This window comes from Pristis pectinata, chromosome 4 (assembly GCF_009764475.1).
Source record: "Pristis pectinata isolate sPriPec2 chromosome 4, sPriPec2.1.pri, whole genome shotgun sequence".
NCBI classification, from domain to species: domain Eukaryota; kingdom Metazoa; phylum Chordata; class Chondrichthyes; order Rhinopristiformes; family Pristidae; genus Pristis; species Pristis pectinata.
In genome coordinates this window covers 90,337,203-90,454,927 of record NC_067408.1, presented here as the reverse complement: position 1 = coordinate 90,454,927, position 117,725 = coordinate 90,337,203, and the positions used below count along the sequence as shown (strand labels likewise).

Genomic DNA, 117,725 nt, shown 5'->3' with positions numbered 1-117,725 from the left:
TAATTGGGCACTCAAATTTGTTTACATACTATGAAGCACCCACTAAACTGCTGTCCACTCAACTTCATTCCCTGGCCTCTACCAGCTGACTTTGAAAATGTCTTCAGGTACTATCTCTCCCTTTCAAAACACCATCATGACAAAACATTCTTTAATAAAAAGAATCCTTCACTCTTTTGCCCTTGCAAACTCTTCCCCCATCCCCCTTCCTTTCCTCTCCAAAGTTAAATGTGTTGAAATTTTCTTGCAACTTCTTGTTTGAAACTCTCCAATCATAGGAGCATATGAAATAGGAGCAGCAGTAGGCCATCTGGCCCATCAAGCCTGCTCCACCATTCAATAAGATCATGGCTGATCTGGCCGTGGACTCAGCTCCACCTACCTTTTCCCCATAACCCTTAATTCCCCTGCTATGCAAAAATCTATCTAATTGTGTCTTAAATATATTTAATGAAGTAGCCTCTACTGATTCTACAGATTCACTACTCTCTGGGAAAAGCAGTTCCTCCTCACCTCCATCCTAAATCTACTCCTCTGAGTCTTGAGGCTATATCCCCTAGTTCTAGTCTCACTTACCAGTGGAAACAACTTTCCTGCTTCTCTCTTATCTATCCCTTTCATAATTTTATGTTTCTATAAGATCCCCTCTCATTCTTCTGAATTCCAACAAGTATAGTCCCAGGCAACTCAGTCTCTCCTCATAGGCTAACCCCTCCCCTCCGGAATCAACCTGGTGAACCTCCTCTGCACTGCCTCCAAAGCCAGTATATCTTTCCAAAAGCAAGGAGACCAGAACTGCCTGCAGTACTCCAGGTGTGGCCTCACCACTACCCTGTACAGTTGCAGCATAACCTCCCTGCTCTTAAATTTAATCCTTCTAGCAATGAAGGCCAACATTCTATTTGCCTTCTTGATAACCTGTTGCACCTACAAGCCAACTTTTTGCGATTCATGCACAAGCACTCCCAAGTCCCTCTGCACAACAGCATGCTGCAGTCTTTCACCATTTAAATAATAATCTGACCTATTTTTCCTTCCAAAGTGGATGACCTCACATTTACCAACATTGTACTCCATCTGCCAGACACTTTCCCACTTGCTTAACCTGTCTATATCTCTCCGCAGACTCTCCACATCCTCTGCACAATTTGCTTTTCCACTCAATTTAGTGTCATCAGCAAACTTAGATACGCTACACTCGGTCCCCTCTTCCAAACCATTAATATATATCGTGAACAGTTGCAGGCCCAGCACCGACCCCTGCGGCACCCCGCTCACCACTGATTGCCAACCAGAGAAACACCCATTTATCCCATCTCTCTGCCTTCTATTGGTTAATCAATCCTCTATCCATGTTAATACATTATCCCCAACTCCATGCATTCTTATCTTATGAATAAGTCTTTTATGTAGCACGTTATCGACTGCCTTCTGGAAATCCAAGTATACAACATCCACCTGTTCCCCTCTATCCACTGCACTCATTATATCCTCAAAGAACTCCAGTAAGTTTGACAAACAGGACCTGCCCTTCCTGAATCCATGCTGTGCCTGCCTGATGGAACCACTTCTATCCAGATGTCTTGCTACTTCTTCCTTAATGATAGCTTCAAGCATTTTCCAAGTACAGACATTCAGCTAACTGGCCTATAGTTACCTGCCTTTTGCCTATGTCCTTTTTTTAAACAGTGACGTGACATTCACTGTCTTCCAGTCTGCCAGGACCTGCCCAGAGTCCAGAGAACTTTGGTAAATTATCACAAACGCCTCTACTCTAACTTCCGCCATTTCTTTTAGTACCCAGGGATGCATCCCGTCAGGACCAGGGGACTTGTCTACCTTTAGACCCACTAGTCTGCTCATCACTATCTCTTTAGTAACAGTGATTTTATCGAGATCCTCACCTCCTATCGCACCCTCCACCATAAAGACCCACACAAAATAGTTGTTCAAGGCCTCGGCTATTTCCACACTATCTAATATTAATTCCCCTTTCTCATCTTCCAAGGGACTTATATTCACTTTAGCCACCCCTTTCTGCTTTATATAATTATGAAACCTTTTACTATATGTTTTTATATTTTGTGCTTATTTACTTTCATAATCTATCTTCCCTTTCCTTATTGCTTGCTTAGTGGTTCTTTGTTGCTTTCTAAAGTTTTCCCAATCTTCCAGTTTCCCACTGCTCTTGGTGACTTTGTATGCATGAACTTTTAGTTTGATGCCTTTGTTTATTTCCTTAGTTATCCAAGGCTGGCTCTCCCCACCCTTACTGTACTTGATTTTAACTGGAATATACTTCTGTTGAGCACCATGAAAAATCTCCTTGAAAGTCTTCCACTGTTCCTCAACTGTCCCACTATATAGACTGTGTTTCCAGTCTACGCTAGCCAACTCCTCCCTCATCCCATTGTAGTCTTCCGTGTTTAGGCATAATATGCTGGTTTTAGATTGAACTATTGCACCCTCCATTTGCATGAGAAATTCAATCATACTGTGATCACTCTTGCAAAGAGAATCCTTAACAACAAGATCGTTAATTTTACCCGTCTCTTTGCACAGGAAACTGTTTTTGCCCCCTTCCTTCACATCACAGACATAGTCCTAATCAGAAATTACATTCCCCATGATATGACAGTGGTGCTCTCCTTGCAGCTAACCCTAAAATTAATGATAACATTCTTTTCCACTGCCTATGATGCAGCTTGGTAACTCTGCATTAGTTAGATTTCACTTGTACTTGTATAATAAGTGCCAGAGTACCCCCAGTATGCACATCTGTTCCTGCCTCTTCATCATCTTTTTATTGAGCCTTGATGAAATCTGAGGTCATGCAGTCAGTTTTCACAGACACACTGGCAATACATAGTTCTGTCCCTCCACCAATTTTCTCAAATTCTCCACTGTTTTTCCAACATTCAGTCAGGACGAGTTTGATTTAAAAATTGGGAAGACTAAATCCACCATCCTTGGGCTTTCTCATAGGCTCCATAATCCACCGCCTCCAAAGGTATCTTTTTCTGCAGCAACCTCAACCAGACTGTTTGTAATCTTGCCAATCTACTCAAGCTAAACGTCATCAAAACAGACTGCCTTTTTCTGTGTCTTATATTCTCTGGCTCTGCCTGCATCTTATCTCAGAATTGTTTTATTCTTGTAATATGGGCACCATTGGCAAGGCCATCATCATTTATTCCCCATCCCTAGTTGGTCTCGAGAAGATGGTGCTGTCTGCAGCCTCAAGTTTCTGTAATCAGTCAAGTAAAACCATCCTTGCCTTTGTTACCTTTAAAGTTAAAAACTGCAGCATTTGCTCAGGTAGTCTCTCAATAACTTCATCATTATCTGAAACTCTTATCCAACATGAGGTCTGCTCACTGGATCCTGATTGAGAAACAGGTTAAGTTTAAAATTTTAGTAATTGTATATGGATCTCTCCATGACTGCAAGACTTCAATTCCACTAACTTGCTCCAGACAAGAACCCTCAGGAACAGTAATCTTCCAATTCTCTTCCTATTCCCCTTCCCCCAGTATTAGCATGTATACAGCAACTCTCCACTGCCTTTTTTCCAGAAAAGTGTTTGGTCATTTCTACCTTGGTCACAAGTTGCAAAAATCTGCAGGGAGCAATGTGGCAGACAATGGAGAATATTTTTGCTGTGTTTTTTCCTGCAAATTAGCTGTTCCCAAACATAGATCCATGAGCAAGCATCTGTCTTGCAACACAACATCAGAAGGTGAATGAGTAATGAACTGACAAAAGAAGGAAAAGCTGCCACATGAGTGGGAAGGTCTCTCAGCAAGCACCACTATCCACTCAGAGTATTGAGAAATACCCTGATGATTTGATAATGCTGCCCTTTATTAAATTCACTTAAATTTGCCATCTGCTGCTGCAACCCCAGAGCAGAGTAAGGACTGCATTGTCGGTTGATGTGAAGGTAACAAGAGCAATGGTTGCTTCCAGCCTGGAGTTGGAAACATTTGAAGCAGCTTGCAGTCTTTTTTACTTCTCTATTCACTATCTTTCTCTCTTGTAGTGACACCAGGGAGAGACTGCACACACATTTGCTTGTGTGGTCGGATTCCCCATGGCTTTGGAAGCTAATAACTGAGGCATGATATTTTGCAGGCACCACATTCCAACTCTGCCCTATACTGAAAACAAAAGAGGTTCCACTCCCCCAATGGCCAGCTGGCGTGCATCTTCAGGTAGCAAATCATGCAGCTCAGTGCTCAGCATTATCAGAACAGTTATGCTGATAGTCAACTGTGCCAGATGTATTTGAACCTTCAAACCAACCCAATAGCCAGCTGTTGAGAGACACAGACTATCCACTGATGATATAACTGAACTGAACGATACGCCTACATTTTGGTGTTTTTACGCACTGTGACCATTCCAAAATCCAGTCTGCTGTTTCTAATTAAGTTCCAAGGTTAAAAGATTCAGCTAATCTGAATTTGACCTGCAAGCCAGTTGAACCATGATCAGCTAGTGTATAGTGATTGGCCATATGATTAGTCTTATGATCAAGACCATGAAACATTAAATTGTCACCATTCACCTCACACTTTAATCCCATTTCACCTGTTCAGCAAGGCTTCAACTCTTTCAGTTTTTTGTGTTTCTTCATTATGCATATTACAATCTCATTTTATTTTCTTTGTACGTAACAATTATTTAATACCATAATTGTACATTTTGTTAGTAAGCAGCAGGTTGTACTGCTGCAAAATATATGAGAATGTAATGCGATGCTGTTCAGTAAAGACCCTAATCGGAAAGGTCATTAAGATTAGAAATTTCATCAGGCCATTTGCTAATTATTTTCTAGTATATTGAGGATTCTGATCTGTGTTTCTGTTTTATTTAAGAGGTATGACCAGGAATGTATTGATTGAAGTGACATTGGCTGCAATTTCCAGCTTTGCTTGATTATTTTATGTATATTTTTTGAATAAAATATTCAATTTTAAAGAAAAAGGACAGAAATTGGGTGAATTTTGTGAGACCCTGTGCTGTAAGTGGGATCATAAGAATCCATCATATCCACAATTAGCCAATATAATGCCTGTGGCTTTCTATCCATAGATTGAAATTGATGGAAAATAACACAGAGTGCTCAGGCAGTTTTCCAATATACACTGGATGTACAAGGATTAACTGCATGGGGGGGGGAGGGGGCGGTCACAGAGAACAATCATATGCTTGCTGCCAGTTCAATACCTGGCCCATCATTTGTGTGTGATAGCACAACTGGGTGAATTGGTTCCACCGATAACTGATGGCACAACAGTGACAGAAGCTTCTGTTTTATTTTTGTTGTTTTGGTTCTTGAAAATACCCGAGGGAATAAAACCTGACTCCCAGATGGTTTTGCAATGGGATCTGATTCTTAAAGGTCTAGTTTTAATTTTTGCAATATTGCTGATACCTTAGTGATTTAAATGTCTAAGTCTTACCAATGTGGGGTAATTGTATACATGTGTGAATGGAATACGTTTCAATGTCTGATGTTTAATCCCTGACACATGAATTTTCAATTTTATCTGCAGGAAAATTGCTGGCCTGTATTCAGAGAAAATAATCCCATCAGGAACTATTTTAAAATGCTCTCAGTTGCACAACCCACATTAATACACAAAAGATTACCCATGTGATTTGTTGGAAAATGTATGGTTCATTGGTTAGTTGTCCCTGGGGTGTGTCCATGACATTGAAAAGATGAAATAGTCTGGCTATCACTGCTCCCTCAGTCCAAAACCCATTACTTTTATTGCTAATCACATGCCTGCCATTATCCCAATTCAGCATTAGCTTACCAACAGAGGGCCAGCACTTCCCATTAAATCATGGCATGTTGATAGTAATTATAGTTATAAAGAGAGTAATCATTAAACTGGGGTTTTCATTATGTGGTAAACATTGAACAAAGTCGCAGATTTGCTGCAGTTCAAAGAAATATTTTGCAGCAGGATGGTTTTAATAGTATTTTCCTTCTGCCAGCAGGGACTTGTGGTAGTGCAGCAAGGCATCATAAACCTAGTCAATAACGAATATCTTTAGCAGTATTCAAACAGTGTAATAATTTTATTTTCACGGTTTTAATGTTAAATAAAATCATACTATAAAGTAAATATGAAAAAAAATCAAATTAAAGAACTGTACAATGCTACTAAACAATTCCAAGTTCTCAGCAATGTTGAGTGAGTACTCAGACTGCAAAATCTGCATTAGCACCAGTATAAACTGAACCAATACAAGACCAAAACATATACTAGTGCAAATTTTCAGCTTCAAGCACAGATCTACAATAAATACCAGCTGAAAATGTCACCCGAATCCTATCTACACTCTATAGCTTACAGATTCTAACTTACAGAAATATATTTTTAAAAATACATGGTATTTTTTTCTACAAATAGACATCTATAATGGTTCAATTACTGAAATAGCCATGTGATTTGTTCAACCTTCCAATAGCATTTTGAGTAGACAGCTTAATGGTTAACAGAAGAAACTTGTTAAAATGGCACTTATTAAAGTCACAAGTACAGAGTTGCCTCTGCACTTGGACATTCTAATATGAGATTCTGCATATGCATATTTATGTTATATTTTTCAGTGCCATGTCAAATTCACAAACCTAATTTAAATGTTATACATTGTCAAAACAATACTTTTGTTATTAATGATTTATTCCAATAACTTTGGTCAATCGCCCTTAAACCTATTTCATCAAGAAAAACAGTATAATACATCAAACAGTTCTTTGTAACGTACGGAGACATAAAAGACTGCAGATGCTGGAATCTGGAGCAAAAAACAAACTGCTGGAAGAACTCAGCAGGTCAAGCAGCATTTGTGGAGGCAAGGGTATCGTTGATGTTTTGGGTCAAGACCCTGCATCATGTCATTCATTTCCTATGTATACCGACTTGTTGATGTAACAGAAGTTAGGAATTACAACAGGTATTTAACTATTGTGACAAATTGACTGGGTCTCTTAAATCATTACTGTTAAAATTGAAACATATTTTAGGATTTACCTAGTGGGGTTAACAAGATGTAGGAGTTCAAACCATAGACAGGAAATAGCTCAGGTCATCACCAATACATTTTCCAACCCTAGGATTAGGAAATAAATGATGTATCAGTCTTTTTAATGAGGTGGTATTTAAGCAGTTTATCCCTGAAACGTAGAATTTCATGCTTTCCGACATCACAAAACACTCATTTTTTAAAATCATATTTGCATGAAATTGACATTTTTTTGTGTGTGCCAAACAGTGTGGGGATGAAACATCCTGCCTTTACCTGTGCTTCCTTCTGACTGCCGTATCATGACCCTGCAACCTCTCTCACTTACACCAGCACTTGTAATTGTCATTTTTTCCTATCAGCCTGTTTTAGACCTACAATTTTGCCTCTCTCGGAATAGCCTATCCCCAATGAACTCCCTATCCTTTTGTTCTACTGTCTCTGCCTGTCAGCACGTTCCAAAACACTCTCTCCCCCGTTCACCTGGTTTGATTTATTCTCCATGCTTAATCTGTGCACTCTGCCTGCTCACCTGCCTGTAGATGGGTATAATAATGCCTGGCTAGTTTAAAAATTGATATCATCATCTCATTAGCAATTTAGACTCCTGCCTAAAATCTGAGTTACAAATGGTTAAGATGCCAGTGGGTAAAGGGACTTACTGAATGTAACAGCAGCTGATCTCTGTGCCACCTTGTAACTTCCTCCATGATGAGACAGATGGAAAAGGCAGGTGGGAAGGGACAGCACAGGGAATTGACCATGTAATTGGGATGGAAGTGCTTTGGCCTTACTTGCTTAACACATAGAGGGCCTGTTGTAGGAATTTGCCTGCCAACTGCCTGCTTTTCAGTATTTGTAGTTAAATTAGCAAATTAAAATTCCCTGCATCTTCCAACACTTGAGTAATTGTCTGTTAGGTGCATAGGAAATTTGAGCCCATCAATTTAACTAGCAAATGATACAAACAGGTTGCTAGGTTTTGGCAATTAATTTGATTGTCCCCAAGCAAGGCAAATGCAATTATCATGGACTTCTGCTATCAGTATGTGTTAACAGTTTCTGCTTCCCACTCATTTGGACCGCTGGAAGAAATTCTGCATCCAAAAGAAACTGAAGTCTTGATTTTAATTGATGTATGTTTTGGTTATTTGCATTCTGCTAGGATATTGCATTAAGCGATCAGTAGCTCTGCTTTTTGAATGGGCTGCATTGTAATTATTTCAATAATGTGCCGTTGAATTTTCTGAACACCTCTAAACTTGTTTTTCTTGATTCCCAGTTAACATATCAGTTAGTCCACTTAACAACCTCAGAAGCTGCTTATTTTGTTTATTGTCTCGTCTATACTACTTTGCTACTGTCCATCTGCAGGTACAGCTTTGAGGCATGTACCTGCTTTAAAGTGGTGAAAGCAAAATGCTTTGTTTTTTTTAAATGCAAGGATAATTTTACCAATGGTTTAAACATTGTGTTACTATATCCCTGCTGGAGTATGCCTTTCAAAACCTTGAGAGGTTTGAAAGAATTTTATCACTGAAAAATTAATTTTGAAATGTTAAATCATTGTTGTAGGAAATGTAGTCTCCAGTTTGTATACAGCAATAACATAATCTGATAAAGGCCTTGAAATTTGATAGTGTGAGAAAATGGGTGCCACAACAGTACTTGTAGAGGAACCTCCCCACTTTGTGCACTCCTGCCTGAAATTCCTGCAACGTCTTGGGCAATGATTAGAGCATTTAAACAGCAGCAGTCAAGCTGTTTTCACATTAGCACCCTATAACAGCTGCCTTTTCAGGAGATGCTGCCACAGCTATGAATTCCAATGTTCTAAGAGCCTTTGTGGGGAGACAGTAGTCAAATAATCTGCCCTTCAGCAATAATTCAGGTACTGATTAGAGTCATGCCTTTTACGTGAGAGTTAATCAATGCCCATAGCGACTGATAGGAGTCAATGTGGGGCCTGGGGAGTTCTCACTGCCAAAAAAGTCCAGCCAGGCATCAAGGACTCATCATTAGACATGAGCTGGAGACCAGAAGAGTGTTTCTGTATGCCTGGGGCCCCAGGAAGCCTTTGAGGTCTATAATGAAGTGCAAATGGGAGGATGTTACTAAGGAATGATTTCCCAAGGACAATGTAGGAAGAGATTTAAGATCGTAAGATAAGCTATCTTTATTAGTCACATGTACATCGAAACACACAGTGAAATGCATCTTTTATGTACAGTGTTCTGGGGGCACCCTGCAAGTGTTGCCACGCTTCTGGCACCAACATAGCATGCCCACAACTTCCTACGTCTTTGGAATGTGGGAGGAAACCAGATCACCCGGAAGAAACCCACGCAGACACGGGGAGAACGTACAATCTCCTTACAGGCAGCAGCCGAAATCGAACCAGGGTCACTGACACTGTAAAGCGTTATGCTAATCACGACATGTGATGTCAACTGTGCAGGCAAGGTCAGTAAACACATCAACCCTCAATCAGCAATGGCATCACGACAGTAACACACTGTTCAATACACCACGTCACCAATAATCAGGCATCTCCATAAATTACCAGCACTACCTAATGTTCAAATGCCCCAACACATCCTTGCATTCTAATCACTTTTCCCATTTGTGCTTCGTTTTGGACCAGGAGACTCCTGCTGGTCTCTGCCTCACTGAATGATATGTCTAACACAAAAGCAAATCTCACAGCTTCCATACACTGCCACTTATTCACTCAGGCCTGGCAAATCACAAAGACTCTTCCCCAAACTCTTCTGCAGGAGAATCTGATGCTCAGCTGTCACCAGCAGCAGCAGATAAGCATTCGGCACCACTGTCCCATTAGGCTGTCTCATCTGGAGGAAGTGATGCCGACAATCATGGGGTTAGACGCCACAACCGCCATTGCCAGTGGCAAAAAGAAGAACCTGGAAGATGGGAGAAAGCACCTATATTCTAGTCTAAGCAAAAGCCACACACATTGTGAGGGCTGCTGTAGAAGTTCAGACTTCAGGCATCTACAGGTCAGTTGGCTGCCAGACAAGATCAGCCCACACTCCAGCAGTGGATAATTAGGATTGCTGATGAACCACCCAATTACTATGTTACACTTTTATAATTCATCTGTCCTTTTGTGCTTGAATAATAGAATGATAACCTCAAGTATTACACTCAGGGAAATCAGCCCAAGTTCAATAAATCTCTGGTAATGGTACTACTGGGTGTAGGGTTGAGGCTGTGATAATTTATTTATAAAGCTAAACAGTTCACTAAACAGTTTCTTCTCAGGTGCAACCACAACTAAATGGAACCCTACCCACCCTCCCTTGGCTTGGCCACTGGGACTATGTGAGATCTGGGGTTATGCAGGAGATCATACCAAACCCTCTACAATGGAATCTCATCAGTGAGAAGTTCCTCCACATTTTTCATTCCCTAACCTAAACTCTTGACAGGTTTTCTCTGTGTCCTTGATTAAAAAGAAAAACTTGCTTTCTAAAAGTACAGTTTACACCCTCAGGTTGTCTCAGAGCACTTTGTGGCTAATGAAGTACTTTGAAGTGTAGTCGCTGTGGAAATATGGGGAATAGGACAGCTAATTAATGGATAGAAACCACCTGCAAACAGTACAACGATAATGAGCATTTTGTAATGTTGATTGAGGAATAACTATTTGCTAGGACACAAGGGATAGCTCTTCTAATTTTCTGCAAAATAATGCCAAGGGATCCCTTACTTTCGCCTGAGAGGCCAGTTGATACATTGCTCTAACAGTGCAGCAAGCCCTCAGTACTGCACTGAATTGCCAGTCTAGATTTTTGTGCTCACATCTAAAGCACAAAGTCTTGGAGTGGGGCTTCACAACCTTCACAACAACATAGAACTGACACTGATAGATTCATAGAAATTTACAGCACAGGAGGCCATTTGGTCTGTCATGTCCATGCTTTCTATTTCCTCTCTGCTTAGGGGAACAGGTTATTGTGTTTCAGTCAGTGTAGCCTTCTCATAGTTTTATAATTTTTCCACCTCAGCAAATTTTCCCTCAGTCTCTGTTGTTTCAAAGAAAATAATCCCAGCCTAGCCATTATCTCCTCACACCTAATTTTCTAGGCCTGGAAATATCCTCATAAATTTATTCTGCATCCCCTCTTTGGGAAGTAGGGATGCCTGTTATCTGTTCTACCATTTTCCAGTGATGGTCCAGGTATTCCTCTTATGCTTCATATTAAATGGATATATTTTAGGATGTCCACCCATTTGTCCTCCAATATACTTAGTTTGACTGGGAACCTGCATGAGTCCTGCTAAAGGCTTTTCTCACGTTTTCTGGCTAGGACACCTTTTCTCAGGCCTTCTCCTTTGTCAGAGATGATGTAGGTGGCTCTGTGGAATCAGCAATAGGCTATTGGCCTGGGATAAGATGGGTGGAGCTCCTGCCCTGTGTACTGGTCTAGAGGTATTCAGGAAACTTGCTGCTGAGAAACAAATCTAGCACAAGTAGATGGAGAAAGAGCAAATTATGGAATAGAGCTGAGTGCTGAACTTGTAAACATCAGAACATTCTTCCAACTCACTCCTTGTGTAATCTGGTTCTCAATTCAATTAAACTTCCTTCAGCTTTGGGGTAAATCCTGAGCTGTGTGTTTGTTCTTTTGCAGTCACTCACCTGGAATGATGCAAAAATATTGCATGCTCTTAACTAACCAATGCTACCTGTACTACCATAAAAATCATTATCAATTTCCTATATCGTACATGCTGAATTAGAAAACAACCAGTCATAATTTCATGTATGTGCCTTCGGTGTTCCTTGTTTATGAAGTTATTATTCTTGGACAAGTATGCTTTCTGCCATGGAGTAGACAATTTCAGGTTCATTCAATACCCAATATGAATCAACCTGAACCAGCATTTGAAAGGTACTGGGAATGAATATCAGTTCAGAATTAAAGTATAAAGAGCAATCCTTTTTGTCCTTAATAACTGGGCCTCTGGTTGATATTGTCCTAAGCATGCAAACTTCTTTTGGACTTTAATTATCGGGAGTACTGATGAGAAATTTTTTGTTGAGCTTTCTTTAGGAGAACATTTATTTTTCTCTTTTTGTAAATAAAGCCTTTACATTAATAATCCCTCCTTTATCTTTATATGAGGCTTAAGTCAAAATAATGAGTGTTCATGATTTTGCTGCTGAATACTTTCTGGAAAGGGAAAGTCTTGGCATAACATGACTCACCACTTGTAGAGATGGTACCAGTCAACAGAGGGTTGGAATTCAAGTTGCAGCAGGAAATCAACAGAAGTCCCACAGACACTTTTGGCTATTAAATAATAATAAATGATTAATGACATGAGTAAACCTGAAATGATATTGATGATGTGATGACTCTGAGTAGATCATAATACTCACGCATTCATTTTTAAATTTTAAATTAAATTAGATTGAGCCATGGCCTGTGGAGTGAAGGAAACTTGCATGTAATTATCTTTGAAAGAAAATGACAAATGCTCATTTTCCTAGCAGCACACCAGTTGCAAATTTCAAATGAGAAATATAGTCCAGTTAAAGGTGGAGCCATTTATCCCTCAAGGAACCAGCCAGACCAAAAGTGCCCTGAGAGGGACAATAGCCTATAAGGTAATAAGTTAGCATCTTTTCCTAATAATGTGAATTTCTGTTTGCTCATGACTATCATACATCTATATGTCTTTCCAATCCATTTAAGTATTGATGTACATCTTCAGCTGTCAGTTTTTTTTTCGCAGTAACACACACAAAATGCTGGAGGAACTCTGCAGGCCAGGCAGCATCTATGGAGGGAAATAAACAGCCGACGTTTCGGGTCGAGACCCATCAGGACTGATGAAGGGTCTTGACCTGAAATGTTGAGCATTTTGTGTGTGTTGCTCCAGATTTCCAGCATGTGCAGAATCTCTTGTGTTTTTTTTTGCAGTGTCTCTTAGTTTGGTGTTACTTGTGAACTTGAAGTTTTGTTTCTGCCCTCTTTGCGTGTATATAATACTTTCTTCTAGCCAATGACTCATCACCACACATTTCAAAAAAGCTGCACTCAGCATATTTCTACTCCTCTGCATCACTGTTTGCTTTTCTAGTATTTAGTCTTGCTGAATGTGTGGGATGTCCTGGTGGTCTAATTGTGCGAGCAAGAGAACAGAAGGTAGCGTAATCAGCTACCCTTCTTCATTTGGACCCATTTAGACTGGTCATTAGGTTGCTCTGCTATTTTATCAAAATCATTGCTAACTTCCACCCTGTTCTCAAATTCACTTGGACCATTTCTGACACTTCTCTCCCTGTTCTGGATCTTTGTCTCCATCTCAGGAGACACACTATCCACTAACCTTTGCTATAAACCCACTGACTCCTGCCTCTTTCCACCCTGTCCCTTGTAAGGATGCCATCCCTTTCCTCTGCATCTGCTCTCAAGGTGAGGCCTTCTATTCCATCTATTCCAGGACATCTGAAATGTCCTCTTTTTTTCAGGAAATGTTTCCCTTCTACAGTGGTTGATTGCGCCCTCTCTTGCATTTCCTCCACTTCTCAGACTTCTGCTCTGAGTTCCCCTAGTTCATTCTACTAGCCTCTGCATCTAGCACGTGATCCTACATCATTTCTGCCAGCTGCAACGAGATCCCATCACTAGCCACATCTTCCCCTCCCCATCTGTTTCTGCCTTCTGCAGGAGCCACTCCCTCTGTGCATCCCTGGTCCATTCATCCCTCCCCACCCCTCCCTCCGTGACCCGTGGCACTTTCCCCTGCAACTGGAGATTATGCAACACACCTCCTCCCTCGGCACCATCCAGGGACCTAAAGAGCCCTTCACGTGCACCTCTTCGAACCCCGTAACCGAATTCAGAGCTCCCAATGTTGCTTCCTCTATATCGGCGAAACCAAATGCAGACTAGGCAACCAATTTGCAGAGTACCAGTGCTCTCTCTGCAATGGCCATCCCGAGCTCCCAGTTGCAAGCTATTTCAGCTCCCCTCCTCATCCCCACACTGACCTGTCCATCCTCTGCCTTCTCCACTGCCAGGGTGATGCCCAATGCAAACTAGAAAAACAAGATATCATATTCTGTCAGGGTAGTCTACAACCCAATGGTGTGATCATTGAATTGTACAATTTCAGGAACACTTACCTGCTGTGTTTCTCCCCCTCCTCAACCCCCTCTCTCTCCTTCCAATCCACCTCTGATCCTCCCATTTTTGTCCCCTTTCCCACCCCAACCCCAGCTTCCCATCACCCATTTTCATCCTGTTCCCCCTCCTGGTTCCATCCAACTACAACCCACATGAACCGCCCCCCCATCTGGTTCCATCTGCCCTTCGCCCAGCACTGGCAGACTGTGTTTCTGATTATTACCCTCCAGCCGCTGTCTCTACCTTCACCCTCCCCTCCTACCATCTGGCTCCATCTGCCTTTTTATGTCTGCCTCCACCTATCATCCACTTGCCTCCGTCTCCCAACTCCACCCTCCCCCTCCCCTACCAGGCTCCACCTGGCCGTCATCCCTCATTGGTGCACCAATCACCCACTGGTCCCTGTCTGACTACTCCCTCTCTCCTCTTTGTACTGGCTATTTTCCCGCTCCACTCAGTCCTGATGCAGGGCTTTGGCCTGAAGCATAAGATAAGATATCTTTATTAGTCATATGTCCATCGAAACACACAGTGAAATACATCTTTTTGCGTAGAGTGTTCTGGGGGCAGCCCGCAAGTGTCACCACGCCTCCGGCGCTAACATAGCATGCCCACAACTTCCTAACCCGTACACCTTTGGAATGTGGGAGGAAATCAGAGCACCCAGAGGAAACCCACGCAGACATGGGGAGAACATACAAACTCCTTACAGACAGTGGCTGGATTTGAACCCAGGTCGCTGGCGCTGTAAAGCATCATGCTAACCGCTACACTACCGTGCCTGCCCAAAACACTACCGTGCCTGCATTGACAATTTGTTCCACCCCCACCCCCTGCCCCCAAGATGCTTCTCAACCCACTCAGTTCCTCCAGCAGATTGTTGCTCCTGATTCCAGCATCTGTAGTCATCTATTGTGTCTTCTCTATCATCTATTGCTTGACTGCAATGCTCTCCTGAGGTCTGAGGGAGGTGGCTGGACTTCTTATCCTAATAGGACTGGATTATCTTTAACGCTATAGCCTAGTTACTAGCTGCACCCTCAGAGAGACCCCGAGGCAACCAGCGAGTTTATATCTGGGTTCAAGCTGCAGCTAAGCTGTTCCCCTGGACTAAGCAAATCAGAAATGAGAGCTCCTGTAAATTGGACCCAAGGTTTCAATAGTGATAGGCACAATACTCAGTCATCAGTGGGCTCTTTGTCTCTATAGACTGTCCTTGAGTCAACCTTCACTCTGCCATGATTCGTAGGTTGCCTTTGTCCTTTTGCTAAACAGTTGTCAGAGCAACCCTGCCATTTATTCTCCAATATTCCAACCAGGGAGCTTTGAAGATTCTAAAAGGATTTGATGAAGAGCTTCAGCTGATTAATTAGTGCAGCTCACAATGCTCTCATGTAAGGCACAAATGTGAGAGTCCCAGACCAGCTGTCATGTAGCCCAATCCCTCCTCTCCTCCTGTTGTTGTTTGTTTCCGCCTCCACTTGCTCCTTTTTACTGGTGTGCTGTGCTTCTCTCACTACTCCCTCTTGACTTCTCCACATCTGATTTCCCCAAAGTGGAACCAAGCTGATGCCTGACTAGTCTGGACTGCTGCTGGAATAATTCCTGCCTTTGTCGGGCGCCACCTTCCTCGTCTAGGGAAAACATCATTGAATGAGAAAGCAACATATACAAGCACAAGATATAGATGTCAGCACAGTAACTGGGCCACCAATAACACCCCCTGTAGCACAGGGGTAGATGTTATACACTGACAGGAGGTAATTTTGAAATGAGAAATAGTGATACAAACAAACAGAATGGATCTCCTGACTTTAATTTCTGTTATAAAGAAAATAGAAATGAAAAACAGTGATATGTTTAAAGGGGAATTAAATAGACAATGGTCATGTTATACCATCATAGTGTTTTTCATCTAGATTCCAGCATCTGCAGACTATTTCTCTATTCAAAGGGTTCTGGTAGTTGGGATTGTGCTACCATTGTAAATACGTAATTCTGCAAAGTTACCCATCTACATTCAAAATGTTAAAGTTAAGTAGGTGATTATAGCCACTGAAACTGTAGTTAACCATTTATTGTTCTCTTTGTATTTAAAAAGTATAAAGCAGTGTGTGAGGAGAGGAGAAATAGATTGTCCAAGAGATCTGCTGTGTTAAATGAAGACCTTTTATATCTCTCAGCTACAGCATCTGTGAGGTTCAGTTCAACAGTGACAACAGGAAGAATGCGGTAGCAATAGAGAAGCGCAGAAGAGGTACACTAGGAGGTTACCTGGAATGGAGTACTCTTGTTATAAGGAAAGATTGGATAGGCTGGGTTTATTCTCACTCGAATGTAGGAAGCTGAAAGGTGACCTTATAGAGGTTTATAAAATTAGGAGGGCATAGGTGGGACAGAGAGTCTTTTTCCCGGGACAGAGGAGTCTAGAACTAGAGGAAACCGGTTTAAGGTGGGGGGTGGGCAGCTAAAATGCATTACAAGATGCATTGAGTTACCTGCCCAGGCTATTCTGACAGCACCTCTCAAATGGGCTGATTAGTCCGGTAGACAATGCTGCAGCTTGCACTAAGGTGCATAACATAGAAATTTTGCCATCATCAAGGAAACATGGCAATACTTCTGTGTATATCCTGAGCAATGAAAAATGAATCTGGTAGCTGCTGTGAGTGTTTGTCTGCCAATCTGTTGTAGGTTTGCTCCTTTTTTTAAATCTAATCAGCAGAGGTTGTAGGTTGCCCCTTATGCGCTAACATAGATCAATAATTATGCAAATATAAGCCACACACGTGATGACATGATTAGCTGCAGGACTGATTCAGGAATGTGTCAGCTGAACTATGGGGACTCATGATGAAAGTCCTTGCGGCTATTTTCTGATAAGTGCTAACTGACCTGGAAATTATTGCCAGAGTGATCAAACCAACGTAAACAAAACATAAGCAATGGATCCAGTTTCTAGGGGATGTAAGCTGTTGTCTTTGAGATGGAGGGGAAGAGAAAGTGTGAAATAAAAATAGAAAATGTTCAAAATACCCATCGGGCCAGGCAGCATCTGTGGAAAGAGGAACAGAATTAATGTTTCAGGTCAAAGATCCTTCTTCAGATCTGGGAAACCTAGGAAACATTAGGTTTCAATTGCAGAGAAGATGGGGGAGGGATTGTTACGGCAAAAGCAATATCTTTGATAGTGTTGCCATGGAGAAAAGTTGTAGAGGTCATCTAGTTAATGCAGTCAGTTGAAGCAAGAGAACGTGAACAAAAGCCATGAAGCGCAGGCATGAGGAAATAAGAAAAACAAATGAATATAAAATATTGCAAAATACTGTGGGGAAAGCTGTGCTCATGGAGAAATAAAAAATCTTGAGCTAATATCACAGATGAATGACTTACAGCAGAAATGGCCATTTCTTTTACAGAGAAAGTGAATTACCTGAAGTTGTAGTCTGGAAGGGTGCAATGTGCCCAGCCAGAAGATGAGGTGTGGCTCAAGATTAAGTTCAGCCTCATTTAACGGCGCAGGAGGTTACAGACAGATAGGTCAGAGTGGGAGTGGGATGGAGAATTAAAGTCAACAGGAAGCTCAGGATTACCCGTGAACTGAATTTGGGTGCTTCATAGAGCAGTTACCCAAGTGGAGGAGACCACATGTGAACAGTAGAATGAAAGAATTGTAAGTGAAAGGCTGCTTCACTTGAAAGGACTGTTTGAATCGATGGGAAGGAAAGAGGGAGAAAAAGGTGTGGCATCTCCTGTGGTGGCTTGTGGTGGAAAGTGCCGTAACAAGAGGGGTGATTGGCAGGCATGGAAGAGTGGAACATGGAGTCATGATGGGAATGGTCCATTCGAAATGTTGAAAGGGGAGACGAGGGAAAAGGAAAATGTGTCAGGAAGTAGAATCTCATTGAAGCTGGTGGAAGTTGTAAAAGCTGATATACTAAATGTGAAGGTTACTAGGCTGGGAGATGGGGACCAGGAGAACACTATCTTTGCTCTGTCCAGGAAAAGAGGTAAGAGCAGAGGTGCTGGAAATAGATGAATTGCATTGAGGGCTCTGTCAACTGTGGTAGAGGGGAAGACATGGCTAAGGAAGAAAGAAGACATCTTGGAGGTACCTGTGTAGAGAGTCCCATCATTGGAGCAAATGTGAAGGTGACGGCAGAATCTAGAGATAGTAAGAGAGTCCTCGTCTCCAATGCATTTGCTCCGATGATGAGACTTTCCACATAGACGCCTCTTCTCACTACTTGCTCTGCCTCTCCTACCACCCCTAACCTCACACCGCTTCAAAGAAAGGACAACTGCAGATGCTTCGTGAACTGGAGCTTGCCCTTGACTACATCTCTTCTATTTCCCCACACCTCTTTCAACCTAAAATTAACTCATCTTCTGTCTTTCCCTGTTCCGATGAGGGGCCTTTGAGCTGCTGACTCTGCTTCTCTTTCCTCAGATGCTGCTTGACCTGCTGAGTGTTTTCAGCATTTTCTGTTCTTATTTCAGATTTCCAGCATCTGCAGTTGTCCTTTTTCGAGGCAGTGTGAGGGTAGGGGTAGTAGGAGAGGCAGAGAAAGTAGTGAGAAGAGGCAGGAGCACGATCAGGGGGTGAAGAGATAAGAGGGAGTGGGGTGGGAGTTAATGGGGGAGAGAGGGGTGGGAGTGCTGCCTGGATCCAGCGAATCACACCGAGCCCCAGCTTTCACTCGAAGGAGCCGAGTTGGGACTCCCAGCCTGGGTAAGGCCGCCCCTTCTTCTCTCATCTCTCCGACCACCCCCCCCCGACGTTCCTACCCAGCGGGAGTGGGCGGGGCAGAGGCCAAAGGCCGGGGACCGGGGCCTATCTCTATCTTGGCCGCGGGCGGGGTTTTTTCCCCGCACTCCCGGGTCGCCGTTTAGTGCGGCAAGTGGTAGTGAGGGGGGAGGTCGGGGATCAGGGAGTGGGAGGCTGTGCGTGCTCCGCTCTCCGTGAGCCCGGCCCCGGGGGACGGGAGGTCCCGGAGGCGGCGGTGGTTCCCAGTGGGTTTCCGGCGGCCGCACGCAGGGCTGCAGCAGTTAGCGTGCAGCGTCTCGACGAGGTGAGAAACACTGCTGAGCGAATACCCTGGAGACGTGGCAGGTGTGCTGCTGCAGTGTTTCAGGCACACACTGTTCGTCGGTGGGGTTTGTGTGGTAGAATATTGCACACAGCGCACACTGGCTGCAGTACTTGCCCAGTGCCAGTGTCTTGTGTGCCTGGACGTTGTCATGACAGTAGAGGAGCTGGAGAGAGTGTACAGAAGTAGGCCCTGTTCACAAAGTTCCTGGTCACATTTTAGATAAAATTCTTTTTGCATGGAACATCAAAATGTGGCATTGCGCAGTTTCTAGGTCATTTGTCTTAACACTATCCAGTTGCAATGAAAGGTCATTGCCCTGAACCTTTAACACTCTTTCCATGAATGTTATCTGGCCTACTGAGTGTTTCCAGCATTTTTTTTTGGGCTGAAGCAGGACGAAGTTATCGCATCCTGTCTTATCTATTTTGTTGATAATTTCCATCCCAATATTTATTTGGAGCACTAGCTCCTTGCGCAAAGGCACAAAAACCCAATCCATTGCTGACAGGACAAATCAAAGAGTGTATTAAATCAAAGCGTGTATTAAATCAAAGGAAGAGGCCTATAAAGTTGCCAAAAATAGCAGTAGGCTAAATAGGAATGATTAAAAAGAAAGGCAAGAATATGAAAATAAACTGCCAAGGGACCTAAAAATGTAGTGTAGGAGCTGATATGGGTATGTATAAAGGAAACACCCCAGGAGAGTGAATATGGGCCCCTTGCAGATGGAGATGGGATAATTTATAATGGGGAAGATAAGGAAATGGCAGAGGAATTAAATGATTACTTTTTGTCTCTATGGAAGACACAAGAGTATTAGTAAATGAATAGTACTGGAGATGTTGAGACTAAAAGGTGAAAAATCTCAAGGACTCAATGATTCACATCCCAGAATGTTGAAAGAAGTGGCTACAAAGATAATGAATGCTTTGGTTATCGTCCTCCAAAATTCTATAGATTCTGGAATTATTCTTGTGGATTGGAGGCTAGTGAATGGTTTAGCTGAGGGGACTAAATGTCCTTTTAACAACTTGGCTGAGAATTCAAAACAAGGTAGGATTGTGAGCAGGAAGGAGGATGTAAAGAAGCTTCAGGGGGATGTAGACAAGTTGAATGACTGGCTGAGAACAGGACAGATGGAGCATAATGTGGAAAAATGTAAAATTATGTTAAAAAAAGTTTTTTAAGAAAGAGAAAAGCAGGGTGTTTTTAAATGATGAGAAAGAGTAATATTGATGTTTAAAGGGACATGGGTGTCTTTGTATAAAAGTTACCAATGGCCAACATGTACAAGCAATTAGGAGGGCAAATGGTATATTAGCCTTTATTACAAGAAGATAAAGATGTCTTAATGCATTGATGAAACTGCACCTGTGTACAGTTCTGGTATTTTTATGCATAAAGGATATACTTGCCATTAAGAGGGTGCAGTGAAGATTCAATAGCTTGGTTCCATTGATGGCAAGTTTACCATCTGAGTAGAGGTTGCATGGACTAGGACTGTTCTCTCGAGCTTGGAAGACTGAGAGGAGATCTCATTGAAGTGTGCAAAATTCTTACAGGGTTCACATAGCTGGATGCAGGGAGGATGCTTTATGTGGTTGAAGAGTATATGTGGTTGTGGATAGGTTGAGCGAGCTAGGGCTTTTCTCTTTGGAGAGAAGGAGGGTGAGAGGTGACTTGATAGAGGTGTACAAGATGATAAGAGGCATAGATCGAGTGGACAGCCAGAGACGTTTTCCCAGGGCGACAATGGCTTAACACGAGGGGACATAATTTTTAGGTGATTGGAGGAAGATATAAGGGGGATGTCAGGGGTAAGTTTTTTTACACAGAGAGTGGTGGGTGCATGGAACACACTGCCGGCAGAGGTTGTGGGGGCAGATACATTAGGGACATTTAAGAGACTCTTAGATAGACACATGAATGATAGAAAAACAGGGGGCTGTGTGGGAGGGAAGGGTTAGGTAGATCTTAGAGCAGGATAAAATGTCGGCACAACATTGTGGGCCGAAGGGCCTGTACTGTGCTGTAGTGTTCTGAGTCTAGAACCAGGTGACCACAGTTTCAGAATAAAGTGGAGGCCATTTAGCATTGAGATGAGCAGAAGTTTCTTCACGTGGATGTAGTCATTCTGTGGAATTCTCTCTCTCAGAAGACCATGGAGGCTTAATCATTAAATTCATTTAAAATAAAGCTGAATAGATTTTGGTATATTAAGGGATTATGGGGATAGTGCAGGAAAATAGCCTTGAGGTAGATCAACCATGACCTTGATGAATGGCAGAGCAAGCTCAAAGGGCTAAATGGTCTACTCCTGCTCCTACTTCTTATGTAATGGCTTGGCTATCTAACTTTAGTTGACCAAAGATTTGTGTGAGTTGTGAGCTGATTGTTGCATACAGCCTTTCAAAAAGAAAGAGATCCTTTGAGCCATGACGAATGAAATAAGGCACCCTGATTACCAGTATAAATTGCTGGTAATAGGTCTAAATATATCCTCCTCTGTTCTTTGATTATTTTCTTTGACTCAATGACTATTCAATCACACACTCGCCCCTCTGCTCCAGTACAGGCAATATCTCCGACTTTTACAGATACATATTCTATGGAGTTATTTATTCCACAGACTTTTGCGCAGATGGTATAAAGCTGAGAATTATCATGCCTTATTTTCTTCCTCATTGTCTTCAAAGACTTAATTAAAATTAGAGCCTTTAAAACTATCTAAGATTGAAATTATAATTTTCAAACCGATTCAGCAGTAAATTATAGCCTTTAAAGCTTACCAGATGAATAATTTCTATTCCTCTTAATTATCATATGCTAAGTAACACATAATATTTAGCAATGTTTTGCATCAGTTATACCATCTTTGATTATTGGAAATGAATCCAAACTATACTTTATTCATTTACTATCTGTATCTTCAGGTTCAGTTTTGGGAAAAGCATATAAAAGACCAAAGGTTTGAAGCAAGTTCCTCCAGTTCCTTCCTAAATAAATAAATAAATAAATAAACAAACAAACAAACAAACAAACAAACAAACAAACAAGCAAGCAAGCAAGCAAGCAAGCAAGCTTTTGCTGTCAGAAGTGTGCAAAGGAGGGTGGGGCCAGCAGTAATCAATAGTCATCAAGAACAATAAAGTACATATATTCACATATAGAATTTGCATATATACTTAGTATGCCCCACAGACACATTATTTCCAAATATAATGTATATGTATAAAATTGTTAAGCAAAGGAAAGAAAACAGTTTAGTGAGAAACATAAAAATGGATTGTAACAAGGAAAAGATTATTGGAAGTTAATCAGGATCATTATGGAGTGTGACAGGAGAAACTCAGGTAGGCAACTTGGTTGGCATGGGCGATTTGGGCCAAAGGGAGTGTTTCCGACCGTATACCTCTATGACTCTCAACTGGAAACTAAGAAAATGGAGGAGAAATTGAGCAACAATTTTGTCTATCTTCATTGAAGTAGGTGCTGAAACCCTCAGAAAAAAAGACAATGGAAGTAGAGCAGATGAGAAGCTGAAAGAATTTCGTATTTGTTTAAAAAAATAGTATTGGAGAATTAATAGGACTGAAAGTCAATAAATCCCTAGGACCTAATGACCAACACCTCAAGTTTTAAAAGGAGAGCCTTTGTGTGACATGCTCCAAATTTCTATAGATTCTGGGACAATTCCCATAGATTGAAATGCAGCAAATGTAACCCCACTATTTAATAAAGAAGGGAGAGAGGAAACAAGGAAGGACAGACTAGTGAGCCTGACAACTGCAGTAGGAAAAGTTCTACAATCTATCAGGAAATAGTAACAACGCTGCTTAGAAAATAATAAATAATAACACTGACTTATAAAGGGGAGATGTTTGACAAATTTGGAATTTTTTGAGGTTGTAACTTGCAAAATAGCTAAAGGCAAATCATTTGACTTGGTGTATTTGGACTTTAAGAAGGCAAAGGTTTCACACAAGGAGTTAGTAAACAAAAGTGACGTAGGATTAAGGTAATAACAATCTAATAGTAATATGTAAATTGCCTGAAAACATCAAATATCAAAGCTTCCTTCATTTCCACCACTGGCTCACCAAGCAGGGAATACCATGTATTGGACATAGGATAATTGATAGCTATTTACAGGAAAATAGTTAAGGAGCTGAAGAAGTGAATCTTTAAAGTGCCTGAACTTTTTTTTAAATAACTGTTGGGAGTAATTTATTTCTGTATTCCATCTCCTCAGTTCAATTTTTTTTAGTCTGGACTCTGGGACTTCAATTATTTTTTGATCCTTATAGATTCTACAGAATGTTGTATGTAAGAGAACTTTGTATGTAAGAGTCTTTGAGTGTACCATGTAGTATGACTTCTGGTACATTGTTGTCCTAGCTAGCCATTGTTGTTAGCTGGAAGTTGATTGCTTTCAATAAAAGATGTTTTGCTGGTAGTTTTTCATCTGTTATTTGTTTTAATTAACAGTCACACAAAGGAGTCTGCTAACACTATGTTGGTGATGAGTTTGTGCTTGAAGGAGGAGTGTGGCAATCAAGTGTGAAGTAACAGAGAACAGAGTTTCCTAGTTAATGCAGTGATGATGGCAGGCAGTGGAAATGACAGATACGTATGTGTGTGAGCTTGAGAAGTATGACTAGTCTCAGTCACATGCCCTGCATATGGAATGAGTGGAAATGTTCCATAGGATAAACAATATCATCGTGGTCCTGGGGGATGACTCAGGATATAGCCACATATGAAAAGAGGAAGAGTCTAATGGGCCAAAGAACTATGAATAAGCTCTCTTACAGGGGCACTGCAAAAAGTGGATATTTTAATGTAGTGCTGCCAAAGGTTTTTGAGAGTCACAAGTTTGGTATTTGCTGCCAGTAACCCAGAGGAAGTGGTTGATAAATCCATGGTCAGAGTAAAGGTACTGGCAAAATGATGTTGTTATGTAAGGTGCTGTGGGATTCTTCAGTGTGGGCTGGCAAATGCGAGGGTTCAAGTGAAAAACTTCAATATGCTGGACTTAATGTTTGAGTGAGCTTGTAGAACAGCTACCACTATAGAGATGGTGCTCAAAAATGTAAGGCAGTATTACTCAGGGCACAACTGCAAGGTGTAAGTACTGAACAAGCCCTCATGTGGTAACATGATCTTCATAGCTGAATCATGTGAACACTACAAGTGGGTTCAACAGTAGGAAAGATGAATGCTCAAGGCAGGAAGGCTGTATGTCGTGTGGGAACAAAATACAGGGGCTATGCCATAATGTTCTGTGAATCACCCAGCATCAGAATGCCTTTTTAAGGTGGCCAGGTGCTAAAGGGGCATCTTGTGTGGAATCCTGTAGTGAGGTATTTTATTTACATCTGGCATAAGCAGCATTGCTGCAGAAGATGAGGCTGGGTAGGTTTTGGGGAAGAGTTAAATGCTTACATGACTTTTGTTGTTTACAGAATTATTGAAAGGCCTGAATCAAGTTGGATGCGTCAAGAGAAAACCAGCGTTCATTATGGAAAGGTTCTAAAGTTCCCTGGATCTTATGAGAGATGGTATGGTAAGTCTGGACTAATTGATGTCAGCCCAATAGAGTGGAGCCACAGTGCACCAAGACGTTTTAAACTGTCATGGCAGAATTGTGAGGACCATAGTTAATCCATTGGGGAAAGTCAGAGGACATGGCCGGGTGACTTCAAAAGGGGAAGTAGGAAAGAAAAGGTCCAGTGCCTAGAGGAAATCAGACTGGAAGTCATGATGCAACATTGTGGAAGTAGAGAATCAAAAATGGAGAGCCCTGGGGCACAGCCATAGTAGAAGTTGTTATACTTGATCTCTTGATATCTAATAATGTATCAAATACAATGTAGAATTATAGTGACTGTGGCAGTTGTTAAGTGATATATGCCTGTGTTAAATTTAATTTTAACAGGTGTTGTTTAGAAGATATGTAATACAATATTTAGTCATGCATAGTCATGGAGATATTTATGTTAAGGTATCAGTTGTAATCCAGGATGTGATCTAAAGTTGAGTTTATTGTCATGTGCACAAGTACGTGTATGAACAGGTGCAATGAAAATCTTACTTGCAGCAGCATCACAGGTGCATAGCATTATGTAAGCAGCATTCACAAGAAAAAACATAAATTAAACATAAATTATACACAATTTTTATAATAAAGAACACAATTAGAACAAAAAAAAGTCCATTTTAGTGCAAAGTGGTCAATGTTGTTAAACTGTAGCGATTAGTTTTCCGGTTGGATCAAGAACTGAACATTTGAAGGGAAGCAGCTATTCTTGAACCTAATGGTGTGGGACTTCAGGCTTCTGTCCCTCCTGCCCGATGGTAGCTGCGAAAAGATGGCGAGGCCTGAATGGTAGGGATCTTTGATGGATGTTGTCTTCTTGAGGCAGCACCTCCTGTAGATACTTACAACGGTGGGGAGGGATGTGCCCGTGATGTATTGGCCCCAGTCCACTACTCTCTGCAGCTTCTTACATTTCTGCACATTCCAATTGCTGTACCAGTCCATGATGCAACCGGTCAGGATACTTTCAACTATCAGATGTATATGAAGCTTATCTGGAGAAGTGATCCTATGGAATTGCAAGTGTCTGGATTGGATGCTTCAAAATGTTAAGTATAGATCATGAGTGACAAGTTGGGTAACTGAGTAGACCAAGAGGCTGAATATGCTTGGTCAGATTTATGGAATTGTACTAGTGACCCCTGCATTATGTGGGGGTTGTGTTCCTAGAAAATTTTCCATATCACAAAGCAAAGCTGTGTCATCTGCACGTGTCAAGAAACACAAGTTAAATAAAAATAAATTTTATGTTTATTTATTTACTTTCTTTTCACATAAAGTCTGTAAGAAAGAATTTTATTCCGTATTTCAAATTTTTGGGTAGTGATTTGTGAATTCTGTAAGAGTGAATTTCTGTTAACTGAAAGGCTGTAACGTGGGCTTTGCCTGCATGTATCATTTTTCCAAAAAATTAGTTGACTATATGATTTCATCTCTGCAAACAATTAGTTGTTGGTATAATTTTATACATAAATATTTGATAGTTCGTATATGTTTTTATTTCCCTAAGGGAAAGTAGTACAGTATAAAAGATGGTTAGTGTACCTTAAAGAACTGATACACTGTGTACTCACCACTGCTGTTAGTTGGGAGCTGACGGCCCTCAATAAAGGATGTTTCATTGATCAACGTACATCTCTTATTTGCCACAGAAAGCAGGAGCATCTCTGGATCATACACAGGAAGTTGCCCTGATGGTTTTTGATCTAGATCCCAAAAGATAGATACTTTCCATGTGCATCTCACCCTTTCAATTATGGTAGCCAAAATGTCAATGGGAGAAGTCACAATTTCCATTTAGAAAGTTGCATGTCCTAAAGCTCTGGTGAAAATCTTACTGGAGCCATCATATGCTCTGTAGTTATCTCAGTACTGGTATACAACATGCTAGTATTACAGATACAATTGAAGGATTCCTCTTGTGCAAATACCTGCACAAATATTTGCTGTTTTGCAAACATCTTGTATCTAAAGGTCCTAAAATGTTGATGCCTAGCTTGTGAAGCTCAAAGCTCCATATAGTCTGATCATTTGGCCACAACATCTACCAACTTATTTTTCTGCTCCACCTTCTTTAATTTGTGATGTATGTCATCCTATTTGTTCACCTGACTTTGAAAATTCTGCGCCAATTAGAGCTTGATCATGTGAATGGTTGCATGTCCCACCCTGATTCACATCTGGAACATCAGCCCTCAATGGCAGACTTTTTACCTATCAACAAGACTTTCCCATAACACCCAGTGGTAACAAGCCTAACATACTACATAAAGTAGTTTGAAAGATCTAATTTTGTACCACTTTTCCTCAAAAATCACATGGGAATCATGTTAGACTGTGAGTTACTTGTTAGTGCAATTATTTTACAACTCATGAATCCAATGTCACTGCATGGCCATGAATTTACTAGATGTCTTATTTTAATGGGATTTATTCACATGAAATTCTGTATAATGGAAACCTATGAATTGTTCCCCATCCCAGTATTAGACTAAAAGCTACAGCTCTTCAAGTGGTCATCGAAATACGTTATTACTATGACAAGTTTTTGCCTCCAAAACGCTCTCTTAGGCAGTGAGTTCCAACCCCACAACCCTACGGGTAAAACAAATCCTCCACTCCCTTCTAATCTTTTTACTGTTTTGCTTAACCTATGTCTTCTAATAATTATCCTGTCTGCTGAGAGAAAAAGTTCATTCTTGTTCGTCCTGTCTACGCATCTCATAATTTTAAACACTTTAATTAAATTTTCCCTCGGTGTCCCGGTTCCAAAATAAACAACACCAGCCTAGTAATTCAACCTTGACGTTATCCTCATAGAGCTCCTCTTCATCCTCAGTAGTGCTATCACATTGTGGTCAGTGTTAAAGCACATTACGAGTTCATCAGTTACTTATTGAATGTCCATTTCTGTTTCCACCATCCTATCAGGCAGTGAGTTCCACATCCTCACCATTCCATCAATGAAAGTTTTTTTTCTCCTCATTTCTCCTCTAACCTACCTATTACATTAAATCTACATTCTAGTTGTTGACATCCCTGCTCTGAAATGGGTCCTTTCTGTCGGCACGGTAGTGTAGCAGTTAGTGTAACGCTATTACAGTGCCAGTGACCTGAGTTCAATTCTACCGCTGTTTGTAAGTTCTCTCCATGACTGTGTGGGTTTCTTCCAGGTGCTCCGGTTTCCTCCCACATTCCAAAAGACGTACGGGTTAGGTGTGCTATGTGGGCATGCCATGTTGGCGCCGGAAGCGTGGTGACACTTGCAGGCTGTACCCAGCACATTCTTAGACTGTGTTGGTTGTTAACAGAAAGAGACACATTTCACTGTTTGTTTTGATGTACATGTGACTAATAAGTAAACATTATTATTCACTTTTTCTAGTCTACTTTATATACATTAATAAACTACTGCCCCTGCCTCTTTCATTTAGATCATAGCAAATCTGTGTTGTCAGTCCATTTACCCGACCTTGCCCCCTATAATTCATTGCCTTTTGTTAATAAAAATCTTTTATTCTCAGACTTAAGGTTATTAATCTACCACCATTTGTCATTTGCAGAAAGGGGTACCATACGTTTACCAACTTCTGCATGTAGAAATGTTTCTTAAGTTCATCCCTGAAAAGCCTGGCCTAATCTTCAGATGATGCCCCATTGTTCTAGACTCCCCAGCCAGTGGAAATAATTACTGTAATCAATTCCTTCAGTTCCCCAACAAGGCTGAGAAAAAAACCCAATGCAAATTAGTAAGAAATTAGTAAATTGAGCTTGGATTTTAAGAGTCTTTACATTGAGAAGATCTGAAGTAAGAGATATGTATTGTCTTATACTTGTTCATAAATTCTTCCTTTCTCCACTGTTAGCTTACAATTACCATTATACTTTTGCTGATTCATGTTGGCATAATCAACCTTTCTCTCTTTCTGTAGCCCTGACATTTGTTTCAAATCTTAACCCTTTTTTCCTTTAGAAATTGTAATACTTTCTAATTCAGCAACTTATTGTAGTAAAGCAGTTCCTTCATCTATATAACTCTCTCCTAAGCACTCTCCTTATCGTAATTGTTGCAAAATTAAATTGATCGTTTCTTGTTACTGACTCTTCAATTATAGAAAATAGTCCTTAAGTAACAAAACCACCAAAATCTTAAGGCAATTTCTGAATCAACATGTGCAGTATTTTGAAATAACTCGTATTCAATTCATTCATGAGCAAAATGGCTAAAGTATCCTGAAACCTAGCAATCACGTTATAAAGCAAGTTAACTTTATGCGCAGAGTGGTGCCTGATTAGCCAGCTTTTGATTGTTCCTGAGAACAAATACATAGAAAACAAATATCTCTTTCTACCATGCCTTCAGTGGTAGGCCACTGCAGTCCAGAGAGTAAAATGGGTCACAGCTTTCCTTCTGATACTTTTTCTGGAGCTTACAGTGTGTAACAATATTTGAAGGCCCTAACTGGGATCTGTTCTAGTTATTACAACTTTGTTATTATAAATGAGATTGCCAACATGTGCTTGTTGCAGTATTGCAAGGTGTTTGGAAACCAAAGATGACGGGAAAGTCTTCTGAGATCAGGACAGCAGCGTTTCATGTTGCATTTGATTTGCATGTTTGATGCAAAACGACACAGGGTGCATTACATTTAAAACATTGCTTTCCATTCAGATTACACAGGAAATGAATCCATTATATTTTTACATAAAAGATTTATTAAAATTGAAATGTTTCTCCTGATGTATGGAATTTATTAATGCATCATAAAACCTTCACACCTACAAGCCAAATTCATAGGGTACCTTTAGTGCTCGTGATGGTCTTAAAACTGGTAAGGAAACTGGTCGGGCAGTATTTTGCACTGTGCTGGACCCTTGGCTCACGAATTGGTTAATATTTTACTGTCTGGTTGACTGCTGATGCAAAATGTAAATGAATAGTTACATTAGTTTAATTGAAACATTCACATAGCTTTGGGTAATGTTTAACTGCCCTTTATTGCAATTTAGGATTCCATACTAAGTGATAAAAATTTTAAGATTGAAAAGTCTTTGGTATCTGGAATTCTTTCATCTTTTCAATGTTTCTCCTTGCCCTGCCTCCTGGAATACCTTGACTTAATCTAAGGAGAATTCTACATGCTTCAGTAGCACGCCAATATCTTGTTTATGTAGCTATATTTCAAGCAAACACTTGGAAAGATTGGCAGGCCAATTAATCATTAAAAGCATCACAACCCTTTCTCCACTATCAACCATGCGCTTATAATTTTTAGTAAGGATCTCTGTCTAGGGATGAAGATTGAGAAGTCCAATTGATGTTGTATTTTTCTGATCCTGAGAAATCTGATGTTGGTTAATATACCATAATTCAACAGAGGCCAAACCTTCCAGATATGGACACACAACAGGGGTGTGTTTAACCAGTGAACACATACTACTTTACTTTTACCCAGTATTATCTGAAGAACTAAATGTTATTAGAAGTGCCAGTCATAAGAACTAAAAAAAAATTTCTCCTACCAATATTTTCATGAGGCATTGTCTTATACTTAACTGTGCTTTCACATTACAGCGCCAGCAACCTAGGTTCAATTCCCACTGCTGCCTGTAAGGGGTTTGTACGTTCTCCCCGTGTCTGTGTGGGTTTCCTCCGGGTGCTCCGGTTTCCTCCCACATCCCAGAGATGTACAGGTTAGGAACTGTGGGCATGCTATGTTGGCGCTCGAAGAGTGGCGACACTTGTGGGCTGCCCCCAACACATTCCTAGCAACGCAAAAAGACGCATTTCACTGTGTGTTTCGATGCACGTGTGACTAATAAATATCTTACTGGACTTCAGTGGCTCCTTATATGTGGCTGAACTATCTGCGTTTTATGCACTTAAGTCTTGTTAATCTAAACAGTAGGAATTATAGAAGGCAGCAGAAACACAAAGCCTGAGTGGGTTCTCCTTATTCTAAGACCAATGGCAGTGCTTCATTTGTCCCTTCCCACTGCCCCACCAGGAATTTTACCTGGGATCTTCTTAGACTGGTTCAATTCCACAATGACGGTGATGTCCATTTGCCCGAAGGTGATGGGAATCTGGTTCGGAGGAGCTGGGTATACAACTGGCTGGGGCGAATAGGCAAGGTGAAACAGGAGGTGAGAATGTGGAAGTAGGGCTCCTCCAGGTTTGCAGGAAGGGGCCTAGTCTACAGGAGTAGGGTGCTCTATGTGTTGCTGCATGTGGCATACGTGATCTGGACCATGGTCCTGGCAGTCACCCAAACCACCACCTGTTTCAGCTGGAGATCCAGAATGGATTATGTTAGCAGGTACGCAGTGTAGAGATCCCCAGAGAAAGTGGGGATAAATGAATCCCAAGAGCCACTTTTGTGTGTGCTACATTAATACCCTGGATATGCAAACACCAAGAGTCATAATGTGCTGAGATTCCACCTGTACCCAATGTTGTGAAGGATAGGCCTGGCCTTGGTGCTGTGGACCATGCCACACCACCTGTCCTTGTAGAAAAATTTCTGCAGATAAACACTTATGACCACAGGTCATTCAGATAGTAGTTTGCATGGCAGAACCTGGAAGCCCTGCAGAAGAAGGAGACACTGGATCCTGTTGGATAGCTCCCCAGGCAGACTGTCAAACAAGCACCAAGACCCCACTTGGCTAGTGGTGGGAAAGGCCCTCACTGTCAGATCCTTCATGTATAGCAAGAGTCTCAATTCCACCACATGCTACCCTCAAGGTTGCCATGGTGCAAATGGGACAGTCCTCCACCTTCTTATGGACAGGATGTTTGCTGAGATCTGGTAAAGGAATGCAGTGGTCTTTGTTGAGGTCCATCTCAGCAGCTGTGTAACACAGGACACTGTGCCCTTTGGGCTGTTCCCAGGGACACAAAGTGAGACGAGCATCAAATGTTGGAAGTTCATCACCCTAGTGTGCTCAAAACTTGTTGGTCTTCCAGTGCAAGGATGCTGCAAAATGGCACATTCCATGGTGCAGGGGTATGTGCTGCAGAATGCACAGAAGCTAGGCACAGCCATCGCAAAAGCTCTTTGGGAAATGACGTGGTCTGTGATCCTACTGCCACTGGACACTGAGGGGTTGGGGCCTGCATAATAATGTCTTAAACTTATCACTAACAGAATGTTTGGGATTGAAACATTGAAGGCATGTTAACATATGGTAAGCAAGTGTAAATAATACTGTATGCTTGGCACAGTGAATGATGATAATGGCATGTCCCATCTGTGTAACTGCATATTTTGTAAATTTAGTATATTTTTTGGAAAAAATTGATAGAAGCTCAAAACGTATTTTGTTATTAGAAAAACTTCCTTTGGGAGGAGATGTCACACTGTGGCCCTGTTTGTCGCCTCGCACCCCCCCCCCCCCCCCCCTAGAAAGATGTTAAAAATTGTATGGCATTATATGAAGGGCAACAGGGAATTATTCTGGTCAATGTTTCTTAGATAATGTTATGAAAACTATTTATCTGGTCACTTATCTCATTACTGTTTGTGCGGTCTTTTGTTTCAATGAGAGTTTCCCCATGTTACCATGCAAAAACATTTCATTGATAATGAAATGCTTGGATACACACCAGAGAAAGGAAAAATCCAATCTAAGTACAGGTTTGTTCTTTTATTTTAATCAAATTCAAATTATAAGGAAGAAACATTTACAACTTCAAGCCTAAGTTGAGTACCCCAGTAATTACCTCGATACTTGAGCTAGTTATTTAAATTCCCTGACCCCAGATAATTGGGTAGACTCAGGGGTACATGTAAGGGCCAGACACAAGTCCAGTCCATCTGAAGATCATTTCATTTCCAGCAACAATGAAAATCTATCCCACTGTGCTAAAATATTCCACTTTCAGACTGAAATTGAAATCCAGCAGAGTGGAAAACAAAATGGAAATATTATGGCAATGTTGTTGCAGGCAAATGTCTGAAATTGGGATTTGGATGTTCAGGTTAAAGAATGCCATTTACTGATTTAAATACAAATTTGCTTTATATTGTCACTGTAAATTATTAAAAATATTTAGTTCTTAAGTAGTCAAGCTTTCACTTGGGTAAAACATTTTCAGCAGATTAATTAAAGAAAGCACAATGTGCAAAAGGAGCTTTAGTCCTTTATTGTAGTGCATGACCACCTGACTCGAGCCTGACTGGACCCAAATATGTGGGTTGAGTCTGGTATCAAACGTAAAAAGTCCTTGAGTTCAGATAGAATCATTATAATCAATGCACTAAAGCTCAGTACTGTGGGGCGTGGTAAGGCTGACTTCCTGCAACTAGCTGAGAGGCTGTGTCCCCATTTCTTAATGTATGATTTCACTGTGGGATCCTACTATATGATTTGGATTGATCTTGCTTGTGTCAGGTTCTGATCGGATTTTAATTTTACACCTGAGCAGACTACATTCTTGCTTATCATTTTTTTCCCCATTAAGCAGTGCAAGTCATTGATTAAAATAAGGTCATTTCTCAAGCTGGCTAATCTCAAACCTAAATTGAACCTCGTGACTGTCATAAAAATGATTTAAAAATAAAATTGGAGTATAGAAGCATAATTTAACATGTACTACAACTGCCTCAAAAGCATAAAACAATAAAAAAGTCTACAGGACTGTGCAGCATACATTGATTTGCAGTTCAGGTTATTGTTTAAGTGCTCCTGGCGCACATCATAAACAGCTGGTTAAATTAGAGTTAACCTTGGGTTAAGTTTAATCTCTCAGTGAAGGAGTTAATGACTCTGTGATGAAAGCTCCACCATTCAAAATTCGGAAATGATAATCGGGAAATCTCAAAGTATAAAGTCTATATACAGTATGCCCTGGTGTCGTTTGTGGCAAGTGCCATTGGATTTTGGAAAATAGGAACAGAGGGTTCAAGGAGGTTACCAAGATTTTATCAGTATAATATATTATCAACGTATGATGTGATGAGTAATCTACATATTGTCTTTGTATATTTATCTGATGGGGTTCTGTTTTTGTTGCTCATTGTAGCAACTGGCCAATTTGGCTTCCAACAAGCTATAATGAACTCATTGTGACCCAATTGTGACCTTGCCCAACATAGTGTATTTCAAGTGGACATCCAAGAGCCAGTTTGGTCTGGTCAGAGCCAGTTTGAGCTGGTCAGAAATGGCTTTGCAAGGTTTGCTTCTTTCAATAATTAGCTTCCAGCACAAGGGCTTTCTTGGCCAAGCAACAAACCTGATGAAAATGCACAAAATCTGACCAGTAGCTAAAATTTAAAGCAGTGGGCACACCTAAAGAGTTAATGGCTATGAATGGGGTGAAACAAACAATTTGCTGGAGGAAGTCAGTGGATCAAGCAAAATCTGTGGGTGGGGGGAGAAATTGTTGATGTTTCAGATTGAAACCCTGCAACAGTGTCTCCATGAATGGGGTGAATATTGTTTCAGCCTTTATAAAGCTTCCAAATATATTTAAATATTTTCAGTTCTTTGCTACAAAAATAATTAAGTTTCAGAAAAACCCATGCATAAACAGAGAACCAGTGGCCAGTTGATAAAATGGTATAAAGCAATGACTCCCAGTATAACAACTGTCAATGTGGACTTGTTGCTACAAGAAGTAGGGTAAGAGTGGGATTGTCCTTTTTGAAATTTCAGGCCCTCTTATAAAACTATATAATTGATATTTAGTTGCATTGGTATTGCTGTGTGGGGGAAATGTTTGTAGTCCTGGTTGCTTTTTCTGAGATTAATTTCCTTCCATATTTTTATTTGCACCTTTTGAAAACAACTCAAAACATGATGAGGATGGAATTCATGTGCAGGCTCTGACATGGTGTCAGTTATGGTGCATTTGGTAGCACTTGTATTGTTAGCACTAGTGCTCTCCACATGGGTAAAGACAAGCCAGGGAACTACTGGGAGCCTGACATCAATGGTGGGTAAGTTATTGGAGGGAATTCTGAGGGACAGGATCTACCAGCATTTGGATATACAAGGATTGAATAGGGATAGTCGGCCTGACTTTGTTTGTGGAAAATTGTGTCTGTTAGAATTTTTTTGAAGAGGTAACCTAGAGGATTGAAGAGGGCAGGGTGGTGGAAGTTGTCTATATGGCCTTTACCATGGCCTTCACAAGGTCCCGCATGGAAGGCTGTTTGGGAAGGTTAGATTGCATGGGATCCAGGGAGAGCTGGCTAATTGGCTTGACGGTAGGAAGCAGAGGATGGTGGGGGGTTGTTTGGACTGGAGGCCTATGACTTGTGTGCCACAGGGATCGGTGCTGGACCCTTTGTTGTTTGTCATTTACATAAACGATTTGGATGAGAATGTACAAAGCATGGTCAGTAAGTTTGCAGATGACACTAAGATAGGTGGTATCAGAGACAGTGACGAAGGCTATCAAAATTTACAGGGGGATCTTGATCACCGAGCTAAATGGGCAGAGGAATGGCAAAGGGCATTCAATCCAGATAAGTGTAAGGTGTTGCATTTTGGGACGGCAAACCAGGTTAGGACTTGTACAATGAATGATAGGGCCCTGGGGAGTGTTGCAGAACAGGGGGACCTAGGATTACAAGTACATAGCTTGTAGTTCCCTGAAAGTGGCGTCATGGGTAGACAGGGTGGTGAAGAAGGCATTTGGCATGTTGGCCTTCATCAGTCAGAGAATTGAGTATAGGATTTAGGATCTCATGTTGCAGTTGTACAAGACGTTAGTGAGGCTGCACTTGGAGTATTTATAATTTTGGTTCCACTGTTATAGGAAATACATCATTAAGATGGAAAGAGTGCAAAGAAGATTTACGAGGATGTTGCCAGGACTTGGGCCTGAGTAATAGGGAGAGATTGGGCAGGCTAGTACTTTACAGTTTGCAATGTAGGAGACTGACGGGTGACCTTACAGAGGTATATAAAATCATAAGTGGCATAGATATGGTGAATGCACACAGTCTTTTTCCAAGGGAAAGAGAATCAGAAACTGGAGGGCATCGGATTAAGTTGAGAGGGGAAGGATTTAAAAGGGCCTTGAGGGGCAACTTCTTTACACAGTGGGTGGTGTGTATATAGAATGAGCTGCCAGAGAAAGTGGTTCAGGCAGATACATTTAAACCACACTTGGAGAGGGACATGGGTAGGAAATGTTTAGGGGGATATAGGTTAAATGCAAGCAAATAGGACTAGCTTAGATGGGAATCTTGGTTGGCATGGCCCAGTTGGGTCGACAGGCCTGTTTCCCTGCTGTATGACTCTATCACTCTGTTTATGCTCTGATGAGTTGATGTTTCCTTACACAGAAAAAAAATTAACATTATTTACTTTGCAAACAAGGTTCTGATAATGTATGAATAAGCAATTACAGCATATAAAACAGGTCGAGGTTTGAAAGGTGTGATAAGTACTGATGTGAAGACCCATCTTTGCAGTAATGTTGCTTGATTCTGATGAGTTTAGGGGTGGACAACAAATGCAACTACAATTAAGTCCATACCCGTGTTGCAACAGGACTTGCTATTACAAACCCACAATGATCTTTGGCATCTCTATCTCTACTTCATAAATTACCTGCCACTGAAGGACACTGCTGGGAGCATAAGTAGGCCCTCAGTTTAACATCTCATCCAAAAGTCAATGTTTCCAGCTGTACAGCATTCTCTCACTGTTGGAGTGGCAATTCAGATTTTTGGTCTCAAATCTCAGGAGTGGGACTTGAGCCCAGTAGTTTTTATCTCCGAGGTAGAATTGCACCATAACTGACACTGTATCAGACCCTGCGAATGAATTATTTCACCATTATTTCCAAAAGATGCATCGAATTACAGTAGAAAATGACAGAAAAAGTAACCAGAAATACAAAAATGACATTCCCTGACAATACCAATGCAGGATCAAAATGCAACCAATGATAAGTGAAAAGAAATGGAATCTAGTTTTATAATTGTAATAACCTTTTAAGAATCAGACTTCTATAGGCTAGGCCACAGGATTCAGAAACTTGGCAAGTTCCCATGATCTGCAATGTGGTAATTATTTGGCTTTGATGCTGAGTGGGGGATAAATCTTGACCAGGACACTGTGCAGAACTCTTACTATTCGGCAAAACTGCAAAGACTGGTGTAAGTTCCTTGCATGGTTCTAGTGCCTGCAATGAACTCGCAGCACAGCTTCTCCCACAGACACTTATATCTATTGGTTATGAAATGCATCCTGCCATTCCTCAGGTGCGCACAGGTCTCATTTTATGACCATCTCTTCACCGAAGCATCGTCCTGTCTGCAGAAAAACGAGTTGCTTGTTAACATTAAAGAGCAGATGCTGAAAGCAAACCATCTAGCTAAACAGGTCAGACAGTGGTCTGTAGGCCCTTTGTTTATTATTAGAATGTAAATCTCATAGCTTTAGAGTCTCCTCCAGCATTTTTCTCACTGTTGATGGCTATCAGAGGTTAAAAGTTTGAACATGATGGGACTCTGGTGAAATGTTAAATACTATGCTGTGTGTGTCTGTAATTACACGTTATTCAGTTCTGCACATTACTTGTATAACACCATATTAAAATGTAAGCCGATTGAAATACTACCAGTTGAAGCAACAACAAAAGACATTTTTTTGTCTTCCTGGCCAACTGTATCTTTTCATGGAGAGCATTCATTAAAATTAGAACAAGCTTGAGTGAAAAAAGAAAATATTTTATTTTCAATTATTAACAGCATTCCTGCTCCTCTGATGCTCGTACATATATCTGCTAATTTTCTCCTTCTCAGGAACTGGTCACTGGGCCTCATCATAAAATCCCTGTTTTCCATATTATTTGTAGCCTATTTCCTGACACTTTAGGCATCCAGAAGTAGGGTCCATTTTGAAGGGTGCCTGCTGCTTTCCTGGTGTTAACTGGACAGCAAGGCTCTCAAATCCACTTTTGTTCTTGCCATGTTAAACTCAGACAAAGTGAAATAATGTTGTCCCTTTTGCATTGCTTGTCTCCTCTGCACAATTGGGTAATGATGCAGCTCATTGGATTTCCATTTAGTTCTGATAAGACTAATGTTTTTGGTAAGCTATTCACGCTTGTCCAGCTCACACACTGATACAGCAACCACGAATTAAATGATACAGTATATATAATATTGGTTGTGAACAGGAATTGTTGTAATAAGGCTGTTATTTCTTCAAAGATTGTGTCTTGTAGACTGCTTTCTAGACAGCAGCAATGTTGATAGAAATCTCCACAGAAGCAATCTGTGAGAAACCTTTGGATAGAATTTTGGGCTCCTGGTGTCTTGGATATTGGTCTGCACATTGCAAATGGTTGTTGGGATTACACAATATACCACAAAAGCTATCAGGGCTCTCAGTCCTGTCACTACTTGACCAACAGGAAATGTGAGTCCTGCAGCAAATTTAACACACTGCTCATTGATATTAAACAGCATTCTTTATCACATACTTCACAAGTTGTATTTAGCAGGGAGAATTAGCAGGCCTTGGAGGCCCTAAAGTGTATTAAGGTGGATAAATCCCCAGGGCTTGACCTAGTGCATTCTTGGACCTTGTGGGAAGCTAGGGAAGAAATTGCAGAGGCCCTTGCAGAGACTTTTGCTTGATGTCTGGCCATGGGTGAGGTTCCGGAGGACTGGAGAGCGGCTAATATGGTACCATTGTTTAAAAAGGGTAGCAAAAACAAACCAGGAAACTACAGGCCCGTGTCTGACATCAGTGGTGGGTAAATTGCTGGAGGGGATTCTGAGGGACAGGATCTACCAACATTTGGAGAGACAGGGTCTGATTCAGGACAGTCAGCATGGCTTTGTGCGTGGGAAGTTGTGTCTAACAAATCTCTTGGAGTTCCTTGAGGAGGTAACCAAGAGGGTGGATGAAGGTGAAGTTAGCAAGGCCTTTGATAAGGTCCCTCATGGCAGGTTAGTCTGGAAGGTTAGATCGCATTGAATCCAGGGGGAGATGGCGGATTGGATTCATAATTGGCTCAGTGGTAGGAAGCAGAGGGTGATGGTCGAGGGTTGTTTCTCAGACTGGAGGCCTGTGTCTAGTGTGCCACAGGGGTCAGTGCTGGGACCTTTGTTGTTTGTAATTTATATAAACTATTTGGATGTGAATGTACAAGTACAAGTTTGCAGATGGTACTATAATAGCTGGTGTTGTAGATAGTGTAGAAGGTTATGAAAAATTACTGGGGGATCTTGATCAGCCAGATATATGTGTTGAAGATTGGCAAATGGCTTTCAATCCGGATAAATGTGAGATATTGCATTTTGGGAGATCAGACAAGTGTAGGACTTGTACAGTGAATGATAGGGCACCGGGGAGCATTATGGAACAGAGGGACCTAGGAGTGCAAGTGTATAGTTCACTGAAAGCGGTGTCACAGGTAGATAGGGTGTCGAAGGGGGTGTTTGGCACACTGGCCTTCATCAGTCAGAGTATAGGAGTTGGGAAGTTATGTTGCAGTTACATCGATGTTGGTGAGGTTGCACTTGGATCATTGAGTACAGGTTTGGTTACCCTGTCATAGGAAAAATGTTATTAAACTAGAAAGAGTGCAGAAAAGGTTATCAGGATGTTGTTTGGATTTGAGGGCCTGAGTTACAAGAAGAGGTTGCGTAGACTAGGACTTTATTCCCTGGAATGTAAGAGATTGAGGGGTGACTTGATAGAGGTATATATGATCATGAAGGGCATAGGCAGGGTGAAAGCACATAGTCTTTTTCCCAGGGAGAGGGTGCTAAAAACAAGAAGGCATGTGTTAAAGATCAGAGGCAAGAGATTTAACAGGGACATCAGGGTGGCAGCTTCACACAAAGGGTGGTGCGTATTTGGAATGAGCTGCCAGAAATGGTGGTTGTGGCGGGCACATGAGCAACATTTAAAAGACATCTAGATAAGTACATGGATAGGAGAGGCTTAGAGGGCTATGGGCCAAACGCGGGCAGATGGGACTAGCTTGCTGGGCAACACGGTCGCCGTGGATAAGTTGGGCCAAAGGGCCTGTTTCTATGCTGTATGACTTCATGACAAGAGGATCTCTATTGCTGTGGAATGATTATAACAAGGCTGCACTCACGCATGCCCAGAGAGAAACTTCCTTAATTCATTCTGTTTTTGTATCACTTCCCATGTTTTTCAGTGAATTTTGCACATGCAGTACGAATGGCAGGAAATGGAAGTTTTCCACTTAGAGCTGAAGCCTTACATTCCCAGGACTTCTACAACAGAAGTTGAATCTTTGTCAGATTCTTCTGTAGCTCAAATTTGGGAAGATCAGAGTCTTTGCTGAAAAATATTTAAATTACTACCTCTAAATATACATTGGGTAGTCTATTTATAGGGTATTTTAAAATAATTTCCCCAGTTGTTTATATGGATGGAATTTTTTTCATGTTCTTGAAATCTCTCACATTGGCATACTTTTGCCCCCTCCTATCTAGCTGATCCTGGCAATTCCTGCCCTTTTCTAATATACCACAGCACTCTTCTCTTTCAAGGCCATGCTAGCACACTGCTTTCTCTCTGTAATTCAAGCTCACATTCTGAAACCACACTCCCCCATTTTATATTCAGTCTCGCTCCAACAGTGTAATTTGCTTTTCTTCATCTTGCACCAACCCCAGTTTATGTTGGAGCTCTCCCACCTCCCTGCACCCCCTTCATTCAAGCTGGCCCTTTCCCTCTCCTTCTCTCAGTTCACCCTTGTGTTCTTCTCCCTTTCCCTGATTGGCTTCCTGTGCTCTCACCCTCGTCATCCAGTGTCATCCTGAAGTCAGATTGGAAGCAGCATGTAGGAATCAGGATTGGGATAAAGGACATCCAGGAGAAAGCCAGGAATGCAACCGACAGGAGTTGTGCAATGATGATGTTTTTTTTTCCCGTCTAGTCTGTCTGGAAAAAGGTTGCAAGGCACATCGATGAGGAGAAGATCGTGGAAGCCTTTACATTGGATCTCCCCAATCTGAATATTATCTTGGTATATCTGAGAATAAACCACCTGTCTGTATACAGTAAGCAGAGAAGGAATGTTCCTAGCTCTTCTGTCTCACTGTTCTTTCCCCCACACCCAGATGCATTTCACTTCCTTCCCTCCCCTCACCTCCCCACCTCTTCTCAATCCCCAGTGGGTCGGGTTTTCTATCTCTTGCCCAATGATGGATGAGTCAGGGATTTTGGCTGACCAACTTCATCATGCTGATGCCTGCTAATATTGGGACAACTCCCTCAGATTTGACATCAGTCTTGAATTATTAGTTCGTAGGATTTTGCGGGTTTAGCTGGACTGAGAAAACAGTCTTGTGCCTTGTCCTGCTTCAGCAAGGATTGGATTTGCTGAGATCAGACTGCATAACTTGCATTGGATAAACAGTGACATCTGCTGAAAGTAAATACTTATGGCAGCTTTATTAAACAAGGAACAAGTTCTTTAATATAAAGAGGTCTTATTTCCTCTCTACCTGAATAATAACTGTTTGAAGTGTGCAACCAATTGGAAAAGTAACCAGAGTCCTGTTTTAACATATTTTCTTTTATTTTGTTTAGTGCCATTATATCTTTAGTTGGATTTTATGTAGATGCCAAAGAGCACATGCATTTCCAGATTAATATTTTGAATGAAAACGTCAGTTGGACACTCTTGCAATGACCTAGTGTTTAGTGTTTCCTTCCTATTTGCTTTAAAGAGATGCACCTCACCATGCGAATTGATTACAAGGTGTTGAGATTAACCTACTTAAAGAACACCATACTAATTGTCAAAACATATTAAGGCTACTCCATGAGGGATTTTTGTTTTGGATGGTCAGGAGGATTTATAGAAACATCTTTGGCACTACCTGTTTTCTGCTTCACTCTTCATATTTGAATATTGTGGTGGTGGTGAGGGCAAAATTGAAACTTGCCAGTTGAAGAGGGGATCCTAGTGCTTTCTTAAAATCATCTCACCTTTTTTTAATGCAGTGTTGACCCCAGTAACTGTATTTAGTATTCCAAATATCGAGAGTTGGTGGTAATTGCTTTTAGGCTTTATTGTTCAAACAGAATTCGTGATAAGTTTCACCCAGGGCCTCCACTTCATTCTTAAACCTTAGGGACTGATCTGGTTCCAACACCACATACCGTAGTACTGGAAAGAGGTGGAGAGAGAGAGAGAGTGAGACATTGGGACGGACAGACAGACACTGACGGATACAGAGACAGAGAACAGAAGAAACAATGCCGCACTCCTTCATGTGGCATCACTGTTGAAATAATTGAAGTCACTCCATTTAGAGTCATAGAAATAAGACATAGAGTTAAAAGCATGGAAACAGGTCCATCCACCCAACTTGTCCATGACAACCAAAATTCCTAAGCCTGCATCTGGGCCATATCCCTCTAGTCCTTTTTTATTCACATACCTGTCCAAATGTCTTTTAAACACAGTAATTATACCAGCCTCTACCACTTCCTCTGGCAGCTCATTTCATATACCCACCACCCTCTGTATGGAAAAACTTGCCCCTTGGATTCCCTTTAAATCCCTTCCCTTTAAATCTTTTCCCTCTCACTTTAAACCTATGCCCTCTAGTTTTAGATTCCTCTACCCTGGGGGGGAAGAAAACTGTGACTATTGACCCTGTCTATGCCCCTAATCATTTTATAAAACTCCAGAAGGCCACCCTTCAGCCTCCTTTGCTCCAGGGAAAACAGTATGAGTCTATCCAGTCTTCCTTATCACTCAAGCCCTCCAGTTCAGGCGACATCCTTGTGAATCTTTTCTGCACCATCTCTAGCTTAACCACAATCTTCCTATAGCAAAGATGGCACACAGTACTTCAAGTGTGGTCTAACCAACATTTTGTACAACTGTAACATGACGTCTCAACACTTGTACTCAATGCCACGGCCAATGAAGGCAAGCATGCTATATGCCTTCTTTACCAACCTGCCTACCTGTGTTACCACTTTCAGTGAACGATATACTTGTATCCCTAAATCTCTCTGTTCAACCACGCTCTCCAAGGCCCTGCCATTCACTGTGTATCCCAAGGCCCTGCCGTTCACTGTGTATCCCAGGGCCCTGGCGTTCACTGTGTATGCCCTGCCCTGATTCGTCTTCTCAAAATGCATTTTCCATTTGCTGTTTGTGTGATGGAATGAAGTTGTGGACCTGCTGTGAAGGACCTCTATCTTGTTCCTACCTAAGTTTAAAAGAAATGTATTAAAGTATTACATAGAACAGTACAGCACAGAACAGACCCTTCAGCCCACAATGTTGTGCCAACATAGCTATTCCCTCTTAGCTACAGAATGCCCATGTCCCTCTATTTTCCTCTCATTCATGTGCCCTTTCATGTATTCTTTCACCTTCTGAAGGATTTATGCTGCATTTAAAGCAAGGTTAATTGCTCCACCTCATCCAATTTCATGACAATTGTATGAGAAATTTGAGGGGCCTTTCATGGAACACTAAGCAACTCGGGCCACCTTTCAGCTGGTTGGATTTTTGTTGAGGCCTTATAAGAGCCTAATGGACATAATTCACTCATTAGGCCAGAATCACCTCTGTCAGTGACCTTTTGATGTGAAAGAACAGACAGAAATAGCCTCCAATCTCCCCATCAGCATTTACTGGCAGTTTACTGTGTGGATTGTTGACAACTTTCTTGATGAGGACCAAGTAAAATTTCAGGATCAATATTTCCTTCATTCAGGTAGCTAATCAACCTGAATTTCTGACTCATTGTCGAGGCACAACGAACTGTTTGTGATGCTTAGCTGCTGAGTTATAATTCAATGCACAGATGCCCTCTTTGGAGATGTGATGAAGATGTATATTGAGTCAATCTGCATTTAATTACTGCTTATTGAAGGAGGTTTTGCTCTTGTACATTTCTAGATTTAAGTTTGAACCACACAGCACAGAACAATTGCCTTGCTCTTCTTCAGACATTTAACACTTTAAAGCATACCACCTGAAGCCTCCCTATTGGTGCATGGTATTTGGAACCCATTGGATGGGGTGTAATGGATGCTCTTACACCATCAATGTGATTAGGTAGATATTATTGCACAAGATACTTGCATGCTGTGGAGTTTGATTGTCTTCCTTTTCCAGCAATGAGCTGTAGAAGGCCCGGACCTGTTTCATGGCACATAAGCATTAGACTTTATCTAGTTTGTCGTGCCTGTGGACCATTGGAAACAGTTATAAGATAGCTGACAGAGCAATTGTTTTTATGTTGTTCCTTTTTTTGCTGCCTTCCTTTTCTGTAGTAAACCCACAGCAGGTGGTATTGTAACCTGTTCTGTAAAGAAATAGCCCAAACCTATTTAAAATGTCACTGTAGGCTTTTGTTACAGTGAACCACAACTAATTACAGGGAAGGTGAAATTCATGAGTAATCCAAAATCTAGTCAGAATGATTCATCCAAAAAAATGTACCTAGTAGTCCTCTGGTAGCTGGTTTTGTAGGATGTTTACCTGTGGGGACATAGACTGGGAGTGAGCAGGCAGCTAATTGTTGATGGCACATCACCAACAAACCCAATGCTCATATGCTTGCATGTAGAAGTTGGCAAATGACAACTAGTAAGTGGGGACTTGTTTGCCTCCTCAGGTTGAGCACACTTGCATTTGAGGTAGGAGGTTTTGGATTCAAGTTTCCTTTCAGCAACTTGAGTGGAAACCAGAGTAGAACTGTACTTTAGGTGATGCTGTCCTGTGGATAAAGTGTTAAACTGAACCCCTCTCCACTTTCTCAGGTGGAACTGAAAGATTCCAGGGCACAATTTTGAAGAAGAGCAGGAAACCCATCCCCAACCTCCTGACTGACATTTCTCACTCGATTTCTCAATCAGCGTTACCAGAGTAGATTATCTAATCACATAATCTGTATGTGCATGCTATGTTCATATCAGCAGCTGAGTTTCCTACATTGCCACAGTGTACATACACCAAAAATGTAGTCATAAACCATGGCTGTGAAACTGCTGTATAAATGATATTTATTTTTCCTTAAAACGAAAGTTTGTCATCTATCCTTTCAAAATGAAGATATTCCTTTAAATAAAAGAAAATACAAGATTTTATTTTAATTATAGTTTGCAGTGGATTTGGTACACATTAAGCAGTGCCCTTTATCATACACTTCACTGCACTGTTACAAAGACTTCTAATCCAGGATGTGGAAACAAAGCAGTGTTGCTCAAGCACATTTACAACAGAGTTTGCCCAGACAGTCATAATTTTCTGCTGTCATATCTCAGCAACTTCTACCATATTACATGAATGGAGGAAAACAGAAAATTTTCCACTCTGAATCTGAAGGCATGCATTATAGCAAAGGTTAAATAAAGGGCAAAACTGCACTGTTTCAACAATGTATCCTTAATCCAAGCTCAGAAACTCACTCACTTTATTGTTTTATTTCCATACAAGTGTAGGGATGACCGTATTCGCTGTCATGTTTTTGTTTGTTCATTCAGGGAATGTGAAGGTCATTGGGAAAGGGAACAATTATTGCCTGTCCCTGACTGCATGAGAAGGCACTAGTGAACTGCCTTCTTATACCATTGGATTTTTCAATTTATGAACACTTAACTTACAAATTTTTACCATCATGCCATTGATTGTTTGGAGTACGTCTTTGATTTATAAACCTGTTTTTTTCTTATGAAAATAGTGTGCCACTCTCCGCCCATAGGAATACACTGTTCCAGCATTCCCATAATACATTTCATCCAGGCTTTTCTATTTATACATTTTTGCTAATGAAATGTTTTCCAGGATTGTGTCTCTTTCATAAATCAAGAAATGCCTGTACTCTATTCTCATATAATCTCGATTTCCCATCTAGAAAGGGGAGCAACATTTTTGATGACTATCTATCACAGTGAACCTAACTGATGAATTTTGGCAGACTGTTCAACTGTAGAATACAGCTTGGTGAAAGGATGACTTGTGTTTATATGACGTAGGTGAACAAGGTTCAAGCATGTGGAATAGAAGGCATGACAGTAGGTGCAAGGGGGTTATTTCTTCTTGTTGACAAGTTTAGAGCTAGTGAGTGCCCACAGTCTCAAAATAATTGAAATTGGTTTATTATTGTCACATGTACGGTACCAAAGTACAGTGAAAAACTTTGTTTTGCATGCCATCCATACAGATTATTTCACCACATCAGTACATTGAGGTAGTTCAGGGGAAAACAATAACAGAATGCAGAATATAATGATACAGTTACAGTGTAGTTCAGGCAGACAATAAGGTGCAAGGCCATAACGAGGTAGATTGAGAGGTCAAGAGTCCATTTTATTGTACAAGAGGTCTGTTCAGTAGTCTTATATCAGTGGATAAAAGCTGTCCTTGAGCCTGGTGGTATGTGCTTTCAGGCTTTTGTATCTTCTGCCCCATGGGAGGGGGGGGGGGGGGAAGAGAGAATGTCCAGGGTGGGAGGGGTTTTCGATTATGCTGGCTGCTTTTCTGAGGCAGTGAGAAGTGTAGACAGAGTGCACGCAGGGGAGGCTGGTTTGCGCGACGTGCTGAACTATGTCTATAACTCTCTGTGGTTTCTTGTGATCTCAGGCAGAGCAGTTGCCGTACCAATCTGTGATGCATCCTGATAGGGTGCTTTCTATGGTGCATGTGTAAAAATTGTTGAGGGTCAAAGGGGACATGCCAAATTTCCTTATCCTCCTGAGGAAGTAGAGCGTTGGTGAGCTTTCTTGGTCATGATGTCTATTGGACCAAGACAAGCTATTGGTGATGTTTACACCTAGGAACTTGAAGTTCTCAACCATCTCCACCTCAGCACCATTGATGTAAACAGGAGTACCCCGTTTCCTAAGGGGTAGACTATTTATGATTGAAAAGAGGAGAAATGTCTTCACTCAGTGGATGTGAATCTTTGGAATGCTCTACCCCAGAGGCTGTGGAGGCTCAGTCATTGATTGCATTCAAATTGGACCTCTTCATATTAAAGGAATCAAAGGATATAGGAATAGGGTAGGAAAATGGTGTTCGAGGGAGAAGATCAGTGGCACATACAGAAGAGCTGCCTCCCCAGCACCAGTGATCTGGGTTTAACCCTGCCCTTCAGTGCTGTCTGGAGTTTGCTCGTTCTCAGGTGTGGGCTGGTAGGTTAATTGGCCATTGTAAATAGCTCCGAGTGTGTAGATGAGTGGTAGAGTTTGGGGATAGTTGAAGGACATGTGTGGACAATGAGAAAAAGTAATTTGTTTCGAATTGGTGTAATAATGGATGCTTGACAGTCGGTGTGGACTCAGTGAGCCAAAGGCCCTACTTCTGTGCTGTATGACTCTAGGACTCTATCATCAGTTGTGATCATGTTGAATGATGGAGCAGGTTTGAGGGGCTGAATGGCCTATTCCTTTCTTATTTCTTGTGCTTTTATTAGCAACATTTTTTTTGTAATTGGATGCATGCAACAATAGCTTCAATAACAAAATAGAGTAATGTTAACTATCCAATTTGGACATCATGGGCTAGTTCTATAGCAGGCTGCCCATAAAGATTGACAGGAGTGCCTAGTTGTACAGCTGATTAGTCCAGCTTTATTAGACCACAGCACCAAGTTTTGCCATATTTCATAAACTTTGATTTAAAACTTGTCAGAATTCAAAAATGTAGTAAGGTTCTGCAAAAAAAAAACTTAATTACTTGAGAGTATTTCGTCCCCAGACCAATCAAGGTGCCTAGTAGTTATCCTCACATTGTGATTCAAGTATTAAGAGCAATATTTTCCTGTTCAATGGTTTTATAACAGTTGTCCTGATTTGATTTTGAAAAGATAAGCTGTGTGTGATTTGCTCATGGGAGATTGTGTTACCATCACTGGTTAGCATATGAATTTACCCTACAATTTCAGCAGTGTAGTGTTATGGTATTGGATTTATAACTTGGAGAATTTTAATTCAAATCCCACTATGCAAAAATTGCATAAACAAATTCAATAAATTTGGGAATTTAGGAGTTACTACCTGCATAAATGTTCATGAAAACTAACCTGTACTAGTTCATTAAGGATCTCCAAGGAAAATAATCTGCCATACCGACCTATTCCATGAGACTTGATGTTTGCTGAATAATGTGCCAACCATACAGTTGTGCAAACAAGTGCTATGTTGTCAACTAGGCACAAGCAATAAATATCATCTTTCTAGTGTCCTAAGGAAAAAAAAAACAAAACATTAATCAGTCTCAGATAACTCATTGTATATTGTAAAGCAGAAATGTGGCAAGTATTCAGGGGATATTTGTGTGGAGCTCTGCATAGACATGTTCCAATGAGACAGGGGAGTCATGACAGGATACAGGAACCATGGCGTACGAAGGCTATAATAAATCTAGTCAAAAGGAAAAGAAAAGCATACAAAAGGTACAGAGAGCTAGGTAATGTTAGCGATCTGGAGGAGTACAAGGCTAAAAGGAAGGAACTTAAGAAAGAGATTAGGAGAGCCAGAAGGGGACATGAGAAGGCCTTGGCGGGCAGGATTAAGGAAAACCCCAAGGCGTTCTACAAGCATGTGAAGAGTAAGAGAATGAAATGCGAAAGGATAGGGCCTATCAAGTGCAGCAGTGGGAAAGTGTGTATGGATCCAGAAGAAATAGCGGAGGTACTTAATGAATACCTTATGTCAGTATTCACCACGGAAAAAGATCTGGAGGATTATAGTGGAGACTTGCAGCGGCCTGAAAAGCTTGAGCATGTAGATATTAGAAAAGAGGTGGTGCTGAAACTTTTGGAAAGCATCATTAGATAAGTCGCCGGGACTGGATGAGATGTACCCCAGGTTGCTGTGGGAGGCGAGGGAGGAGATTGCGGTGCCTCTGACAATGATCTTTTTGTCATCCATGGAGATGGGAGAGGTTCCGGAAGATTGGAGGGTTGCGGATGTTGTTCCCTTATTCAAGAAGGGGAGTAGGGATAGCCCAGGAAGTTATAGACCGGTGAGTCTTACCTCAGTGGTTGGTAAGCTGATGGAGAAGATCCTGAGGGGCAGGATTTATGAACATTTGGAGAGGTATAATATGATTAGGAATAGTCAGCATGGCTTTGTTAAGGGCAGGTCCTGTCTTACGAGCCTGATTGAATTTTTTGAGGATGTGACTAAGCACATCGATGAAGGGAAAGCAGTAGATGTAGTGTACATGGATTTCAGCAAGGCGTTTGATAAGGTACCCCATGCAAGGCTTATGGAGAAGGTGAGGAGACATGGGATCCAAGGGGACATTGCAGTGTGGATCCAGAACTGGCTGGCCCACAGAAGGCAAAGAGTGGTTGTTGAAGGGTCGTATTCTGAGTGGAGGTCGGTGATCAGTGGGGTACCTAAGGGATCTGTACTGGGACCCTCACTATTTGTGATTTTTATAAACGACCTGGATGAGGAAGTGGAGGGGTGGGTTAGTAAGTTTGCGGATGACATGAAGGTTGGGGGTGTTGTGAATAGTTTGGAGGGCTGTCAGAGGTTACAGAGGGACATAGGATGCAGAGTTGGGCTGAGAAGTGGCAGATGCAGTTCAACCCAGATAAGTGTGAAGTGGTTCATTTTGGTAGGTCAAATATGTTGGCGGAATATAGTATTAATGGTAGGACTCTTGGCAGTGTGGAGGATCAGAGGGATCTTGGGGTCCGAGTCCATAGGACACTCAAAGTGGCTGTGCAGGTTGATTCTGTGGTTAAGAAGGCATATGGTGTATTGTCCTTCATCAATCAGGGAATTGAATTTAGGAGCCATGAGGTATTGTTGCAGCTATATAGGTCCCTGGTCAGACCCCACTTGGAGTATTGTGCTCAGTTCTGGTCGCCTCACTACAGGAAAGATGTGGAAGCCATAGAGAGGGTGCAGAGGAGAATTACAAGGAGGCTGCCTGGAATGCAGAGCATGCCTTATGAAGGCAGGTTGAGGGAACTCGGCCTTTTCTCCTTGGAGAGACGGAGGATGAGGGGGGACCTGATTGAGGTGTATAAGATGATGAGAGGTATTGATAGGGTAGATAGTCAGAGGCTTTTCCCCAGGGCTGAATTGGTGGCCACAAGAGGACATAGGTTTAAGCTGCGGGGGAGTAGATATAGAGGAGATGTCAGGGGTAAGTTTTTTTACTCAGAGAGTGGTGAGTGTGTGGAATGGGCTGCTGGAAACGGTGGTGGAGGCTGATACGATAGGGTCTTCCAAGAGACTGTTGGATAGGTACATGGAGCTGAGTAAAATAGAGGGCTATGGGTAAGCCTAGTAATTTCTAGGGTAGGGACATATTCGGCACAGCTTTGTGGGCTGAAGGGCCTGAATTGTGCTGTAATTGTTCTATATTCTAAATGATTACTTCCACACAGCACAACCGTTATCAGATCATCAGTATAAATCATTCATCAGTAGAAATTTGTTCCGGCACACATTTATCAGATGTAAAAGAAGTGGGCCTAACATCCAACATGACAAGCAAGGCTCTCACAGCTTGGTGAAATTGGACTGTCATATGGAGAAAGGCAAAAAAAAGGTGTTGAGGGTCCACATCTAAAACAGACTCTAAGATATTTGTATGTTCAAGCAGGGGTTCCAGAATGTCTCTGTAGTAATGGGCTGTTCTAAATGTCAAAACTCAATTGATAAATCTGAATGCACATTTTCTGGCAGTCTGTAGACAAAGAGGATTTCAATTTCAGCACTTGCAGTGTTGCTGCCTGACTCACTATAACTCCAATAACAACCAAAATGTTTGACACTGTCCAGGACAATGCTGGCCATTGTAAATAGCTCCAAGTGTGTAGATGAGTGGTAGAGTTTGGGGATAGTTGAAGGACATGTGTGGACAATGAGAAAAAATAATTAGTTTCGAATTGGTGTAATGGTGGATGTTTGACAGTCGGTGTGGACTCAGTGAGCCAAAGGCCCTACTTCTGTGCTGTATGACTCTAGGACCAGTTATGATCATGTTGAATGATGGAGCAGGTTTGAGGGGCTGAATGGCCTATTCCTTTCTTATTTCTTGTGCTTTTATTAGCAACATTTTTTTTGTAATTGGATGCACGCAACAATAGCTTCAAAAACAAAATAGAGTAACATCACCCTGAAGGTTCCCTCCAAGTACCACTGGCAATGTGACTGATCATCCACAAGATGAAGGGCAGCACCTCGCCAGCAGTCCCTCCCCAACCCTGGAAATAACCTTACAAATCCCCTTCTACCAGCAACAGATTGGCTCTCCTATCTTATACATCCAGGGTAATTAGGAATGGGCATTAAATATTATCCTTGCTAGCAATTTCACATCTCACTTATGAATTTGCTTTGATGCTTCTTCCTAGGCAGTTCTGTGGGTTCTGAAGTGGCTGCAGAGTTATATGTGGGATCTGCAGACTCTGCCACATTTGGAGCTAGACGGGACAAGCAGGTGGTTTGAGATGTTGTATGCTACTTCTGCTGTTTGCGCTTGGCCGCTGTGTACTTCATTGTAAAACTTGAGGTGCTCAGTACCTCCCTCAGTGGTCCTCCTCCATTTTGAGCGATGATGGGCAGGAAATTCCACAGGTTAGTGAGAAAAAGATACATTTTGTCAAGGGATCTTGATAATGTCCTTGAAGCATTTTCTCTGTCTTCCTGGAAACCCCTGCCCTTTTGCAGAGCTCAGTAAATCTGGTATCAGGCATGTGATGGGTTTATCCACCAGAGTTGAATGAGAGTGATCAGGCCTTGATGCTGGGAACATTGGCCTTGGAGAAGTTGCTGATTGGCTCTCCTATTGGGATTGGGAACACTTTTGCAGAGACCTGGTATTTCCTTTGAGGTATCTACTATATGTTGATGATGTCTCCAAAGCATATGGACAGGTGGATATCACTGCTGCTTAATAGACCATGAGATTTGAGATAGCAGTCTTTGAACACTCATTTTTCTCAATGTGTGGGGCTTTGCCAGTACACTGGATGTGGTGGTGAATTTCTACACTGATATCTGCTTTCACTGAGAGGTGGTTCCTGAGGCACGGAAACTGATCCATATTTTTCGGGTCTTGTTATGAATCCAGGATGTCAGAGGGAGAGGGAGCATTGTTATACAGCAGCACTTTCTCTTGTACAACAGTGAAGAAATCAATATTGACTTGCAGCTTAGCCTCTGAGAATGCACACCTACATCACCTGCAGATTGTACATTGATGATCTTGGTTCAGGTGTTGAGGTAATAGTGGAACAATGATATTAGTGTCAACATGTACATATGCAACTTCTATTTAACCACAGTCTGGGTCCAATATTGCCATCAATTCCAAAACATCAGACAATAACATTGGACAATCCTATGCCTAGAGCATTGTGTTGCCATTGAATAAGGAGTGAGAAATGTGGCATGTTAGGCATTTCCTCATTTACAAGATAGGATAATATGCCCCATTTGTTGTTGGAAAAATTATGTGCTTGTCCTCACTTCATTTGCAATTTTAGATTCTATCCAGATTTGCAGACTCAACATGAAGTGATTCAGAAAATTAATGTACTTTTTCAAGTTCCTGCATACACCGTTATAATCTATCTCATTCCACTCACTAATTGTCCTGCAGCAATCCTCAAAATCCAAGCGTGAGCTCAGAAATGCCTTTAAATTAAAATGGATATAAATTATCCATTGATTAATTTGTATTTCTTTGGCTAAGATTCCATTGAGATTATCACATGTGGCGACAGAGGTTTGAAAGCTATAAAATGAGCTATGGTTTTGTTGTTAACATTCAAAACAGAGGACTAAACTTGAAATGCATAGATATTAAGCAATAGGATTAACAGAAAATTTGGCACTTAAGCTTAATTCTGCAACATTAAGGGGCCAATTATATTCAAAGTACTCTGCAGGTCAGACTGTATCTGTAAAAGAGAGTTTAATACTTTAGATCAAGAAACTTTCTGAGGAAAAGTCACTGACCTGGAATGTTAACTCTTGTTTCTCCCCCTTCCCCCACCCCCCCCTTCCCCCCAGTGCCCCAGTGCTCCCTGATGCATTGAGTATGTAGAACACTTTCTGGTTTATATCAGAATTCCACTATATACAACATCTTGATTTAGAATCATATTTAAGATATGTTTACTTTTAGCTTTTATTGTTGGCCTAATTATGCAGTTTTCCTTCCTTGAGAGAATGGGGTCTGCGGGCCTTAATCGGAGTTGCATTCAAAATATCCATAAGGAAGTTTGACGATGATTATTCCCACAAGTGCGTTATCTCTACTAGCATGTTCTATGCTGTAGTGCATCCATCATTGAAGGACCTTGTATCTGAATCTCACAATTCCTTTGTCATCGTCTTTGTACACATTAGCCAAAAACAGATTAGGCACTGGTAAAGACTTAGAATAACATGTAATGTAGGGAAGTTATGAGTCAGTGAAGATGAAGGGTTTCGATCCGAACCATCAACTGTGCATTTCCCTCCACAGATGCTGCCTGACCCACTGAGTTCCTCCAGCATCTTGTTTGTTACTCCATATTCCAGCATCTGCAGTCTCTTGTGTCTCCAGGTTATCAGTTGAGCTTTTTCTCTCTACTTTTATTTTGTTAATATGTCTAATTACATGTTATGGAGTAATGAATTTTTAATAGAAATAAGCTTTTTCTCTGTAAACACTTTGCAAGAAACTAAGTTATTTCATGTGTTCATTCTCATATAAAAACATAAAATGTTAGGAATATTCAGGATGAGAGTGGGGTTAACATTTTGAGTAAAAGATCTTTGACTGGAAAAACTTCATTCTAGTTATTACATTAGTATTTGGAGGCTGACTTGGGAGTCATAAAGTCATACAGCACAGAAACAGGCCCTTCGGCCCAACTAATCCTTGCTGACCAAGATGCCCATCCATGCTAGTCCCATTTGCCTGCGTTTGGCCCATATCCTTCTAAACCTTTCCTGTCCATGTACCTGTCCATCTGTCTTTTAAGAGTTGTTATTGTACCTGCCTCAACCAATTCCTCTGGCAGCTCATTCTGTATATGTACCACCCACTGCAAAAAAAAAGTTGCCCTCTTATGTTCCTATTAAATCTTTCCCTTCTCCTATGCCCTCTAGTTCTTGATTCTCCATTTCTGGGGAAAAAAGACTGAGTGCATTCTGTGTTCTATTCACCCTATCGATGCCCCTCATGATTTTATACAGTTCAATAAGATCACCCTCTCCAATGTCAACTCATCTTGCTTGAGGCTTCATGATCTTATCAAACATGTTTCTGAATGGGGAAACCTTTCAAGATGTACCTTTCCACATATAAACAGAATACATAAAGGTTACTCAATGAAATGAAGGCAGAGCATCGGGCTTCAAATGTCCAACAAGAGCAGAAGGTGAATGGGATACTTAATTAACATGAACCTATTTTCACCTTTCAGGTAGAGAGTGTTAGGTTTTTTCCAAGATAAATGTCAATTTTATAAAAAAATCTTAAATAAATTAAACCATTGCATTTTGTTTACAGAAATAAATACAATGTATATTTGAAGAAGAAAAGTGATTTGGTATGTCAACCAGTCTTGTCAATATAGACCACATAATTCAGGTAATATAAATGAATGGTGAATTCCTATCTGTTGCAAAGAAACATTTATAGTTTTTTGACTTTCTTTTCACGGGGACTGAAATTGTTGGAAATCTCCCCCCTCTGCAGGCAATGCAAACTGCCAGAAATGCCAGCAAGCAAATCAACTGAAAATCTATCATTAACATATTTTGCAGCTCTGGATGTGCCTATGATGGGAATATTCAGTAATGCAGGGCTCTTGGTTGGTTACTTACCAGAATAGGATCTTATGCCACCCGTATGTGGCTGCTTGTCTCATCAATTTTCTCCTTTCCTCATGTAGCTTTAAAAAGCTGCTGATGTACTTCTCCTCTATTATTAAAACTGCAAACTGCCATGTGATGTCAGTTAAGTGAGAATGACAACATTGCAATTGTGGTTCCATTCTGCTAGGAATAAAGCATGCATGCTTCTGAGTGAATCATTATTCAGTTAACATCTCTACATAGGCCCATCGGAAGTAATTTAACAGTGGCATGATCTGACTCGGGCTCTTGCAGGGTGATCTCTTCCTGCCTGCTTCACAACAGTACTGTTTCCATCCATTTGCAGAGAAAATCTGTATTTCAAAACCCTGTTAGATAAGCACAGTGTGCTGTCAATTACTACAGGATATAAACACATACTTTTGTTGTTGTAGGTTTTCACCATCAGCTCAGCTCTTGAACCAAAAACAGAAATTGCTGGAAACACTTTAAGTCAGGCAGCATCTGTGGAGAGAAAAATAGTTAATGCTTCAGGTTGATGACCTTTTAGTTCTGATGCAGGGATATCAATCTGGAATATTAACTGTTTCTCTCTCCAGAGATGCTACTTGACTTCCTGAGTAGTTCCGGTATTTTCAGATTTCCAACAGTTACATTATTTTTTTTAATTTAAGGAAAGTTCGTGGCTTCACTTGCAAGTTCTATTGATTGCTGTTGGATATCGGTTGGACATCATTAGCTTCTTATACTGAAACTTGTAGATAGCTTTCAACTTTATCTTTAATTATAACATCACTAGTCGTACAGTCTTTGACAAGTTTTCCCTACTGTTTGCAGATCTTTTACTCTTCTCCGCTTTGTCTGCCCATATACACATTTTGTCCAACTTGTGGTGCAATTTCAGAGCTGTTCCCCCTGTCCCCGGTTCCATTGCCTAACCCCTCACCCACAGTCATTGACAGATGCAACCAATCTGTACTATGCTTCTGAAACCAGGTCTTTGATGGAAACTAGGGGTGGTTGTGGCTCCAGGACTGAGCTCTGAAGATTAAAATTAGTACTTTCCCACACTGACATAATATGCTAAAAGAACTTGTTTTATAACTCTGAGGAAATTTCTTGCCAACTTGTCATGTTTTACCCACAGCTTTGAGCCTTTTGTGCAGACATTTATCAAAAGCATATTTGGAAGTCAAAGTACAAAATGTGATAGTGTTCCACAGTTCAATTGAATTATCACTTTATCACCAAGGTATGCCCATGAAGTAGAAAAGCCCTTCCTACCATCCACACCACCCCACTCCCAAATGATCAACTAAAATGGATACATAACACAAGGTTATGGAATGGCATTTGCTTTGCACACTTTCCTCCATGACATTAATTTCAATTTGCTTGCCTGTTTCAAAACTGGTCAAACTGAAATTCCAGCAGATGGCCCTGCTTGCTCCAAGGAGCTGGGTCATAGGTCTTCCTGAATCCTGAAAAGGGAATGTGCACTCTCAATGTCGAGACTGCACATTCCCTATTTACTTTAGATAAACATTTCTATGACAATAATAGGATGACCAATAGGTTTGATATTGCTTGATGTCTATTTTTAAGCCCTTTCCAAAAACCTTTTTACCCTGATACCAACTTATCATATCTCTTGATTCACCCTTCACAGAGTGGAATAATTGCCAGTAGACCATGTGGATTTACCAGACCTTGTAGCTTATTTAACATCTCCAACTTACTCTGCTACATCTTGAAAATGTAGCCAAAATAGTACTGATGTAGTTCAAAACTTTCTTGCAAATGATCAGGTGATAGGCATTTCTCATTGAATGCTTAAAAAGTGGCTTGATTTGAGAGAGTTAGAGGATATGGTTTATGATTACTATCAAAAGCAACAATTGAGGTTCTTAGTTGTGACTATTTGTGTCCAAAATACCCTGACAGACTGCTGCCTCTGGAATGCATATTCTCAGTAGCACAGTAGAAGAAAAACTGGAGAATAACAGCATTGGCAGAAATTTAGTTTTGTCTGCTAAACTATATATATCTGTTTGAAACATCCTCTAATCTGACAGTCTTTACATTTCCATAAATTTGGAAGGATTCATCAGAAACAGTCTATTTATGTGTATACCCTGGCTTAAAGCACCACCCACTGGAAAGATGGAGCAAAGCAGTTTGTTGTGAAGGAAAATTATTTCTTCAAGATAAATAACTCCACAACTTTCCACAGTTTATAGAATTAATACTTTCAGTATTCCATCTAAAAAAAAAAGGCTTTCATTCTTCGTGTCTTTGACAGGAGTGCTTTAACTTGTATAGGAAGTGCTGGGCGAGTGGGTAATCTACATAGGGCGGTAGGAGATCCAGCTGATTTTGAAGATAGGACCATTTAAATCTTATTCCTCTTTGACCTGTTGGGGCCCAGATCCTCATCCCACTATCTTTTCTAGTCAGGAAACTATCATCAGACATCTAGCTGCATTGTTAAGTAAGGACACAGCTGGTGTCAGGCAGGCACTTTGCTCTTGCACAGATTGAAGTAGGACATAAGAAAAAGATCTTAAATTGGGGTTCCATCTCTATTTGGACTTAAGTTTGGTCACATGACTTTCATTTATTTAATACTGTACATGCGCCTTTAAGTGTCCATTGCCTTACTTTTTTTTTTATTTGCCTGCACTAAATGACTAAGGCAGAAAATGCCCCTCTCCTTCACATTAATACCTTGTACACTGTTCACAGCTACAAGCTGCTGTAAATTAAGAGTTGACTTTGGTTTCAAGATTTTTGTACAGACTTCAGTCTGATTCTGTGCTTTGTTTAGTGAACTAAAAAACCTGTGTTACTTTATTGGAGGTTATTTTATGCCTTCAGCATGTGATTTACATCAATCTTGATAGCTCACCTTCACCATTGACAGAGAGAAAATAAGCCATTAAAATGTGCCCTGTTGTGGATGTCTAACAAACCATATCACAAGTTTAGTTATGTTTTCATTAGTGATACAAATTGTGAAAGCCAATTTTCCCGTGCTATTAAGTTAGATGACTTTGTGTTTAACCATATTTTAGGTGGGGAAATTGAACGTGGACCAACAGATACATAATGTAGTATAAATTTATAAAAGCCTTTGGATTAGGTTTGGCTTATTTTAATAGGGCCACCTCAGTTACTGGAGCTATGTGGTGAGGTTTGAAAGAGCTCTGCACACTTGTCTGTTACAGCTAAGAACATCTTCAGAATGTGCAGCCACTGATAATACATGTAGCAGAAAGACATCTGACAAGTTGTTTCATGTTTTAATGTTGTTTTCCAACTTTTACAATAAGCACTAAATTTTCTCACGGTAGTGCATCAGCTGCAACAGAGGATATGGTGAAATAGAAGCTTGTTGCTTAAATCAAATGGGACTGTTCTTACTCTTGCAGGAGAATAATCTAATAATCTTATAAAAAGAAGCTTGTTATGTGATGCGTGTACGGGGCAGAAACCTGAACAAAGAAGTACTTTTCTCCTGGCGTACCAGCAACAACATTCAGGGGTTCAATTATCCATTCGGGGAGAGTCATCAAACCTACTCAAAATATAAGAGGCAATTTTTAACTGATTATTTCTATTGGGCACATAGGGTTAAAATAGCCCCTTATATTTTGAGATTAAATTGGAAGGTATGTTTAGAGAAAGAATATGAGGAACATGGGAACACATTGTGTCAACGTGATTATAAATATTATGTCATTTGAATATCAAACAGCAGTCCAGACGGATTAGGCATCCTTCCTCATAGTGTATGGACAACTTGCTGGAGGCTTTATTGTGATGATGTTTACAGAATCATAGAATGGTTACAGCAGAGGAGGCCATTCAGCCCATAATGTCTGTGCCAGATCTCTATTAAGGCAATTCACTAAATCCATCCTCTAGCCTCTTCTCTGTTGCTTTGCAGATCTTTCTTAACTTCTCTCTTGAAGTGGAACCTGCTGTGCCTCTGCAGTCTGTACTCAGAATGCAACCACATACTGCATTGAAAGGTTTTTCCTTGTCTCTCTTAATTCTGTTCCCCATTTTATACCTGTCTTCAACACCTCCACCGGTGGGAACAGCCTCCCAGTAAACACTCTGTCCTGGCCCCTCTTCAATATATAAACTTCTATCAGCTCTCCCCTCAGCCTTCTCTAAGCAAAACAATTCCAATCTCTCCTTGTAACTGTAGATCTTCACACCATGAACTGTTCTCATAAATTTTCACTGTGTCCTCTCCTGTTGCTGCATCTATCTGGGCAGTGAAACTCTATTAGGAACCAGTAGAAATTTGCCTTTGGTTACCAGTTTTAAACACTGGACATAATGGCGTCAAATGGACGGGGAGTAAAATGGATGGCTGCTACTCTTTCTCAGCACTAAGGAAAATTTCTCCCTTATACTGTTTAAACATAGTAGAAAGAGCAAGAGACAAGGCTGCTATAGTTTTTGGATTTTTCTGGGACAGTACCTGGGCCTGAAGACTTAATATTTTTTGCCATGATGGTCTTTCAAACTTAAGCAACCAAGCAGGTGGAAACCATAAAAATCAGTGTGAAAGGCTCCCAATACATAAGGTTATCAAAGTTACAGGACGATCTTGATCAGCTGGGTAAGTGGGTGGAGATGGTATTCAATTTAGATAAGTGCAAGGTGTTGCATTTTGGGAAGTCAAACCGGGGTAGGACTTTCACAGTGAATGGTAAGGCCCTGGGGAGTGTTGCAGGACGGATGGACCTAGGAGTACATGTACATAGTTCCCTGAAAGTGGCATCACAGGTGGACAGAGTGGTGGAGAAGTGGGTTGGGATGCTGGCCTTCATCCATCAGGGCACTGAGTATAGGAGTTGGGACTTTATGTTGCAGTTGTGCAAGATGTTGGTGAGACCACACCTGGAGTATTGTGTATGGTTTTGGTTACCCTGATGTAAGAAAAATGTCATTGAGCTGGAAAGAGTGCAAAGAAGATTTACGAGAATGTTACAGGAAGAGGTTGGGCAGGCTGGGCCCTCACGCCTTGGAGCGTAGGAGACTGAGGGGTGACCTCATGGAGATGTATAAAATCATGATGGGCAAGGATAGGCTGAATGTATACTGTCTTTTTCCCAAGGAAAGGGAACATAAACTAGAGGGCATAGGTTTAATGTGAGAAGGGAAAGATTTAAAAAGGACCTGAGGGGCAACTTTTTCACACAGAGTGTGGTGCGTATATGGAATGAGCTGCCAGAGGAAGTGGTTGAGGCAGGTACAATAACAACATTGAAAAGATATTTGTACAGGTACATGGATAGGAATGGTTTAGAGGGATATGGGCCAAATGCAGGTAAATGGGACTAGCTTAGATGGGCATCTTGGTTGGATGGACGAGTTGGCCGAAGGGCCTGTTTCTGTGCTGTATTACTCTATGACTATGGTAACAAAATTGAGGTGGAAGGTCCTCTCTCCCACTCGCTTGCCTTGTTCAGATGCAGGGGAGCCATTTTGCTGGTCTTCAACATCCCAGAGTCTGCTGATACTTTGATAGAATATATGGTCCAAGGCAGAGTGAAAGCCTCTCATCAACCACATCCTACCCAGATGATGAGGACAATTTATTTAGATTCAAGCATCATAGATGACCTCCTCAATGTGTCACATTACTATACAAACATGATCATAGGATTTAACCAGATAGAGCAAAACATCAGTTAGCAGCTTAGGTTTCAGTCCAAACAAGCTGTTAGTTTCTCTACCTTTTTTTAAAAAAAAACACTATATAGCATATTGATTCACTTTTAACAATCTATCCAAGAAAGAGGTCAGCCGATCCACTCTCCATAACTGAAGTCCTCCAATCTGGGCTACATCCCGGTGAATCTCCTCTGCACTCTCTCCAGCGGATCCACATCCTTCCTATAGTATTGTCACCAGAACTACACACAATGCTCCAAGAGTAGTCTAACCAGTGTATTTTAAAGTTGCAACATAACCTCCCAATATTTATATAGATGTCCTCAGCCTATGAAGGCAAGTATGCCATATGCCTTCTTCTCCATCCTATTATGGAACTATGGACTTGAACCCCAACATCCTTCTATTCATCAACATTCCTTGTCATCCTACCATTTACTGTATATGTCCTTTCCCTAATTCACTTCCCAAAATGCATCACCTTGCACTCGTCAGGATTAAATTCCATTTGCCAATGCAGCATCCAACTTTCCATCTGATCTATATCCTTCTGTGGCTTAGACAACCTTCTTTGCTATCCACAAAATCACCAATTTTCATGTCATCCACAGACTTACTAATCATATTTCTTGTATTCCCATCCAAATCATTAATATTATCACAAACAACAAAAGTTCCAGCACCAATCTCTGCGATCAGAAAACCAATCAGAAAAGCATCCTTCCGCCACCACCCACCACCTCCTAATTTTGGATCCGATTTGACTTGATCCCCTGTTCCTAACCTTCCAGATCAGCCTACCATCTGGACCTTCTTAAATGCCTTGCTAAAGTCCATATAGGCAAAGTGCAATCCTGCCTTCATCAATCTTAGTTACCTCTTCAATTAAAAACTCAATCAAACTAGATCTCATCCAGCCCCAGGGACTTATCCATCCTTGTGTTCCAAGACACCTCCCTTTCTTAAAACTGACATGCTCCAGACTTTAAAGGCATCTCTTCACCTCTCCTGTATTCCTTTCCTATATTCTGCATTGTTATTGCTTTTCCCTTGTAGTACCTCAATGTACTTATGTTTTGAAATGATCTGTATGGATGCCTTGCAAAACTAAGGTTTTCCACTGTATCTTGGTACATGTAACAATAGTAAACCAATTCCAGTTCCCTGAACTCACTGTCTTCCATATCCTGCTCCTTGGTGAGTATAGATGAGAAGTATTCATTTAAGACCTTGCTCATATCCCTCATCTGACTTACATGAGAGGCTCCTTGCACTAAATTATATGCATTTAAAGTAAATGGACTTGCTTTAGCAGAAAGCCTTTTCGTAGTGAGCTGTTTTTGTGGTGGTGGTGGCTATGTTGGCAGCTTCTTATTCCTCTTGTTACCTCTGTGGCTGAAGCTCTAACAGATCCCCAATTGTGAGCTCTTTGGCACAAGATTCCAATAACTCTTCCAGGTTGTTCTGGTTTACTACATCTAACCCAGTCTCATTCACCAACTTGACAATGTCTTTTTGTACTTTTTGATTGGTTAGAAACCTAAGGGAGTTGGGCACACTTTGTGGCTGCTATTCCCTTCACACAACATGCATTGTTGCATCAGTTACGTCATCCCAAGTGGCACAGATCTAAGCCATTGCTATCCTTATGTTGAAACTCTTCCAAATTTCCAGAATGGTGGGTTTGTCATTGCTGCTCCATTCTGAATGATGTGCCTCATTAAACACTGCCGTAGGTAAGCCTCAAAAGGAGCAATAGTATCCTGGTCTATGGGTTGTAACAATGAATGGTATTAGGAGACAAAAATACAACCTGGATGTTGTCAGCCGTGTCCATGATGATAATTGGACGTCCAGGGGCACTGTCAATGGTGAGCAAGGCTCTGTTGTGCAGGTTATACCTTCCACAATAGTTTGATGAAGAGGGAGAGAAGTGACGAGATATCTTGAAAAAACAGCACCATTACCCAGGGTTTGCTAAATCACAACACCAGTGGGAGACTAGTCTTCGAGTATCCCTTTAGAACACTTGGATTCTCTGAGTGGTAGATTAAGAGAGCCTCATGTTTGCAGTCACCCTTGGGATTGTCTTAAAGGAGAAGGGCAAGGCAATCTTTGCTGCCCCGAAGTCTGGAGTAATTTTCTCATCCCTCGAGATGAACACGGCCTCTCAAAAGTGCTCTCTCTCACCCTCATTAAGTACATGTTTAGGAGAGGATCTTCCTTGATGATTTGTTTCCACTCCATGGCACGTGCTATCTCCCACAAGATAAGGATTATGCAGCGTTGCATGTTTCTTGAAGCATTCAAACCAGCCATTGCTGGTCTTGAACCTTTTGGCACACTCAGAGACCCAACACCTTCTTCACTTTCTTTCAAGTCTTGTCCATAACATGTTCTATTTTTCTTGGATCATCAACATTCAAACTGAGGGCATGTGCCATTAATTCAGATCTTCTAACCACACGCTTCACTTTTTTTTATTTTCTCTATTATAATATCTCTGCTCTTTGAAACACAATGCACTTCCAAGAGTACTAACTTTTATTCTGTCCATGTTGTTTGTACCATCAATGCTGCAAGATTTAATGACCAGCATATTTCATCTTTTTAATTTATCCAGTTTAGTATTGATGGTTATGGCTTGTTGTTCTTCAACAAGGTGTAATACTCAGCTGTTAAGGGATTTTAAAATCATCTTGAAAGATGTACAGGATACACCATGATGAATTGTGTTAACAAATGGAGCATTGCAATCTTGAAGATGACAAAATAATGTAGGAGAATCTACAAAATACATTTAGGGAAGAGATTGGCGACTTTTTTATAGCGTTAAAATCCTCATAAATTTAGGACTTGTATTCTAAAGAGTCAATGGTGTTAAAGAAAAATACATAAATCTAATGATCGTAAATCAGGGAATATGTATAATGTCTGTGTTTACAATCATAAAAGTATAGTATGAATTGTAACATAACAAAAATGTTATGGAGCTGTATTCAGATAGTTATGAGGATGGAGATACCCTAACAACACTAAAGAAGGTTAACACTATCTGGGACAATAGTTTCCTGGATCAGTGTCCTTGCCACTGGACTCAATGTTCATCCTTTCTATTACCAGCACATTCTCGCTGTGTGATCTACATCTTCAATAGTAACAGCAAATGCTGGCAGAGTTCATGGTGCAGGGACACCTGCCCTGACTTGCCTTTTGTTTTCTGCAGAAGTCCAGCACCAATGTGGGTTTAAGCTGGCTGTCACTGTGCTACATCAGTGTACCCCTCATGAAGTTCAACAGGACAGCTCTGTGGTTGGGTAGTCTGCCTGATGAGCCTGTGGCAGGTTTAACTGCATTCCTTTGGCTTAACCAGCTACCAAACTTGTCCATGACATTCAAAAACTTTTAAAAATGGTTCAAAGAATGAAAAGACCTCAAATCTCAATATTTAAGCAAAATAAAAACACCTAAGGTCTTTCCTAATAAAATCTATAAACACTGATACCTCCCTTAGTCTCTTGTAGCATTCTTCTTCACTAATAGAACTTTTTGAGGAGTCCAACACTGCAGTGCGATAGCAGCAACATTGGACCTTCACAATTTCTGTAAAGTCAACTGTTTCACAAAACTACATGCCAATAGGTTTATCAACTCTTTAGCTATTCAGTGGAATATACCTTAATTTAGAAGCAGCAGTGAAATTTATTGGAGTTTCTTTTTGGTTTTGTAAGTTCAATTCATTATTTAACATGTATGCTCATACTTAAATCAAGCAAGAATCTGGGTCCTTGGGCTGAACAGTAGGTTTCATGGAGAAGAAATATATATTAGTGAAGTGCAGTATTAGGAATAAATTGAGTTAAATCAGAGGTTCAGAATGTATCTTTAATTTAGTTTACTAAATATTTCATGAACTCAATGGCAATTCATTAAACACTAAACAATGGCTGCAGGTAACACTTTCTTTTTAAAAAAAGAGCATTGCACAGCAAGACCAAATAAAAAAACCTTAATTTGAAGAGACTGATTATTCTTCAAAGAATAAAAGTCCAGAGCAAAGAATCATTTTAAGCAAAGACATTTAAACCTTTTATCATATTACAGGAAAGAATGTTAGCAATGTAAACGAATAGTGCATAACATGATCCTTTAAGTTTCTCTCTCTCAAATTTTAATGGTGGTTAGGGTCTCATTGAAATATTGGAAAGAAATCTGGCACAAATATTTGTGCAGTAACTATGTCATTGGTAATATCTACTTGTATGCTCCTCCCAGTATTAAAAGTAACTCGACTCAATTTTAAGATTGGTAAAAGGGGGGGGGGGGGGGGGTTCAAAACATTTTAACATTTAGTGCAGTGGAACTTGTCATTTGCTAAAAAAACTACCATATTCAATGGAAGAACACACCAGGGTTCATTAAGAAGTCATTAATTTTCTGAGATGTTATATCCAGTTCATTTGTGTTAGCATATTTAAACAGGTTATAGCTCTTTACAAAGTAATGTCGGAGGTATCTCTGCAGCACACATTTCTGAAGTTTCTTTACCAACCGCAGAAAGCATTTCTGGAAATTTTTCCAATCTTTAGGGCGTGGATATTTCTCACAGGTCCAAAACAATAATGTCTGGAAAGACAAAAATAAGTGGTTACTTCCTTATCAGTGAATTTCTGTGGCTGGTTAGAAATTATGAATTTAGTGCAGTAAATTTAGTTCATCACTTTACATAAGGGTTGCTGATTTGCATTTGGGTTACCAATGGCCAAATGCCATATTCAACCTTGCCATATTCAACAATCCTCATCCATGTCTCTCACTGAGCAATAACATTTGACTGAACATTGATTCTTGTTTAATAGGCTGGCTGTATCAGCAATAATTGTAGTCAATTTAATTAATCAATTAATAGCTAGTATGTGGGATGCACAGCAGCAATCATAAAGTATATTTAATGCTACTGACTGGGGGTGAATTTCTAGGCAATCATCTCATCTCACAATTAAATAATCATACTGGGGGAGAAAAACAGAAGGCAGCTTCAATGGGCAGAGAAACAGTGTTGATGTTTTGGGTCAAGGGGAAATTTGTCTCTGGGCACTAGCAATAAATGAGCATCTGAGTATTGGCCACTGGTAGGACTGATCTCTGCACATTCAATTTACTGGGTCGAATCAGGCTGGCATTTAGCTACTGTCATAGCAAGCCTGAACTTGTATGAACCCATTGTAATTCTGGGATGTGCTGAGTGATAAATGCCAGTTACTTCACTCCATTACTGGACTCCACATAGACCTGGAGTAAGAGCAGTGACTGCACCGATTTGAAAGGGGATTTCTGACCTTTTAAATTAGACGGGGTTAGTTAAGCATGGCAAGTTCTGTTATTTACTTTTAAATATTTACCAATGTTTTCAATTTATAATTTTTTCTCAGCACTTCAGTGAATTTATTTAATTTTGATTTTATATTTTTAATATCTTAAAACTTAATTTCTACAAAACTGAATATTAGAAATATTTTAAAATGATCACAAAGCCTTAACAGTTTAGACCTGTGTTAAGGCCCCACCCCTGACCTTGCCTTGTGTCAACAGCTCTCAGGGGCAGAGCACACTGCTTGAGGCCTACTTGACACTGAATGAGAAGTGTTGCTTATCTGGCAGCCACTGTAGGTTAATGGGCACGGGGATGTGAGTAAAAGGGACCAGTTCGTTGGTCAGATTCTGTTCCCCCAGCAAGGTGGAACAACCTAGATAAACTTTAAAAGACAGATCGAGATAAAAGTATTAGTCTAAAGTGGACTGCTGGCAAAAAGGAAAGATAATGACCCAGAAACCAAAGGAGAAATTTAATCTTCCCATTGAGGCACTGAAAGCTGTGTGGGAATATTGAATGGAAGATGTTGATAGGTTCGCGGCAGTGATGATATAATTTACTTTTGTCAATAATTCTGATAAATGTAACCTCTCAATAGAGGACCCAGCAGCTATGAGTGTTGTTTAAGCTAAAATTACTGCTCCCAATTTTTCTATAAATCCATGCATGAGAATAAAGACCGAGAGACTGTTCTTGACATGCACATAGATCAGCTGGAATCTGCTTTGCAAATTGAAGAACATTTCTACCTGTAGATGATAGGAAGTAATGACTGGTTTATTTCCAGGACACCAGTGATCTTCCTTCAGTTTTCTTATGACTTGTAAACACTTTAGACGGCAGCCACCATCTTCATCCATATCCTCTAATAGCTCCTGCTCTGCACGTGTGAATGAGAGCTGCCAGTGGTAATTTGATCTTGCCAATAAATTAAATCCAAAAGACTGCCAGACAGAAAGTAATGGGTATCGAGTTTATACTGTATACAGATAATATACTCTGTAAATACTTCTGACAAGCAGATTTTAACATTTCCTTCTCCTACAAACAAAAATATCTTCCACTATTTAACAAAAAGTATGCAATTGCAGAATAGAGAAATTTCTCTCTAGGGACTTGTTTTCTTTTTATGAAAGTGAACCTGTGTTTTTCAAAGAACATGGAATAACTATTTACATGGTCATAGACTGGAAAATCAGAAGTGATATCTTCCCCCTCTACAAAAAAACTATTCTAAAGTCTGGTTGCAATTTCAGGTATAAATCAAGTAACACACTCGCTTTCCCACTTCTGTCTACAGTGCTTTGTTATTGGATTGTTTTCTCTGGAGCATCAGAAGCTGAGGTGAGGCTTGAGAAATTTATTAAAATGGGGTAGGCAGTCAGAATCTTTTTTCCTAGGGTAAAAGTGTCAAATACTAGAGGGCACAGTTTCAAGGTGATATACGGGGCAAGTTTTTGTTTTACACACACAGCATGGTAGTTGTTTGGAATGCACTGCCAGGGGTAGTGATGGAAGCAGATATGAAAGTGGCTTTAAGAGGCTTTTAGACAGGCACATAGATATGCAGGGAATGGAGGAATATGGATCACATGCAGGCATAAGGGATTAGTTTAATTTGGCATCATGCTCGGCGCAGACATCACAGGCCAAAGGGCCTGCTCCTGTGTTTTACTATTCTATGTTTTTTTCTGGTTTATCCATCAGGAAGCATTTGAACTTTTCCTGAAGGCCCTACAGAAGGAACAGACAGAACAAATGGAGGATTGAAGATATGGGTGAGTGTTTCCCATTTTGAAAGCCATTGCTGAAACAGGCACAAATTGCACCCATCTGAAAAGTATTTTTCTTCCAAATTTTCACTTGGACTTAACAACATTGCACAAAACCTGCAATGAACTGGTTCAATTTGGCAAGTGTCCACCATGCAGAGTGCAAGGGATTGTTAGACATTGGATGTCTTTCAGGAATGATGTGGATAGCAGGCATTAATACAAACTAAAACCAGTCTTCAAAAAGAACTGTTCAAATGTAAGCTGCAAGCAGTAATCAGTTTTTAAATTAAAAGGATAGCTACGTAAGCAAACAGTACTATCTACAGAGCACAGGAGGAGGCTGGCTGTGCAAGAGAAATGGTTTGTGAACTGACATGACCACAAGACATTCTTGTCTGCGTCAGCCAAATGTCAGACAATGGGCCTACATTAATTGGCCTGCATCAGACACCTTCAGTTAAATTGTTTTGTATCATTGTGACCAAGAACAGATTTATTTTGTTACTTAGCACATCAAACATGGTCATAGACAGAACTAATATGCCTATCAATAATTGGGATATGTGTGTACTCAAAGTCAGGCCTCACAACACTAATTTTGGGTATCTGGGATCTCTGTCCTCAGAAGCTTTTAGACCGTCCATGTGAATTACTTTGTCCCAACAATGATGTCAGGCTCAAAATATTGAAGTAAACTATGTCACTGTAGCTATTGAAATTGTATTGAAACACCTGATGTTATCTTTGTTCTTAATAGGATAAAACCTTGATGTATTTTGAGTTTGGAGAAATGCTACTGAGAGGATCTCCAAGAGAATGCACACTTGTCATCATGACTATAGACCTTTTGCATCTATCAGCTTCCAGTCTCCAGTGACAAAGTCACAGACACTACATCAGGTTGGTAGAAGCATGGAACTCTCTCAAAAGGCAGTAGCTGTTAGTTTAATTGAACATTTTTAATGAGAGTTTGACAGATTGTAACAATGTATGAATGCAAATCATATACGCAGACAAGGTAGTTAACTAGAATACTAGTTGTTCATGATCTAATTGAACAAAGGATCAGGTGCAAGAGGCTAAATAGCCTTCCCCCATTCTAATGGTAGGCCTGCAAATTTTCTGTAATTTTATGTACTGACAAAAGTAATTTCATTTTTATTATAATTAGATCTAGCCATAGGTTAAAGGACAGATAGGAATTTCCTGTCAATGTAACAGTGGGGCGAACACAATTTTTGCATAGATTACTTTGCAGTTTCCAATGAGTAAATATGCACATAAATACAGACATCCAAATATTTCTGTCCAAATTGTACTGGTCTGACGTTAGTTGTGTGAAGATAGTATTTCACTATTTGACTCTCTATTAAAATACATTGAATGTTGTGAAATTGGGGCTTACACCCAAGAATATCAGATTTAGAATTTAGATTTCTTTTAAAAAAAAACTCTATTCTAATCTTTTATTCATTTTCACTTCTCTTCCTGTAATTGATTTGAAAATGAAAGACTGGCTCCTCTAACTTCCCTTCTTTTCAGTCCTTTCACTTTTTATTTCCTAGTCCTTGAACCCAATTGTTTGACAAAATTACCTGTTGGTTGGTATGTTCATTCAGGTCCCCATTTACCTCCATGCACTATTACTAGTTCACACTTACAGCAGCTGTGGGGGGAGTTTTTCTTTAAACTGCAGAATCCAATCTAATTGCTGCAGCAAAAACAGGTCAATCACATAACCCCTGAAATAAGCTCTTGGTTTTATTGCTGGTTCACTATTTTCATCCATGTGCATTTGAATCAATTTTTTGTTGGACAAATGATGCTGCAGATTTGATAGAAATGTTGTATCGGGTTCATTGGCATCAATCATTTCTAGAAATGATCTTACCTTTGGCATAAAACAAACTGCTGGAGGAACTCCACAAGTCAGGCAGCATCTGTGGAGACTAGATTGGAGAAGGTTCGGAAAGAATGGTTGTGAGAACTTAGGTTCTATCCTCAGAAGGATAGAGAAATGAACACAGATGGTATGGGTTACCTGAAATTGGAAAATTCAATGTTCACACCATTGGGTTGTAGACTACCCAGGCGGAATATGAGGTACTGAGACACAAGAAATTCTGCAGATGCTGGAGGAACTCAGCACTTTTTGTGGAATATGAGGTACTGTTCTTCCAGTTTGTCCTTTGGCCTTGCCCTGGCAGCAGAGAATGCTGAGGATAGACAGGTCAGTGTGGGAATGGGAAGGGGAGTTGAAATGGTATGCCCTGGCCATTGTGGATCCATTTGCCTATCACTCACACATTTAATCCACTGGGTCTCCTATCCCTTCCTCCACTGGTTCCATCTGCCCATCATTCCCTCCCTTTCCAGTTTATCTGTCTTTACTGATCAGATTCCAGAATCTGCAGCCCTTTGTTCTTTCCACATCACTTCCCAGCCTCTAACTCTATCTCCGCTCTCCCTAGCCCCCAATTGGCTCCATCTGTCCCCTTATCACCTGGTTCCACCTTTTACCTGCCAGCTCCTGTTTCACCTTCAACTTCATACTGGTTATCTCCCCTCAATGGTCTCAGGGTTTTGACCTGAAACAGCAATCCCTCTGTATTCACCGATGCTGCCTGCCCCACTGAATTTCTCCATCAGTTTTTGCTCCAGATTCCAGCATCTTCAGTCTCTTATCTCCTTACCTTTGGCATCATTGGTTCCATATGTACCGTAATGATACCATGAGCTGGGAGTGTTATGCTGGAACTCCCGGCAGATCTGAACTGGATATCTTTGTATATTTCTTCAATTTCTCCAGACAAATCAAGCAAACTTGGCATGGCACACCTTTGTATTTGAGACACTCAATTGTTGAACGTAGAACAACAATGGCGTTTGGATTCACATGCTTATGGCAATACACCTTGAATTTATGCAAAAATGCCAAATAAAAGCAATCAAACTACATTGTAACTCTTCATGGGAAATTCAAAGGACAAAAAATGACATACTATTGGTGCTAACTGCAAATCACTTATTGTTGTAGCTAATTTCCTGATTCCCCTCCTGTTTAATCTTCCTCACAGCCCTTTCCTGACTCCCACCACCCACACACACTCCACAGTTCTCAGTTTTAACAACAACTGTTGCTGAGTTGAATTAATGGAGAAGGCAACAGCAAGGAGAATCAATGATCAGTGACATGTAACATCTGGCATTGTTTATCAGAGTGGTTCGCAACTTTTTTTTTAAAAAATCACTTCACATTTGATAAAATACCTATTCCCTCTCGTCTCTCCCAGCTAATAACGGCCCAATGATATCACATGCAGTGGGGAGATTTTGGGGAATTGGACACTGCTTGCAGCCCCTACAGCCAGCTAATATGCAGAGCATATTTCACTCTTTTCTCCATGAACTAGCTAACTAAATACCACAATAAAGATACTAAAGGCACCCCCCCCAGTTGGATGGTGCACAAACTTAAGGCATATATGTTCAGAAACCTTGACTTAAAGATAATCAATATTTGCCATCTGACCCTTCCTGTGGCTGTAACCCTTTAGCTGAGAGACACGTTTTGTATGTAATAACTATCTGTGCTTTGGGAGATCAGTTAAGATCAATATGAATTACAGATCAAGATGTAGGTGGAGCTTAATGGATTGGGGTGGGCATGGCTGGAGGAAGAGGGAGAAGACAGAGTTGGAAGAAAGGAAATGAGGTAGAGGGAGAAGAGGGGAAGCAACAGGAAGGGGCAGAGAGGAAGAGATTTAAGGGGGAAAAGGAAGAGTAAAAGGAGGCTGATGAAGGGGGAATTCAAATTAGAAGGCAATTCACCACTCCTCTGTGAAGGATATTTAGAGGACATCCATGCAGGAAGATTTTGCCAGTGATGCTCACATCCACATTAGAATTTTTAAAAAGGGCCCTAAATGTTTTGGGGGTGAATGTGATTATATCTGCTATCTATATAGACATAATTGTAAACTTTTTGTGCTGACCAAGAACTAGGGAACATAGAATGAAGGTGATTGGCAGAAGCACCAAAAATGTGACACGAGAGAAAACACAGCACGTGGTTAGGGTTTGGTGGTCTGCTAGGGGTGGTAGTGAAGGCAAATTCAATTGTGGCTTTCAAAAGAGAATTGGATAAGTAACTGAAAGGAAGGAAAGCTCTGCTTTCATGCTGAGTTAGTACTTGATCACTGGACTGAATTTAGTACTATAAAAACCCCAAACTGAACAAATCACACATTTGCTTCTACTCATGATGTCTTCTTGTTCTTTTTAGAATGAGGAATAAGTTGCAGTTTATGTATTCTGTACAGGTGAAATCCCCCCTCCTCCACTCCACCTCCCCATTAAAAACAATAATGTTTTTAAATCGCCTGAGAAATTGCTCCAAGACCAGTTTTCTACCCAACGCTACAAACCATAATACAAGAGAAATAAAGGACTGCAGTGGCTGGAATCCAGATGGAAAAACAAGATGCTGGAGGAACTCAGGCCAGGCAGCATCCGTGGAGGAAAGAAGTGTCAACGTTTTGGGTCAGGATCCTTCTTCAGGACTGAAGGTAGGAAAATGGGAAGCCCAATATATAGGAGGGGAAAAAAAAAGGGGGAGGTGGGGTGGACACACAGTGGTGATAGGCAGATGTGGGGGAGCAGGGCAGAGCAGATCCACTGGGGGATGGGGCAAAGGTATGGAGGCAGGTGCCCCATGGGGGGGGAGGGAGGAGAGGAAACAAAAGAAAAGGGAAGAAAAGAAAAGGCACAGTGGGGCGGGGGGGGGGGGGGGGGCGCGCAGATTTGACTTATTTTAAGTGTGAGAATTCTATGTTCATGCCGTTAGGCTGTAAGGTCCCAAGACAGAAAGGTGCTGTTCCTCCAGTTTGTGTTGGATTTCTCCTGGCAGTGGAGGAGGCAGAGGACTGACATATCAGTGATTTGGGGGAGGGGTAGTTCAAGTGACTGGCAACGGTGAGATGCAGATTACAGTTACCGATGGAGTGCAGGTGTTCTACGAAATGGTCACTGGTCTGTGTTTGGTCTCACCAATGTAGAGGAGGCCACACTTGGAACACCAAATGCGCAGATGATATTAGGGGAGGTGTAGGTAAAACTCTGCCTCACCTGAAAGGACTGTTTGGGTCCCTGGATGGAGGTGGTGCAGGGGTAGGTATTACTCCTACGGCAGGGACAGTAGAAGAGGCTTTCCACTCCAGGACATCTGAAATGTCCAGCTTCTTTACTAACCATGGCTTGCCCCCTACCGTGGTTGAGAGAGCTTGCACCTGCCTCTCTGCCATTTCCCGCACTTCTGCTCTCACCCCCACCCCTAACAGGGATAGGGTCCCCTTGTACTCACATTTCATTCCACCAGCCTACGTATCCAACACATTCTCCACCACTTCCGTAATCTTCAATGGGACCCCACCACCAAGCATATCTTCCCCTCCCCACCCCTTTCTGCCTTTCACAGGGACTGCTCTCTCTGCGAATCCCTAGTTCACTCCTCCCTTCCAACCCATTCCACTCCCCCCGCCATAGGTGTAACACCTGCCTCTGTACCACTTCCATCCAGGGACCCAAACAGTCCTTTCAGGTGAGGCAGAGATTTACCTGCACCTTCCCTAATATCATCTACTGCATTCGGTGTTCCAGGTGTGGCCTCCTCTTCATTGGCGAGACCAAACGCAGACTAGGTGACCATTTCGTAGAACGCCTGCACTCTGTCTGTAACCATGATCTGCATGTCCCCGTCGCCAGTCACTTCAACTCTCCCTCCCACACTATCAGTGATATATGTCAGTCCTTGGCCTCCTACACTGCCAGGAGAAGTCCAAGTGCAAACTGGAGAAGTAGCACCTCATTTTCTGCCTTGGGACCTTATGGCCTAATGGCATGAACATCAAATTCTCCCACTTTAAGTAAACCAAATCTCTCCCCCCACTTCCCCCCCCCCCCCCATGCCTCTTCTTCCCTTTCCTAACCTCTCCTTTTTCTCCTTGCCTTTTTTGTTTGTTTCCTCTCCTCCCCTCTCCCCATGCCACCTACCTCCATACCTGTGACCCATCCCCTGATGGATCAGCTCTCCCCTCCTCCCCCCATCTGCCTATCACTATCTCTTACCAGCATCTACCTGTGCCCACCCCACCTCCCCTCTTTGGTTTACCTATCACTCTGTTTACCCCCCCCATATATATTGGGCTTCCCCTTTTCCTATCTTCAGTCCTGAAGAAGGGCCCTGACTCGAAATGTTGACTGTCGCTTTTTCTCCATGGATGCTGCCTGGTCTGCAGCATTCCTCCAGCACCTTGTTTTTTCAGCTATAAACCATAACATTCATTATTGATATTCTTCATGTCAGTACCTACACATTGATAAACAACCACACACATATACAGCCCATCTTATTGTTCACAGAAGCTAAGAACTGGAAAAAAATGTCAGAATGAATGTCTTATTTAATTACACTAATTAGGGAATATCACTGGAGGATATTTCACATTTTTTTTTTACTTCTCCACACAAATACTCTGTCAGGTCCCCAAGATTTCATTCACCAGCACAGGGATCATCCCCTAGATGGGGTATGAGACAATTCATGATTACCAGAGGAAGCAATACATCTCAATCAGCAGGCGTAGTTTTCTCCTGTTGTTTTGTAATTGCCATATTTTACATTGAGAATATAATCCAAAAAAGGTTAATTGATTGTAAAGAACTTGGGCATCCTGATATGATGAAAGGTGTCACCTTTTCTCTCTTCTCCTCAGCCATATGGTCCTTTGTTTTTTTTTCCCCCTCACTGTTTCCCTCTCCAATTGCAACCAGATAATCTCCAGCAATTTCTCTTTATTCTTTTAACTTCACCAGACTCCTCTAAGATCTATATTTGACCCCTTCTGTTCTTCATCTGCACATTACATAGAAATATAGAGATGTGTGTTTCAATGTACATGTGACTAATAAAGATATCTTATATAGAAGATAGGAACAGCAGTAGACCATTTGGCCCTTTGAGCTTGTCATATCCCTGGTTTCTCTTAATATCCCAAAAAGTAACAATCATAAAGGAATTATTCTAATCAACAACAGAAGTTCTCTTTTCAAACTATTTTAGTTACTTGTACTGAGAATGAAAGCAAAGATTCACCTTCTTCTAAAACTGGTCACCCCTGCCAGCACTGACTAGGCACCAAATTCAGACACTTAGTCATTCCCAGCGCAGCTAACCTTGCAAAGTCCTCCTCATTAGCAGCTGAAGACTGGTATGCAAATTGTTAAAGACATCCAGTAGACTAGTCAAGTAATATCCTGAAAGTCAAATTCACAGAATTATATCCTACAATGTGCCAGACTCCTCCAACACAATCTTTGGGTATATTCTGTCCCACCAGCAGGACAGACCCACCAGATATGTTGGAGGGTGGCATAAATGTAGGAGGTAAAAGCACTGGGAATTCTCAGCAATGATTCAAGGTTTCCTAAAGGCATCAGGTCAAACCCCTCCTGACTATCACCTATTGTTCACCCTCAGATGATGAATTACTACTTCTATGTTGAAGTCCTCTTAGAAAAAGACACAATATAGCAGGTATAGAATGTACTCAGGGTGGGGTCTTCAATGCTTTCTTGACAATCCAGAAAAATGTCCCAATATGTCCAGCTAACAACAAATAGGACAAACTAATCCCACAACTCACTCCCAATCTGTCTCCACCCAATTTTCAGCAAAGTGATGAAAGATGTCGATGACAACACCATCAAGTTGCACTTACTGACAAGCTGCTCACCAATGCTCAGTTTGGATTTTACACGTCTGTTTGGCTCAGTCTCAAAGCCGAGAGCTAAATTCCAGAGATGAAGTTAAAAAGACTGCTCTAGATACCAAAGCAACACCTGACTGAGTGTGGCACCAAGGAGCCCAGGTAAAACTGAAGTCAACGAGCATCAAGGGAAAACATTCTAATGGCTGTTGTTGTTGGAGGTTAACAACATTACTACAGGAGTTCCTCAGAGTGGTGTCCTTGACCCAGTCATCTTCAGCTTTCGTCAATGACCTTGTCTGTTGAGGACTGTGGGGGAATGGGACAGATGGGAATGCTCAGGAAGCCAGCGTAAATGGCCTCCTATATTGTTATGAGATATGAAACTCAATTCCATTCGCAACTCCTCAGCAAATGAGCAGGTCCATACTTGTATTGCAGCAAGATGTTGACAACATACTGCCATGAGCTGGTAAGTGGCAAGTAACAAACATGCCACAAAAGTGCCAGGCAATGACCAGTTCCATTAAGAGAAAGTCTAACCCTACTTTTGATAGTCAATGACATACCAGTGCTCAAGACACTCTCCATCAACATTCTAGGAATCACCATTGACTAGAAATTCAATTGGATCAGTGCTCTCATATACACACACACAATATATCTTCATTTTGTTATTTGTCACTTACTGTGCAACCCTGGGTGAATGTTTAGAAAATTATTTGGATTATCTATTTGAAAAGGTAAACACTTCAGCAGTTGCACCTCACCCACAGAACCTATCTTCATCCACATTTCTATAAAGACAAAAATAAAACTACACCCTTGAATATTGAATTTTTGATGTTCATCATCTATTTTGGATTATTGTAGATATGTATTTGGAATCCCCAAAGGACAAAACAAAACTTAGGGTCACTCAAATATTCATTGATCCAAGTTAAATGACTCTTCATCTGAGATGTTACAATCATAAAACTTCTGAATGAGTCTGAGTCTTTCTTTTAAAAATCATTAACATTGTCCTCAACAAACCCAAAAAACTGGAAGACACCAGCCTGTCTCTTGCCTTCTACTCCACGTGTTATGGGATTCCACCATCAGCTTAATCTGCACAAACTGCTGTTAATTCTTTGCTCACTCTAGGACAAGTAGTTGGCTGCTGCCTCAGTGGACAAGCCTCCAAATAAAATAATTGGCGAAGATCTCTCAAAGAAACATGGATATTTTTAAATTTGTGCAGTATTGTGTGCAGTTCTGGTCACCTAACTATAGGAAGGATATCAGTAAGATTGAAAGAGTGCAGAGGAGATTTACTAGAATGTTGCCGGGTCTTCAGGAGTTGAGTCACAGGGAAAGATTGAACAGGTTAGGACTTTATTCCTTGGCGCGCAGAAGAATGAAGGGAGATTTGATAGAGGTTTACAAAATTATGAGGGGTATAGACAGAGTAAATATGAGTGGGCTCTTTCCACCTAGATTAGGAGAGATAAGAACGAGAGGACATGGCTTTAGGGTGAAAGGGAAAAGGTTTAGGGGGAACATTAGGGGGAACTTCTTTACTCAAAGAGTGGTGGGAATATGGAACGGGCTGCCATCTGATGTAGTAAATGCGGGCTAACTCTTAAGTTTTAGGAATAAATTGGATAGATACATGGACGGGAGAGGTCTGGAGGGTTATGGACTGGGTGCAGGTAAATGGGACTAGCAGAATAATGTTTCAGCAGATTAGAAGGGCCGCATGGCCTGTTTTCTGTGCTGTAGTGTTCTATGGTTCTAAAAATCTCTATGTACACACACACAGCATGGATGTTTTGGAGGATACAGGTATTCTCCAATACCTCAGGCAAACATCCACTTGACCCTGGGGAGTGAAGAGAAGAAATACATCACCGGATAAGAGGAAGACCAAACTCACCCATGTCTATAGTTCATGCTTTTAAAACAGGGCCACTGACTCACAACCAAGAGTAGAAATGCTGCTAACTTACATCTCCCTAATACACGAGTGCCAAGGCCAGTTGCAGTGACCAAATCAGTTTGCCTTTGCAAAACAGTGAACAACTTCACTGAAGCCCTGTGAGAAGCCGAATGAAATTTTATTCTAAAATGCATTTGTTTTGTAGTTTGTACCATTTTAGGCTCTGGTGTTCATTTTATGAAGTAGTATATTTTTCTTGACTTCTTCCCATTTAGACCTAATGATAACACTTTATCAGTTTCCCAAAGGATATTCCACATATCAAGAGCAATTTCTCCCTTCCAAGTAAATGTTTAATGTAATATTCCATTGCCAATGATAACTTTTCAGCAATCTAATACCAATATTAATTTAAAATCCAATATAACAGAGCAACAGAGGAATAATTACTTAAACATAAGAAATTGATCGCATACCTTGTATACCTGGTCCTTACACAGAAAGGCAAAAGAAAATCTCATCTTCAATTGCCTCCCTCTTGTTATTCTCTCATTAACCTTTTCCACTGATCACACAGCTTGTTCCTCGCAGCATCTCACATCTCCCGAAAAGCACCGTAAACCCAACTTGATATGTAATTCATACTCAACTTTCCATTAAACCAGACAAATTCCTTATCAAGTTATTATATCATTATGTGTTGCTTCTTTGTTTAGTACCTTCACAGTTCGAGCCTTTTCTTTTGATGGCCAACGTTTCAAGAATCGTGGCCAACGTGCCTTTTTTGGCCAGTGGTTGGCAATTTCGATGGCTGGTACCAGCTCCACTTCCACATGTTGTTCTGTGGTCTCCACAGCAAGTCGTATGGTGGGGCCGACACTTTCCAAAATATTGACCTTTTCTGTGGGCCAAAACAGAGTTTTTCTTAACAAATAAGTAGATTAATGCTTGGAGGTAATATGCTAGTGTTAGGAAGAGAGATAAAAGAGAATGCAGAGAAAGGAAAAGGGCAAAGAGAAGATACAATGCAACAATCTGCAGATTAGGTCTACATAAATATCTTTGTAGTTGCACAAGGCACTAAGACAAGGATGAACACTTAGATATATCTAGGCAGTTTAAACAAACCTGAACAATAGTCTAAGGTGCCAGTCTTCATAACCACCAAAACATAATGAATGCAAATACAAAACAAAATTCAGAAGGAATAGGTTATGAGCTAGAAATAATATCATTTACTAGTGTAACATTTAGCACTTCTAGGTGACAGATTTTGAATGAAAAAACAATCAGTGAATGCAAACAGCATTTGTATGGCCATGCAATAATAAATTGTAGTGAAGTCTCTTCTGTGATGACAATGACACACACTGCCCCAGCTGCCCATTTTTGAAGGGATGAGGTCCCATGATTGTCGGAATCACTTTGTACTTGCTCATACTGGGAACTGGCACTTTAAAAAAAACATTCACTACGGCATACAACATTAGAACACCACTCTCTCATAATCTTGAATGAAACTGACAGTGCCACTTCAGTAATTATTTTTACCTACAGACAAGTTAAGGGCCTACCTTTCCTTTGCATCCTGGACAAAGATATTGTAGAATTTAATGTGCCAGAATAGTTGTGTCAATGCAATTTGCCCCATTGTGCAACCCAATGGTCTTAAAAATAACGGACAATTGATCCGAATCCAAAATAGCTTACATTTAGCATAATTGGAATTTTTACAATGTGATCCAGGACAGCTTAATTTATATCAGTTACAATTTGCCTCTCAGCTCTACTTGCTCAGTGCCAGTGGTGAAATAAAACATACAAGTATGATGTTGACAAGAAACTAATCAAGTGCAACATTTATGTATTATGAAAGTTCTCACCACAGGTGACTAATAGAGATCTGCAAGATGCCAAACAATCTGGCCCCACATGCATAGATACACACCCGGAATGAATTTCCATCTGTCATTGTGTAATTGGCAGCATTTCCATTGGAAGTTCCTTCTGGAGATGCTCTCTGGTGTGCGCTTGGCGCAGTTACTAGGCTATTACTCAAACAAAAAGGCTTGGAACTTGAGACAGTTGAAAAGGAACTTTTATTTCCCTTACTGTTTCAGATCTGTCCTTTCCAAAACTCAGCCTCATCTTCACCCAGTTAATGCAGTTCTCATGGCAACTAAGTGCACTGAAGTGGGCCACTTTGTTCACCAGCTTCAAATTGGAACCAGTTCACCTTGTGGGTTTTTCCAGTCAGAAACTATAAGCAAACCAGACTGAACAGGGAACAATAGGGGAAAAAATCTGAGCTAAACAAGTTAAAAGTTAAATTCTGACCATTATCTAAGATGATATGTTGGGGGGCGGTGGGGGGGATGCAGATTGAAGACACCTGTTGGGAACATCTGCAGTTCCATACCAAAGTGAAGTCCTGAACTCTCACACTGCTCTTTGGTGGTGATTTCCCGACTGCATTTCAATGCTGAACATTTTATGGAGTCCAACAGCAGAACATAAACTTGTGGCATTTCCCTATCACAGACAGTGGAAAATCTGCTTGCTAAATGTAAGCTAGGAGGAATAGCAACTCCATTCATTTAATCGAGTTATACAGCACAGAAACAGGCCCATCAGCCCAAACAGGCCCATCAGTTGACCAAGGTGCCTTCCTGAGCCAGTCCCACTTGCCTGTATTTGGCCAATATCCCTCCAAATCTTTCCTATCCATGAACCTATCCAAGTGTCCTTTATATATAGTAATTGTACCCACCTCCACCTCTTTCTCTGGCAGCTCATGCCACATACACACCACCCTCTGTGTGGAAAAACTTGCCCCTCAGGTCCCCTTTAAATCTTTCCCCTCAGGTCCCCTTTAAATCTTTCCCCTCTCACCTTCAAATGAAGTCCAAAGGCTGTGATGAGTAAGTATTAGTTAACTTATATTTTTTTGTGATTGAGTTTAATTAAATGCTTTAGAGTTGTAAGGGTTTCAGTTTTTACTTAAATTGTTCCATTGTTTTTTGTTAAATTGTTCTTGATTGTTTTGAATAAACTTTAAGCCAGAGTACAACTTACTTGTCAAAGATTCATCACTTGTTTTATGCGAAGGGCTTATTCATGCTATCGACACCCATCCCTTCCCCAATCTTACCCCTCATGTGACAGCATTACATTGCTCAGTATTTAAGATTTAGACTCCTTCAGAGATCATGTTTAAAACAGTACATACTGTACATAAAAGGAGGTCCTTTGTACATTTGTGAGCATGGTCAGTTCACCATTGACTAATGTCCAAAGTACCTTTACATACAGGTTTTTGGCCACAGGCAAGGTAACAGCCAGCCAGACTGAGATTTGGTTAATAAAGTTCATTACTGCTTTTTAAAAAAAATCACAGTAATTTCAGTGTTCTCATTGAATGATGTTACTTTAGTAGAATTGCATGTGTTAATCTGTTTCACACTACTGACTTCTGCTACAATTTCCTGCTCATAGTCATGGCTGTAAAACAAAATACTAAAAGATCAATAGGAATATTTCCCAAATAACCTAGTTATAGAATATTGTGTAATTTAAAATTATTGCAAAGTATTATGGAACCTAATGTACAAATGGATGGAAGGTGTACAAATAATTTTGAACGGCTCAAGATTCTGTACTCATGCCACTGAAGTGCAAATAATTGATCACTCATTGCACAACTACATATTCTAACATGACAGCCATTATGCTACGACGAAGAACTATCCTCAGTACGTTGCAATAAATGTAATTCTTTGCTAACGCATAACCTGTAGTGTATGAATCAAACATCAACACTGCCAGCTTTTCCTCCTCCACAGCAATGCTGGCTCCACTTTTTCTTATTATATTCTCTATTTCCATCATCTCTCACAGGTTGAACATGGCTATTTGAATGCTGATGGTAAGTTACAATAACATTGTAGCCATTTAACATTTTAAAGGTACCTCAGCTTATCCTGTGATAACATACATTAATTTATTGCCCAGATATTACAACACCTTTGACACTGCACACTCATTCCTGTAATTACAACCTACCATGAAATCACCTCATTAAAAGTCCAATGTGGTATATAACTGACTGGTGCATACACCAGTCTTCACCCCACTATTAAAAGCTGGCATTGATACAATACCTTTCAATGACCTCAAGTAATCCTAAAGTATGTTACAGCCACTGCTCTGCTTCTTAAAGTGTCATGGGATCCAGAACATCTACTTAAGAGTGCTACTAGAGTCATAGAGATACAGCACGAAAATAGGCTCACCAGGTCCACTCCAACCATCAATCACCCATGGAGGTGGGGGCCTTAGCTTATCCAAAAGACATCAACTCCAACTAGTGCCACCAACATTATATTCCAACACTAAAGGATATTGCAGTGAGGCTTGGAGAGGAGCAACACCAAACCAATGTATAAGGGAAGATACAAGTAGCAGCACAGGCTCAAATGGGGCAAATGGTTTCCTAGAACTGTGGACATTGCATGAAATTCTGTTAACAAGTGAAAGAGGAGAAAGAAAATATAGAAGTTATGCCAATTACCCACTCCTGGAATGTTTTTGAAAGCACCTCACACCTCAAAGTGTGCACAATTACATTCAGAGGTTTCTTCTGAAGATGACATTCTGGGCTAATTTGTAAACAAAAACACTAAAGCCAAGCAATTTTATTTCAAAAAAACTGGCAGCTCTCACCTCCCTCCTTCTCTAAGAACGCAAACTTTTTCCATTCCTTTAAATCAGGAAGCTTGATGCATTTCTTCACTATCCAGCCCTGATAACCACCAAAGTTTTCAGAGCAAAACTTTTTCGGGGAATCTCTCAATTTTACATACACGTGTGTGTCTCTCTAACAGGTGTAAAATCTCAGAGGGAGGCTGGGCACGGGTGGCAGAGTCCAAATGTCCATCATTCCTCCAAAACCCATTTAAAATAGCTCTTTGAAATTGTGTTTAGTACCAGAGACACTTGTATCCACCAGTACTGTTACCATAGTGTTATATAATGACAGACCAGTATTCACCACTACTGTTTGCATTTTCATGACAGTCTGTGCTGACCAGCTAGGTACCCTCGGGTCTAGAGCTGGTTATGGATCTAGACATGGTCTCAGGGGACAGAACTAAGCCTGACCGCGACCCTGGTCCCTGGGACTAGGCTAGCAAGGTGACTACCAATCGGTCCTTAGTCGATCATCAGCTGTTGGGTATTGGGTGGATTTCAAGAACCTAGGGAGACTGTGGGGAGTGTCGTTCTTAACCAAAGAGTTCAACTGTAGCCGCCACATCCCTCCTGTTTCAGGGTAGACAGGGTGGTGATGTTGCAAACTACATCTTTTAAAGATGTTGTGACACTCCTGTAGATTCCTATTCCTTCCTTCACAGGAAAATGGGCTTCTTCTTGTTACATCACATGGGACAGACAACTTTTCTTTCAGATATTGGACTTCCTGCACCAGACAAGATTGTTGATATCCATACCTCCAAACAACACAGCAATACTTCAGTGGAGTGTAAGCCAGATAGATTGGGAGCTGAGTTGATGATTTAAGGGGCCAGAATTCTTTCTATTCAGATCCAAATAATCACGAACTCAATGTCCTAATGAATATCACAATGAGGCAAACATGGATGCATTTGCCAGTGCAATTCACTAATGACATATGCATTCTTCACTGATTAAAGTTTCACTATTCATGGTCACCTAACCGTAGCTTTTTGCAACAGAATGGATTTTCAGGCAGCGAGTAAAATGTGTACCTTCAAATGTGGCTGGGCAAACAGACGTACCACTTTCCATGAAGTCTTAGTTTTACCTTTTGGTGTCCCTGAAATGTAGTGATAGCATTTGTCTTTAGGACAATATCCTGTGCTATGGCCATTCAGAAGTTCAGTACAAGTTGGCATTTACATACCATAAAGAAAGACAAGTTGAAGTTACCAACTTGGACATAATAATTCATATATTTCCATGCAAACACAGTGGAAACTAAAAGCACCTCAACCTATTTTAAAAAATTTTCCATATTCATTTTACAAAAGAAAACTCAGTGATGAATAGTAAGGATTTCAAGAATGCAGGTCACCAACACAAGGTCAAAAAAGAACAATCACTGTGTCTGAAGTTCACTAATCCATCAGAATTTTTATGAAGTCTGCCAACAACGCTATCATAACTTCCTCCTTCCAATTTTCTTCTAAGTGCATCAGGACTCTTTATATAGTTACATCAGTGCCTCAGCTAAGCGAGTATTCTTCATTTGTAAGTAGAAACAATGGAGATCATTTTAACTAAGATACAAAGAATACTGGGGATACTCAACAGGTCCGGCAGCATCTGGAGAAAGAAATATAGAGGTAATATTTCAGGTCAGTGACTCTTCTGATGAAGTTTCTGATGAAGGGTCATTAACCAGAACTTGTTTAACTCTGATTACTTCCAACTGTCACTAGAAACAGAGTCAACAAATCCGCCACATGTGCTAAAGAGGTCACTGCCTAAAAATGTTAACTCAGTTTCTCTTCACAGTTGCTGCTTAATCTGCTGAGTGCATGCAGCATTTCCACTTATTAAATTGCAGTGGGTTGACAAAACTTACACATTAAGCAAATAATCCATTATTAAGAAGTGATAACAGAGTACTCAGAACAGTATAACATGGTTAGGCCGAGTCAACATGGTTTTTCCAAAGTGAAATAGTGGATAATAAAATTACTGGAGTTTTGTAAGAATATGATTAACATAATAAAGAAATCCATTAGATTGGAGGGAGTGTGTATTTGTATTACTAAAAAAGGGTGTCTCATAAAAGGAGAAGGTTTACAGGATTGAACATTTTATATATATATAGATGGAGAATTGATTAAAAGACAAAAGAGTAGGAAAAGGTAGCAAGGCACCACACAGGTCAGTGCTGGGACTTAGCTATTTACAATCTATATTAATAACTTATATGAAGGGACTGCACATAATGAAGCTGTTTGCTAATAATATAGATGGGAAAGTAAGTTGTGAGGAGGACACAAAGTGTCTGCCAAGGAAAGGTGGAGAAATCGCAGATGGAGTTTAATCCAGACAAGTTTGAGGTTTTGCACTTTGGTGGGTCAAACGCAAGAGGAAAATGGCAGGACCCTTAGGAGCACTGATATACAAAGGAACCTTGGGGTGCATATTCATAGCTCCCTGAATGTGTCAACTCAAGTAGATAGGATGGTAAAGGCAGCATACAGCAAGGGCATTGAGCATAAAAGTCGGGAAGTCAGGTTGCAACTGTATAAAACTATAGTTAAGGCCACATTTGGAGTATTGTGTGCAGTTCTGGTCACCACACTATAGGAAGGATATGGATTGGAGAGGGTGCAGAAGCGGTTTACCTGGATTGCAGTGTATTAGCTATAACAAGAGGTTGGACAAACTTGAATTGTTTTCACTGAAGCGTCAGAGGCTGAGGGGATATCTGATAGAAATATATAAAATTATGAGAAGCATTGATTGGATAGATGGTCAGAGTCTTTTTCACCCTGGGTGAAAACATCAAGTACAAGAGGGCATAGCATTAAGGTGAGAGGGGGAAATTTAAAAGGAGATGTGAGGCAAGTTGTTGTTTTTATACATACAGACACAGAGGATGGTAGGTGCCTGGAATGTGCTGCCAGGGAGGTGGTAGAAGCAGACGTTTATGAAGCATTTAGACAGACACATGAACAGAAGGGGAATAGAGGGTATAGACTATGTGCAGGCATAGTGGGCTGAAGGGTCTGTTCCTGCTCTGTACTGCTGTACTATGAATAAAGACGAGGCTAATCGAATGTACAAAAGGATGGCAGATGATATATGTGAGGGAAATTGTGAACTCATCCAATTTGGTAGGATGATTAGATTAATAAATGTTGGTGTTGAGAAAAATTAGGGAATCCTTGTACAGAAACACTGAAGTTAATATGTAGATAAAGCAACAAATTTTGCCCTCTTTTGAAAGGGGGATGGAATATTAAAGTAGGGAAGCTTTGCTGCAAACGTTCAGGGTGTTGGTAAGACCATGTGCAGTTTTGGTCTCTTTGTTTCAGGAGGGAAGTACTTACCTGAGAAACAGTGCAGTGAAGCTTTCTCTAAATTGATTCTTGGGTACTATGGACTAACCCTATGAGGAAATACTGAAAAAATGTGGCCCTGTACTCTCCGGAGTTTAGAAGATTGAAAGAAGATCTTACTTCAACACAAGATTCTGTGGGGACTCATTAGGGATGAATGCTGTGAGGACGTTTCCCCTTGGTAGGAAAGCCTGGAACTAGGGACCTGGCCTTGAGGTAACAGTTGCCCTTTTAAGATTAAGATAGAGAGGGACTTTGTTTCTCGAAAGGGAAGCTTTGGAATTCTCTGTCGTGGGAGTTGTGGATGCAAAGTTATCCAGTACATTCAAAGTCAGATGGAAACTTTTGGACTGCAGGGCAATCAACAATTATAGTGATCCAGGAGGAATTGGAGTTGTGCCAAAGATAAGCAGCTATAATCCTACTGAATGGCAGAGCAGGCTTGACAGGCTACATGGCCTACTCCTACTTATCTTTCTGTAAATAACCTTACTGCTATCACCCACCCAACAAGCAATTCTTTTACTGTGACTGTGTAGATTCAAATTTTTGTTGAGTAACCTTAATCTTAAAAGCACCCAAACTATAGAGTTGATGTTTAAAATGAATGATGATATAGATATCTCACTTACCTTGAAAATTAGAAGACTGGATTGTGTTCTCAAGCAGGGTTTTGAAGATAGTAATTACTTTAGAAGGAACAATGTCACCTTCAATAGTGACATCTGGTTGGTGCCATTCTTGAGAACTCTTAAGGAACTGATCCACCTCCAACCATTGATGAAGCTTCTCAGGCTCTTGAACAGGTGAGATGAGCTTGGAACCACTCAATGTATAATAGCGCCACTGGCGCACCCTCCGTTCTGTATAGGCTGCCAGACCTCTCACCGGAATCATAATGAAGAGCTGTGATGGTGACTGAACCTAAGAGAAAGCAGGACACTGCTTGGAAACTATGATTCCCCTCCAGTATTTCACTCAGCATGGACAATTGAATACAATGAAGGAATCTGGGTATGACTACCAACACCATAAATCTGTGAATACTAATGTCTGAAATAATACTGATTAAAATAGGTATTTGCTGGAATGCTTTTTTAAGACTATGTCTGATTTGATCAATGACCAAAAGTCATCTGACCAAAACAATTCTAGGCTAACAATTTGGGTTTGCTCTTTATATCACTGTTATTGAGACAGCAATGTCATTAATGATCAATAGCTAGTTTGTTTGAGAGAGTCAGTCAGTGTACAGTAGAGTGTTAAGTGGGAGAATGTGTACACAGAGATAGCTTTAAAACAAAAGGATTGGAGAATATTAACTATCTGTAAATCAAAACTGATTTTCTGTCCACATGCAAATCAATTCCAATTTTTAATTTTCCCTTTTGCCCATGTTCCACAGCTGATGAGCCACTGACTCTTTACTGAGATTCAATACCTCCAGGTATTGTGCCCAAGTAGCCATTATTTGTGTTTGACTCAAGAGTGAATGTGGTTATGCTCTGATTGATGTGATTTGCCAAGAATAAGTCTGTGTGGTATCTTTCAAAAATTGTTGTTATTTTTAACATGTTTAAATCTAATGAGGGTTAATGAAGCCAACCGAGAACATAACTCTCAGCAGTAGATGCCTGCCTCTTATGACAGAACCCAGCTGATCAAATTATTTCTGATGAACAGAAAAAAAACGATATCGGGAAAAACATTTTTATCTTGCATCACTCTATTTGTTTCCCTACTACTTTTGAACATAGATCCCTCCATATAATGAGCCTTGCATGGGATTGTTTTAACAGAGGGAGTACAAAGAGCCATGCGTCGTGAAGTTTCCACAACAAAGCTTCTACTCCACAGTACTGACAACGTAAAAAATTATGTTTTGTTCAAGATCTGTTTACAGGTTATTCTTATCTCATTTTGTTCTTGTTACTAAGCTTTCTAAAATAAAATGTATATCAGGTAAGTTCTATTTTGTTGACAAGTTATTTTCACTAACGTACTAATAGTCTTAATCCTTGTATTATTGGCAATGGCTATAATCAAACATTCTGAAAAACAATATTAAAATTTGTTTTTTTGACTGTTAAGCTTGATATCATGAGTAATGAGAAATGCTCACATCAAACTCTATGAAGCTAACATCAAAGCACACACAAACACGGTGGATGAAATATTTGACTCAGTTTTCTTTCCAAACATCATGCAGGAAAATATCAAAACAATTACATCAGCAGAACATATTGAATAAATGTCTGTTCTCTATGCTCACCATGATCTTTGAAATAGTTTTTGTTGTTAGAAAATTATCTGTAATATACAAAGGTTTTGGCAAACAATACCAGATCAGACAGAATAATTCAAGGGCTTTCAAGCAAAAAGGGATCTTGTTGTAGGAAATGGTGGGGTACACAACGTTAACACATTTGGAGTATGAATTAGGGTGGACATGGAAAAGATCTTGAAATGTGGATAAACAAGGGAAAGATATTATCTAGTAAAAGTAGAAATATTCTGGGGCGTCAGAAAATGGATTTAAGTTGAGAGAATGGAAAAGTATTGGGATGAGAGGGTGGGGCTATGGGAGCTCATCTCCAGAATTGTACCTGGATGGAAGCATTCTGGGCTCGTTTCCCTGTCAGAATAGCTGACCATTTAGCCACAACAGCCAGCTGATCCTATCAAAATAAATGAAACATGATTTTTTATATATACTAAAAAAAAAGAGAAAAATGACATCAATTCATTAATTTAAAAAGTAAACCAGAGACACTAGGAAAAATGTTACGTGTTTGGAGAAAATCAGACAGACTGAGAAAATGGAATTTTTTTCTTCATGTGTATAAAATAAGACTAATTATACATCTTAATATAGGAAACATATCTTTTGAGGTCTTGCAAAGTAATTAAACATACAAGATAATGTAACTCATTCTTCAAACTTTTGTACAATCTACTTTTAATTCAAAATTACTTAATTCACTTTATCCAATTGTTATTAATTTTTGATTCAAATAACTAGACAGGTCAAATTACTGTACTAAAATAATCAAGCCAATTACATGAAACATAAAAATTTCCATTAATGGAAAATAACTACACAAAGAAAACTTTGAAAGACCAGATTATCATTTCCACATCAAATCGGAAACAGTTTATCTCAAAAGATTTGAACTATGTCTAGCAATATTAGATACTGGGCAGACATTGATGGGACCAAAAAAAAAACTGATGTTCATATGCTCCTATCAGCACTGTGGGCTGGTCAAAACGTCACACTGGATGAACTTACTTGACTCCTGCAGGAATGGAAAATAACGATGTTGCAAGCTATTTTCCTTTTGCCATTACAATTTTAATACAGTGGCAGTAATTTTCATCACAAGTGCTTTCAGCATCTTTCTAATGGCTCAGAGTTCAAATACATTTGGAAAGGGAGCAGCAAGAAAATACTTCAGATCTGCAGCAAAGGATGATTTTCCCTTACTTAGGGCCACATAGAATAACTGAATTGCATCCACCTACCAATTAGGACTCAGAAGCCTTCTTGGACAACAAACTCAGCTCAAGCAGCTGATTAACGTTTACCTCTCCTCTTCAAAAGGTGAGGATCTCATTTGACTCCATTGTACAGTAATTTCTCCATTTCATGCTCCATGTCTTGCTCCAAAAATAATAACAGGTTTTACTAATAACTATAATATACAAGAACAGTTTCATAGCTACTTGTACTCCCTTTTAATTTTATGCCCCTGCAGGTCTTGCAAATGGCAGGAGATCCTGAAGAACTGGATAGTGGTTTGTCACTTTGATTGAATCTCAAACAGCAGCCTTGCAGACCTATCCTCAAACCTTTACTCCACTGCAGACAGACAGTTATCCTCTTGGGGAATCGGAATAGCAATGCATCATCCTTGATTGTGGACCAATTTTCCTTTACGTCAGTGGTGCTGAGGTCGAGAGCATCAGGAGTTTCAAGTTCCCAGGAGTGAACATCACCAATAGCCTGTCCTGGTCCAACCATGTTGACTCCACAGCCAAGAAAGCTCACCAGCACCTCTACCTCAGGAGGCTAAAGAAATTTGGCATGTTCCCTTTGACCCTCACTAACTTTTATCAATGCACCATAGAAAGCATCCTATCTGGATGCATCACGGCTTGGTATGGCAACTGCTCTGCCCATGACCACAAGAAACTACAGTGAGTTGTGGACATAGCTTAGCACATCACAGAAATCAGCCTCCCCTCCAAGGACTCTGTCTATACTTTTCGCTGCCTTGGTAAAGCAGCCAGCATAATCAAAGATTCCACCCACCCAGGACATTCTCTCTTCTCCCCTCTTCCATCAGGCAGAAGATATAAAAGCCTGAAAGCATGTACCACCAGACTCAAGGACAGCTTCTATCCCGCTGTTATAAGACTATTGAATGATCCCCTAGTACGATAAGAGGGACTCTTGACCTCACAGTCTACCTCGTTGTGACCTTGCACCTTACTGTCTACCTGCACTTTCTCTGTACTGTAACACTCTATTCTGCACTCTATTATTGTTTTACCTTGCACTACTTCGATGCACTGTTGTAATGAATTGATCTGTATGAATGGTATGCAAGATAAGTTTCTCACTGTACTGAGGTACGAATGACAATAATAAACCAATTTACCAATTTTATGTATCATGGTACCATATGGAATGTAATCAGAAGGAATTCCTTCATGGAGTAAGAATAAGTCCACGAAAGGGAAACACATTCAAGTCTCTCTTATGTTTTGAGTACAAGAACAATTGCGAGAGAATAAAAAGTTAAGATATTGTCGGTATCAATTCAATGTGGTGAAGTCAAAATTGCTTATTGCAGTACATAGCAACATAATACAACTGTTGCCAGTTATCTTTTCAACTGGAGAGAGAGCATTGCCCTTCTTTTAGGACCATGTAGCTGTGTAGGGATTTCTGACATTCATTCATCTCCTTCTATGGATGCCAAATCATGTACTTTGTGTGTTAGCATGAGTCATATTCATACACACAGGAAAGTGGTTGCTATGGTCCTTGCCAGTGCTCCAGACAGAACACTATGGCAGCAGCAGCTCATTTTCCTCTCTCTCACTGGCAGACTTCCTACTGAAGATGTAAATATGGTCATGCACCCACAATATTTAAGGAATGTCTTAATATTGACAGACAGAAGAATGGTTCTGCTTCTATTTCTTTTTCAGTGGTAAACTAGCTAAGATAAAAATAGATCCAGGCCACAGTATCTTAGTTTAAGCCCCTTCAGAGCACCTTTGTACTTTCAGTATCCGAAGTGAAAGGAGAAAGAGCAGCTGCAGTTACCATAAGGAGCAACAGTGAGAGCAGCTAGTGGGGGTCTGTAGGGCAAACAACACTTCCCTGGAAATCCCTGGGAATGCTACAAGAGAAAACTGGGTGAGCTGTGACACGTCCATGTAACATCCTGCTGAAAGACCTTTCTCTTTAAGGCCGTGTTTTGCTTCCAGCTGTCAATGTCACCACAACCGTAGAAGTTTTTATATTTGAATCCTTCCAGAGTGCCACCAGAGCCACACTTCATTTAGTCTACAGTGCACAACTGCATTATGTAAGTAAGCAATAGCCTTGCAACTGGTCAGTACTTTACTTTCCGAATGGACATTAACAGCTGGAGCAAGGACACTTTGGGATTTGCAGCAGTGGCCAACTTCCCTTGTGATCATGGCATAACATACTACAGTCAAGTGGTTACAAGAACACCAGAGGCTTCCTAACAGGAAGGGCGTCACTCCATCAACATACAACCTAGCACCAGCAACTTGCACTTAGTATCATGGATTGTGAAAGTTTGGGTCATTTTTTTAACTGGCATCTGGCACACTGGTTTTTCATCCTGAGACACTCAACCATCCCTTTACTATTCCACCTATTCAGGAATGTCAGATGATGACTTCTGCATTTGTTTGGTGGCCAGTCTGCAGTAGTCCCTATATGTACATTAAGGTAGCAAGCAAGCTTCCATGAAAAACAGGTAGGTGGTGGGGTACCCTTGCAAATGCCTAAACAATTATGGTGTCAGAATCAGATTTATTATCACTGACATACAAGGTGAAATTTGTTGTTTTGTGGCAGCAGTACAGTGCTAGGAGAGAGAATGGTGTAATAAAAGATTGCCTGCCATTTTCAGATGTTAGGCAGAGGCCATGAAAATCAGCCCTTTATACCCAGATCAGTTCCATCCTAAATCCCAAAGTTCACCTTATTTCAGGCCCAATGCACATGAGGAAAAGGGAGGAGAAGTAAACAACAGTATTGATGCCAACTGCTCTCACGTGATGGAGTTACCAGCGGGTCAAAGTACTCTGTGAGATAATTAGCTAAAAACCTATTGCCTCTAACACAAAGTGCTTTAAAATATGTGGCTGGAATGCGTACAGGTGTCAGAAGAACAATTTCCCTCAGGAAGGAAAGAGAAAAGCAAACAAAAACATTGCAACACCACATCATTAGCTAGAAGTTTAATCTTAGTAGTGCCAAATTGAATTCCTTTCAATTTCATTAAGTTAAGCAACAGTTTCCCAAATACAAACAGCAGAGGAAAATACTCCAACTTAATTCCATCTCACAATGTTTGTAGCTTTGATTTTTGAGAGACATGTACCTAGAAATTGGAGCTTAATTTTGTTTGGTGTGTCAAATGTGCTGAGCTTTAACACTAAGTCAGGGGACTTGAGGAAAAATTGCAAAATTAGAAAAATCTACCTTTAAACAAAATGGTTAGGGTTGTTTATCTCACGAGTGCTGCATTAAAATGTGACCTGCATGGTTCCTAATGGCAGCTGCCACATGTTTGCTACCACGAAGCATGGGAGGCAAATCACAGCCTCAAAGAATTCTCTCCATGGCAGGGAGTGTATAATTGCATATAAGGGCTGCCATAGAGATGAGGAAACATTGGGGAGAGGAGAACACAGATTTTCAATGTATGTGGCCATGCCCGTCAGTACAGACTGAGTACCACAGTAGCCCCAAGCCACTTGAGTCATAGGCTTATCACTTTACAGAGATCACTGCATGCGTATCTGCCTTTGCACTGCTGCAGTATTGTGATGCACTTTAAAATTCATACATCGTGGGGCACACAGGATATATTCCTCTCCATTGTTTTCTATCTGCTGATGTACTGCTCCTTTATATTTTAATGCATTGTTTTCTATGTGCTGCTCAATTATGTTGACTGATTCTACTTTTTGTATTCTGCCAGAAGCTTGAGGAAATGGAGCTTACCACATTTTGCCAGATTCCACCACAGACTGTGGAGACAAGATTATTTAATAACAATATCTGGTGGGAAAAGGCACTACAGAGGCACTAGGAATGAACCAAAGATTAAATTAGAAGAACTTGATCATAGAGGTGAGCAAATTCCTGGCCTATGGGTAGTTTAGTAATGTCATGGCCTCTCAGTTACCACCACCAACAATTTCAACCCCAAACTCAACTCCCCTCATTCCTCTGCATCTATTACTCCAAAAATAATCCAATGTTTTAAGTTAGACTTCCAATTTAAGCATTCATATATTTGCCAGCTTTTCAGGAACTGAAGAAATTAGGTCAATTCAGAACAAATTGGAAATATCTTCTCCAGCTTAAGCAGTTCCTAATCAGTAAAAGAACAATCAACCTTCACCAGCTCACGTAGGTTTGTTTTTTTTATTTCCATGAGAAGACACAGCAGTATCAATCTTCAGTGCCAGGTCATTCTCAGAGCAGGAAGTTCACATAGCATAGAAAATAATATTGGCATTGATGGGATGTACCCAGCTTTCACTGTGAAATTCTGATACTTCATATCCTCAATTAATCTGTTGCAGAAGTTTTCCCAAAACCTCCGCTACAGGACTACAGCTTAACTAAAGTGACCCACACACAAAGTTTATTTGCATTAGCAAAAAAAACGTCAGCAACCTTGGACTGAAATCGATGGAAAGATTACCCACAGCATCCTTTTTTCTCCCAGTTCCCCCATTGATCCTGCACTGGGGCATGCTTTTACTCGGGAGAACTGAGAGAAATCTTGTAAGGGACAACGTCTAAGACATGGTAATATTTTGACTTCACAATATTCAAGAGGTCTCCTAGCATGATCAACCCCAAGGGGTTATCCAAAATGGCTTGCTCCATCTCAGACGGGCAACTACTTCTTGTCCAAGGCTCACTAGAAAAATTGCTTCTTTTATTTCTCCTTCCTCTTTCCAAAACACCCATGGTGACATCAGAGTAGATTGGGAAAAGGAAAAAAAAATCCTGCAGGGTATACAATATCAACATAATGATGGAAAATGGACAAGTAATAGCCAGCTATTACTTGGGACAAAATATTTGTCGGAATATAGAAATTCTAACCCTCCGGAAATATCTACAAACATAATCTATAAACAAGCTAAATCCATAACAGAGGTATTTGGTAGATGTTTTTTGCTACATTTTTTACATTATTGATTGATGCTTCAAGAATAAATACAGCTGAGTGAAACCAGTTCTCATCACCTTCTTAGTTTATCATTCTACAGAAATCAGTTGCCAATTGGAACATCACAATGTTGAATGATCCCAGAGTCTTTGCCTCCTTCATTCCTGGTACCAAATAACTATCAGGTGTTTCCCAAAACTTTTAGGTCACTGTAACATACTTGTTTTACACATGCAAAACTAAAAAAAAAATTGAAATGATGTCTCACTAGCAAAAGAGCTGGTGGACCTTTTAGCTAAGCTAGAAACACCAATGATAATGGGGCACTGGCTTCTGTCATTGTGTCAAGTAAAGAAACAATTGTAGTTCCATCTGTTGTAAAGCACAAGCAAATGTTACATGTTCCAACACCCGCAAATCCTGCAAGCTTTATACTTGGTATGTAAAGCTGATGTGAGCGGGCCATCATTAAAGAATTAGTCAAGATTAAAGAACTTTGGCCACACATATACAAAACAGACCAGCAATTAGGAAGAATATAAAAAGGAATAAAAGCAAGGGAAATAAACAAACTGATTTCAGCCCAGAAGGAATTGCTACTTCAGCTCATGCCAGCATTTTTGAAGTGCATATGATTGCTCATAAGGTAACGTAACAAACCTCAAAATGAGTTCATCTTTTGCAGTCTTTCCTAGTTCAAAAGAATGTGTGCCTGATGATTTCAGTGGTGTATGGTGCATACAATATGAACAACATCCATATTTCTCCAAGCATTTCCACTGAATATTTAATTCAATCCATTCTCATTCTCTTTTGCAGAAAAAAAATCTGCTAACCAACTTCCTTCACCTGTCCCAGTGAATTCCACAGCCCTCTCCTCAATCACTGCCATGTCTCTCCATTGGTAAAAGAGACTTTCTTGCAGGAAATTAAGACAATTAATCTCCTACAGGAAGGAATAATTGTGTGTCTTGAACCAATGAACTCGTTTCTCATATACTGAAATAACCATCTCTGTTGGATGCAGTGCAATAGTGGCATCTTATACAGGCAATTGTCACCATGCCTCACATGGACATCTAACCTAATATTATAAACAATAATATTATAATTATCACTTAAAGTAACAAAAACATTTCAAATGGAATTTTGGAAGTTATTTCTGCTCATTCAGTAATTGCATGCAAAGACTGTTCACTGATTACATTTCCTTGGGGTTCAACTTTCTTGCTCCTGAAAGAATCCTCTATGAAAATGTTATAATTTTGCAGTTAGCATTGATATTAGTCTGTAATTTACCTTGATGTTTTCATTGTTAATTCCAGAATGAGAAATGGGCTGAAAGCGGCTATCCTCTGAGCTGATCACCGAAGTCAATTCCTGCACGATGGTAAAAACTTCTTCCTCAGTCTTTGAAACTTTTCGGCATCGCAAGTCCACCTGTCAAAGAAATCCATTCTAATTCCCTCCTGAGCAAGATGCCACATACTGTACTGAAATATACCATTGGACACGTTGAGGATACTGGTTAAATATGATCCTCGAGTCAATTATCTCACGTCAGTGTTGTCATCTCTTCCATTTCTTTTGTTCAACCACATCAACCAGTCATATATATGCTAAGTGATACTAGCTTTGCTGTTTGTACAGGTGCTTATTATTACATATGTAATTTTAATGGACTCAAAACTGAGGAATAGCAGAGGAATTGCTACAGTAAAACTCATATAATTCGGCACCCTCAGGACTTTGATGGTACCAGAAATGGAAGATTTTCCAGACTATTGGATATTGCTCCCATTAATGCACTAACATATATTTAATTTACTTTTTAAAAAAAATTTATGCTACATCACGATAAGTTTTCCGGTGAACCAGGTGGGTTGAAACTGAGCATAAAAAAATGCTGGAGAACTCAGCGGGTCAGTTGTACCTATCGAGGAAGCTGGACAGTCGACATTTCGGGTTGAGACCCTTCATCTGGACTGAGAGGTAGAGAAGGAGATAGCCAGTATAAAGAGGTTAGAGTGAGGGGATGGAGCCAGATCTGGCAAGTGATAGTGGATCCAGATGAAGAGGGGTGATAGGCAGATGGAGGAGGGAAGAGTGGAAATAGCAACAGAGACAGGTGGATGGTAGGTGGAGGCAACAAAGGGCTGCAGATGATGGAATCTGATGGGAGGGGAAGGGGGAGCATGGAACCAATCAAAGGAGGTGGGCTAGGCAGATGGAAACAGTGGGGGAGGTGACCCAGTGGGAGGAGCATGTGGCTGATGGACAAATGGAGTGGGGGAGGAGGGGAAAGAAGGGGTTTAAAGGGCCCCAGCATGTTTCTAAAGGAAGCACAGGAATAGGGCAACAGCATGTTTATAAGGGCCGTGGGCATGGAGCCCATGTTGAAAGGAAGTATGGAACAGGTTCCCTGTGAGCCAGATAGGGAACCATTTGGTTTTCCGAATAATGGAATAGCAGATTATCAGAGTTTTACTGTATAAACAATTTTTCTTACAAATCTCAGATTAGAAGCATCATGGGCCAGAAACACTTTAAATTTACCTCTCACTGCCCCAAAATATGCCTCATCTCAAAGCCCGAATCATCCATGTTATCATTTTCCACGTTAAATACCACCAGCTGAGTGGTATCATTGAGTTAATTGTGGGTGATCATGTGATCTGTGCCTGAAAAGGAGCTTTTCTTATCACATTCAAAAGAGCAATAAATAAAAAAAAATTAAATCACCTTATTAGCTTTGGCACTGTAATTCCTGTTTGGCAGTAGAATATTACCATCATGTGCTAAAGCTAAGAAGATGAGAAGACAAAAAAAAAATCCTTGGAGTACTTACTTTCCAGTTGTGGGTGCATCTGAGAGAACACCATCACATTTTGAAGAGTGAAATGATGAAAATATAAAGCACACTTTCCAGAACAATGATGGTTTATAAGAAATACATGGCACTATTTTAAATCAGAGACAAACGTACTCACCATTTTGTATGTTTTTGCCTGCATGACTGTGGTGCATTGGGCAGAGCAAGCTCACAGAACGATCAGTTGTCTCAGAGGGGTTTAAATGAGTAACATTTATACTACTAATAAGTTACTACTGACGGCTTCATTCAACACAAATTTCAACACACTCCAAGTTAAAGGCCTGTGTCAAAAGTCACAGCTTGTTTATGCATTAACACCAAATTAGATATTGCAAGTCCAATCAGCAACACTTGGATTGACAATAAATTTCGCAAACAAACCTTTCATTGCTTTATAAAAATAAAGCCAACATCATAAACATGGATAATGTATTTGAAAGTATTCTTCTTACACGGCAAAGAGCCTCAAAATGGACTTCTAAATTCTAAAGCCATCAGGCAGGAAGTGAAAGAGAAATCTAAGGTTTGAGGCAATTTTTGTTTCAATGCATTGCAGAAGAGAATTTTCCTTTAACAAGATATACAAACTTATTTGCACATATTCAGCAGTGTAAAAATAGATATAAAATGCACCCCTCATCACTACTTCAAGCACTTTATTCCACACCAGGTGGCAGTCTCCACAGTTTAAGTGAATGCTATTCTGCACTGTATATTCAGCTAATGAGGAGTAAAATAGCTTCAGAGGTAGCTCCATCAGCAAGACAACCAATCAATCACAGCTTATTATCAACTTTTCTGGAGGCAAACAGTTAACATTAGCCATGGCTAATATTGGAACCTACATCCCTTCACAGTGTGCTATACTTGCACCAAGGTATTTCTATGTATATTTATACATCTAACTTTGTTTTACTGAGTGCTTCACAAAGGTGGCTATTCAGGTAGGCTTTGACGAAAATTTTTAAAGACATGCAGCACACCAGAGAAGTTTAAAGGAGAGAATTGTGGAGGGTAGGGCCAATAGCTAAAGCTCTCCCTACAGAGAACATTATTCAGGATTATCCTACCCTCCACGATATTTCAATAATCCTGAAAAGCAGCTGAAAGATAATTTATTTTGTTAGCCACATTTAAGAAATTAGGAGAAATTATGTTATTTATGGAATGTGTTCCCTTACCATCAGCTCCATTCCTAAAAGGGGATTTGGAGAATGCCATCATTTGCCTAAACTCTGTTCTGTAAGCGAACTTCCTATCTTCACCTTTACTCCATATTTATTCATTAAGCCCTTGACTGCATCGCATCCACTTCCCGCAGGTCTGCTTGCACATGGTTAATCTCTGACTCTTCCCTTCCTTTCCTGGATATTCTGAGGGCGGAACGGTAGCGTAGCGGGAAGCGCGATGCTATTACAGCGCCAGCGATCGGGGTTCAATTCCCGTCGCTGTAAGGAGTTTGTACATTCTCCCGTGTCTGCGTGGGTTTCCGCCAGGTGCTCTGGTTTCCTCCCACATTCTAAAGACGTACGGGTAGGTTAATTTGGGGTTTAAAATGGGCAGCGCGGACTCGTTGGGCCGGAAGGGCCTGTTACCACGCTGTAAATAAAATTTAATTTAATTTTAAAAATTTCTGTCCCCATCTCAGGAGATCGGCTAACCCCCATTAGAAGTCAACCACCTCCCAGAACTATCTCAACTACTCTTTGTCCCACTCTCCCTCCTGCAAAGAATGTTCCATTCTCCCAGTTCCTCCATCTCTGTCATATTTGATCCAATGATGAGACTTTCAGTATAGGTGCCTCCGAAATATGCTTCTTCTTCCTGATTTGTGGCTTCCCCTCTCCCATTGTTAACAAAGCCCTTGACCACATTTCATCTATTTCCAATGCCTCTGCTTTCACCCTCTCTCTTCTGGAACAGAACAAGATAGAGTACCCCTGGACCTCACCAACCTCTGCATTCAATGAATTATTCTCTACAATGTCCACTACCTTCAAAGAGATTCCACCACCAGACAGCTTGTCCCCTCTCCTCTCTTTTAGCATTTTGCAGGGACAGTTCCTTTCATGACTCCTTGGTCCACTCTCCCATTCCCACCAACCACCCCCCTTCTTATGGCACTTTTCCTTATAACCGTAGCCGATGTAACTCTTGTCCTTTCACCTCTTCCCCTTCAACCATCCAGGGACCCAAATAGTCTTTCCAGGCTAAGCAATGATTCACTCCTTTCAGTCTAGTGTATTGTATTAGTGTTCACAATATAGTCTCATTTACAGTGGAGAAACCAAATGCAGATTGGGTGATCACTTTGCAGAGCACCTGCATTCAGTCCACAGGGGTGACCCCGAGCTTCCCGTTGCCTGCCACTTCAATTCCTCATCCCACTCCCACTCTGACCTATCACACAGTGGCCTCGAGTACGGTCATGGTGAGGCCCAACACAAGCTTGAGGAACAGCACCTGATTTTCCATCTGGGCACATTGCAGTGTTCTAGACTCAGTATTGAATTCTACAACTCAGGTAATTTGATGCCTCAGCCTGTATCAGTCATACATCTGTAATATTAGCTCAGCTTATTCCCCCTCCCCCCCCAACCTTTTTGTTCTGTCTGGGAGAGAAGGATATGCCCAGCCTGACCTGCTGGGCTTGTCCTCCTACTCTGTATTTTGCAACTCCCACGTTCTTTTGTCTATATTCTCACCCACTAAATGCTCCCATTCATTCATTGACCAGATCACCTTGTTTGCAGCTTATCCCCATGGTCACCCCGGTTTTACCCGATCAAAAACATCCTCCTCCCCCACACTTCCTGCAGATTCACTAGCTCCTTTGGCCTCCTTTTCAGTTCTGATGAAGGGTCTTCAACCTGAAATGTTGACTTTGTTTCTCTTCCCACATTTGTGGCCTGACATGCTGAGTATTTCTTGCATTTTCTGGTTTTGTTTTAGATATTCATTAATGCCCTTAGTTAATAAAAAAAAATCTATCACAGGTGTAAGCTTAAGAATTGAAACATCATAAACTGTGATTCACACAAGGACATACTGAATCTTCACTCCCGAATATCACAGCGCAAACATTTGCTCTACCAGTGGAAATTGTTTCTTTCCATCCACTATCTCAGCTCCTCTTAATCCTCTTGAAAATCTTAAGCAAATCACAACAACTTTCCAAATTTCAAGGAATACTTTTGCATTATATGTAATCTCTCTTAACAATTTAACTCATTGAGTTTGGCATTTTCCTGGTAAATCTACAGTCTTCCCTCCAAATCCAAAACATCTTTCTGATGCTCACGATGCTTAGGTGATGCTTAGGTGCTCACAATGGTACAAATGAGTGTAACCAGAATTTTGTACAGATGCAGTCTAACTTCAGTATTTTATAATAGGGGTACAGTAAAAAGTTAAATTGCAGAAGCCTGCATTGATAATTTTGAGATGCCAATGCAAATCCTACTATAGCGGCTGTGAAATTTAAATTGGATTAAATAAATACATTATGGAATAAAAGTCTAATATGGTGACCACGAAACAATTGTCATAAAAAAATCCAACCGATTCACTAATATTCTGCAGGGGAGGAAATTTGATATCCTTATCTGGTCTAGTTTTTACGTGACTATGAAACATGTCAAGCCTCTCAATTCAAGGACAATTTGGGATGGATGCAAAATGCTGGCCTAATAAAGTGACACCATAATTGTGTAAGAAGAAAAACTCCAAATATTAAAAGGCCAGATGTCATTTTGTTTGTTTTGGTTATTTTCTGTACCTATCCTTAACATTGTACAAGGACAACAGCCACTCCAGCCACTGGGCCTCTTTGGACTTCCATTTCCAGTTCATTACCATTTAGGAAGTACTCTTGTCTGGTACAAAATGGATGACTTCAGATTTGTCTACATCAAATTCCATTTGCTATAAATTTTGCTCAATTGTTTAATTTATTTATACCCCTTTGAAATTTATACTTCCATTAAAACTGCTAATAATGCAACCTACCTTTGTGTTATCTTTCTCACTTCCTACCTTTCTCAGCAAATCTGGCTAACTATCCCAAAATCCAAGTTATTATTGCATACACTAAATAACTGAGTTTTCCTACAGAGATTTTTGTAACATGTCACTATTCAAATTCATCAATTAAAGAACCTTTACTTCCTGCTGTCTCTCACTCAACCAATAACTTGCCTAACATAAGTATTAACTCAAAACAGAACTGTTTCTCTCCCCACAGGTGCTACCTGACTTGCATTATTATTTCAGATTTCCAGAATCTTCAGATTTTTGCTTTTTAACAACTTTTGTCAACAGTGTCTTATAGAGAACTATATCAAGTGCTATCTGGAAGCTCCTACAAGTAACTTGCATAGATATCAGATCATTATTTTAGTCACCTATTCAAAAACTTAAGGTTAGTCAGGCACGACTTACTCATCTACAAGTGCACAGCTGCAACTTACCAAAGCGTCACCCAAACCTGTGACTGAAAGGGCAAGAGTAACAGGCAGCATGTGAATGCCATGATCTGCAAGCTTCTTTCCAAGTCACATACCATCCTACCTTGGAAAATTATGGGCATTCTTTCATTCCACCATGACCACATCCTGGAACTCCTTACTCAAGGGCACTGGGGGGGGGGTGGGGGGGGGGTCCCTTCATCACAAGGACTGCAGCAATTCAAGAGTAATTAGGGATCAGCAATATATACTGCCCAGTAAAACCACGTCTTGTAAAATTGCAAAGACAAACATTCTTGATTGCTTTCTCTGTTCAGTTGAAAGTTTTCAAGCATTAATTTATAAGACTCTAGTAATTTGTCATCAACGGATTGAACAGCAAAAAACTGCAATATGCTGGAAATTTGAAATAAGTCACGTTCTAATTAAGGATCATTGACCTGAAACGTTAACTCTGTTCCAAACGTTGTCTATATTGACAACAGATGCTCTGCTAACTGGTTGCTCAGTTTCTTTTTCTCACCCACTTTAAATAGTGGGGTGACAGGTGGGATTTTCCAATCTGAAGGAAAGGTCCATGATTCACAAGACCTTTGGACAAACTGCCATAGCTTTTCTCACCTACTTTGCTAAAGCCCTAGATTGGAAACTATCTAGACCTGGGAATTTGTCACTCTTCACCGCCATCATCATCTTTGTTATTGTTGTAAACCACTTTCTATGCCAGAAAAGATGCTTAAGTAGAGTTCCACTGGAGTCTGCTCTCCTTTGATATTATCAAAATAAAAGAGTTACTCATGCATGTCCAGACCTTCTGTGTTGACTGACACCATAAATCAGTGCCCATTTCTTGCCCAACCTTGTGGAAGAACCTTCTCCAGACAGGTTTTTGTGTATTTTCCCACTTCAAAAACATTTTCTCTATCCTCGGCCACTTCTTATTTCTCATGCACAAGCTTCTCCTTGGCATCGTCAGATAAAAGCACATCATGATCTATGCCCAATCACCCATTTCTACCTCCCTCCCACCTATCAACCTCATCTGTTCAATCACACTGCCTGTCCAACATCCAGTCTGGTTGAGCTGAAACTTCACCATTCAACGTGAAAGATTTGTTTTCAGGTCCCATCACTTATCAGCCACTGATTGCATTCCACTCTTGCCTCTAGCTAAACCAGGCAGTTTGAAACCCGATGCCTTGAATGCTGAACTAAACTTCTGACTCCTTAATCTCTTCACTAACAAGACCACCTACTACCACCTCCAGTAGATTGTAGCTCTGTCCTTGTATCAACCCGCCACAAAGCTCTCCTGGCCAGCATCTCGTCTTAAATCTTTCATAAACAAACTCATCCATAATGTCTACTTCCCATATCCTAACTTATACCAGAGCTTGTTCAAGAATTGCCAGGGCTAGCTGACCTTTATTACTCTCAGTCCATCAGCTTCTCAATTTAATAATGATCATGCTTTTGTTCAATCCCTCCATGGCCTCATCTGTCCCTCTCCCCCTCCTACTGCCCTCCGTGAATACCATGTTTCTCTAACTTTAGACTTTTCTGCATCCACACCTCCTTTCACCCATTATTGGGAAGCTGAACCATCAACTTTTCATGGTCTGTAATTCCCTCTGCAAAGTCTCTCTTCCTTCAAGATGCTTCTTAAAACCTCTTTCTTTAAGGTTCTGTTCACTTGTCCCAATCTCATTCCCTTGGCTTGGTGTCAATTTTGTCTGATGCAGATGTCACACTCCAGTTTAACTTATTGGGGTGTTTTATCATGTTAACAGTGCTTTGAAAAGGCCAGTTGCTGTAATGTTAGATAAATGCCCCTTGGTTATGGGAGCTTTACATTTACAGCAATATATATTGTGTGAAACATAAATTGGGGGGGGGGGGGGTTGCTAGTACCCACCAAAAAGTAATTGTCAGAACTGATCCAATGGATGGAAGTTCAACAAGTGTAGGGATACAAATGTAAGTTGTATATTAGTAACAATGAAACTGCAAAAATATAATTCTGGCTGTTAAAAATAATTCACCTTTAACATGAATATTTTGTGCTGTTTCTGGTGTTGACTTCACTGTATTCCATCTCACACAAATCTCCACCAACCTGATTCTGGAGGTAAAAGTCCAAATCCTCTTCTGTAAGTTCAACCATTTCTGTCAGATCTCTTCCCTCCTTCCGCTTCTCCTCCTATTCAATATATTCCGCTTTTATTCCTGTGGTTAATTTCCCATGGTCCCATGTAACTGTGCACTCATTGACTTCCTTTTAAAATAAAACTCAAGCTATTATAAATTTCCTTGGCTTATTTTGTTTTTTTTTCTCTATTATTTCAGCTTTTCTGCAAAAATTATGCTGTTTTATACAACTGGTTCATTCAATTCCTTTCCCATTCATGTCCTTGTTTTTCTACAGATCCTCCACACTACAACATCAAAATGAAACCAGATCCTCTTTGATCTCAGTCCTTGACCTCAGCTTCTATGTAGGGTTCCTCACTCTTCTCTTGGCCTTTCTGCCTCAGTCCATTTCCCCCACACAGTTACTGCTCCATTGTCACCTCTCCATTCCCCCTTTCCCTACAGTTTATTGACCTTTTGCTTTCTACTATTTCTAAGCTCAGATGTTCTCTTCTGTAGCTAACTCTGATATGCTCCATTTCCCCATTATCATAATGCGCCTCTCGCGGTTTCTCCCTTTTAATACCCTATCATTGTGACCCCTTGCCCTTCCCTCCCTCTAAGTTTATTTTAAAAGAGACTTCTCTCTCAGAGTTTTCTGCTTAGTTTCCCGTTCGTTCGACAAATCAGCCAAAGTGCAGGTTTACCGTAAATGGTGCAGATGTTGGGAACTACTCTGCAGCTGCTCGGATGTCCACAACCACCTAAACTCCAGCCCACCGAGCGCTTTGACTTTCAGCACTCTGGCCATTGAGTTCCGCGCGGTCCTAGCGCCCGAGGATCACCGCAGCAAGGTTTGCAGAGCAGGAAGCACTTTATCCGGAAACCACGCGGCACATTTGGATCATTACTGGACGGGGACATAAAATGGGTATGGCCAATTAACGAATTAACCCGATGAACCATCATTCCTACAAATTCCCACGTTCTAAGAATGTCCTTTAAATTCAAAGCAGTGAGGGAAGTGCGCAGCCTAAATTCCAGCAGCTGTATTTAAATAAACATCACAGTCCCGGTGAAGGGTCTCGACCCGAAACGTCGACTGTTTATTTCTCTCCATAGATGCTGCCTGACCTGCTGAGTTCCTCCAGCACTTTGTCTGTTGCTCCGGATTCGAGCATCTGCAGAATCTCTTGTCTCCGTTTAAACACATGGGTTTAGAAGGCTGTAATGAAAAAGGGAATTTGCAGTTTAAGGAGGAATGTATTGAATGTTTTTTTATTAGTAATGCTGCAAGAATATTAATGTAGTATACTTTTACAATTTGTTCTCTTAAACTGTTACTTGCATTTCAACTTTTGATTGTGATTTTACTGTTGGGAAGGGCAAATAACCATCACATTAAATACATGTGTGTGTTTTTTCAGTCACCATTCCTCATCATTTGAAACTGTTACAAAAAGAAATTTCTGCATTGCCTGTTCTAATCGGTTGAAACCGCCCTGCTGGTATTTTGATAAAAGTACAACTTTATCTCCAATGCCAGGTTCCCAGTGTCTGGAACCTCCCTTCCCACCATTACATACCATCCGGCCAATCCACAAGATTTAGTTCACTCAAATGCAGTTCTCCAAACACTTGAGATGTTTGTAAAAGCTTTGTTTTCACTTTATTTTCTAAGCTTTGATCAAGAGTTTCAAAAGTGAAGCAAAATTATTTTATATATGTTATTTAAAGAAAATTATTCAGAATATCACTTTGATTTTCTTGGCCTTGAAATGATCTTATATTCATCTCTTTGCCTTATCTATCCATTATAAAATGTCAATTTCTATTCTGTGTTTATTCAACACACATTTCTTCCTCAACAACCTACTAAAATACTTGTCACTGTATGATCATTTTAAATGAACAATTGCAAAAAAGAAGAAAAATTCTTACTTGGAATTTGCTAAATGATTGCTTGTTATTAATGCAACATCCAACAACTTGACAGAAAACATTTGAAAGGTAAATCTCTCATTAATCAATATGCTGAACAGAAAATATCCAAACAGAATTCTCCAGCATTATTAAAGTGTAATAGAAATGTACAATGTTCTTGATCAAAAAATAGGAAACTATGCAACTGAACTGAACCACTTACTTAACCCCTGCTCATGACTGATAAGCCATTTTCACCACTTAAGCATTAGCTGATATCCCTTTGTCCTGTGATTTGCAGATATTTTGTAAAATGTTTCATTAAAGACTTAAATTATTTCAGTGAGTGTGAATTAGTTCCTTAAATATACACTTCAATGACGCTAAAAATGAATTACATTGGGTTTGTAATGTTCCTTATTTAGAATTGTATTTCCTAGTTCCACTTCAACAATTTTGTAATTAATCCTAGTTCTGAAGTTTAACTTGGATCACATACGCTTCATGATCATGGAATTCTCTTTGTGTCCTCCCACAATTAGCTTAAAAGGTCTTTCACTCTTCAAAGCCCAAACAGCTTAAACCTTATCCTATTTAGCTTACCATTTTAGTGATCTTTTTCTGATACTTTTAAAGATAAAGCCAAGTCTGAGTATTGTACTCTGTACTAAGCACCACCTGGTATTATAAATGATATGAAGCACCTCAATATTCTATTTGCCTTGAAACTGACATAACAGAAGGTAATTTGAGTCCTTACTTGACTTGTGCATATTTCTTCTGCAACAACTTGTTAAAAATAGTTCCCATTTTATTGGTTATTTTAAACATTCTGTGTACATTGTGCTGTGTTTCTCATTTTCCACTCATTATAATTCAGTAACGTCAAGGTATTAGAGAAGCTGGAGTTGCCTTCCTTATAGCAAAGAACGTTAAAGAGCAATTTAATATTCAAGAATTTGAGGGATTGTGATTAGTGTTGATAGTGAGAAATAATTTTCCCAGATCTAAGGCCAAGTATTCTGGTGGGCTGGCTCCTTACCCACTTAAACCACACTTACTAGCATGAACTTGCTCCAGAAAGCTGACTATGGGCTGATTAGTTAGATCCCACACTGCACAGGGCCTTCTGGTCATTAATGGAAATATGTAGCCACAGATTTGGTTTGACAACCACGTCTGACATTCACAAGCATTCAAAAGTGACTAATAAATTTAAATATAATATAAAGATGGTTAATTCTTAAAAATATCAAACATTTTGAACAAATTTAAAAACTAAAGGAAACAGTAAAAATAATTAAATCCATATTAAATTAACTCAAATCATGTAGATTGTTTCATACTTATCCACTGCAATCTTTCTTCTCCATTCAATCGTTTGCCAATTAAATAGATTAGCAGCCTCTATACCTTATAATTATTTAATCACAGGACATCTTTATGACAGGCACGGTAAGCATTTATTATAACCTGCAACAGCCTCTGAGAAGATGGTGGTTAACTAGCCTCATGAACTGCTGCAATCTATGCAACAAAGGTATTTCCATAGTGCTGCTTGAATAATTGCAATGATTTTGCTCAGTGTTTTAAGAAAATTAGAGCCCCTCACCAATTTTGCATCCTAGATGTGACTGTATACACGGTGGGTCCGGATGGTTTTCTACCCCTTCAACCACCATCCCATTCAGTCTATTACTATTCCATAATCAGAGATTCTATTTACAACCTCTGCTGAGGTCATTAATAGATATTGGGAATAGCTCATGTCTCAGAACTGATCCCTAAGGAACTGCATTGGTCACAGCTGTCCAATTAGAATTGTTGCCAGCAGTAATCACCTAACTATTCCTTCTACTGAGGCATTTATTAACCCAATTTACATTTTTGCATGGTAGCTGGCTATAACACATGAAATGAAGAATAGATCCTGGGGATTGAATGAATCATTTAATTTGGTCAGATAGTAAAAGCTTTTCAAGAATTCTAGCATTTCTCTTCCTCTAGGTATTTTTGAATCCAAATACTACATATGTAATGACTGAAATTCGTGTAACCTGGATTTAATTTTAGATCCAAGCAGATGAATCAAGTGGTGGTAGTAACAAGTAAGATTTGATGACTACAAGGAACTACTATACAATATGTATTGAATTGTGAATTTAAATCCAAAGTGCATCCTATTTGATTCCTCAAGAGCTGTTATAATGTTTACACACTGAGGCACTTCAACCTTCCAGCGGGACAAAGATCAGGTGGAAAGTTGGATGGAGCATTGGCAGATGAAATTTAATCCTGGCAAGTCCAAGGTGATGCATTTTGGGAAGTCAAAAAGGGGAAGGACATGTGCAGTAAATGGTAGGGCATTAAGCCAACAGAGGTACCCTGGGGTTGAAGTCCATAGTTCCCTGAAAGTGAGCACGGGCAGATAGGATGGTGAAGGAGGACAGGGCATAGAACATAAAAGTTGAGACATTATGTTGCAACTTTACAAAACATCGGTTAGACCTCACTCAGAGTACTGTGTGCAGTTCTGGTTGCCACACAAAAGGAAGGAATGTGGTTACACTGGGGAGAGTGCAGAGGAGATTCACCAGGATGTTGCCTGGACTGGAGGACTAGCGGTTAGCGCAACGCTATTACAGTGCCAGCGATCCAGGTTCAATTCCAGCCACTGTCTGTAAGGAGTTTGTACGTTCTCCCCGTGTCTGTGTGGGTTTCCTTTGGGTGCTCTGGTTTCCTCCCACATTCCAAAGACGTACGGGTTAGGAGCTGTGGGCATGCTATGTTGGTGCCGGAAGCATGGTGACACTTGCGGGCTGCCCCCAGAACACTCTATGCAAGATATGCATGTCACTGTGTGTTTTGATGTACATGTGACTAATAAAGATATCTTTAGTTATGGGGAGAGTGGATAGGCTGCGCTTGTTTTCCCTGGAGTGAAGGAGACCAGGTGATGACCTGACAGAGGTATATAAAATTATAAGAGGCATAGACAGGATTGATGGTCAGAATCTTTCCCATGGTAGGGGTATCAAAAACAAGAGGGCATAGGTTAAGGTGAGAAGAAAGAGTTTTTAAAAGGGGATTTGAGGGGAAAGTTTATACACACAGACAGTGGTTGATATCTGGAACTTGCTGCTAAAAGGAGGTGGTGGAGTCAGATACAATTACTACGTTTAAGAGACATTTAGATAGGCATTTAAATAGACATGACAGAGAAAGGTACAGACCTAGTGCAGGGAAATGGGATTAGTGTAGATGGGCAAAAAGGTCGTCATGGACACGGTGGGCTGAAGGGCCCATTTCTGCGCTGTACAACTCTATGTCTAGCTCAAGAGGAATAAAGGGATATTGATTTTAAACACGTCTCAGGACAGCTATAGACTCCCTACGAGTGAGATACAGGAGGGACCACTGGGGAAGACATCACCATATTGTAGGTGCACTTCCAGTGTCCAGATGAGTCTAGAGCGGACCTTCAGCCTGTACCACCACAGGTGTCTGAAACCACAGCAAGTGCTGCAACATGACACAGTCGTGAGGGTTCAAGGTGGAGTGCAACCAAGGTATTCATCTGATAAAGAGGAAACTAAAGAGGGGAACATCAAAGTGGAGAATTCAGGCAGTTACTGCCAGGATTTCCTCAAAATCAATGGTTCATTTTAGTTATTTGGATTAGGAATGAAAAGTGAATGAAAGCCACCACCGTCAACTTCTCACACACCACCACTGCCCACAACCCCCAATTACCCTCAACACCACTCTGCACTAGACAACTCTAATTACACATACTATAGGTTAACCCAATCAGTTCTGCTATTAATGGACATTCTGATTTTAAAAAAAAGGTGGGTTTGCACACTGTACACAGTTCTGAGCAATGTGTGGAACTAGAGCTAATTACTGAAATTTCAGGTGCATTTCTTAAACATTACGTATGTCAAACACCACATGCAATCTCTTGGTTAAATCCAGCTGTTTTAACTTACATTTCTTAATGTTTCAACATTGTCCTTCCTGTGTGGCTTTAGCTGAGTTCCCTGCCTTGATGATGTGAAGCTTTTGGTCCTCTTTTTGAAACCTCTTAAGGGTTTGTCAACATGCTCCTGTGTTGTTCCACACACAGGAATTGGGAGAAGAGATAACATGATGTGCACTCTCTGTGGGATGGGGAACAAATGAGAAATGGAAGTACATTGAGTGCAGTTACCACTTTATGTCATCTTTCGATATCACCAAAAAGCTTGGAATGTATTGAACTGCACACCCCCCGCGCACACCCCCCCCCCCCCCAACCTCCACCCTATGGAAACCCTTCACAATAAATTGTCCACACACGTCCTTGCCACCTGTACCTGTATTTGTTCAGTTGGCAGTTATGAATTACCAGATGTAGGCATAACCGTCTCCTGAACTGGACCCACGTAAATACACACATCCTGTTAGAGTTCACACCCACCTCCCCAATCCCAGACTGACTGAGGTTGTCTGAGGAATCATTCATGCTGTATTCATGAACACCATAGAAGACAAAACAAAGAGGTACAGTCAGCCATTGCAGAGTAAGAATCTTGTCAATCATGGTAACTGGCCTTCTCATGGTTCAGTTATTCTTAATGTCAACAGAAGTGCAGTCAGATATTTTAGTTCTGTCACCTCCCCACTTCTTCATGAGGGTGCAGATGTGCAACTTACTGGGATTCTCCTGCATGGGTTACTGTTAGTATAGTGATTACAATGCTGTATCTTTGCTCCTAACTGCAGAGTTATTAGTTTTCTGTAGGTGATCCTTGTGAACACATTGACAACTTGTCAGGGAGAAGCCAAGCAAATGTAGAAGTCAGGGATTGGATTTTGGCAGTTAAAATCTGAAGTGACAAAACAGCCAAGGTGGGCCAAGGCAATTTAGAGTTCCAAACCACAGTTTAGTTTTTCAAAAAGACATCATGGTCAGTTGGAACGGAAGTGTAGCATCTTTAAATAAACTAAATATGAAACGGAATAAAGTCTGGAGCACAGCATGTTGGGTTTGTGGATTATCAAGTGTGTGGGTGTGTTTGCAAATGAGACAGAGTTTGTTTGAAGTCTGATTATCAAGTGTTTGAATGCTCGTTTGAAAGCTCAGAAACCCAGGGAGCCATTTGTCCAATGATTTTGTGGGGATGCAAAGAGCATGTCAAAAGTAGTTTGTTAGGAGGCTGATTGTTCAATGTTTGTGGGTTTGATGATCAGAGCTCTTAATGCACTCTGACACTGAAAAATCCATCACCTTCACCCCTCTGGATATGACAGTCACAGGGATCAATGCTGTGTTCCTAATGCTCTACAACCAGAGGAAACTCAGCAAAAGGTGACTGTTGGTAAAACTATGCATTGTCATTTGGGCAGGATAGAGAAAGGACTAAATTAGCAAAGCTCAAGCCCATTTGGAAAACAAAAACTAAGCCATATAAATGTCTCTGCAATCATGTAAATGATAATTAGTCGTTTGAAGGAAAATATGTACAATATCAACAGAAAAGAAAATCTATAAGTGAAACAAGCAGAGGGCTACAGCATCAGAATTTAAAGATCCACATTCTAAGCATTAAAAAGGAACTACAGGTCTTCCAGTTTTCAAGCTGGCTCCTTGTTCACGATATAAAGTCTGCTCTTTCATGTAATTTCATGGGTGGATATTCCTGTCAAAGGCAGACCATCTGCACTTATTCAATACAAAAGTTAAACTCCAGTTAAATGAAACATCCAAAGGTACAAGGATATTGGCTCTAAAATGGAATGGTACTTTGTGTGGGAAAACAGTTCTTTTGGTTTCTAAAGATTCAGTGCAATCCTGCATAACAGATGAATTGCAGGACTGCAATTGCAAAGATGAATTCTTTCTGATTGGTGGTTATGCCATATCGTTTAAAACAAACAAATGAGAGGGAAATAAGTCTATGGTCACCGGTGTTAAATGGGTGCAAGAGTTATCAGTAATTGTTTGTATTCATCTCTGCATGTTGATTTCCTCTTCAGTCAATGGAACTGAAAGTGCAATTCTGAATACACTATTGGTCAATACTCATGTATGAGTTTAATATCAATAACTAAAGACAAATATCTCCCCCATTCATTTTACCTCAAGGATTGAGGTAAAACCAGCTGAAACAGAAGGATTCTTAGTTTTCTATTTCATGTGACTTGTTGAGAAACCTAAAAGAAGCCTTTTTTTTGTGAATTTATGACAACGAGCATCTTCCAATATTTAGTTGGGACTTTGAAGAAAAAAAGTTTAGCGTTGGATAGCCTCATCTATACGTGCAAAATATGTGAACTAAATTAAGACAGGAGGAAAAATTAGTCTTTAGTCACCAGTGCTGAGTAATAAACCCAGAAATTAATGCTGTACATTCAAATCTCAAGGTCAAAACAGAAGGCGATCCAACAAGCGATATTCACCATTGAGCAACACATCGACTATTCATTTCCCTCCATAGATGCCGCCTGACCCACTGAGTTCCTCCAGCATTTTGTGTTCGTTGCTCCAGATTTCCAGCATATGCAGTCTCTCGTGTCTGTATATTCACCACTGATGTTTAGTTTAGGGTTCCATCAGACCCTGTTGACTTCATTGCATCAAGCTCCCACCAACAGTCCTGTTTTATGGCATTAATCAGGGGTAACTTGGCTAGGAGTAACTTCCCACTCTTTGAAGTACATTAGTGCCATTGGATCTTTCTTGTCTATCTGAGCAAGCAATGCCACAGTTTAATATCACAACTGAAAGAACACATCTCTGGCAAAATGTTGCAATGCAATGTGAGTCTGGAATTTTTATGCAAAGGTCTTTGCATTTCAATTTGAAACCAGCACCTTCTGGTTCAGAGGTAAAAGTGCACAAATTGTGCCACTGCTAACATGATAAATCCCCAGCACTACTGGGGTTGGGTGGGGTGGTAGCTTAAAGTTGGGTGCAATTCTTCCCCTCCAACTCAAAGTGAGAGTTTCTCTTTTTAAAAAAAATGAAACAATCTTTCACTGGCATCTAATGCCAGTTCCATTTATCATTAATTAATTTTAATAAGGGTTCCCTCAATGGACAATGGGTTTCTAATTAACCCCTATTTTCACTTGCCACACTGCATAATACAAAAATTTCTACCTCAAGATCAGCTTCGAGACTTTCCCTCAGACTGTTCCATAATCTTTTCAAAGAATTTTTTGCCAAATCTGTGCAAGGGAGTGCATGTTCTAGATGTTTGGGTGGCTATGTTAAAAATGATAATTGCTTATAAGGAATAATTGACTAAAGGGTTGTTTTAATTCCAGTGTCAAATATAGCAATTTAATTCCTAATCTTCACTATACTAGGCAGATCAGAAGGCAGAGACAGCGTATTAGCTATTTAAAAGACAGGTGAAATCGTTAGTTTCCAAAATTATGAAAAATTGAGCTTGTCAAATGAAAAGTTAAGCATGCATTGTTTAAATGGAATACTATGTGAGGATGTGCCAGAGTCACAATCAACTGTAACAGCTTTTGAACTTCCTGTTTTGCATGTTTTTACTAAGGTATTGTTTGTACAATAACTGTTCTTTCAGATAGCTAGAGACTTGACAGATTGAAATAGGGATTGGACATACAGAATAAATAGAAGGGCAGTGAGGAATGTTGATAAATAGAGAGACCTTGAGGGTTCAAGTGCATAGTTCCCTGGAAGTGGCAACATAGTAGATAGTGGGTGAAGGCAGCGGTTGGCATGCTTGCCTTCATAGGTTGGGGCATAGAATATAAACTTTGGGATGTTATGTTGCAATTTTACAAAACACTGGTTAGACTGCATTTGGTGTTTTGTGCATAGGTTCGGTTGCCCCACTATAGGAAAGATAAGGGTTGCACTGGAGAAAGTGCAGAGGAGATTCACCAGGACATTGCTTGCACTGGAGGACTTGAGTTATGCGGAGGAATTGGATAGGCTATGTTCGTTTATCCTGAAGTGAAGGAGGTTGAGGGTTTGACCTGATAGGAAGAGTTTTAAAGAGCTGGGAGGAAGGTGTTTGAAAGGGGACATGGACATGATGTTGGCATGGACATGATGGGCTGAAGGGCCTAGTTTTGTGCTGCAGAACTCTGACTCTATGAAATGTTGAAGCTCAAGCAACGAGACATGACTTTATTAAAAAGATGTGCACCAATGAAATTTGGCAGCTGGAAGTTTGATTACTTCTTTGGTGTGAAAACACTGGAGTCCACGTGGAGTCAAGGATACAGTGACAGTTTCCAGATATGATTTTCCAAAATTACTTTTCACTATTTAAAAAAAATTGTATTCAACCTAAGCAATTCACGTGGACTAAATCTGCAGTACATGTCTTCAATTTAAAACATACAGACACCTTTTCCCTTAGATTGCTACTCCCATTCCTGACAGTGTAACATAAATTGAACTGAACTTTCAATAATTATTCACACATTCATGTGACTTAAAAATTAATTCTGGTTAAGAAAATACATTTTTCTCAGTTATTGCAAAATGCACATCCAGGGATTATTCACATCGTGTGCAGTAGCAACTGACAAAACCAGTTTGAAACTAAAAACAAAAAACAGCTCAATTCCTACTAAACAGTTTATCACACTGCTGAAAATTTTCAAGGTTATGGTGCCAGCATCAAATTTTCATGTAGAAAACAAGATCCAGTAACCCTTTAAATAAAAAGCTGAAATCCCTTATCTGTTTCTTTCTCACATTTAATTTCTGCTGTCAATTTTAAATTCTACCCATTCTCCTAAATATTCCTGGGCCCAAGACGGAGGTTTACACACGAGGGCATTCAGCCTGTTGGGTCCATGCTGGCCCCCAGGGAGCAATTTGTGTGCTGTGAAGGTCTGATATTTACTCTTGTAATATTTACTTAGGACCATCTTCCACAAACCCCCTTTTCATAATCCTCAGACTTTACCCATTGACTCCATCCAACAATTCAGACAGGTTTCAGTGTAACCCATTCTGCAATAAGAATTCTCCCACGATTTTTTAGTTTTCCCAACTGTTAATTATTATCTTGTTTTTACACAATGAAGGCTTTTCGCTTTTCTCTGAGACTACTGAACCATTACTCATCACATCTTGCTGGCCAAACTTTTCTTTTGTTGAAGCACTCTTGGAATGTCCAAACTTATAGTTTGGTTATCTAAAAGTCTAAAACTATTATGTGAAAAGAAGGGCGAAATCCTAATCTTATGTATTTGTTATACAAGAACAGGGTACTTTAAAAGCGTTCACTATGCCTCAAATAAGAATTGATAAATTTTTGAAGCATAAACTATTAGTCATTAATGGGCTAAGTCACATGAATAGTTGGATCAAAATCAATTATCAACTCAGTTAACATGTCTTATTAAATAAGAGGACTAATCTGAAGAGAATCAAACAAAACTGGGAAAAATTGTTGTATCATGTTACCATTGAACACTTTAATGTATTCTTTGCATAGTGGTTTAACTGCAAAGTAGTCCTATTGTAGCCTTCAGTCTCCCCATACAGATTATTAGAATTTGGAATATGTTATAGAATTGCTTCCCCGAGCTGCAATTTCTCAGTAGCTAGATTAACATAATCAGTATGTTCTTCTTTACTTGCAATCTGCCAAAATATTAATAGTGTCAATCATTTTATAGGCTGGAGCAACTTAAATATCTATCCACAATTCACTGAAAATATCAAGCAAAAAATAATTAGGATAGTTTAATATAAATAATAATATTAAATATCAAATATTAAATATCAATATGAAAAATAGCTAACAAGTTAATTATTAGGAAATGTGATGAATGCGTTTGGATTGAGAAATTTTTGTCAGTCAATAACCTTTTCCTCAAAGTCTTGCTCAGGTAATGTATTACAACAGGTCTCCTATCAGTTTATTATGTACAGGGAAATTCCATCAATGCAACAATCACAGATTTAAAACAACTTTTGTCAAAACTGTATTTTAAACTAGCACTAAAGTGTATATTTCCTACACGGCCTAGTGAGGAACACATCTTTTAGATGGCACCATATAATCACGTAAACCGTTTGGATAGTCTTCCTTTTAAATTCATCTTGCATCCTTGAATTCTCCTGAGAGTTCAGACAGATGATTTTCACCAAGCAGATGAAGTTGCATAAAGATAGAAATATCAGCTAATTGTAATTTTTAAACAGTGTTCTGGATAGAAACATTTGGAAATATATCACTGAGCCTGAATCCTGGATCTGCCGACCCAATAGCATCTTCATCAGAATGATCACAACTGTTCAAGAAGATGGCTCCCTATCATTTTCAATGGGAAATTGGGAATGGATATAGAGACACAAGAGAGTCTATAGGTGCTGGAATCTGAAGCAACAAACAAAATGAACATATCCTGCTTGACTTTTACAGTTTTAAAAGATTAATAATAGTCCGAAGGGAAATTTTCTCAATGCGAAAATCCCCATCTTAAAGCCTTATTCATTTAGTTTATGAACAATCATCCCCCATTCAGGTGAATTCCTTACTAGCAAGACCACACATTGTACTCTGAGCAGATTTGATTTTCAGGTCAGTAGAGGCCTCAGATGATAAAGCAACCTCCAATTCTATTAGTAAATGGTTTTACTAAGGCAAAACAAAACAGCATCTGTTCTAACTCTTGGACATTGACCGGAAACTGTCAGTCATTAAGTAGCTTGGTGCTGGCAAAGTATTTTTGTGCACTCTGCCACTGTTCACTTATTTAATTACTGGTTAAATATTCATGAACAAAAATGTGTTCAGCCCTATTTCCTTGCTGTGATTGCTTATGAAAAGAAGTTTTATCCAATACTAGTTCAGCACGTCAGAATCTTTACTGAAACTTGAAACATTTCCATACAAAAGATGAAAACAATAATATTAACTTAAGAGATTGTTAATTAAATGTCTTTTCTTAAAAAAAGGTAATAATTTGAAAGAAATAACTTTATAATAGTCCTCAAAAGTCACAAAATAGTTCTTTCATGCATTGGTATAATCACTTTTGATGAATCTACTTTTACCATAACTATGATACACTACATCAAAACAAAACACATCATTCTTACTTCCCACAATTCTGAAATACTGTAATATAATTGATAGCAGCTTCAGTCAGTGGAGATGATCCAAAAATGAAATCTTTTGGCCATTAAGTGGCACAGATCGATTAGGAGCACTATTGGCAAATTGCTACATTCATTGCCTCTCTTGCTTCTAATAGTATATTGTATATTTCATTTGGGAGTCAGGAGGGACAGCTATGATCTGCAGCACCCTGTCTGTAAGTTTTGGAGCCCTGCCCGTGGCCTATTTAGTGTCACATAAATTAGGTACGTTACCCAATGCAATTTTCTGCATAGGGTACAAGGTTGGATTGACATTCAACCGATGATCTATTCTGTACCATAAACTTGAGCTTAGATGTCACTTATTGTTTACGAGCCAGAAAATAAAGTTATTAAACTACCCAGTAAGGTTATCTTATTGTTAGCTTGCAATGTTAGCTACCGTGCAGGGTGAGATGGTAATAATAGAGCAGAATACACCCTTGTTAAGTAGAGAACATTACTACGCAGAGTATATTTAAACTAGAAGTGAGGGAAAAATGATGCTTAATGAGGCCTTTTACTTGGCACTTCAGCGCACTGATAGAATCTATATTGACATTGTGAAAAAAAAGTGGTTGACAACTTTTCTTCAGCAAGAAAAAGAATCATTGGTTTTGTGCATTATATTTGTTGTCATGGCATCAAAGAGAAATGGTTGAACATGTGCTTCGCTGTGATGTGACAATTGAATGTGTAAACAAGTGAAAAACTTAATCAGCTTTAATCAAAACCGTAAGATTTCAAAACAGTCCCCATTCTAAGCTTCAATTACCATCCCACCCAATCTTCAAGCAGAAATTCAGATCGTAAAAAAGTCAGAACTTTTTATGTGACCCTGCAGCAGCAAGTTAATGATACTGAGAAGCACTGCAGTGGAATCCAAGTACAAGATTCACACTGTGTTCTAATGTGTGTTAATAGGGTTCTCATCTGTTGCATCTCAATATCTTTTTTTAAAAAAAACACTTTCCCTGCTGATAAATTCCCTTTCTCTTGAAGTCGCTCGCTGATTTCACTGGTACCAATGTCTGACAATACTTTGTTCAAGCTAACTGCTATTCACTCAAGAGCCATCAGTTGACACTTAGGAATCCCAGGCCCATGGCCACCGAAGTGGGGAAAGTGCAGTCAAGATGGTATTGAGAACCTGGAGTCCATATGCTGGGAGCACTCTGGAGCCCTGCATGAATGGCAGGAGCAGCATACCACCTCACAAATTACCCATCTGTCCATCCCATTAGGCACCTCCTGCCCCATCTTTGGTTCCCACATTGGCCTCATCAGTCACCCCAGAACACACAAATTTGGCGTGGAAGCTAGTCATCCTAGATCCCAAAAATGACTACCGAAGAAATAAACAGTAATCAGCATTGTGAATGCAGACCAATCTTTTGTCTCTCTC

At 40.3% G+C, this 117,725-nt stretch overlaps 1 protein-coding gene and 1 long non-coding RNA gene across 7 annotated transcripts; one reads left to right on the top strand and one right to left on the bottom strand.

Annotated features, from left to right (window-relative positions):
- Nucleotides 1–19,049: 19,049 nt before the first annotated feature.
- Nucleotides 19,050–77,914, top strand: LOC127569948 (uncharacterized). 2 transcript variants are annotated; one of them, XR_007956269.1, is made up of 7 exons: nt 19,050–19,282; nt 24,769–24,869; nt 67,046–67,089; nt 67,453–67,523; nt 68,278–68,420; nt 71,843–72,088; nt 75,252–77,914. It is a non-coding gene; the product is annotated as an uncharacterized LOC127569948 (long non-coding RNA). The 2 variants fall into 2 exon arrangements; XR_007956270.1 differs by lacking the exon at nt 67,046–67,089.
- mab21l3 (mab-21-like 3) lies at nt 64,295–104,136 on the bottom strand. 5 transcript variants are annotated; one of them, XM_052015034.1, is made up of 8 exons: nt 103,971–104,136; nt 103,250–103,408; nt 95,092–95,232; nt 87,931–88,002; nt 85,957–86,248; nt 77,927–78,108; nt 66,495–66,689; nt 64,295–64,997 (listed from the first exon to the last, which is right to left on the bottom strand). In XM_052015034.1, exons 2-8 carry the CDS (start codon nt 103,295–103,297, stop codon nt 64,764–64,766), a joined length of 1,164 nt encoding a protein of 387 aa, XP_051870994.1. In that variant the 5' UTR covers nt 103,298–103,408; nt 103,971–104,136; the 3' UTR covers nt 64,295–64,763. The 5 variants fall into 5 exon arrangements, with proteins under 5 accessions (XP_051870994.1, XP_051870995.1, XP_051870999.1 ...); XM_052015035.1 differs by having other exon boundaries at nt 103,250–103,333; XM_052015039.1 differs by lacking the exon at nt 66,495–66,689.
- Between the last annotated feature and the right edge of the window lie 13,589 nt (nt 104,137–117,725).

Excerpts from the sequence above, each read along its gene's own strand:
- mab21l3 (XM_052015034.1), bottom strand. The coding sequence starts at position 103,297 with ATGGTTGAACTTACAGAAGAGGATTTGGACTTTTACCTCCAGAATCAG. Across the intron at positions 88,003-95,091 it reads TTAACAATGAAAACATCAAG|GATCAGCTGGCTGTTGTGGC; the intron begins GTAAATTACAGA and ends TTATTTTGATAG. Across the intron at positions 64,998-66,494 it reads TTACTTCCTATCATCTACAG|ACATTATTGTTTTGGACCTG; the intron begins GTAGAAATGTTC and ends TTGTCTTTCCAG.